The sequence below is a fragment of the Eumetopias jubatus genome, unplaced genomic scaffold (assembly GCF_037043125.1).
Source record: "Eumetopias jubatus isolate StellerSeaLion01/CBP00866 unplaced genomic scaffold, mEumJub1_p1.0 scaffold_4, whole genome shotgun sequence".
Taxonomy (NCBI): Eukaryota; Metazoa; Chordata; class Mammalia; order Carnivora; family Otariidae; genus Eumetopias; species Eumetopias jubatus.
In genome coordinates, this window is record NW_028274810.1 from 83450881 (window position 1) to 83581899 (window position 131019).

General features: G+C 44.7%; 3 protein-coding genes across 4 annotated transcripts; 2 read left to right on the forward strand and 1 right to left on the reverse strand.

Moving 5' to 3' along the window:
- Positions 1–19552: 19552 nt before the first annotated feature.
- FABP3 (fatty acid binding protein 3) lies at positions 19553–27281 on the forward strand. Of its 2 annotated transcripts, none has more exons than XM_028113911.2 (4): positions 19553–19710; positions 23051–23223; positions 25133–25234; positions 26637–27281. In XM_028113911.2, exons 1-4 carry the CDS (start codon positions 19638–19640, stop codon positions 26688–26690), a joined length of 402 nt encoding a protein of 133 aa, XP_027969712.1. In that variant the 5' UTR covers positions 19553–19637; the 3' UTR covers positions 26691–27281. The 2 variants fall into 2 exon arrangements, with proteins under 2 accessions (XP_027969712.1, XP_027969713.1); XM_028113912.2 differs by having other exon boundaries at positions 19553–19702; positions 22992–23223.
- A 1026-nt stretch (positions 27282–28307) lies between these two features.
- ZCCHC17 (zinc finger CCHC-type containing 17) lies at positions 28308–85082 on the reverse strand. The gene is made up of 8 exons (XM_028114055.2): positions 85007–85082; positions 75628–75748; positions 66509–66566; positions 53804–53904; positions 52292–52383; positions 45829–45929; positions 43954–44099; positions 28308–28558 (listed from the first exon to the last, which is right to left on the reverse strand). Exons 2-8 carry the CDS (start codon positions 75691–75693, stop codon positions 28397–28399), a joined length of 726 nt encoding a protein of 241 aa, XP_027969856.1. The 5' UTR covers positions 75694–75748; positions 85007–85082; the 3' UTR covers positions 28308–28396.
- A 197-nt stretch (positions 85083–85279) lies between these two features.
- On the forward strand, positions 85280–117931 carry SNRNP40 (small nuclear ribonucleoprotein U5 subunit 40). The gene is made up of 10 exons (XM_028113988.2): positions 85280–85469; positions 87859–87988; positions 89904–89997; positions 91306–91471; positions 100565–100687; positions 107384–107504; positions 109672–109754; positions 111339–111400; positions 116589–116692; positions 117423–117931. Exons 1-10 carry the CDS (start codon positions 85326–85328, stop codon positions 117470–117472), a joined length of 1077 nt encoding a protein of 358 aa, XP_027969789.1. The 5' UTR covers positions 85280–85325; the 3' UTR covers positions 117473–117931.
- Positions 117932–131019: the final 13088 nt, after the last annotated feature.

Consider the following 131019-nt stretch of genomic DNA (forward strand, 5'->3'; position numbering starts at 1 on the left):
CCTCTTGCTTTTGGCCATTTGTGTGTATCACCTTGTCCTGAATGACTCTCAGGCTCACTCGCCACCACTTATGTCTGATGGAAGCAGTGGTCTGCAGGGCCAGCTCCATGAACATGCCATCTCTGCGGAAGGACCCTGTTGTCAGGAAGCACCCCTCAACTGATTTAATGCTCTGTAGTCACTGTTTTGAAATTCTTTTTTTTTTTTAAGATTTATTTATTTATTTGAGAGAGAGGGAGAGCACAAGCAGGAGGGATAGAGTGAGAGGGAGAGAGAATATCAAGCTGACTCCGCACTGAGCACAGAGCCTGAGTCAGAGCTCAATCCCAGAATCCTGACTGAGATCATGACCTGAGCCAAAACCAAGGGTCAGACACTTAACAGACTGTGGCACCCAGGAACCCCTGTTTTGAAACTCTTAATAATTTTTTAACAAGATATCTCGCATTTTTAAGATTTTTATTTAAGATTTTATTTAAATTTATCTATTTATTTATTTATTTGAGAGAGAGACAGTGGGGGGGCGGAGAGAGGCAGATGGGGAGGGAGAGAATCTCAAGCAGACTCCCCACTGAGCGCAGAGCCTAAGTCAGGGCTCCATCCCAGGGCCCTGAGATCATGACCTGAGCCAAAAGCAAGAGTCAGACACTTAACTGACTGAGCCACCCAGGCACATTTTTATTTGTCACTGAGACCAACCAACTCTATAGCTGGGCCCACTTGTTTGCCTTCTGCTTCTTGCACAGGATAATAGACTCCTTTAAAAAAAAATTATTTATTTAAGTAATCTCTACACCCAACGTGGGGCTCAAACTACCGACTCCAAGATCAAGAGTCGCACATCTTCTAACTGAGCCAGCCAGGTGCCCCAGGATAATTATACTGCTTGACCTCAGGGTCTGTCCTACCCTCTCTGTGCCCCCAGTGCTTTGCAGAACTGGCGGATGAATGGATGCCCAAATGTATGGATGAAATGAATGGATAGGAAGGGACAGTGGAAGGGAGGAAGGGAGAAAGGGAGGGAGGGACAGACGAGGGAGGGAGGGAGGAAGTGAGAAAGGAAAAAAAAGAAAGGAATTAGTGTGTTACACCTTCTAGAATAAAGTAGGAGGCATTTTCACTGCAAACAGAAGTAGAAAGGGCATTCCAAGCATTCTAAGGGAACAGCGTGAGCAAAGGCACCCATGGGTGAAAATTCCCCATGGGCAGAACCAGATGACCCAAGCAATGTGGTTTCATTGACCTCGCTGAACCCCCAGGATTTAGGGGAAGTGGGAGGGGTGGAGGTAATACCTGCTCCGTGTGTGGGGAGAGAGAAAGCCCTGGCATCCAGAAGAGGAAGTGCTAAGTAGGCCCCCTCACAGGGGCCTCTCCTGTCACTGCGGGGTAGGAGAAATCAGTCCAGGAGGCTGAGGGGAGCCAATGGGACAGCTGGGCTCAGGGCTAGGGCTTCAAGACTGGGAGATCTTCATGACCCCAATCAAAAGGCCTTTGCCACCACTGGGCCGGAACTCAGGGCCTCTGACTCAAGGGTCAGCACCACCTGCCCAGCACCCCATGAGCAAAAAGGCTTCTCTGGGCCTCCAGCCCCACCTTGGCCCCCTCCCCCAGGAAACTGGTGGTCACCAGCGTCCCAGAACCAAGGAGAGGTTGGAAGAGGGCCCAGCGGTGAGTACCCAGCTGCTGGGCAGAGAGATAATGACCTCTTGGGGTTTATGGGCCTAGGGCTTGGCCCTGCCTGGCTGCAAACCCTCGAGGGGTTTACACTGCCGGTCTGGGTCCCTCTACTCCCCCCCCCAAGCTCCCACCACCCTCCAGGCCATGGGGGCTTTCTTTCCAATGAGCTGGAGAAGTCACGCTCATTTTCATTCCAGGGCCTTTGCGCTTGCTGTTCTCTGCCTGTGATGCTGGTGCCCCAGATCTAGCATGGCGGCTCCTTATCATTAGTCAGGTCTCAGCTCAAACACCACCTCCTCACCAGGGAAACTGTAGCGTCCTCCCCAGCGGGACGCATAGCCAGCCCCTCTCAGCCTCATGACCTTGTTAAAGTTTCAGACTGCCTGGGCCAGCATCCTACCCCTATTAGCTCTGTGCCTGGGCAAGTTACCAAACCTCTCTGTGCCTCTATTTCCTCACCTATGAAGTGGGGATACCTGGAGCACTTACATCATTATGTTGTTGGAAGGAGTAAATGGGACATAATGGCACATAGTTGGGCTCCATAAATAATAGCCACTATGACCATCTCCGTCTGGCCCCTCCAGTTCCCCTTGAGAGAAGGGAGTGGGTCTGTTTGCCCATAGCTGCAACCCCAGGGCCTGAACTGTGCTTGGTACCTGTAAAAGGCACTCCAGAAATATGTACTGATGTAACCCAGCTGTTTCTTTCTCTCCTGGTATTTTGCCCTTTTCCTAAGCTACCCCTCCCGCTGCAAGCAGGTGGTCTGTGAGGCAGGTGAGAGGCCTCCCCAGGGTAGAAGGGGAGGAAGGATGGGGCAAGTGGTGAAGACAGAGCTGTCAGCGGCCCTGCGGAGGGCAGCCAGAGTCCAGAGGGGAACCTGCCTGAATGATCCCAAACCGCAGTGCGGCCCCCAGCTCAGCAGAACGATTCTCGTGTCCTCCAGTACAGCCCGGAAGCGCGGAGAGACGTCAGTCTTTCAAAGCAAAAGGGACAACCATGTCACCCAGGTAACCTGTGTGGACACAGGACTGGGAAACACAAGGGCCCACCCAAGCCTTAGCTCTATGTAAGTTCATCTCCCACTCCAATTTAGACAAAACTCATTGAGGAAAAAGAAAGTTCTATTTGCTACACCCTTGGGTGGTGGCTGCCAAGGATACCTGGAGCCCAAAAGAACATTACATTATTACTGCTCACTGTTGATCTCTCTGAGCCTCAGTTGCCATCGGTAAGGTGGAGGTGGTTTCGCTCCTGTCTCAGGAGCTAGTACAGGTTTCAGTCGTGATAAAAAGCTCCCAAGGACTTACTGTGCCTCTCATTTAATCCTTCCTACAACTCCGAGAGAAGAGCTACTATAATCCCTATATGTTAACCAACTTGAATTTAAATAAAACCTTTTAAAAAACCACAAAAAGAACTACCATGATCTCTGCCTTACCATTAAGGAAACGGACGCACGAAGAGATGGGTGACCTGGTCTGAGGTTGAGTAGCCGGTCTGTCTGCTGCCCCCTGGGTCTAACCCCAGGCCCACCCTCTCCTCCCTGCAGACAAAGCAGGCACGCGGAGAGTGCCCGTGTCCCCTAAACCACAGATCTGGGCTGATAGGGGTGGGGGACGTCACTGCACACAGCAGGGACGAGGCAGGGTGTGGCTCAGCACTGGTCGTCGTGCCAGGGAGAGGTGCCATGCCGTTCCAGCCAGGGGTGCGGCTCAGCCCAGCCTGGCCGAGGAGGGCCTTCAGAGGGCTGAAGACCCACCCCCAGGCCACATTCGGCCATCCATCTGACTGGTGTCAGGAGGCCCGGTCAAGTGCCAGTTCTGTCTCTGGCTCTCAGGATGACCTTGGCAAGTCCTTCGCCTCCCAGGACCTCCGTCTGGCCATCTGGCCTCAGTACAGATGAACCAGGGCTCCAGGCTCAGTGGGCAGACCACTCTGTAGTGTCCCCTGGTGGACAAACTGGTGCGTGCACCTGTCACCTCCAAAACCAGGACCCCCAGAATTGCCTCTCTTCACCCAGAGTGCATGGAGGGGACACCCTCAAGTTTCATTTCCAGGTCTCAGGAGGAGGAGGATGATCCCGAGGAGATCTGGGTGGGCCAGAATTTCTCGGACCCTGGTTCTGCCCTTCACTTGCTGTGTGAGTTTGTGCTCCCCTTCCTCTCTCTAGGCCTGTTTCCCTGTATCTAAGAAGGGAATCCTGATCTGGGAGACATAAGGTTTGGTTTCCAGCCTATGAATGAGCTGTGCGAGCTTAGGCAACTCCCTGCCCTTCTCTGGACCTTACAAGTTGATGGGACCAAATGGCCTCAGGACGCCTCTGGCTCTGACATTCAGAGATCCAAGTGGGAAATACATATTTAGGGAGATGAAGAGGAGGTGCAAGGGGCCCCAAGGGGAGCTTCCTTGAGGGAAGGACTGAGTCCAAATCATCTCCCTGGGCGAATAGGAGTCCACATGGCATTGAAGAATATATATTCAGGTTTTTAAATTGGACATATTTATTGAGAAAATGCTCAGTGCCAGGCCCTACATTAGACACTGTCCACACAGTAACATACAACATCGACACAGTCCTTGCCCTTGAGGAAAAATGTACAGCCTAGTCAAGGGCGCTGATTAGTAAGCATTCACCTTCTTGTCTAAATAGGTAATGAGAGGAATATAGACAAGTCCTGGCCATAGCACTGTTGGAAGGTGAGATGGCAGAAGAGGGGTGACATGAGTAGGGTTTTGAAGAATGGAGAGGAGTATAAGAGGCACTGCATTCTTTTATTATTTTTTTAAGATTTTATTTATTTATTTTACAGAGAGAGAGAGAGAGAGAGAAAGTGCACAGGCAGGGGGAGGGGCAGAGGCAGAGGGAGAAGCAGGCTCCCTGCTGAACAAGGAGCCTGACACGGGACTCGATCCCAGAACCCCAAGATCATGACCTGAGCTGAAGGCAGATGCTTAACCGACTGAGCCACCTAGGCATCCCATCACTGCATTCTTTTAAAATTAAACAATCCCTCCTGCCATGTGGGCTGGTGCAAAGATACCGATCTTAGGGCTTAGCGAGGCCTTTCCCTGGGGAAGAGGGCCAGTGAGCTGTGATGGGGATGGAAAAACCTAACCAACAAGCAGGGCTGCTCCTCCAGGTGTCTGGGGTGAGAACAGGCAACTATCGATCATGATGAGTGGGGTGAGTTTGAGACACAGGGTGGGGTGCGGAGATGGGCTGAGGCCGAGGTCAGAGATATCCACTGAGCACTTACTAACAAAAAACAACAATCGGGATGTCTGGGTGGCTCAGTGGGTTAAGCATCTGCCTTTGGCTCAGGTCATGATCCTAGGGTTCTGGGATCGAGTCCTGCATCAGGCTCCCTGCTCAGTGGGGAGCCTGCTTCTCCCTCTGCCTGCCGCTCCCCCTGCTTGTGCACTCTCTCTCTCTCCGACAAATAAAATCTTTAAGAAAATAAATAAATAATAAATAAAAAACATTAATCTCACATTTCAGTGTGGAGGGATGAAAATGGCCATAATGGACCAGCCATGTGGATGGTGTGTCCTGCCCTGAAATTTGCCCTTAAATCTCTTCCCTCCAAGTTTCTTCCTCTGCTCCAAGACACAAACCAGTTTAGACTTTCCCAGGGCAAATGGCTTCACCATGGTCCTTCCAGCCGTGGGGTCTCTCTTGTTGACAGCGTCCCATGGGATGCCTTTGGGTGGAGACATGTTCGCAGGGTGCCAGAGCTGTCTTACCAGCTCACAAGGGCCAGTTGCTGGGGGGTTCAGGAATTTTGCGAACCGGTTGTTGGACAGTCATCGTTAAAATTTAAATTGCCTACATTTACATCAAATACATTTTATTAAAATAAAGATAATACTCAAAACTCTTCACTTCCTCATGATTTTACGACATTTTACCACTATCTAGTCTCTTGAGGTTGTCCACATCTGTGGTATCTGTCTAAGGGAAGCTTGACCTAACGGTGTGCTTCTGCACATCTCTTCCCAGCTCTGTTTGGTGATATCACATTGGTAACTTGAAATTGGCCAAGGAGAATTGGTAAATGCTTCACATCAGGGCTTGATTTGTTTTGACTTTCTAGACGAAAGAAAGTGATGTACAAAATGTTAATAGCACAGAAGACACTGAAGGGCTGACGCTCAAAGAGGTTTCAGTTCAATGAGTACATTTATGGGAGAGTAAGATATGGTGTAACTAACAGTAGTTCATGTATCAGATTTAATAACAATAATTTATTGGGAATAGAGTTAGTAGACTGAAATGCAACCCCACTGCAAATTTTGATTGAGTTTCAACCATAGACAGACTAGAGACACAAGACTTTGGCAACAATTAACAAAAGCATTCTGTGAAATCAATTGACTATATGGAATTTATAGTCAAGAGTTCATGCAGCGTGTTGTAATTTGTAAACTGTGTGCTACACATCCTTTATATCAGGGAAATTTAATAAATGTGCATACATATATAATGCATGCCTTTGGATTTCTGAAGAACCAGTTGTCAAACATTTGCCAGCACACCACTGAACAAATCCAAATCCAAATTTAATAAAGTCCTTCTTAAAGCAGATTTCCTCTTGGGGAAGAAATGTGGTAGATACTCTGGGAAGTAATTTCAGGACGAAGAGACAGACGACCTCATGCTTCCATTATGGACACTCCCCCAACACAGGTAGTTCTGGGACTTTGGGGTCCGCCATTTTCAACCATGACAATAAAACCAACACATTCAGGGGCTTTGTGGTACTTTGTTTTCTTACCTTTTCCAACTTAAGTGCCTTAAATAAGACCATTTGACTACATGTAACAACAATTTTTCAGGCTCACTGAAACAAAGCAGGAATTACCTGAAGTGTCCGTGTAGGGGAGGCAGAGTGGAGAGCGCGCCTCTGCAAACCTTCATCACTGCTTCACCCTTTCCTTGCCTGTACACAGCTTCCTGCTTCTTTTCTCTTGTGCAAACAGCAGTGAGGGTAAAGGCATTTGCTTTACAGTCAACAAGTTTACCTGTTCTTGGGTCAGGGACTGGCCCCAGCCTGTTGTGCCGATCCATAATCCCCAAAGGACCTGATTGGCTTGCTTGGATCAGGTAGGCACTCCTGGACCAATCTGTCATGGCCATGGGCGTGGAGTGGCGGGGTCACAGGAGGCAGCCTAGCCTCAGTTGGCAGTGCCACCGACTGGGGAGGGGCAACTCTGGGGAGAAGGAGGGTGGGGCGTGAACTGGGCAGGCGCTCTGCAGCTCGGGTATCAAAGGAGGTCACACGTGAGGCCAGGTGGATGTCCAGGACTCCCCGGCTGGGTGGATTTCTCTTTATTCCCGTCAGTGAGAAAGTCTTCTGGATTACAGGCCACCACGTGCACTGTCCACTATTCCACTACCTACACTGTTGTCACTGAAAAATGCCTTATTTACATCATTGGGGTGCCCAGGTGGCTCAGTCGGTTAAACCTCCCACTCTTGGTTTCAGCTTAGGTCATGATCTCAGGGTCCTGGGATCCAGCCCCCCAGTTAAAGCTCCAGGCTCCAGGCTCAGCATGGGGTCTGCTTTAGGTTCTCTCTCTCTCTCTCCCCACCCTTTCTCTTTCTAAAATAAATTGACACTTTTGTCTGTAAAGAGGTGACACAGGTATATGTCTAGCTCTCAGACATCTTCTGAATACTGAGATGTAATTGAAGATACTCATCTCCGTTTCTGCAGTCTGGTGACCATCCAGTGGCTCCCAGGGTTGCCCATGGCCCCGGTCAAGGTGATGCTGCATCATAGTCACATTTTTCCTTCATTTCGCAAGAGGTCCTGAGCTCCCAGGGGTGGGCCACAGAACCATCGTGGTACAGAACCATAGCAACAGCCGACAGAGCAGGCTCTCTGGAGCTATTGGCCTGGGTTCAAATCCCGGCTTCCTTACTAGCTGTGAGATGTCAGACAAGTGACAACTTTTCTGTGCCTCCGTTTCCTCATCCGTCAAATGGAGATAAATCACTGCATCTACCACATTTGCTTGTGAGCATTGAATGAGTTTGTATTTATACTGTTAGAACAGCGCCTAGCACATGGTAAATGTTCATATCTTAAGTATTATTATTATTATTATTACATGGTTATTATTAGCATTCCACTCTCAGCAGCACCCCTGCAGACCGGCATGCAAAGCGGCCAGACAGGCCAGCACTCCCTCTCTGTCATCCACTCCCAAGCCAGCAGGCAGGCTGGTGTGTGGGCAGGGTAGAGGGCAGGAGAGAGCGGGCAGCCCAGGTAAGGGGTGAGCATAAGGGCCTGGGGGTGGCTGGGCCTGGCCAGCTGGGAGAGGCTCTGGCCCAGTGGAAGGCTCCAGCAGCACAGGGGCTGGTGCAGGGGCATCTGGGGTGGGAATGTCTGTCTGTGGGTGGGTGTGTCTCCGGCTGGATGTCCGTGGGACTGTGGGTCCCCGAGGGAGTGGTTTGAATGTGCTGGGGATGGGACCAACTTCAGGGATGTGCAGCCTGATAGTGCCCTCTGCTCAGAAACGTTCTGCTCTTGGTTTAATGCTTGGCTGTCACCGCCTTGAAATTCTTAATAATTTTTTTAACAAGGGGCCCATATTTTCGTTTTGCAGTGGGCCTGCCAATTATCTAACCAATCAGGGGTAGGGGATATGTGTGTACGTGTCTGGGTGTGTGGGAGGTCACACAGGGTTTTGTGTGTGTGTGTGTGTGTGTGTGTGTGTGTGCATGAGCATGTCTGGGATGTGTCTTCTTCTGGACTTGGGGACCAGAATGCTGTTCTCTGTGGGAATAACCTACCCCACCCCCACCCAAGACACAGGGGAAAGCCTCTGGCCTCAGTTCCTCCTTGCATCTCCAGCGTAACCTCACGGCCCCACTGTCTCTACAAAATCCTAATGCCCCACCACACCTCTAGCCCTGCCCCCGTGGGAAGATGGGAAGAGTAACAGAATCACCAGCCCTGGGGAGAGTGCAGGGAGAGGAGAGGAAGGTGAGCCCATCTGCCGGGGTTCACGCTGCGCACCACAATCTCCAGCAGGTGTCATCATGTCATTTCTGCCCTCTCCCACCCCCAGGGTCAGGGAGGTGTCAGTCTCCCCACCGCCCAGACGAAGCTATTCTCTCCACCTCCTGATCAGGGCTTCCTGTGAGGAGAAGCTGAAATGGGTAGTCACGAGTCCTGCTTCTGGTCCTGGCTCTGCCCCCAGCCCATTCTGGGACTTTGGACAACTGGTTGCCCTTCTTAGGCCTCAGTTTCCCCATCTGTAAACCGAAGAAGTTGTAACCCCGAAGTTCCCCTCCACACTTGCATCCTACCTGACCCTTAGTATCCACCCTGCCTGTGACAGCCACTTCTGGCTCTGCACAATGGGACCCTGGCCCGGGGGCAGTTCCAGACCCCTGCCCCAGTCTCTGACTCCAGAGAGTCAGTGACTCCTGGATCTGGGAGTATCTGGTCCCCTTAGACCGATGGAGATAGTATCGCCCTGAGAGGGGACAACACACACCAACTTAGTGGCAGAGAAGCTCAGACTGTCTTCCTGCCAACCCTGCCCCGACCCCTGACCTCCTCCATGCCTCTGAACTATAAGCAGCTCTCCGTCTCTCTTGGGAAGCTCAGCACCCACAGCCCAGCCTCCACCCGCCCCCATCTTCTGTCTGGCCACAAATGAGAACGTGTCCGAGGACACCCACATCATCGCACACATCCCTCATTGTTCAGATGGGGAAACTGAGACCCGGATAGGTACGGTGGCTGCTCCAGATCACTTAACCAGGTGGCACCAGGAGCTTCCTGACCCCAAGTCTCGTAGTTCCCCCTCCTTTCTCCTCTCCTCAGCACTTGAAAGCTACCAAGCATCCAGATGCCCTGGCACCTGAGGGCTCTCTCTGCCCCCCCTCTCCAGCCCAGGGACTCAAGGTGTGTTCGTGGGTTATGCCAGCTCCCCAGGATAGAAGGGCAACCTGGGCTAGGGCTCTGCTTGCTGTTTGCCACAGTTGCTGGACCCCCGTCCCCACCCCTCTTGCACCCCCATCCCCAGACTACAGCAAGATCAGGCAGGGGTGGGGCAGCCGGGCCCACTGAGGCCCAGAGATCCACCTGACACTCTTCACACTGGCCCTGCTGGCCCCCAGGTCCACACAAGCAGGGGCGAGGCCCCCTCTCAGCTCCCACCCATACAACAGCTCCCTCTCATTTCTCTTATCTCCTGGACTTCCTCTAAAAGTTTGCTTGAAGAAAGGACCTTCTGGTGTAAAAGTAGCTCACTTGCCTGCCCACCCCCTGCCCCCACCATTGCTCAGAGGGCAAGTGATTTGTCCCAGGTCACAGAGCAAGGCAGTGAGATGAGGGAGCCTTGCCTGGGGCCCAGCTGCTTCTCCTCCCCCGCCAAGGCTGCCTTTCAGATCTTCCCCTAAGCAGGGCCTGGGGGGGGGGGGAGGGGGGGGCGGGGAGGGTTGTTTCTTGTAGGCCTGGGGCTGGGGGTTCAGTCTGGGGTTTTCGGAGGGGGGCTAGGTGCTGCCCTGTGGGGGACAGAGAAATGCCTCAGGCACAGAGTCTGTCCTCAGCAAGCTCCTCCTCTGGGCCTCACTGTGGGGAGAATGAGAATGGGTTCTTCCAAAGCCAGCTCTAGACACCTCACCCCTCACTTTAAGCTCTTCATCTTCCCTCAGTCTTATCACTCTGCCTTTCCCCTAAAGTTGCTCTATCTACCCCCAGCCCTCTGGGCTCTTTGCCTCCCCCTGCCATATTAGCTCTCTGGTCCCACCCTGTTCTACCCCCTGTAGTAGCCTGGGAAGAGGAACATAGGCCAAATGAGGGAGAAGGTAGGACAGGCAACTGGCTCAGCACGACAGAGCTGCCATGCTCCCCCTTCCTGGGAGGGGTCACACGGTCACCTTCTACGACCCATCCCTCCTGGGCATTTAGCCCTGCGGGTGCAGCCCAATTTCAGAGCCAGGACTAATGTCTAATCTCCACAGCCACATGGCAGGAAGCAGGGGTAAGTGATCTCCCGATTCTGGGTGGGAAGACCCTGGCCCAGAGTCGGGTGATGGTGGCTGCAGGCCCAGGGCCACAGAGCAGCTATGAGTCTGAGCCCTGCTTCAAGTGCCCTTGACTCAACGCTAACCACCGCCTCCTGGTTCTGGGGGATCTGTTGTCCTGGGAGGAGCTCTGGGTTGGGCTGCCTCTGAAACTCCCGAGTCCAAGGGGTATATCTCCTTGGGCCACGTGTTCGTGAATTCCCTCCTGAAACCATCTTTCTCTTCCCAGAAGCCCCCTGTCCTGCTCCCAGCATCCTCGGCCTCAGCCCCCCCAGGGATGGGGGCTGGATAGTCCCAGCTGCCCCAGCCATACATCAGCCCCCATATGCACACCTTGGCTCTACCAGGGGACTCGGGCAAAATTTGTCCCCAGAACATCCCCTTTTCTCAGAACTTCAAGACAGCTCCGGGCCTCACTATGTACCAGGCTCTACTTACTCTAAGACTTGGCACGTTAGCTCACTCTACCTCACCCCGGTGACAGAGGCCCCGAGAGGGTACATGATCTGCCCACGAAGCTGGAAGTGGTAAGGTGGGACTGCAGCTCAGGAAACCTGATTTCAGAGAGAGACTTTTAACTACCACGTCAGGGACCTCCCAGCCGCTGATGGCTGTCCTCCCCATTTTCCAGACTTGCAGGCAGACCGGAATAATGACCATGATTCCCCATCTCACTTGCAGCTAAATGTGGCCCTGTGTCTAATTTCGGGCCGAGAGAAGAGATGTGTGCAGTTTCCAGGTCATGCCTTTAATTAGGAGAGGTGTGTCCATGCCCCTCCCCTCGCCTGCTGGCTGCCGGTGTGGGTGAGAGCCTGGGACGGCTGCCACAGCCTCCTAATTGACCAGTGTCCAGTCCAGCCCCCAAACAATAGCCAGAGAACTCTTAGTATAATCTCAGTCAGATCCTCAGGCTCCCCTACCAAAGCCTTCAATGACTCCCCAGGGCCTTTGGAAGAAAGGTCAGCCTCCTTGATGGTGGGCAAGGCCTCTTCCTGTCTGGCCCGAAACTATCTTCCCATCTTAGCACTTGCCACTTTTTTTTTTTTTTTTTAGATTTTATTTATTTATTTGAGAGGGAGAGAATGAGAGATAGAGAGCACGAGAGGGAAGAGGGTCAGAGGGAGAAGCAGACTCCCCGCTGAGCAGGGAGCCTGATGCGGGACTCGATCCCGGGACTCCAGGATCATGACCTGAGCCGAAGGCAGTCGCTTAACCAACTGAGCCACCCAGGCACCCATCACTTGCCACTTTTATCCTCTGCCCTCATCCCAGATCAATCACCAGGAAAATCTCATCCTTCCTTAACTGTCTCTTCTTCCTCTGCCTTCCCCATTTCTCAGCCCACACCTGGCAGACTCTATGTATCCTTCAAGACCCAGTCCAAAGGGTACCTCTTATGTGAAGCCTTTCCTGACTATCCTGGCTGAGTGGGTGGCTCCCTCCTCTGGCCTTCCTCGGTCCACGTGCAGTTTGCATGTGGGACAATGACAGCCTTTCTGTATTGTCATCATCTGTAAACACGTCCACCTCTCCCCTCTCTCTATAAGGATGGGAACCAAGTTTGGGCCATCTGCTGGTTGTCAGTACCCACCATAGGTCCAGGCACCAAGCCAGTGGCCATCAAGTTCAATGAGAGAAAGAGGAAGAGAGAGAATGGAGGCCCAGGCCAAGGAGACAGGGAGGGCATCTAGAAATAGCCACAACCCTGGGTCCAGACCAGACCAGGCCGGGCCCCCAGATAAACTGACGCTGAGTGAGGAGGTGGGGGGTGGGTGCAGACCAAAGGCTATGACTCAGGCAGCCCTACTGACCTCTGGGGTCTGCTAGCCAAGGCAGATGGGCCCTGCCTGTTAGTGGACAGTCCTGGCACTTAGACCTCAGTGACCCTCAGTGACCAGTGAGTATTTCAGGCTAGGGCTGAGCATCACCTGCTCCCTTGGCCCCACAGCTTGTAGGGCAAAGGGGAGCCTGCCAGCCTACCCACTGAGGAGGCGACAGGATTGGAGCGGGGATGCTGGAAAAGTTTGTCCTCTCCTGGTTCTTGCCCCACCTCACCCTCTGCCCCACTTGGAAGTTCCCTTCCTGAAGCACCAAGTGCCAGAGCTTGAAGGATTAAAGGGCTCATCTGGCCCAACCCCCTGCCATGGAGGGGTCACTGCAAGGAAGAGACTGGCCCAAGGTCACAGAGCAAGGCAGGGCAAGGATTACCGCGGGGAAGGGCAGTGTGGAATAAGATCTAGGGCCAGGGTCCTGGGTCCAATTCCTGGCTCTCATCTGTAAACGGGAGATGGGAACGAAAGTACCTGCATCACTGGGTTACTGTCAGAATTAGAAGTGTTCAAGGCTGCAGGCTGCTGAACCCAGTGCCCAGCACTTCACAAGACAGCAAGCATTTTCTGCACCACACTGCACAGCACGTGAAGGCCCTACCCCCACGATCTCATGGGCTCCTTCCTCCAACCCTGCAAGGCAGACATTACTACCTCCATCACGCAGCAAAGGAAATAGGCCCGGAGAGATGGACCGGTCAAGTTCACACAGCTGGTGTCATGTCTCCCAACTGCCCTGCTGTCTTCCCACCTCCTCCTCCTGGCTCCTGACAGCTCATCCAGTGACTCATCAACTGGAGAGAGTGACCTTGGCTCCTGACACCACCCTGGGCTCTTCTTATCCCGGCACTGAACAACCCCATTGCTCATCTGACATCACACCCCCCTGACCCTGGTCCCATCCTTCTAATCTCCTGGTTTTCCCACCTCCTACCTCTAGGAGGGCAACTCTCTCACCACAGGCTTCAGTCCTGGTCATCCTCAAGACCACCCAGTTCTTCCTTCCTTTTCCTATCTAGCATCTTTGTTTACTACAGAGCCCACAGATGCTGCCCACCACTGGCCCCAGCCAACCCCAAGATCCCAGGTCCCAAAAAAAAAAAAAGAAAGAAAAAAGCCAAAGCCAGGCTGACAGCCTTGACTGTGTACCTGCTTTCCGGAACACACCTGGCCTCAGACTCCCAAGTCCAAGATCCATTTTCTGCCAGGCCCCCTGCCAGGGCTTGCCAACCAGCTCTCCTCACCTAAGGACACACAGTGGTCAGCTGTCCACACCACCCAGGCTCATCAGGTCTCCTGGAGCTACCTGCATCTTTCCAGAATCTTGAGCAAGCTGTTCCTGAATGAAGTGAACTCTGGGGAGGGACCATTGAACCATCTGGTTTGGTGCCAGGTCACATGGTACATGAACACACCCACACCTCAGGGTGGTGTGAGGTGCTGTTTTAGGAGCATTAGGTTTCCCTGTCTAATTATACTTTAATCTAACATTATTTGTAGTTTTGCAGAGGCAAATTTTTTCATTTGATAGAGGAGCAGTGGGAAAGTAGCCAGGGGCAGCCCCAAGTCTGGGATCTGGTTTGATTACTTCCTGGGAACAGAGCTGTCCCTAAAGTGAGCTACTGTAGGGGCACATGGCTGGCTCAGTCGGTAGAGCATGCAACTCTTGATTTTGGGGTTGTGAGTTCAAGCGCCACATTGGGGGTAGAGCTTACTTAAAAAAAATAATAATAATTTAAAAATAAATAAAGAGAGCTCCAGTTGAGATTCTGGCTACACCTATGTGCCCAGAAGGGTAGTTCTCACCTGGGAGCACTTGGAGCCCCACCACCCACTGGAAATGACCCAGTCTCGTGAACCTCAGGGATGGAGTGAAAAAGAGAATACAAGACAGGATACTTCGGCAGGAGAAAAGTTAAGAGTCATAGGAAAGGGGGGGGGGGTCAGGGACGGAATTTTCAACAGAGAACACTGAAGAGGACAGGTGGTTTCCTTTGCTCTGGAGAGACTATCCACTCCCCAGATCCGTGCCAGGCCCTGTACTAGGCTCTCTGGACATGGCAGACGGCCACACCAACTGGGTCCCCACCCTCACAGGGCTTCTGGTGTAATAGGAAAGGCAGACTCAGAGCTGAGTGGACCACATGAAAGCAGGGTCAGTGCTCTGATAGGGAGGATGGGGCTTCTTAAGCTGAAGAGTGAGTAGGAGTAACTAAAGGAGTAGCAGCTAGGGAGGAAGAGTACTCTAGGCAAACACAAGACACAAACATGGCACCTGCCTGAGATACAAAAGGGCAGAGTGGCTGCAGTGTGGAGGGCTTGCAGAGGCAGGCGGGGTGGGGGCCAGAGCCTGGGGGTTGTGGAGGGTCAGGTGCCTTCTGGGAAGGAGGCTGAGAAGAAAAACAATTAACCTTTGTACTGCATTCCCAAGCTTATCCTACCTTATCTTCCTAGAATCCTTGGGAGGCCGGCTGGGTAGGAATTGTGATGTGCTTTTTTTCAGATAAAGAAATACAGACAGAGATATGGTGATTTGCCCAAGGTCACACAGCTGGTCTATAAGTAAGGCACAGGATGGGAAGCCAAGTGAGTCTCACTCCAGAGCCCCTAAAGCTAGAGAGGAGATAAATTCACTCACTCACTCATTCACCCATTCATCTATTCGTTCAATATTCCATATACTCATTCACTCATTCATTCATTCATTCATTCAATAATCCATATACTCAGTCATCCAGTATTCCATATACTCGTTCATTCATTCACTCATTCATTCATTCAATATTTATTCATTAACTCCTACTATCTGCCAGCCACTATTCTTGGAACAGGATTTCAGTAATATTCAACTAATGAAACAGATGGAGCAAGGCGGAAGAGTTTGGCCTTTACTCTGCCAGCAGGGAGGACATCTGGTTTCTGGGAAAGCAGAGGTGCCTGCCCCACCACTCTGAGCTGGCCCCTCTCCTCCCTGGGCAGAGAGAGCCATTGTTCTCCTTCCCGGGAGCAGGTGCCACAGGCAACAACTTCTCAGAAGCAAACTGGTGTTGAGTAAACCCTATCTTTTACCATCATTTGTTCCCTCGGCCTCAGAGTAGCTAGAACTCTTGGGGAACGAGGAAGTGATTTCCTAGTGGCAGAAAGAACACTGCATTCCTGCCACAGTGGCTTCAATCCCCCTACACAGTGAGCTCAGGGAGGGCAGGGGCTGTGGCTCTCCCCTGGGTCCCCACTGAGCCCAGCACAGTGTCTGGGCACAGGAGGTGCTCAATTAAGATTGGCAAAATGGATGGATTACTTGAAGAGAGAGAAAGGGAGAAATGTGGAAACTTCTCTGCAGTCTCTATAGGCACTCAGTGACCTAAGTGAGGAGACAGAGATAGACCTAGATCCTTTGCTATTGGTTCAATGTCTCAAAGTACCCTGGCTTATTCATGTGTATCTCTGGGACAACTACCCTGGTGAGACCCAGAGGGAGAAAGGAATCACCCTTCACTGAGCATTTGTGTGTGTTAGGCTTCCATATGTTACCTCTTTTAATCCTCATGTCAACCCTGAGAGTAGATGGCCTTCCTCCATTTGGGAGGAAAGGAGAGGAAGGGGAAGGGACTGGCTCCTAGTCTCTAGCTAGTAAGTGGCTAGTGAGTATATGGATTATTGAATGAATGAATGAATGAGTATACGAAATATTGAATGAATAGATGAATGAGTGAATGAGTGAGTGAATCTATCTCCTCCCTAGCTTTAGGGGCTCTGGAGTGAGACTCACTTGGTTTGGGACGTAGAACCAGGCTTCTTTCCAAAGGTGCTGCTTCTGAACCCATCATGCACCAGGGGAGGGTGTGGGGGGTGTGGAGGGAAGGGTTAAGAACTTGATCCCATGGCAGAGAGCTGCACCATTACCATCCAAAGAAAAAATGTCCAGATGCAGGTACTGGGGGTGGAGTGCGGTGGGGGCAGTCAGCATCCACAGACTGAGGCCCTAAAGGGGCAAAGGTGGGGTGGTGTCTATGTCCCTGGGTCAGTGGAGGCTCCAGCTCAGCCTCTTTGGCCTCTACCTCCCACATTTCTTCCCATGCCAGCAGCACATCCCCTATTGGAGGCATCCAGATGGCAGGGAGGGTCCAGGGCAGAGCTGGAGATGCTGAGTAGGCCTCCTCGTGCTCCCCCCCCCCCCGCCCCGCCCCATGGCCCCACAGATCACCCGGTGCAGCCGGCCCCTCTCATTGGCTCTCTCATGGTTACTCAGCGCTCCTCTTCTCCATCTTCCCAGCCTGCGGTTGCTGTGGAAACACAGAACAGTGACATCACCACAGGGTGAGGGCTGGGCAGATGATGCTCTTGGCAGGGACCGGTCCTGCTGCCTGCCAGATGTCGTATTCACATCTGGGTCTGCCAGGGTGAGAGAGAGAGGCAGGAAAAGGGAAGGGTTCGAGTTCCCTCCCCTTGCCCTTCGTTCCCCAAAGGCGGTGAGGAGAACAGGGCAAGGAGGATGCAGGTAATGAGAGGGATGAGAAGCTGTGCACACTTGGAAGGGAGAAGAATGAAAGCTCAGTGGAAAGTAGATAGGGTGTGGCTTCGGAGTCAACTTCGGTGACCCAGGTCTGGGCGTGGTGGGGGGATGAGGGTACGGCAACAAGGCTAGTGGGTCTGGGCTTTATCTCCATGCTGCTCAGCGGAGGCAGGGCCCAAGAGAGGGGTCACAAGGACTTTCTAGCAGTGTCCCCCTCAACCCTCCCGAAGATTTTTGCAGTCCCTTCCTCACCACTGCAGCAGGTTCTAATCTTGTCTTGGAAGTGAGAAAATTGAGGATTAGAGAAGCCAAGCAATCTGCTGTAGGGGGCCCAGCAGGTGAGGGGCAGGGCTGAGAGCAGGTCTGAGACCCCTGCACTGTCCGCGGATAATAGGAACAGTAACAGCAGTGGCAGCGAGCATGAGGTCCACCATGCTCAGCATTTTAAAATGCATTATCTCATTTGATCCCCAAACATTACCCTCGAAGGGGTAAATACTGTCATTACCTCCATTTTCAAGATGAAACAGAGACTCACAGTGGCTTAAGGGAATCGCCCACAGCCACAAAGCGAGTATCCCAGGGAATCAGAACTGGCACACAGATCTACCTGCCCGCAGCTACCCGCCCCAGCCCCAGCTCTCCCCGGCAGCATCGTGAGGACCATGGAGGGAGACAGCTCTGGCCCCTGGGTCTCCACCTACTCAGTCCCACAACCTAAAGGTTGTGACCTTGAGGAACCATCCCACTCTCTCCCCCAACCCTCCCTTGCACCTGCTCCGGCAATGAGGTCACCAGGGCTCCATTCCCAGCCCTAAGGCCTGTCCAGGCAGCTTGGGCAGAAATAGGCCCCTGTCTTCTGGCAAGTGGACCTGCCCCAAAGAACCAGGACCTTGGGCAAGAGAGGGCTCTTCCTCCCTGGCTTCTTCCCAGAAAGTCAGAGGTAGGGGAGAAACAGAGGCCCAGGAAGGAGTGTCAGTGGGATAATGAGCTGGCAGGACCCCAGGGCTAGTGAGCCTGTGGCTCCTAGATACTTCCCCCCCCCTCGCCCCCCGCTAACCGTGAACCTCTGCTGGCTGAGGTTCTGTTGGGCACAACACCCTTATGCAGAGGCTCCCATCTGTTAGGCATTCGCTTACCCCTCACTTCCTCTGGGAAGTCTACCCTGAGCTCCTAGATCAGGACAGGACTCCCCTCAGAGTCACACTAGTTTTGTGTCTGTCTACTCAAAAGTGAGCGATGTGAGTGTGTGTCTCATTCATGGTTGTCTCTCCTCAGCCCAGCCCAAGGCCTGGCAAAAAGTAGGCGCTTCAATAATTGCTGGATTAAGAAATGAATGGGCTCCTCCAAGCTTCCATTTGCTCATCTGTAAAACAGGAGTAGTTATAAAACCTACTTCGTGGACTTTGTTCGGCATGTTCCATGCGAAAATGCACTTAAAGCCCTCAGCATGAAATAAATACCAATACAAGGTGATCTTACTATTAAAAGCGCTTTAAAAAGGGTCAACCACGCGGGAGGTCTTTCAAGGAGGTGACATTCCGTGAAAGTGCAAGCTGCTTGCAGGTGTGCAAAGGTCAAAGAAGGGCGGCAGGTGGGGAGTCGCCCCGGGGCCTGGAAGAGCTGGCTGGAGGGCCAGAATTTCTGAAGGAGGTGAGGGGGGAAACAACCTGATGAAATGCTCAGAGCCCCGCGTAGAGGTCAGAGGAGCCCGAAGCGTTGTTAAGGTGGACGGGGAGGGGCACTGCAGGAGGAAAGGCGCGCGCAGGAGACATTCCACAGGGAGGGGCGAGCACGTGCGGGGCGGGAAGGGCACGGCGGGATGGGTCAAGCTCTCGCCCCAAGCAGGCGGAGGGCACAGGGGTAGCTCAGCTGCCCACGGTGCCCCTGGTGACTCTTCCGGTCACCGGCAAGTGGGGAGTGGCGGGAGAGCGCGGCTTCCAAGGCCACCTAGACCAGGCTTGCAATATTGGGCTCCAGCGAACCCTCGCCTTATTTCCTACGACCTTGTAAGTTCCCCGCTGAGCCTTGGACTCCTCACCTGCAAAATGAGGACCAATGCCTGCGCCGCGAAGAGTCAGCCAGAGCTTTCCCCGCGTGGGCATCAGCCCAAGGGCGTTTTCTCCTCGTCTTTCATCTCTGCTCTAACCCCAAGCTCGGGGATACACTGGGGGACTGTGTCGGCGGCGCGCGCCCCACCTCGCGGGCACCGCGCCCCCAGTTGCTTCCTTCTCAGATGGCGAAGAGCGCCTTGAGGCCAGGAAAGGGAGCAGGTCCTGCCAGCGCGGGGCAGGGACTCGGAGGCCGGGCCCCCGCGCTGACGCAGGCGAGCCCGGCGCCACTGGCTGCCCCCTCCCCCTCGGCGGGTCGGGGGGGATGGGCAGCCAGCTCCGGGCGGGTGAGCGCCAGCCCGAGGCTTCCTATTTCGGGAGCTGGGGGTGTGGGCCCCGCCTCACCACGTGATACAAGGGCTATTTAAAGCGGCAGCGCGGGCTGAGAACCGTGGGTCCCAGAGTCCTTGCACGCCGGTTCTGTCGCCTCCGCTTTCTTCGCCTAGCCCAGCCTCACCATGGTGGACGCCTTCGTGGGCACCTGGAAGCTAGTGGACAGCAAGAATTTCGATGACTACATGAAGTCAATTGGTGAGCGCGTCTCGGGGATACTGGGCTGGAGAGGGCTTGGCCGCGTGCGCAGCCCTGCACAGCGTTCGGGCGCTGGCTAGACCCCATACGGCTGCTGCATCCCTCCTGCTCAAGGTGGGGGAGCAAGGGGACGCGGAGAAGGTGGCATCCTGGGCTAGGGCACGCGAGGCCTGTTGGAAGGGGGCTTTCTGGTCTGAACATGGCTAGAGGGATTCCCAGGTAGAGAGGCGCCAGGAGGCAAGATGTGCCGGTCGATGTTGGGGCATGGAGGCGCTTTCGAGGAAGAGGGGTATACATAGTATCTGGAGAGAGGTGGGTTTGTGCAAAAAGGAAGCATCCATCGCAGAAGGTGGGAGGCTAGCTGGAGGAGGAAAAAAGCAGGAACATGGGTGGTTTACGGATTGGAAAGTGTGAATACAGAAAGGGAATGGGGCGGTTGGGGAATGTACTATGGCACAAAAAAGTAGAAACTCCTAGGAGGAGGGAGATGGGAAGAGAGGGGAACAGCGGGGGAATGGGATATGAGAAGGCGAGATAGGGTCCCCGCACAGTTAGCAAAAAACCCCGCCCCTCCATGTTGAACTAGAGAAAGGATGGTTGCAGGAGGATGCCCTTTCTCTCACCATGCAGTCTCTAACGTCCTTCTGCAGTGGTGTGTAACCAGGCTTTAATCACTGTCAGTAAGCCTAGTAGTAGGGTGGGGTGGGAGGACCCATCACCTGCTGGCTCAGCCATTTGTTGGGGAGGGGTCTGGTGGAGAAAACCACTAGACTTCCCTGGGTGCAGCAGGGTCCTGGAGCAAGGCCAAGATCTGTTAAAGGCAGAGAGGTCTAGGAGGGTGTGATTGTTGGGATGGGGAAGAATAAAGATTCGAGTCCTTATACCTGAGGTCCTTGGAGATCCCCCATGCCGTGCCTAGTTTGACAGATGGGGAGACTGAGACCCAGAGAGAGTACAAACTAGTCAGATCAATCCCACAGCAGAGCTGATATGAAAACCTAGATTTCTAGATGTGCAACCCAGAATAGTTTCCACTATGGACCTTGGGGGTGGGAGTGGTAGGAACTGCTTAGCTAATGATTGACCTCACCCCTTCCCTCCTACTACGGGCTTAGACGGAGAAGGTGGATACCCTTTCTCTTAAATCCCCAGCTATGAGATTATCCTAGCCGCCCGGGCTGGGACAGGGAAACCAGAATATTGTTCATAGCTGAGCTACATTCCATGCTTTCCTATCAGGGAAGGGGGGCTGATTCTGGCAGGTACCCAAATAAGGGGTGGGGGACCCATTTCTCCCCTCTATTTCTAACCCTTTCCTGAAATAGGGACCACAAGTGTTGGCTCTTGAGGTCAAAGCTCTCATGCCCCACCATAGTATGCTGGGTACTATGCCCACTGACTCCAGGAAAGTAGCCCCTCTTGAAGCAGTGGGCCCTGGGCAGCTGTTGGGAAGTTGGGATGCCCAGAGTTAGCCCCTCCCCCCAAGCCTCCCATAGCAGACATTCCAACTGAAGACCTATGTCCCTGAAGTGAGCTGCAACATCCTTACCACACTTGTTCCCTTATTTTGCCCCAAATAAGGGGCAGATTTGGGCTACAGGGCTTAGAATGTATCATCCTGCTTTTCTCCATACACAGATGGAAAGGATGAGAGGTCCATAGGGGAAAAAAGACCATCCTCAGCTCTGTGTAAATAGCTTCCACTTCATTTTTAAGTAGAACCCAGCTCTTTCTGAGCCTCCAAAATCATCAGCCCCATTTTTGGTCTCAGTTTCTCTTGGCTCAGTCCCTCACTCACCCCACAGTGGTTTCCTTTCTCAAACACACCACAATTCTGGGTAGGTCCTAAGCAAACAGAGCTCCTTGCATGGTGACAAGGCCCTGCTCTCTTCTGGGGAGTGGGATCAGCCCGACTCACTCCAATAGCAGGGGCTAAGGCCAGGTCCCTTACTGACCGGGCAGGGCAGAAGCTGCCCTCACCCCTCTAGTTTTAGACCAAGTGTCCTCAGGGGGGCAGATAGACCCAGCCTAGTTAGTACCAGCGAGCACAGGCCCACCTGGTGGCCTCGGTGCCAGGAGGAAGTACACACTGGGAGAATGGCCCAGGAGAAGAGTGAACAAGTTTTGGAGCCTAGATGCGTATGCAGGTCTATGACTCACTCTTTGACTTTGGGCAAGTCACTTCTTTCCAAGCCTAATTTGTAAAGTGAGGATAATAAGACCTACTGTTCAGGGCTGTTAGGTGTTAGGAGCATTAAGTGAAACAACCCCAACAGGCCACACCTCACTTCCAGCAAGTGCACTGTTGGCTGGCACACCAGCTCCCCACACTAGGCTGTTCCTGCCTCGCCTCTGCCCCGCAAGACAGCTCACCACTGCTGCTGCAGGCAGAAGGGCAGGACGTCGTGATGGAAGGTTGGAGGCAAAAGGCCAGATCTCGGGGAAGCTGTAACCTGAAGGGGTTAAGGCTTTGCTGGAGTTCTTTGTTTCACACTCTTGCAGGACACTCAAGGAAGGCTTTGCCCAGCACCTAGGGAAGCCGTGCTTTGGTCAGTCAGGGAGTCCCCATAGGGCCTCAGACCTGGAGCCAGGAGACCTGGATTGGAGTCCTGATGCACTAGCACTCAGGCCTCTCCTAAATCTGTACACTGGGACACACACTCCCTTCTGCCTACCTCCTACCTAGGTCATGGAGAAGGGGGTTTGAAAATATCTTGCTGCCATACAGAGGGGACAGGTGCACAAGTGGGTTTCAGGGCAAAAACTTCCAAAGGTGGGAAACGCCTGTCCCTCAGGCTTTGAAAGGCGAAGTCTACATTTCTCTCCTTTCCTCAGCCTGTGGCTGGAAAGCTGCTCAGGTGCCCTGGGAGGGAGCCCTGAGCTCCAGCCTTGGGAGACAGTACAGCTGAGCAATTACATGAGCTCTTCAGTCAAACGGTTCTGCGTTCCAATTCCAGACCTGTGAGCCTGGGTTTGAACCCTCAGTTTTTGCATCTGTGAAGTAGAGATAATAGCATCATGGCCTGCAGGGAGAATGAAGGGCTGAATGAGATAACACACCTTCAGTTCTTACCACACAGAAAGTAGCCTGTTCTAACCTCAGATCTGCCACGACTTGCTGTGGCATGCCTGTCCCTTAAACTTCCCATCTGCCCAGGGAAATCAAGTGTCTCTCGCTGCACAGAGCTAACAAGAAAACAATTTAAAAAACAGCCAGAATCTCTGAAAGTTCTCATACTCTTCGCTCTGCCCCACATCCAGGCCTGAGGTTGTTCACTGAGGTCCTTGTACCCTGTCCTTCCAACTCTACTCATGCTAATAACCTTCCCCCTGCCCTCAGGTGTGGGTTTTGCTACCAGGCAGGTGGCCAACATGACCAAGCCTACCACAGTCATCGAAATGAATGGGGACACTATCATCATAAAAACACACAGCACCTTCAAGAACACAGAGATCAGCTTCAAGCTAGGGGTGGAGTTCGATGAGACGACAGCAGACGACAGGAAGGTCAAGGTGAGTCATATAAGGGGGTCTGGGGATTAAGAGACCTTTGAGACTTGGCACCCTATTATTGTACCCTGAGGGGCAGGTGATTTGGGGGGATTGAAATGAAAAAGGTGCATAAAGCCCGTGCAGTACAGGGATGTCCCAGGTGCTGTGCTAGGAGCACACTAGCCCCGTCCTCATGCTTTCCTCCCTCCCTCCTAGGGGACTATCTGGTGCCTCTGGGAGTGGGCAGCACAGAGCCAGGATGTCCTTCTGACATCAGTGTCAACTCCAGCTCCAGCTGGGTGACGTTGTGCATGGCATTTAAGAGCTCTGGGTTTCTTTCCAATCCATAGACGGGAGAGTTATGTGGCCATGGCTGTGACCTCAAGTACTTTAGGAACAATGCCCAGGAGAATTCAGAGCTCTTCCCTGAGTGAGTAGGTCATGCTGGCCTCCAGCAGCAAAGGAGGCAGCTAGAGACAAGAGGTGGAGACCTACTCAGATGCTTCCTTTTCTCCAGCCTCCACCTCCCAGGCTTGGCCAGTGAGCCTGAGGAACCATTTCCAATTCTACCAGCCCACAGGCAGGAAAAGCTATGTTCTGGATAGGGCATCGTCTAAGGTGTGTTTGTACGTCTTCTCACCAAGCCTTAGCGCCTCTCCTCCCAAGGAGGAAAGGGACATCTACCTCCAGTCTCAGGGCTTGTCACCCTGTGGTGGCTCTCTTTGCTGCTTGCCTCAGGCCTCCTACCCCCTGGGCCAGGCATGGCAGACGGAACTAAGGGACTTTGACCGCTAAAGAGGGTCCCTATGGCAGTATCCTCCCAGCAGACCCTGTCAGTTTGCCCCTGAGCCGTTCCTGCTTCCTCACAACCGCCCCAGGGCAGACAGGATAGGGTCTGGTCTCCTCGTGGAGGAGACTGCTGGCAGAGCTGGGTTGGTGCCCACGGATGTCATCCCACCTTAGAGACAGGTGGCTGCCGTATCCCATGTGTCTGCCTCCTTAACTAGACCACCTTTTTGAGGGACAAGAACCCTAACTAAACAGTAGAGCTCTGGGATGCCTAAGCTAAAAATAATCTGTTCTGAGTGGGCAAAAAGCTTGGGGGATGGGCATGAAGAGTAAAGTGGTAGCAAGGATGCACACCCACTCCTCAGGCTGCCCCAAACATAAACACAGCCTTCTCAGATTCTCCTACTCAACCCTGCTCCGCCAGGGTCCCACAGCCTGACCTAGAGCCCCCAAATTCCTAAATAAAAGAGATCCGGGAGAGCTGCCAAATGAGAACCAGCTGATGCAGGCTGGCAGAGCCCAGAAGACTAAGTGGGCATCTGACCAGGGCTTTGAAACACTCCAAGGGCACCCGGTCCCTGGACCTGGCAGTTGCTGTCTACTTGTCAGCTGAAGGGGCCACATGATGTGGACCAAGAAGAGGTAGGACTACAAAGTGGGAAGTCTCAGTTTCCAATACCTTCCCTCCCCAAGGTCTGTTAGACATTATGTGTGATCACCACTAGGCTGGAGAGTCTCAGGACTCCTCCTCCTCAATATTGCCCAGGGATGTAGGATGGTACATGCCCCTATCTTTTAGGGGCTCTAGGGCTGTGGGTATCATGTAGATGATAGGATAAGTGCCCATTCTGAAGGCTAGTGGCACTTCTCAGAGCCAGGCTGTCTGGCTCACCATACCGCCTGCCTCTCCCTACTTGCCCAACACCTGAAGGCCCCAGCCAGGCAATCATGGAGTACAGGCTGGAGGTAAATGAGACAGCCTGCAGGGCTAGGTTGGAAGTAGGCCACCTGAGCTCTGGTCCTGGCACCATCATTAGTTTGGGGCAGAGGCAGTGTCCTCTGTGGCCCCGATGACCAGACACCAACTTGTCCCTCAATCCTGGCTCAGATCACAGCTCAGGCCTCTACCCTCTTTCCACAGTCCACTGTGACGCTGGATGGAGGCAAACTTGTCCACGTGCAGAAGTGGGACGGGCAAGAGACAACACTTGTGCGGGAGCTAGTTGATGGGAAACTCATCCTGGTAAGACAGACAACTTTGGAGCCTCACCCAGTTGGTTCCCATTACTGCCCCTTCAGTCGAGCCTGTTGTGAAAGCCAGGGTCTTCCCCTGGGATCAGTGGAGGGTAGAGGCAGGGCTGGGGTGGTATCAGGTGGGAATTTTCTGTGTGGTAGCTTTGGCCTCACACAGACCTGGTTTCAAATCTCAGCTTACAGGCTACATGACTTCAGACAAGTAACCTTCTTCCAACTCCCACTGTGAAATGGGCTTTAACACCACCAACCTTATGGGCTACTAGGGTGGCAGGAGACTGTGATGCAGAGCACCAAGCATCATAGAGGCGAGGGAGAGGGCTACCACAGGTGCTCCACAGCCTTAGTCTCTTTCTCTGTGTTGCCACCTTGCCCCACCCTGGGAGAGGTAGAAAATAGGGCCAAACTGGATCCCAGGCTCCTAATCCCCTCTCCTCCCTGGGACTGCACTGCCACCTAGAAAGCCTCTGGGCAGGGACAGGCTGGTGATGGTGGGGCAATGACAGTCCAGTCCCTTCCGCCTCATTCCAGCCCCACTGCCTCTCAGTGTATAGCATGCCGGACCTATTGCACTACCTGACAGCCTGGGTAGGAAGGAACAACCAGGCTGGCATATCAGTCTGTTTAGGGACTTGGGGACTTCTACACTAGAAGAATGTAGCCATGACTGAACAGCCCCAGATCCGGGGCAGAGGTAACAACCCCTGTGGTCTCTGTCTCCTAACTCTGTAGGACCTCAGGTTTTCACCCCAGTGTCTTCACTGCAGACCTTCTTGGGTCACTGTACCCTGCTCCCTGTATTCTTGCAGCACCATGAGCAGGGGTCCGTGCAGAGTTAAGAATGAGGTGTCTGGCTTTGGTGGGCATGTGAACCGCAGGACCAGATACTCACTGGGCAATGGGACTCTGGTGAGGCCATGTGCCTGGCTCCACAATGCCAGACTGGACAGATGATAACTCAAGCCTCTGACTCCGGCACCAGCCTAAGTCAGGGAAGGATGGAGAGCTGGTAGCCTAGGACAGCCCTTCCCCAAGAGTCTCTGGACATTCTTGTTTACCTATTTGTCTACGACGTGCCACGCACCATCTTGGGCACTAGAGGAATGGTGCGAGGGAGAGAGACAGACAGCCTGGGATGCTGACCAAGTCACTTCCCCTCTCGCAGCTCATTTTCCCAAAACTCTAACAGAGGAATTAAGTGCCTAACTAAATGAAAAGCTTGGTGTAAGTACTAGAAGAAAATACATGTAAAGTACCTGGCACATAGTAGGGGGTCAGTAAATGTAGACTACTGGGATAAAGAGAGAGGCTGTCCCCATCGGAATGGAGACTGCTCCGGTACCTTCGGTGCCCTCACCCCTGCCCTAATCTGGCTCTGTCTTTCCTTCCAGACGCTTACCCATGGAAGTGCAGTTTGCACCCGTACTTATGAGAAAGAGGCATGACCTGCCCACTCCTTCACTGTCTGCTCCTCTGCCAGTCGGCTAGCCCTGGACTCAGCACCGGATTGCCTCATTTTTTCCTCTGGCATTTTGTATAAATCCACCTTGGTTGGGTTGGGGAAATTCTTCTGGGGTCAGGTGGCACCAGCCTGGGTCCATTTCCGGCTCCCATTGTGTTATGTTTGTTTTTTTAACCGCATCCAAAGGGTGCTCTAAGGTCAATAAAGCAGAGCCAAGGTCACCAAATTGCCTTTTTGCCTTTGGTGACATGACTCTGGGAGTCTCAGTTTCCCTGTGTGTCGGACAGCGGGCAGAAACGACTGCCTGAAGGTCACTCAGAGGCAGCCCTGGACGAGAGACTGAAACGGACAGTCTCAGGAGCAGCAGTAGCTGGTCACCTGACACACTCAGTAATAAAACAGCTGTTCCTACAGCTTGCCTCTACATTTCTCCTCCACACAGCCATATGAGCTAGTCCAACCTGGAATAATCAATCAGTGGCAGGGCTTCCCCAGGTTCGGCTACTAAACTGTCACCTCAGGCCCATCCTGCACTGCAGGCCCTTGGGTTTGGAAAGCTGCTCTTTGTGGGATGCTGTGGTCTGTCTTTCCAGAATGTAGGCTCAGGACACAGGATGTAGGCTTGTGCCTTGGTGGTGGGAGACAATGCCCACTGGCCAAGATGACTGCTAAGCTCCCGCCTATGCCCTGGCCCATTCATGGTTACAAATTCTACTGGTTCTCTATAATCAGCTCTGGGGTAAGAGATCATCTAATCATTACAAAAGAGAGGGCTTATAAGTGATCTCCTACGAAGGCCGTGACCTGTTGGTGCCTCTGGCTCAGCTGGGCCTCTCTCCAAGGTCTGAAGTAATGTATTAAATGTTTTTCTGTCAACTAATGCAGACTCAGTGATTGCAAGTCTGTAAATTACCCAGGAAGAGGGATTATAGCAATAAGAACATTCAGCAAGTTTAAAACCAAACACACTTCCATTTAGTGCCAGGAATTTAAGCAGAGACCTGAAGTGAAACCAACTGACTCACACAGTAGTAAATACAAAGTAAAGCAATGATCTTGGCTTGAGCTATCTGGTTCAGTGGTCTGGCAAAATGTCACACACAAGCTCAGTCACTGCAAACAATGGTTTTTCTGGCTGTCACTTGTAGCATGGTGGAATCATGTTAGGGGGAATGGAAAAAGTGAGCACCACTTCTTACCATGTTCTCCCTCATCCTGCCCGTCTCCCTCAGCCTCTGTGTTGGACACCGCAGGGATCGCTCACCAATCAGCCCAGGGCAGACCCAACAGGGAAGGCCTATCCCTGTTCTCCAACTACAGCCAGACTTGCCTCCACAGCAGGACCTGTGGCTGCAGCCTGGACTCCTGTGCAGGAATCTGGCTCTGGCAGTGGCAGCTGGAGAGGGTAATAGGACCTCCTGCTGAACGTGTGAATGAATGGGTGAGCTGCAGGGGTCACTTGCAAAGGGACCAGGAACGATAAGTTAACAACTCATTCAGGCAGATGCTTTGACATCTAACTCCCAAACCTGCCTGCTGCGTTAGGGGAAGCCATCTCCCGTGGGCGAGAAGTCAGTGGGGTGGGAGGCCATACTCGCACTACTGAGTCTTTCAGGAAGCCAGGGCTTCAAGACACAAGGCCCCTGGTTCCTCCTTCTCTCAACCACCCCCTCTATACTCTTTCCACTCTCACTCCTTGTGCTTCTTCTTGTGCTTCTTCTTCTTCTTCTTCTTCTTTGCTGCCTTGCTGTCCTTTGATGTGTGCCTTGCCCTCTTGCCTGTGTCACTCTCAGAGTCTGAGCTGTCAGAGTCAGACGACTTCCTGTCTCTATGTTTTTTTTTCTTCTTTTCCTGAAAAGAAAATTTAAAAGCAATGTTGCATGTGTACATCTGCTTTAAAGTATCATGACATATATCAATAGGGGACCATTTAATAAATTATAAAGCATTAATTAAAAAAGAATAAGGGGCGCCTGGGTGGCTCAGTTGTTAAGTGTCTGCCTTCGGCTCAGGTCATGATCCCAGGGTCCTGGGATCGAGCCCTGCATCAGGCTCCCTGCTCCGCAGGAAGCCTGCTTCTCCCTCTCCCACTCCCCCTGCTTGTGTTCCCTCTCTCACTGTGTCTCTCTCTGTCAAATACATAAATAAAATCTTAAAAAAAAAATACAGAAAACAATGGAAAGGACACAAACTGGCAACACGTTACCTCAGGAATGAATGAATGGGGGAAAGAATGCAGTCTTTTACTTTTTACTTCATATAATTCTGTCCATTTAGATTAAAAAAACAAAACAAAACCCAAGCATCCTTACTTTTATTTTTAAAAAGCACAGGATATCAAAGGTGAAAGGAGTCCTTAGAGGTCACCCAGTCTACCTGAAGACAGTGCCTCACATGCCCAAGGTCACAGAATAAGGGGGTGAGAGCTCCAGGACCCTGGACTCCTGCTCTGGTTTCTAGCAGAGGCCACTGCCAGGGAAAACTGCTGCCATCAATTAGCACAGCTCCAGCTGCTGCCCTTGGTATGTATCAACTCCAACACAACAACCTTGTAAGATTAAAATGATAAGGAGAAAAGCCCAGAAAGAACTTTCTCCAAGCTATAACCACCACACCATGCTGCCAAAGTTAGTAACACAAACTCACACAAAAGATGGGCAGCAGATTCCTAGGCTTCTGTGCGGGGCTTCAAGCAGTTTTTAAGAAACGCATAACCTGGGTGCCTGGGTGGCTCAGTTGGTTAAGCGACTGCCTTCAGCTCGGGTCATGATCCTGGAGTCCCAGGATCGAGTCCCACATCGGGCTCCCTGCTCAGCAGGGAGTCTGCTTCTCCCTCTGCCCCTCCCCCCTCTCGTGCTCGCTCTCTCTCTCTCTCATTCTCTCTCTCAAATAAATAAAATCTTTAAAAAAAAAAAAGAAACGCATAACCTTTTCCTTGAATTGCAAATGTTTATACTGCCTCAGTAAGGTTTCTAAGAAGGAGAGATTAAGGGAGAAGAAAGAGACAGCGTTGAAGAGGCACGGCTGCTGCCTCCCCGTACATGCTCCCAACCAGCACGCCAGAGCTGTTGGCTTGCCTGAGTGCTACACCAGGTCTTAGGAGCGGGCCGTGAGAAAGGAGGGGCAGAATGCCGAACCAGGCGTTAGACCCAGACTTGAGTTCCGGCTCTGCCACTTCCGATTACTGTTCTGTAACTTAGGGGGAGTCATTTTATCTCATGAGGCATATTCCCTTCAAATGTAAAATGGAGATGAGAATACCACCTATGCTGCATGTCTCTGGTGAAGATGTAATGAGGTAGTATCTGCAGCTCAAGAAGTTGAAAGCCGCTTGCCCCAGATCAGGGGGGTTGGGGTTTGCACGCAGATTGGATGACTGGAAATCTCCTGAGCTTTCCTCTGAAGCACATGGCCAGCCCCTCTTCCTACAGATCAGTGGCAGGCCTCGTGGTACAGTGGTCAGCGCCAATGATTTTTGGAAGAAGACAATAAAGTTCAAATTCCAGCTGCCACTTAATAGCTGTGTAACTTGGAACAGAGACTTAACTTTTTTGAACCTCAGTTTTCTTTTCAGTAAACTGGAAATAATAAATACTTACTTCAAAGGATGCTATGAGGATTAAACAAGATAAATACTAATTACCAGGCACTAAGTGCCAGGCACTCTGCAGTAGCTACAAGTATTATTCTGTCATTTCAGAGAACTCCCAGAATGTTCTGACAGTCTAGCCATGTATCCACAGCAGGTGAGTCAAAGTTTTGAGAGATCAGACCAAAATTCTTTCTTGGAAGTCTCCAGTGGAGTAGGGAGAGGGGAACAAAGCTTCCCAGACCCCTATTACCAAGCAGTAGGAACCATGGCTGGGGGCAGCTGAGAGCTGGCAAACAGCTGGTTTGGCTTATGGTGCTGCACCTTCTGGATGACAAGATCATGGAAGCCCATCACAGGATATAAGGGCTGGGGAGCCTCACCAGGTTCTGCCCCTGAGGTAGGGCAGGGTCCTGGGAAAGTGAGGAAGCGCACGTGGAGTCTGGCACCCCTCCCTTCCAAGCCTGGCCTGGCCTGGATAAATAAATGAGGAAGGAGAGTAGGAATACCTTTTGATGTCCAAATAGCACTTTAGTTTATCAAGCTTTCTGCTTTCTTTATCTTATAATAATAATCTGGTAAGGCCAAAATTCAGGAAATATTATTCCCATTCTACAGATAAGGAAACTACAACTCAGAGAAGTAAAGTGAGGTGACCAAGGCTCAGGTGACAAGAACAGTGTGCTTTCTAACTCAGAGTCTGGCATTATTTCACTTTCCTCCCTCTCAAAGACGCAGACTCAAGAGGAGGAAAGAGGAAAAGAAGTCATAGGCTATAACGTGGACTCCAGCTAGAATAAGGAGGGGGCAGGGGGATGGCCTTCTAGACCTCAATCTCTGAACAAAGAAAATCTAGTCCTCCAGCAGGTCGCATCGATTGCTTCAGCGGTTGAGAGTTGTGGGGCGCTGGGGGGGGGGAGGTGAGAAGATGGAGTACCAGAGGTGACACTAGCTTCTGGACCCCTGACTTCATTCAAGGGGGAAGTAGAACAGAAGATAAAGGGTAAAAAAATGACCCTGGGCGTGAGCCGCTGGCAGATGTGCCAGGAGGGGCATGGGAAAGAAGCCACAGCTCAGGACTGCTCTCCAGGAAAAGCCCATGTCCGGTGAGAGCACCACATCAGCAGCAGCCCAGCATGAGAAAAACAAAAACAAAAACTGAAAAAGGGAGTAACAGCAGCTAACATTTACCAAGTACCTAATTCTCCAGATGCTGAGCTGGGCACTTCGCACACATACCTCGTCTACCCTTCACAACAAATCTATTCAGTGGGCATAATTATCCCTGTATTTTCAGGAAAGAAAATGATAAGTTCAGAGAGGCTGACTGAGACGAAGTGACTTGCCCACGTGGTAGAACCTGGATCTGACTCAAGCTGGGTCCCAAAGTGGATGTTCTTTTTAGCCCTGTCTGCATTACAGGCAGCACCTAACTTAGCACCTCCCAACCAAAAGGCACTGATTTTGGCCCAAAATCAATCAAGCAAGCATTTATTCCTTATTTATTCTTAAGAATTACTCTTGAGAAATGACTGATTCTCAAACTGAAATGTTCACTGGGGTAAACTTTCAGGAAATAAGATAGAGTGTAATGCCTGGATAGAATTTACCTATAATGCACCAGTTAGTTTACCATAGCTTGGAAAGGGTAAGATCAGAAGAAAAAGGTTTATCAATCAACTCACAAATACGTATTTAATTTTACTACCTACAAAGCACTTGAGAGAGCCATAGTTGCATACAGTGTTGCTTAGGAGATAAGGAGAACACACCAATTTTTAATAGAATTCAGAGTATCTACTACGCCACTGAGTAGTGGAGCCTGGCACCTTTCCTCCAAACCTGAGCCAACCTCATCAAACCAGGGAAAGAATGACTCCTTGTAACTTTATGGTACATTCATTCAACAAATCTTTATTGAGTACCTCTTAAGAGCCAGGAATATCTATTAATCTCTCTTAAAATAGTTGAGTGAGGTCAGAAATCAGGGATAATGAGCCTTCAAGAAACAAATTATCTAATCAAAGATAAAAACTAACTAAGATACTAGGGAGTCCATGGCAGTAATGTAAGAGAAGTACAAAAACCATGCCAGTAACACACAAGGGAAAAATCCATCATGTCTGAGGAATCTGAGGCTGGCTTCATGAAAGATACGTAAGGTGTTATGCTTCTGAAGCATGAATATGGTCTCAGCCGGTGGAATGGTGGTGGTAGTGCTGATGGAAGAAGGGAAGTCTAGTCACTGCAGGTACAGTAGTGAACAAAACAGGTAGAGTCCCTATCTTCATGGCACTTTCACTCTAATGTGACAAGTGAGGTTAAAGAACAGTAGTGTGTGGGAAGGAACTGGTCAGAGAAGATGCTGGGATTGTGAAGAATCTTCAAGGAACTCAGACTTTTTTCCATAGAAGGGGAATCATGCAAGGCTTTTGAGCAGACTACCCTGGACAACTCTGTTGTCCAACGGGCCCAGGACTGGCAACCTCTCTCTCTCGGACAGGCACCTGAAGAAGTTCTCTGGACAGGAGGACAAAGCCAGCACTGCAGCCAAGGGATGACATTCCTAGATCTGTTCTTCTATACATAGTATAGCAGAGAGTAAATACAGGAGCCACATCAGAAGAAGAAAATTATATTCTGGATCAAGTATAGCTAAATTTCACTATAATTAGTAGGCAGCCTGATCCTCAACGCACATGCTTTCTCATAACATAGCACTGATTCAGAAAGATCCATGATGGCAGATGATAAGTGAAAGAAAGAAGCCAGCAAAATACAGACCACAGATTCATGGAAAGATTACCCAGGGCTTCACTACAAAAACCTCTATTCCTATTTTGCTAACCACTTCATATCCAATTTCCATTTTCAACACATAGTTTCCTCTTGTTCTAATTATGCCTAACAAAAATGACTTACAATTTTCAGACACTTGGACAAAAACTGTCATGGCACTGAGTGGGTATACAGGACCAAACCAATGCATGTTTGGTAGCTGGACAACACGTGCATTCACTACGTGTATGTTTGATAAAAAGAGATAGGGGCCTCAGGGCTACAAGGATCCCATGCTCCTTCCCCTGTTCCCTTCATTATTACCTTCCTGCAGCAACAGGAGTCAGTCTCTGTTACTCTCCCAACTGAGGGCAGGTCTCACTGAGTGAAGGAACCTAAGGAGCTACAGATAGCAGAGCTTATGGCTGCTGTCGATTCAAAGGTAGCTGGCGCATGCCTATTATGTGCCAGGCATTATGTGGAACAGGTGACATCCTTTATCTTGGGTCATTTCCTGGTTTCCCAACATGCATAGCACCTTCTCCTTTACATTACACATTCTCCTCACCAGACTGCAAAAAAAAAGTGGGACAATCAAACAGTCTAGTAAAGAAGCAGAGATGAGAACCCAATAGCCCATTTCTGACTTTCTGGTTCCAGTTCTGAGCGGCCCAACCATACTTCATTTCCTGTTGCTGGATTTCTATGTGATCCAATAACCCCCTTGGAGTGGGTGTCTGTCCTTTGCCCCCAGAAATACCTTGGGTGCTCATCTTTCTCCTTATGCTATTAGTTGCTTGAGTGTAGGTGTTGTGTATAAGCTTTAATTCATGTGACTTATCTATCATATAGGCCTTACACACACTAGGCATTCCTGCTACCCACGAATTTATTCAGCAACATGGACTGCTAAAGGCATTTCCCTTCAGATGAACCTACTCAGTTCCACATGTCGTTCCCAGAGCCAACTAGTGCTGGAACAGGTATCTGAATCTGCCACTCTCACATACCCCAAAACATCCATTTCCAGTAGAAGTTTCCACTGTTAAGGAAACTCAATCTCCTATTGGAATCAAAGATTTAGAAGGTAGGGGGCACCTGTCTGGCTCAGTCAGAAGAGCATGCAACTTTTGATCTCAGAGTCATGAGTTTGAGCCTGACATTGGTCTTAGAGATTACTTAAGGAAATAAAAAGAAAAAAAAAAAAAGATTTAGAGGGTAAAAGGAAACAGAGAGGAGGCCTAGAATCTTGATTCATGGTTGTGAACAGAAATGGATCCATAGGGAAAAAAAAAAAAGAAATAGATCAACAGATAACATCAAATGCTCACTAAGGCTAGCTGGCAACAGAGCAAAACTGACCTTATGACTCCTGTTAAGTCAAGCACCTAACAATGCACAATAGACATGTATGAAGTACTCAATACATATTTGTTGAGTAAATAATTGAAGCACTATGAATTAATGGTTGAAGTGCAGTATATAAAAGAACACAGGGTTAGCAATCTGAAGGCCTGGGTTCTTATTTTAACTCTATCTCTGGTAGTTGTGTGGTAGCTTCAGGTGAGATAATTTCTCTTCCTCTCCATTTTCCTAATATGTAAAATGGAACAATTAACACCTACCCTGGTTACTTAATAGAAGTGTATAAGGATAAAACAAAATAAAAAACATGAAGATATTTTATAAACCATCAGCACTAAACAAATACAAGGCATCAAAGATCATGAAGGGATTAACAATGAGGTGAAAAGACAATGATGCTAGATGAGATCTTGGTAGAAACGAGGGGCGGAGGGGATCAAGGGGGAAGTTTTAAACATTTCAAATCCCTAGAGCACTTTTTAATCAAAGACAATTCATGAGTTAGAAGTTCAAATACACAAAGGTACTTTAGAAAATAATAAGGTATGATGATTATTACTGCCATGGTTCATCAGACCATTCCTCTACTAAGTGAAGAGCGATGGGGTACGGTAGGATAACAGGTTGACTAAGCAGCTAATAAAGAGCCTCATACCTAGCAGATCCTTAATAATTATTTTGGTGAAATGAAATACATATTACTTTTTTTTAAGATTTTATTTATTTTTTGAGAGAGAGAGAGTGAGTGAAGGAACACAAGCAGGGGGAGTGGGAGAAGCAGGCCTCCTGCTGAGCAGGGAGCCCAACGCGGGGCTCGATCCCAAGACCCCGGGATCATGACCTGAGCTGAAGGCAGACGCTTAACGACTGAGCCACCCAGGCACCCCTGAAATACATATTTTAAAGCAGCTTTAGAAACAAAGCAATAACTAATTGCACCATATGTATTAAGCAGTGTAAACCAACTTAACCAAAGACCCACAGAAGTGAAATATACACAGAACTGCTTTAGGAATCTGACAAATATCGTTTACTCACTAAAAGGTTAAGAGAAAGAACAATCCTTGGAACATACAAATAGAATAGCTGTTAAATATCTAGCTCTATTAAAAAGTCAAATTACTGGGACGCCTGGGTGGCTCAGTTGGTTAAGCGACTGCCTTCGGCTCAGGTCATGATCCTGGAGTCCTGGAATCGAGTCCCGCATCGGGCTCCCTGCTCAGCAGGGAGTCTGCTTCTCCCTCTGACCCGCCCCCCTCTCATGTACTCTCTCTCTCTCTCTCTCTCTCTCTCTCATTCTTGTTCTCTCAAATAAATAAATAAATCTTTAAAAAAATTAAGTTGTTAAAAAAGTCAAATGACCTGTTTGCAGACATGATCTTAAATGCAGAAAATCTTAAAGACTCCATCAAACAACTGTTAGAACTGCTAAGTGAATTCAGCAAAGTTGCAGGATACAAAATCAACACCCCCAAATCAGTTGCATTTCTATACACTAACAATGAGCAATCCAAAAAGGAAATAAAGAGAACGATTCCACTGACAATAGCACAAGAGCATCAAAAAGAAAACTTTTTTTTTAAAAAGATTTTATTTATTTATTTGACAGAGAGAGACAGCGAGAGAGGGAACATAAGCAAGGGGAGTGTGAGAGGGAGAAGCAGGCTTCCCATGGAGCAGGGAGCCCGATGCGGGGCTCGATCCCAGGACCCTGGGATCATGACCTGAGCCGAAGGCAGACGCTTAACAACTGAGCCACCCAGGCGCCCCCCAAAAAGAATAAACTTAACCAAGGAGGTAAAAAGACTCGTGCACTGAACACTGCAAAACGCTGCTGGAAGAAATTAAGAATAACACAAATAAATGGGAAAATACCCATGTTCATGGATTGGGAGACTTAATATGGTTTAAATGCCAATACCACACAAAGCAATCTACAGATCTGATGCAACCCTATCAAAATCCCAATAACATTTTTTGTAAAAATAAAAAAAATCCATCCTAAAATTCATTTGGAATCTCAAGGGGCCACAAATAGTCAAAATAATCTTGAAAAGGAAGAACAAAGTTAGGGGACTGACCTTTCCTGATTCCAAAACTTACTACAAAGTTAGAGTAATCAAAATAGTGTGGCACAAGCATAAAGACAGATGTACAGACCAATGGAATAGAATAGACAGCCAGAACTAAAACCTCACAAATATGGTTAAATGATTTTCAACAATGATGCCAAGACCAGTCAGTAGGGAAAGGACAGTTCTTTTGAAAATCTGGTGCTGGGAAAGCTGAAGATCCACATGCAAAAAAAAAATGAATTTGGAGCCACACCATACACCAAAAAACCCCTCAAAATGGATCAAAGACCTAAGTGTATGAGTTAAAACTATAAAACTCTTAGAAGAAAACAGAGGGGGAAAGCTTCATGACACTGGATTTGACAATGGTTTCTTGAGTATGACACCAAAAGCACGGGAAACAAAAGGAAAAAATAGGTAAGTTGGACTTCAACAAGATTAAAATTTTTGTGCATCAAAACACACGATCACAAGAATGTACTTAACCCTACCATGAAAAGTCACTTAAAAGTGGCTAGCATGGGGTGCCTCGGTGGCTCAGTTGGTTGGGCGACTGCCTTCGGCTCAGGTCATGATCCTGGAGTCCCTGGATCGAGTCCTGCGTCGGGCTCCCTGCTCGGCAGGGAGTCTGCTTCTCCCTCTGACCTTGCCCCCTCTCATGTGCTCTCTCTCTCATTCTCTCTCTCTCAAGTAAATAAATAAAATCTTAAAAAAAAAAAGTGGCTAGCATGGTAAGTTTTAGGTGTGTTTTTAAAAAATGTAAATCTGGAACAGGACACTATCAAAAGAGTAAGGCAATTCACAGAATGGAAGAAAATATTTGCAAGAAGTCACATATTTTTTTTTTAAAGATTTTATTTATTTATTTGACAGAGAGAGATAGTGACAGCAGGAACACAAGCAGGGGGAGTGGGAGAGGGAGAAGCAGGCTTCCCACTGAGCAGGGAGCCCGACGCGGGGCTCGATCCCAGGATCCTGGGATCATGACCTGAGCCGAAGGCAGACGCTTAACAACTGAGCCACCCAGGTGCCCAAGAAGTCACATATCTAATCAGGGATTGATATCTAGAATATATAACAAACTCCTTGAACCTAGTGTCTACTTAAACCCAGTCTCTGGGCGCCTGGGTGGCTCAGTTGGTTAAGCGACTGCCTTCGGCTCAGGTCATGATCCTGGAGTTCCTGGATTGAGTCCCGCATCAGGCTCCCTGCTCGGCAGGGAGTCTGCTTCTCCCTTGACCCTCCCCCCTCTCATGTGCTCTCTCTCTCGTTCTCTCTCTCTCTCAAATAAATAAAATCTTTAAAATAAATAAATAAATAAACCCAGTCTCTGACCACAAAACCTCTGTTCTTAAAGCATCAGCTACTTGTAGCTGACATGCACTGGGATGTGCTGTGTGCCACCGCAGTGCTCAGAGTTTTATATGCATCACTTCATCCTAACAACCTTATGAAGTAGATGCTTATTATTCCCATTTTACCAATAGGGAAACAGATTCAGAGAAGTTAGTAATTAGACTAAGTTCCACAGCAAGGAGGTGGCTGAGCTGAGAACCCAGGCAATGTGTCTGACAGCCCAGGTTCAGAAGTGCCACTCTCTACTGTCTCCCCAAATCCTTCCACATCCACCTGACATACTACAGAGCACTGCAAATGAGAACTACACGACTGTATGGCAAACATGGAAAGATGCTCATGACAAAGTAAAAAAAGCAGAAAACAAAACAGTACATACATTTTTTTTGTATCTAGGTAAAATGTGCATCTGAAAACAGCCGGTAGAAAAAACATGCCCCAACGGTACAGACTTGGTAAAATAGTGAGGTTATGGGCTGCCTCTCTTTTGTTGTACATTTCAATAATGAGGTTATAAATAGTGGAAACTTCCCTTTTCCCTCTTTAAATCAGTCCTCAGACCTCTATGAAGAAGGCTCTAGAACCACTAGCATGAAAAATAAAGGTATGTTCAAGCCCTGTGTTCAAAAATAAGCAATCCTCTGGGGTTGCCTCTGTGTGGGAGCTGGGCTAAATCTGGCAATGCTGAAGGTTTACAAAGGCCTCTGGAAGGCAGTGCCTGAAGTAGATAGGGGCTTTTATAAATTTTTATTTCTTTGGTTCATAGAATAGTACCAAACTAAAATAATATCCCCACTGCTCTAAATCAGTGTTTTCCAAGTGCCATTCCTATAATATGGCCACAATTTTTACTCCATGTGTTTACAAACTAATTTTTTACTTAAAATTTTTCTTTAAAAAAAAAAAAAGATTTATGGGGGCACCTGGGGGGCTCAGTTGGTTAAGCTACTGCCTTCAGTTCTGGTCATGATCCCAGAGTACTGGGATCAAGCTCCGCATCAGGGTCCCTGCTCAGCAGGAAGCCTGCTTCTCCTCTCCCCCTCCCCCGCTTGTGTTCCTGCTCTCACTGTCACTCTCTCTCTCTGTCAATTAAATAAATAAATAAAATCTTTTAAAAAAAGATTTATGTATTTATTTTGAGTGAGAAAGACCACACACGGTGGGGGGGAGGGGCAGAGGGAGAGGGAGAGAGAGAATCTCGAGCAGACTCTCCATTGAGTGAGGAGTCAGACACAGGGCTCAGTACCACAACCCTGAGATCATGACCTGAGTCGAAATCAAGAGTCAGACACTTAACTGACTGAGCCACCCAGGCGCCCCTCAAAATTTTTCTTAAAATTTGATTTCTTTTTACTTTAAGAAGTTTTACTTTAAAAAAACAACAAAAAAGTTTTACTTAAAAGGGAAACTTTATAACAATTAGAAATAGAAAGCCTGCATCCCATGCTTTAAGTGAAGGTAACTATAAAAATAAACATATAAAAAAACCCAAAACAATGCTTTGGCTATATATAAAGTACTGCCTGCTAAAAGCAGTAGCTGGTGGGGTTAGACAGTTTGTTCTCAGAGGAGGCAGTTTGGATTTTATTTTAAGTACAGTGGAAAATCACTGAAGGATTTTAAATAGGAAAATATGTGGTCTGACTGGATATCTTAACAACCCTCTCTTGGAAATTTTTTTAAAAATTAGAAAAGACATAGAAGAACTGAACAACATCATTACCTACTTTTACCTAAATGACAATTAGCAAACACTACACCCTAATGGAACCCTGTGTGCTACTGGTAGGAATGTGAAATGATGTCACTGTGAAACACGGTACAACAGTTCCTCAAAAAAAAAAAAAAAATCATAACAGAATTACCACATAATCCTGCAACTCCAATTCTGGGTATATACCCAAAGGAACTGAAAGCAGGTCTTGAAGAAATATTTGTACAACTATGTTCATAGCAGCATTATTCACAATAGCCAAAAGGTGGAAGCAACCCAAGGGCCAACAACAAATGAATGGATAAGCAAAATGTAGTGTGTACACATAACGAAATATTCAGTCTTAAAAAGGAAGGAAAATGACTATATGCTATAACGTGGATGACCCCTCAGGATAGTTTACTAAGTCAAATAGGCCAGTCATAAAAAGACAAATATTGGGGTGCCTGTGTGGCTCAGTCGGTTAAGCATCTGCGTTTGGCTCAGGTCATGGTCCCAGGGTCCTGGTATCGAGTCCCACATCAGGCTCCTTGCTGAACAGGGAGCCAGCTTCCCCCTCTGCCTGCTACCTCCCTGCTGTGCTCTCTCTCTCTCTCTGACAAATATTTTTTTTAAAAAAGAAAACAAACACTGTGTTATTCCACTTATAGGAGATACCTAGGTAATCTGAATCATAGAAATAGAAAGTCATGTGGAACTGTCTAAAATTTCTGGATATAAGAGACTCCATTTTGAAGCTCCATTTTCCTTTCCAAACTGATGGGCTCTTGAACTGGGACAGAAGCTGCAATTGTTGTACAAGCAGCCGCTCATAACATTCCAATAGAGCAACTGGTATTTGGATCATATGAGGACAGTGAAGGTAATTATTACATACCAGTGGCAGTTTCACTTGATAGCAATGATAAAATAATCAAGAAGATAGGCATCAGAAGTGGCTCAGCCAGTCAGCACCAAACTAGCAGGGTCTGTTCTTTTCTTCTTCATCTAAATCATGTAATTACCCCTTTCCTTCTCTCTCAGAAAAACGCTTGGCTTTCCCTAAATGAGTGAGAAAAATCTGTGATCCCCCAATTGCAATTCTGAGACCCCAAATAAAGGCCTTTGTTCTTTTTCAGTTTCACCTTCTTTTCTCAGTTGATGGTAGAATGGTGCTTCCCAGGTGCCAGGGAGGGAGAATGAGGAGTTAGTGTTTAATGGGGACAGAGTCTGTTTTGCAAAATGAAGAGTTGTGGAGATGGATGGTGGTGATGATTGCACACAATCTGAATTTACTTAATGCCAAAGAACTGCACACTTAAAAATGGTTAAGGGGAGTCTGGGGGATACAGTCAGTTGAGCACCAACTCTTGGTTTCAGTTCAGGTCGTGATCTCAAAGTCGTGAGAATAAGCCCCATGTGGGGCTCTGTGCTCAGCGAGGAGTCTACTTGGGATTCTCTCTCCCTCTGCCCCTCCTACTCATGCTCTCTCTCTCTCTCTCTTTAAAATAAATAAATCTTTTTTAAAAAAGGTTAAGATGGTGGGTGCCTAGGTAGTTCAGTTGGTTAAGCACTGACTCTTGATTTCGGCTCAGGTCATGATCGCAGGGTGGTGAGATCGAACCCCTGTATCCAGCTCCTTGCTCAGTGGGGAGTCGGCTTCAGATTTACTCCCTCTGCCCCTCCCACACATACACATGTGCGTGTGCTCTCTTTCTCTCTCAAATAAAAAAAAATCTTTAAAAAAAGAATGCTTAAGATGGTGGGCACCTGGCTGGCTCAGTTGGAAGAGTACATGACTCTTGATCTTGGGGCCATGAGTTTGAGCCCCACATTGCATGTAGAGATTATTTAAATAAATAAAAGAAAATATTTTTAAGTGGTTAAATCAAAAACTAATGATGTAATGTATGGTGATTAACATAACAATAAAAAATTTTTTTAAAAATTTTTAAGTGGTTAAGATGGTAAAATTTAATTGTGGATATTTTACCACAGTTTAAAGAAAACAACAGTAACACCAAACCCAAAGCCTATAGATTTTGGCTTGAGCAACTCAGTGAATGGTGATCTATTCACTGAGATAGGGCAAAATGTGGAAGGAGCGGCTTTGGATAGAAACATTAGAGAGTTTTGGGGTGTGTTCAGCTTGATGCAAACTTGACAATTAGATGAAGATGTCAGGTAGGCAGTTGGATTTCTAAATTTGAAGTGCCAAAGAAAAAGTCAAGGATAGAATTACAGATTTGGATAAAAATAAAGATACAAATACTTAATCTGGGGATTATTAGCATGTAAGTAGCATTCCAAACCATAGAACAGGATGAGATTACCTAGAGAGGAGGTAGTTAGAGAACAGAAGGGAATAACAAGACAGCCTTGGAGCAGCCCAACATTCAGAGTTAAAGTAGAGGGCAAAAAAAAAATCATAATAATGAAGAGAATCAAGCAGTGAGATAAAGGAGATGCTTAAAAAAAAAAATCATGGGTTGCCTGGGTGGCTCAGTCGGTTAAGCATCTGCCTTCGGGTCAGGTCATGATCCCAGGGTCCTGGGATTGAGTCCCGCATCGGGCTCCCTGCTCAGCGGGGAGCCTGCTTCTCTCTCTGCCCCTCCCCCTGCTTGTGCTCTCTCTCTCTCAAATAAATAAATAAAATTTTTAAAAAAAATCAGATGCCTAGACCCAACTCCTGGGAACTTGGAACTAAGAGGGAAAAGGCAAATAAAATGTCCCAGGTCTAGTTCAATGGTCTGTGAGTCAGAGACAGGAGGGAGTGCAATACACAGTAGAAGGAGTGGGAAGAAGGAGAAAAAAAGAATACTTAGAAGGTGCCACTAACAAGACTTCAGTGACTGACTAGATGTGGGATGGAAAGGAGAGGAAAATAAATGACATGCTGGTTTCCTTCTGGCAGGTTATTGTTGTCATTAAAACAAGTAGTACAAGATAGAAGGTTAGAAACAAGGGCTTTGGTGTTGTTTTTATAGTGGTGTGTGTGTGTGTGTGTGTGTGTGTGTGTGTGTGTGTGTGTGTGTGTGTGTAGAGGCCTTGCTGACAATCGGCTGTGTGTGTGTGTGTGTGTGTGTGTGTGTGTGTGTGTGTGTGAACGGAGGAAGGCTGAAGAAGACAGAATCGTAGTCATGACAGCCAACATTAATTAAACACTTACTTGTCAGTGTTTTCTATCTCTCTTGGGGAGCTGGGCATGCCCTAACAAGGAACACTATCATCAAAGACCACAACAATCCTACTTTGAAAATTAAGGAGGGCCCAAAGTTACACAGGTGGCTTACAGCACAGAGGGCCTCAAACCTGGGTCTGATGGACTCTGAGCCAAAGTTTGAGGTACCCGTGGGATACTAGTTAGGGATGTGAGAGTCATCAAGGCAGTTAAAGTCTTAGGAGGGATGTGATCACCCAGGGAGAGAATATACAGATCAGTAAATTATTATTCACAATCTTAGCTAATTCTTACAATGGTACAATGGGCCTTTTCCTCCCCTATAAAATGAAGGAATGCTTAATTTGTAGGGAATGCCCACTGAGGGCAAGGACATGATCACAGTTTTTGTATTCCTAGGGTTGCGTTTGCTGGAACTAAAAGACCACTCAACAAAAGACTGCTGAAGCTTTTAAAAAACAAAATGAAACAAAAACCCAGTAACTGGACACAATTAGAAAAATACTACACAATATGAGAACCACTATTTCCTGACCAAACTACAGCATAGTTTTCTTCCATTCCCTCTCTGGATGGCATGCAACAAATGCCCTGTCTTTTTCTGCACCACAATATGTCTGTTTTGTGAACTGTTCTGCTGTAAGCAGTGCATAAGAGACCAAACTCTGCAAGACAGGCACTCTTATTCACCAATGGGCACAGATAAGTACTTTCTGTAAAGACAATTTGATAAAATGTATCAAGGGCCTTAAAGCCCTAACTCAGTAACCTTATTTAGGGATTTATCCAAAGAAAACAGTAAGAGTTGTGGCCAAAGATTTAGGTTGGAAGTAATAAAAATATCCAACAATAGAAAAATTATTAAATAAACCACATACAGCCATAGGGTAGAATACTTATGTTGCTCTTAAATCAAGTTTTTGAACACTTAAAAGCACTAGAAAATTATTTTGGTAAGTATAATGAAAAAAATAAAATATAAACTAGACCTAGTACAACCATAATTTTGTGTTTAAACGTAGATGTAGCTATCTATTATCATTACCTAGCAAAAAGATTGGAATGACCAAAAATACTGTAAGTCTCTTTGGATGGAAAGATTACAGGTATTCTTTATGTTTTTCAGGATTTCTAAAATTTCTGCAAAAAGTACATTTTTATTTTAAAACTCAAAAAAAATATGATAAATAAAAGCAAGATAGCACTCACCTTCTTTCTTTTTCTAGAAGAATTCCTCGTGGGGTCAGGCTTCTCAAACTCTGCTGACTTTGCCTCTTCCTTCTCCTCTTCCTCATCAGGTATCAGAGAATATTTGGTCCCTCCTGGTTGCATAAAACAATCCTTTGCAAAGTGGCCTGCAGAAGAGAGGTAGAAAAGGTAGGGAGGGGAGAAGCAGCCTCTCCTCTTGGCAGGTGGATCTTCCCCAGAGGCTCCAAAAGGGGCTAGCTGGTTGAAGAAGTATTACTGAGTTCATTCAGAGCAGTTGCTGGATTCCGAGCAGATTTTCTGTCACCTCAAGATGGCATTGCCCACTCAACCAGAGCCAGACCAGCAGCTGGTCCTAGAGCTGTGGGAAACACTGGCACTGCTTTGGAAATGGCAGAGGAAGCAGGCTTGTGCTGCCTTCCATTAGCAATGGGGCTTAGTAATTTTTAAAGATCTGTTTGGAACTTATTCCTGACACTGAAAGGCTGCTCCAGAGAGCAGAATGCTTAGCAGAGGGAGCCGAGTGGCAGGCCAAGCCCTACAGGAAGATAGCTCTTAGGAAGCTGGCAGGAAGGTGGCATTCACATCCAAACTAACACACTGAGAGACAGGCAGTCACCTAGGGGCACTCAACACTCAAGACTGTCAGGTCTGGCAAGGGCCTGAGAGATCATCAAATCCAACTCTGCATGTGTAGATATAAAGGCCCAGAGTAGAGAAGTAGCTCAAGGTCACAAAGAGAGCAGCAGAGCGAAAACTTACTCCAGCTCTCATGCCTCCCTGCTCTGTGCTCTTCTTGCTGCATCAAAACCAACCACCTTGGGCCTGACCTTTGCTGATTAGGCCAAATTCCATCTCTCATTATTGTTCTCTACCTCATGTAACACCTGGTGGATGTAAGCGGAAGGTAAAAGGACCCCACCCTCCCTGAACCTTTAGTGCTATCAAGGGGCCGTTTAACAGCTACTGCAGAGCTTGTTTTGTCCAAGCTTATGCAGACCCTATTTCAGGGGCACAGACAATCCCATGAGATCATCAAAAAGCTATGTGTAAATTGCTTTACAACTCTGAATCCAGAAGCTAGATGGTGTCTGGAAGGGGAATACAGCATACAGTTTTCCAAATATCTGGAATGTTCCCACGATTCCTGTGAGGAGGTATTCTTTCAATTTTTTTTCCCTTCCTCCCTCTACATTAATGGTAAGTAGAGGCTTAACCCCCACAACATCAATCAGGGCACAAATCTGCTACCAACTCTTGTAGAAAAATCAAGCGAGCAGGGTAAATGGAAGGCAAGGGAGAAGGGGTGACAAACTGAGGTCACTTTGAAAATGAGACGCTAGCAATCCCTCTCATGATAGCTCCAACAAGGAAAGTCAGGCTGAAAGTGCTCTTAACACCTGAGTAGGACCAGAAGAAACCTGAGCAAGCAGCTAGCCTGTGTTATTACTAAAAGGACACTATATTCGGAGGTCTGAAGTTAGACAAAGAAGAGCAAGAAAGGGTTTGACTTGGATCCTTGAGGAACATATTTCCAAGTCACTTCATTTTTGCAGAATAGTAATGGTCCTTGGAAATAAAAATTTACAGTGCTAACCATAATCCAACACTCTAACTCCTCCTGGTACAGTACATGGGGATCCTGCCCACACAGGGTATCAACCACAAAGGGGGTGGGGTGACAGTAAAGTATTCAGAAGGGCCAGCATTCAGAAGAGGACACAGAAAGGGCATGAACTCTGATGAGTCTAGGAGGAGTAACAGCATGAGCAGATGAGGCCATCACTGACTAAAAAGCCGGGTGAGCCACACCCAAACCACGTGGCTTCCCCCACCTAGTAAGGGTCCATCACAAGCCTGGCAGAGGCTTCACCTTACCTTTACAGCCACACTTCTTGCAGGTGGTGTTCAGGACAGCCTCAAGGGTGATCTTCTGCCCAGTGTAATCCTGGAAGGACCGCCGCCGCCTCTCTTCTTGCCTATAACGAAAAGGATACTGACTGTTGGCCCTCTTAAGAGATGTGGCCAGAGATACTAGAAGGTAATGCAGTATGCTGGGTTTTTGTTCTGTCTTCGGCAGGTAGAAGGGAGAAAGAAGGAAAAGCGTCATGCATTGGGAGACAAGCGGTGAAAGCAGAAACATGAAATAGGTATTTTTTCATTCACAACAGGCTCTGAATTAATAATTATGAATGAGACGACTTCAGCTCACCAATGCACAGAGGATGAAGATATAATTAATCAAGCTCGCTAAGCCCCTGTAACCCTGATGAGGTCACCCACGGGTTTAAAAGACCTTCAAAGACTTTCTAGAACATAAAGTTCAAATTCCTTACTTTGGTACTCGAGGCCTTCCACGGTCTGTCTCTAACCTGCTTCTCCAGCCCCAATTTTACTTGCATGAGATGAGCTAGCCAAACAGGACTAGTTGACCTTCTCCAGATGGTTCACTGCCCTTGCTCACACAGTTCCCTCTCTCTGAAATACTGCTTTCCTCCTCTCCTCCCACCTCACCACCTCCAAACACTTCAAGGCTCAGCTCAGTCACCACCTCTCCTTCTATCAAGTCTTCTCCTGAGCCCCTCAGCCAGAATTCATCTCTTTGTTCACATTCCTGTAGCATTTCTTAAAAATTCTAAACTTATTACTAAAGTATAATATAGGTACAGAAAAGTGTTCATAAGCATATAGCTTAAATGGTTTTCACAATTTGAACATACCCAGGAAACCATCACTCCAATAAGGAAATAGAACATTGCCAGCACCTCCAAGGCCCCTCTAGTCACCAGGCCTCTCCCAAGGGTAACCGCTATGCTGATTTCTAACAGCATAGATTAGTTGTATCGGTTTTTGTAAATTATGTAAATGGAATCATACAGTATGGACCCTTGCGTGTCTGGCTTCTTTCACTTATTTGTGAGATGCATCCATACTGTTGTGTGCAGTTGTGGATCACTGATTCTCATTGCCATAAGGTATTTTGCTATTGATGGGTATCTGAACAGTTTCTACTATGAACAGTGCTTCTTCTGTGAACTTTCTAGCACGTCTTTTGGTGACAAATATATATATGCATTTCTGTTGGGAAATGCGTTGTTCCAGGTAGGAGTGGAACAGTGTATTGGGTTGTAACCATCAGCTACAGCAGACACTGCCAGCCAGTTTCCTGTAGTGTTTACCAGTTACACTCCTGCCAGCAGCAAAGCCTAAGCACCCCAGTTGTCATGGCTCTTTCTCTGACCTTTACTGTCACACACGGTACCTGCACAGAGTAGGGACTCAAAAATGTTTGTTCAAAGAGTATCACCCTCAATTACTCTTTTTTTCAAACTCCAACTGTAGTCTGTACACACTACAGTCCTAACACGTATCACACTTTATTGCCTGATACATTGTTTCTTCTCTAGATTGTGAGCCCTTTTTACAATATCTTACTTGTGTTTGTTTCCCCACATCTTAGCCCAAAGCTTGGCAAGCAACAGCATCAGTAAATATTTGCTGAGGGACGCCTGGGGGGTTCAGTCAGTTAAGCGTCTGCCTTTGGCTCAGGTCATGATCAGAGTCCTGGGATCAAGTCCCACATTGGGCTCCCTGTTCAGTGGGGAGCCTGCTTCTCCCTCTGCCTGCCGTTCCCCCTGCTTGTGCTCTTTCTGTCAAATAAATAAATTCTTTTAAAAATTAATTAATTAATTAGTTAAGATAAATAAATAAATGTTTGTTGAAATTTCTATGCTCTTGGGGCTTCTGGGTGGCTCAGTCGGTTGAGCGTCCAACTCTTGGTTTTGGCTCAGATCATGATGTCGGAGCCATGGGATCGAGCCCCGCATCGGGCTCTGCACTCAGCAGGGATTCTGCTTGATACTCTCTCTCCCTCTGCCCCTCCTCCACTCACGCTCTCTTTCTCTCTCAAATAAATAAATCTTTAAAACAAAAATTCTGCGCTCTTGACCCCAAATATTTTTTCTTTACCTGAACCTCTTTAACTTTGAACTCTGACTTCACCTAAGCTTTTCCAACTATTCACCAAGTCTCTATAGAGTCCAGCAAAAACAGAACTATTTTGCCAAAAAAGCCACCAATACCCAGAGAAATGCAGGATGACATCAAAGCAGAACAGAACTACCCACCTCATGTATTTTAGCCAACAGTTTCATGGGATACACTGGTTTAAGAGAGGAAACAGAAAAGACCAAGATACTCCATATTCTGTCCTGGTCCCTCTTCAGTTCAGCTCACACACTGCATCTTCTCTAAAATGTTCCCTGCCACCAGAGGCAGAGTTAATTACTCTTTTGTGTTCCCACAGCATTTTACTCTCTCTTCATTTTGTTAGATTTGTATTTTGGCTCACCCTCTGTACCATGAACAGGCCTTCAAAGATAAAGACTATGTCTGGGGTGCCTGGGTGGCTCAGTCAGTTAAGCATTCGACTCTTGATTGCCTGTCTCCCTTTTCTGTGCTCACTGCCATGCTGGTTTAGGCCTCGCTACTTTGCGTCTACATAGTAACAAGTTTTCTCCTCCAATCCATCCAGGGCACATAGTTGAATTAACCTTTCTTTTGTTCAGTTCAACTCTTACTGGCAAGCACCAGTACCAGTGATGAGTAAGTGTGTCAAAAAGGCAGAACACCGTCCTTCTCAAGGAGCTTACAGTCTAGCAGTGGAGGGAGACATACAGGTGAATAATTATAGTGGTGAACCACAAACACTCTTCTAAAAGACTATGCTATGCTGGCTAAACCTACCCGGAAACTGCCTTTCCCCCTTTCCATTTACAGATTCCCTTTAACACTCTGGGACTGGGGGGATGAAATGTAAGACAGATATTGGTGGAAAATGAAAGGCAGCTGACAAACTGTGGATGGCTGGAGACAGCACTAAGACACTGAGCATAACAGGGTGAGGTCAGAGAATGGTGTACAAGGAGAGACTAATGTGATCAGGAGTCTCTCCCCCCTCAAGGGCTTTAAAATTTTTTTTTTTAATATTTTATTTATTTATTTGAGAGTGAGAGCAAGAGGGAGCATAAGCAGGGAGGAAGGAAAAGCAGACACCCCGCTAAGCAGGGAGCCCGATGTGGGGCTTGATCCCAAAACCCTGGGATCATGACCTGAACTGAAGGCAAATGCTTAACTGACTGAGCCACCCAGGTGCCCCAGGGCTTTTAAAAAATTAACGCTGTTTGACTGATAGTCAAAGTCAAAGCTCTCCACAATCTTACTCCAACATACCACCTTTCAAGTCTTACGTTCTAGTACTTGACTGTACCCTCCTCTTTCCTAAACCAAGACTCCTGGGCTTTCCTGCATAGTGCCTTTCCTTAAATCATTTCTTCTGTTGGGAATACCATTTCTTCCCCTGTTGCCTGACAAAATCTTATCCATTCTTCTAGAACTAGCACAAATGCCACCTCTCTTCCAGCCATCGGGGCCTGAAATCAACTCATCCTCTTCAAGCTAATTCCTAGAACCCTTTCTTTAACCTACTCTTTTAGCATTTATTACATTTGCCTTATATTAAAGTGATCTGCATAATTATCTCATTACACTAGGCAGTAAGGTCCTTAGGCAGAAAACTTGGTATTGCCACTGAACCTAATATGGAATATGAACCCAAAAAATATTTGTTGAATAAATGAGTAAATGAAAGCACAGACTAACAACTGCTACACATCAGGCACTCTGGGAGATAAGAAAGAGCTGTGTCCCCTTGTTCTCCCAGGTCTTATATATTCTTTCAAAAGAAAAGATGTGATAATCACAGAAGAAAAACAAAGAAATCTTTTAAAACAATAACTACAAGTAGCTACCATATACTAAGATTCTACTACAGACTACACACTAATCTGGCTCTTTACAAACAAGCCTGTATTTAAATCATTCCATCATTTCTGAGATGTAGGCATCATATCCTCCATCTGATAGTAAGAAGCTGAGGGTCAGAGAAGAGGAATCTGCTTAAGGTCATATACTAGTTTGCAGCAGAACTAGGACTCTTTCTGATTTACATCTAACTCTAAAACCTCTCATCATTCCACTATATCGTGCTTCTTTCCTGGATGCAGCTCTAGAAATAGTTTACAACAAAAGTTACTGTTTGGCCACTTGGTTATTACTAGAAATAGCCTATACATAGAGACCTGTACAGCCCAAAACCAGGGAGCACTTTCCCTTCTCTACCCTTGTTTTGAGACAGAGAAGAAGCTTTTATTTTACTTATTTTACATTTTACCCCTACAAGGGTGACTTTGGGAAATTCCATTGCTTTTTAATGAGTCATATGTACATAGCACAGGATTCTTCGGAGCAGAAGCAACTTATTATAATGTAATCAGTAAATGCCAGACTTAAATAATATTACTGAGCTCTGAGTTATAAAACATTTCTACTATAACTGAAAGGTGTTTTGTCAATAATCAGACTTACAAACATGTCAATATTTTAGAGATGAAATTATAGAAATATGGAAAAACTCTAAGTCACATGCAACAGCTAGAAGCATCATGTGGTAAAAAGGGCCCTAGCCTCAATGTCCTAGTTCAGATCCTTGACCCACTATAATTTGTCATTAACCACAAGGAAATTACTTATCACCAAGCATCAAGATAGAAACTAGGAATATAGGGATGTCTGGCTGGCTCAGTCAGTGAAGCATGCAACTCTTGATCTTGGAGCTGTGGGCTCAAGCCCCACATTGGGTGTGGAGATTGCTTAAAAATAAAATCTTTTTTTTTTTCAAGATTTATTTACTTAGAGAGAAAGAGTACACACATGGGGAGAGGCAGAGGGAGAGGGGGAGAGGGAGACAAGCAGACACCACCCTGAGTAGGAAGCCCAACACGGGGCTGGATCTCAGGACCCTGAGATCATGACCTGAGCTGAAATCAGAGTCAGATGCTCGACCAACTGAGCCACCCAGGTGCCCAAAACTAAAATCTTTAGGAAAAAAAGGGGTGGGGGGTGCCTGGGTGGTTTAGTCAGTTAAGCATCTGCCTTTGGCTGAGGTCATGATCCTAGGGTCCTGGGATCGAGCCCTGCACCGGGCTCCCTGATCAGTGAGGAGCCTGCTTCTCCCTCTGCCTGTCACTTCCCCTGCTTGTGCTCTTGTCAAAAAAATAAAATCTTAAAAAAAAAAAAGAAAAGAAAGAAAGAAAGAAAGAAACTAAGAATATAAAGTAAAATGGAGATAATACCCACTTTGGAGGTTATGAGAATCAGACACACAAATGTACATAAACTACCTTGCATAATGCCTGGCACAAAGTATGTATCCAATATCAATTCCCTCCCTTTTAGGTAAAATTACTTTGTATCCACAGTGATTTTGCTTAGAACTATAAACATAAGGGTTTCCAAACTTTTCCCCACCAAGATCCCACTCAAACATTTATTTTTTTCCTGTTTTTTAAATTAATCAATAACTGAGGCACCTGAGTGGCTCAGTCGGTTAAGCGTCTGCCTTAGGCTCAGGTCATGACCCCCGCCATCAGGCTCTCTGCTCAGCAGGGAGTCTGCTTCTCCCTCCGACCCCTTCTCCCCCCTCTCATGCTCTCTCTCTCTCTCTCAAATAAATAAATAAAATCTTTAAAAAAAAAACAAATAAATTAATCAATAATGTAATTGCCACTGAGAGCACCTAATTAGCATGAGATAAACAATGTGATATTTTAACATCAAAAGCAATACAGTAAAGTCATGGTTAACCTGAAGGTAAATGCATGATTTTGTTTGGTTTTCTGAAACACTGGAAACAGTTCAGAAACCCTTCACAGAACTTTAGGGAGCTAGGAACCCCTGATCAGAAATCACTGGCATACATTCAAGAAAGACTTTGAGACAGATAGCAAATTCCTTATATCACCAGATATTAGCCTACATGTATAGCAAATCTTCCATTCCTAAATGAAAGGTCAGAAGAGCCAATGAAAGTAAGATGTCATATTCAGAACACAGTTATCCCAAGATGCATTAAACCCTACTGGAGTTGCTTCTAGATTACCCTACTCTTCCACATGGTCTTTATCTTTTTTGAGCCCCTGTGCTAGGAGAGAGACAAGTAGCAGGTGCTTAATGAATGCCTGTTGGCTAACCGGTTAAAGGGCAGACAAAGAATAAGGGGAAGGAAACAAAACAACTGATGGAGCATTTCTATGCTCTGCATGTGAGCATCCAATCTTAGAACTCTATGCAGTATGGTGTTATCGAAATCCAAGGATCACAAGGGCTACATAACTCATCAATATCAGACTATAAATGGCAGAGTTCCTAGGTCAGCCTGATTCACTACTGCATTCTGTGGTTTGAGAAGTAGCATTGTAGCCTTTCCAAACCTTTTACCTACTCAATGATAACGTTGTTAGGGTCGAGGTCTTTCCCAGTCCCTTGGTTGACAACTTTCATGGAGAGGGACACTTTTATCCTATCATTTTTCATCTGTAAAGACAAAAGCAAAGTCACCAACAGCTAAGAGTACACCATTTAGACTGCTGGTCTAAAATCTAACTAAGCATCAAAGCTTTTATCATCATAACAAACACTGAGCTTCTCTAATGGCTGAGGTCCTGTACTAGGAACACTGGGGGTACTAATGAGCACTATAAATAGATCTTGTGGCAGAATAACTCTAGGAAATTGTTTTTATCTCATTCTTGTCCTTCTGGGGAGGAAAGACAGAAATGGTTGTCAGAAATTCAAGGCCTGTGGAGGTAACCAGGCAGAAAATAAATGCTGTTTTTTCCACGTAAGTTCAGCATAATGATGGGTTCAGAGATCCATGAGCCCAGAATGTGTTTCCCAAACATTCCAGACTAGACTAGATCCCCTTTTGGACTTGGTCTAGTGCATTTTTAATCATGAAGGCAATTGTTAACTATGTTGGTCCTCTTTTGCTTCCTCCATCACTTGACGCCCTTTTCCACTTCAGGGTGTCTGCATCAGTTATTCTCCCTGCTTGGAATATGCTTATCCTAACTTTTCACATGACCAGTGCCTTTTCCTTTAGGTCTCAGCTCACACATCATTTCCACAGAGAGCCTATTCCTGACCACTTCATCTAAATCTACCGCTGATACTGCTTGAGCCCATTACGGCACTTACTATAATTTACAATAATAATTACAATTACAATTATTTTATACGTATGTTTGCTTACTTTTATATTTGTCTCATTCAGTTACATTCTACATAAAGCTCCATAACAGCTGAGGTCACCTAGGTCTGGTTCACTCTTATATCCCTCAGACTAGTACATATTAAGCACTCAAATAGTATCTCTTTCAGACCTGTCTCCCCTGCGGTTCTCTGGTACAAGAACAGGCTGCCCACATCCACAACCCTCATGCCCTCAAGTGAGATGCTGTTAACAGCGTCCTTCAAACCTCTCTCACTTGCCTCACACTGCATGGTGCCAGGTATTAGGAGCAATAGCGGTAAACTCTGCCTTTTTATTGTTTTGGTCCAAACTGAAGTGTACTGGGCAGCTATTCTTTGAAATTTATGATTAAAACTAGTCCCATAAATTAAGTTTTCTTTTCTCTTTTTGGTTCTTTTTTTTTTTTTTTTCCACCTACCACTTGGAAACTTCATAAAATTGGGAAACATAAACTTCACGGAGGAAAGTTCTATAAAAGTACTTATCGCACCACACTTATTATAGTTTACACCACACCCTTCTGAGTTTAGACAGCTGGCCAGAAGATTTCAATTCAGGACAGAATACAGTGGCAGGATTCAAAAATAAGATCATCAGCCACAGTTAACAATATATACACATTCGCCACCATAAAATACCAACACTTCCCCCCCAGCTTTTCCTCAGTCTTTCTAACAACATGAAAGTTGCACAGAACCTTACCTCTCGACCAATAAGCTTCACCCACACTTTGTCTCCGACATCTACTATCTCAGAGGGCTTATCCACACGACAGGATGACATGTGAGTTCGATGGACCAGACCTGGGTACAAGAAGAAATGAAATAAAACACAGGGTATATCTGGCATTTATACTCTAAATAATGAGGTAAGGAAGAGATGGGAGTTGAGGATTCACTGAAAAATGTGTGTTAATTTAAAACTGTAAATTAAGACAATTTGAGATCACTTTTTGTACTTAATCAGCACATATTCTTTAAAAATAATGCTCAATGTTAGCAAACATGTGATACAAGAACAACACATTAGTAAAAACACAAATCAGTGAAAGTCTTTGAAAGCAAGGGCATCAAGACATTTATACCTTTTTTAAAAAAAAAAAGATTTCATTTATTTATTTGACAGAGAGAGAGAGGGAACACAAGCACGGGGAGTGGGAGAGGGAGAAGCAGGCTTCCCGCTGAGCAGGGAGCCCGATGCGGGGCTCGATCCCGGGACCCCAGGATCATGACCTGAGCCGAAGGCAGATGCTTAACGACTGAGCCACCCAGGCACCCCAAGATATTTATACCTTTGATGCAAGAATATCATCATTAGAATTTTTCCAAAAGAAAAAACTTAACAGAGGCAAAACCCAAAAACCTATGGGTATATAAAAATACTTGTAGTGGGCGCCTGGGTGGCTCAGATGGTTAAACGTCTGCCTTCAGCTCGGGTCATGATCCCAGGGTCCAGGGATCGAGTCCCATATCGGGCTCCCTGCTCAGTGGGGAGCCTGCTTCTCCCTCTGCCTCCACCTCTCTCTCTTTCTCTCATGAATAAATAAATTTAAAAAAATTAAAAAATTAAAAATAAAATAAAAAAATACTTGAAAGGTTTAAAAAAAACTATAAAGCAATCTAAATGACCAATAATTGGAAAATTAGCTTGGTAAACTATGGTAAATCAGTCAAATGGAAGAGTAAGCAGCCAATTAAATTACAATTACAGAAAATAATTATGATAGATGGTAAGTGAAAAAAGAAAATCTAAACAAGGTGCCATTTTTAATCTATTAACAACATATTTAGAAAATAATATGCATGGGTGAGAGCACAGTAAAATAAATATTGCTAAGGCTAGCATAAAATTTTAGAAATCATTTAGCAATCACTAACAGGAGTGGTAAAAATATTTAATAAAATTAATTAAAAGTTAAATGATGGATTAGTTATTAAATCATTTTTTAAATATTTATAATAGATATCCTTCTCCTGTCCGTCCAAAGTCCTTTCCTGGGAGAACCACCTTCCCTACTTTTTTTTAATAAATAATTTCGGATTTTTATGAATAAAATTATTAAAGTATTAATCAACATCACCTTCCCTTTTTTTTTAAGATTTATTTATTTGACACAGAGAGAGAGAGAGAGAGAGACACAGCGAGAGAGGGAACACAGCAGGGGGAGTGGGAGAAGGAGAAGCAGGCCTCCCGCTGAGCAGGGAGCCCGATGTGGGGCTCAATCCCAGGACCTGGGATCATGACCTGAGCCGAAAGCAGACGCTTAACGACTGAGCCACCCAGGCACCCCACCTTCCCTACTTTCTAAAATAAATCTGGTCCATGGGATTTGGTTGAAGCTGACATAACCCCCAACTGTGGGCACATGACACATGCCTAATCAATCAAGATACTTCACCCCACTGAGTGATTAGCTAAATCAATTAATCTTTTTCAAGACATCTTTCAGGATAATAAACTACAAAAACTTACCAATGCCCATCTTTACCACCAGGTGGCAAGAGTTGGCCCGAGGTAAGACACAAAGCCCTGAAGGTGTAATCTGAGCACCTGATACAGCCCTGGGGAAGCTAGATTTTCCTGCACCCCACAATGAGAATAGCCAAAACATTTCTCAACTGTTTTTCTGTCCCCTTCAATGTATTTTGAAGACAGAAAAAATTAGAAACAAACTAGGGGCACCTGGGTGGCTCAGTCCGTTATGCATCTGCCTTCAGCTCGGGTCATGATCTCAGGGTCCTGAGACTGAGCCCCAAGTTGGGCTCCCTGCTCAGCAGGGAGTCTGCTTCTCCCTCTCCCTCTGCAGCCCACCGCCCCCACCACCCACCCCACTCGTGCTCTCTCTTGCCCGCTAAAGAATTTTTTAAAAAACGATGCTTAAAAGATTATATAAGAATACGTCCATAACTCATTCTTTAGTAAATATTTGATTGCCTACTCTGTGTCAAGCACTGAAGACAACCAGCATTTTCTCATGTAAATAACAAAAGTACAACAGAAAATTATATGGTATCCCTCTCCCTCTGCCCCTCCCCCCCATGTTCTCTCTTTCTCTCCCTCTCTCTCTCAATAAAATCTTTTAAAAAAGGGGGGGCGCCTGGGTGGCTCAGTTGGTTGAGTGTCTGCCTTCTAGTCAGGTCATGATCCCAGGGTCCTGGGACTGACCCCTGCGTCATCCTCCCTGCTCAGCGGGGAGTCTGTTTCTCCCTCTCCCCCTCTCCCTCCACCCTCATGTTCTGTCTCTCTAATAAATAAAATATTTACAAAAAAATTGTATACAGTATGATTACAAATGCTTAAAAAAGACTTTAGGGGAGGTGGGTGGGGGTTGAGGTAACTGAGTGACAGGCATTAAGGAGGGCACTTGATGTGAAGAGCACTGGGTGATATATGCCACAGATGAATTACTGAACTCTAAATCTGAAACTAATGATGTACTGTATGTTGGCTAATTGAATTTAAATTTTAAAAAAAGAAGACTTTAAAAATCAGAAAGAATGATCCAAAATGCTGTAACAATGGTTATCCTAGGGTACAGGATTATATGTTAATTTTTTTCTTTATTTTCAAGTCTTTCAGTAATAGAGAAAATTATCTCTATTCTGGGGAAAATAAATACAACATACAATTATTTTGAATGAACATAAACCAGGAATGTAAACTAGAGAAAAATGATTAAGTCAAAGAGTTACATCTAAAATACCTGCCCTCCCTTAAATTGCGTGGGGGAATGATGAGCCTGTATTCTCTCTCTCAAGCTCACTCTCTCATGCGTGCATCCACAAGGACATTGTCTCAGCAGGCATGTATCTGTGATGAGAAGTATCTGCCCTCTGCTTGGAGCTCCTGTTGGAAGTCACAGCTTGCTCTGACCAGGGTCACTGGGGCTCACATACCTACTGCAGCTCATTTTGGAGGCTGACAGCCTATCTCTATGAATAACTCTGGGTCCTTCAAAATGTTATATACATCATAAAACCTATGTTTTTAATCTTAGACCACATCACGTAATCTCCAAATTGGATAAAACATGCGAGGCTGGGGGTCCCCCCCACCTGCCCCCAGGATGGTGTAACGAGCAGAGCAGCCTGAAAGTCTGAAGAGGATATTCAGATGCCCTACAGGAAAGGGAAACCTTGCACTTTGGCATTTTTTGGCTGCAACTGTTCTCTCATTCTAAAATTCACTTCTTTCCTCTATTGCTAATGAAAGTTATGAAGGAAATTAATGTTGAATCTAATAATACTTGCATTTCTTTTCTATCCTGAAACAGAAGGTCTGTACCACAAACAAGGAAATAATGGCATTAACCATTTGTCCTCCCACCTGATCTCAAAGTAGGATATTCTTTGGTCTGGGCATCATTCCTGGTTCAATGTGGCATTATTAGTAGTGAAAAACTGGAACTTCAAAATGATCATGTGGTACAACTGATGATAGACTAATGTTTAAATGTTTACAAAAGTATGTGAAAAGATGAAGAAATGTTTAAGGCTCATTAAGTGTAAAAAGCTACAAAATACATATATACAGAGTATAAACTGAAACTCAACATTAAGTTTTATGTACATGTGACTTATAAAAAATATACCAAAATGTTAATAGTGCCTATCTGTGTGGTAGTAGTATCATATAATTCCTTCAGAATCTTTCCCCTTATTTTTCTATAATATGCATGCAATATTTTAATCATAAAAGTATCTTAAAAGCAAAATAGAAAATGATATGTACACTACAACTGAGGTAAAACTATGTCTCATATAGACACAGACCAAAAGAGAATATAAAAATAGTTATGCCAGGGTGCAAGATTTTTATAGTTAAGACATTAATGGCTTATTACCAAAAGACCTTAGCTTACAGGGTGAATTAAATAAGGGAAATGGTCTAGCCCTCAGCCATGAAGGCAAATGTCAGGTGGGCAGTTGGATATGTAAGTCCATAGCTCAGAGGAGGCATATGAACTGAAGATACAAATATATGTAGGAGTCTGCAAATGTAAACTTATGTACTAAAATACTTTAACCAGGGGCACCTGGGTGGCTCAGTCGGTCAGGCATCTGCCTTCAGCTCAGGTCATGATCCCAGGGTCCTGGGATTGAGCCTGCGTGGGGCTCCCTGCTCAGTGGGGAGTCTGCTTCTCCCTCTACCTCTGCCCCTCCCCCTTCCATTTGTGCTCTCACAGGCATACACACTCCCTCTCTCAAATAAATAAAATCTTTTAAAATAAATAAATAATAAAATAAAATATATTAATCTGATGGTCAATATAGTGATTGGTACAGGGACAGACACAATTCACCAATTTATTAATTTATGACAGAGGATATACTTTTTTTAAAAAAGATTTCTTTCTTTCTTTGTGAGAGAGAGAGGGGGAGAGAGAGTGCACGCACACACACAAGAAGAGGGAGTGGCAGGCAGAGGGAGAAGCCGGCTCCTTGCCAAGCAAGGAGCATGATGTGGGACTCGATCCCAGAACCCTGGGATCATGATGTGAGCCAAAGGCAGATGCTTAACCAAGTGAGCCACCCAGGCATCCCGAGGATATACTTTTTAAAATTCCCAGCCCTTGCCTAATAGACTACTCACTGTTCCCTACTCACTGTTTTTAGGTATCAAATACTTAAAAAATTGGATAAGTGATCAGAAATTGTTTCAACACAGAATCAGAACAAAATGGTGACACATGGTTTAAGATAGGTTTCCAGTCCACAACTTTAATGGACTATCACTTCCTCATAAAAGAATCCATCTCTCTCTAGTTCCTAGCATCAGATTCATTTCTGCTCTCAATAAAGGGAAGACAAACACTGCCAACTTCAGATTCTCAGGCTTTCTTTTACTATGTTCCAGCCTGACAACCTACCCTGTTCACATAATCTCCCCCTAGATAGAATGATACAGTCAATTAGATTTGTCTCCTAAATTATAATTTCATTACAATCCCTTTTCTCTGGAATCACACCCAGATTAGCTTGTTACCATCTCAAGAGTGCTCTCATCTCTTTAGTCACAGAGTTACAGGCAATTACCTGGTATATTTCTATCTATGGCTAATCTCATACTCTGTATGGGGGATTCATCACCAGTTGCATTCTCAGAGGACAGTCTATATTCTTGGGAGGTATTTCACTGTTACCCACATAAACCACCCACAGTTGGATTAAGTGGATATGGTAGAGGGCACCAAATAACACATTTGAGGCCCCCTCACTCTGTGCTGGATACCTCACTAAATACAGTACATCCACCCATTCATTTAATCTTTATATCAACCCTGTGATGTAGGTTCACATGAGGAAATACAGTAAATGATAAATACATTGTGCAAGATCACAAAGCTAATAAAGAACTGCAATTCAAATATGAGTCTGTAGGGTCTTCTACAACATACTGATATTTCTCCAATTTTTATTATTGATCTGTTATCTTTTCAATTAAAAAAAAAGAAAGATGGTCTCATCTATAAGTAGTAGAAACACATCTAATTCTGCTCCAGCATATGCTCCAAAATGAACAGAAATAATGAAAATGCTTTGCTTGTCCGTCTACATGGAAGGGAGCTCTTCAGAGCAGTTTGTGCCTGGATTTCTGACATGAAGCCATAAATGCCCAAAGGGCATATCAAGTCCATCATCACATTCAGTAAACCCAACAGGACACTTAAACAGACTGAATCCCATCTGAGTGTCTGCTAGCAAAAGAAGAAAAGAAATTGTGACAACTTGGAAAGACCTAGCATCTCAATCACCATATATAAAACACAAACAGAGGGTAGCCTATTATTGTTCCCTTAAAAATACTCTCCCAAATGTGCTGTTCAACCTTAATTTCTTTTACAACTCCCAGTGACTATAAAGAGGTGAAAATTATAAACCATTAAAGGACAGCTACAGCCCAAAAATGTCAAAATAAAAGGTCCCCTTTATCTTTGGGGGATCTGAATTCCCTTTCTAGAATTTTCATATAAGTTATCACCAATGGTGTATGACAATAATGTAAGTCCACAAATTAAAGTGCTTTCACACCCTTTATCTTGTTGGGATTATAGACTCACTCAAAAGTTACTAAATATCCACAATATTATAGGAAAAAAATGGATTCAAGGACAAGTAAGACATGATCCTGCCAATCAAGAATCTCGGAAACATGCACATCATTCCCGTTTCACAGATAAGGAAACTGAGGCTCAAGTCTTACTCAAAGGCTCAAAGCAACTGGGAGTCAAAAGCCAATAAATGGCAGAGCTGGGACTAGAACTTATTCATTTAATAAAATGTACTTAACACCCACTATTCCTCAGGTACTGTTCTAGGCCCCAACATTTCACAGTTCAGTGGATAACTACAACTTCACTTATATTATTACACCACATTGTAATTTGTTCATATCTCTAGACTATGAACAATCTGAGAGCAGCAGGGACTGTTTTCTTATCTCTCTGTTCCCACCTAACATAGTGACCAGATAATAAAATTCAATAATTATTTGCTAAACTGAATACACGCTAAAAACATTTGAGCTTCAGGGTGCCTGGGTGGCTCAGTCGGTTAAGTGTCTAACTCTTGATCTCAGCTCAGGGCTTGATATTGGGGTCGTGAGTTCAAGCCCTTGTGTTGGGCTCCACGAAGTAAAAATATTTGTGCTTCTACCATAAGCAAGACATTTTAAAAGTATAACACTGAATAATCTCTGATCCCAAAATTTCATGTGCTGGTGGGGCAGAGGATAGTAGAGCAAAAAAAAAGAACTTCATAAAAAAATTGCATTGACACTATGATAGTCACTAGCCATGTTGCTAAGTTTAAATTTAAATTAAAATAAAGTTGAAAGGCAGTGGCTACATTATTAGACAGCAAAGATGTGCTATAATGCAAAAATATATTTGGTCTTTGTCCCTGGTTCCTAGACAGGCTGCACAGAACTCCTATAACTCTTGGCATCTCTCCAGTGAGAGGAGAGTCTTTTGTTATTCATAAGCCCCTTCTGATCACACCAGAGTTTGTGCTAATGAGGTGACTTAGCATGGGGCTCCTAGAGGTCTCTGAATGGGCCAAGTCTCCAGAAGATCAAATGATGAGAGGGTTGGAACTTTCAGCCTCACTGGTCTCCAGGAAAGAGGGGGAGGGGCTAGAGAGTAAGCTCTCTAAAAACTCTTGAATGGTGAGATTCAGACAGCTTCCAGGTTAGTGAACACATGAGCTTGTTGGGAGGGTGATGTGCCAGAGAAGACATGTAAGCTCGGAATACACCCCCCACCCATACCTTGCCATTCTAGCAAATTATCAAACTTGAGGAGGGGGTTGTGGGAACCCTTGCTTCATAGCCCACCATTCAGAAGTCCAGGTGGCTCAGGACTTATGACTGGCATCTGAAATAGGGGAAGTCTTGTGAGTCTGAGCCCCTTTAACTTGTGGGATCTGACACCTGCTCAAGGTAGATAGTGTCAGAAGTGAATTAAGATGCCTCCTGTTGGAAGCTGGAGAACTGGTTAGTGTCAGAAAACACACTGGAACAGATACAGAACATTTCCCTCATCACACAGAGTTTTATTAGGCACCACTACGAGATGGGGGAAAATCTAGGTTAAATCTGAACACTAGGAAGGGGTCTTCAACTAAGTAGTGGTAAAAATTCTAAGAATAGAAGGCTGAGAAAAACAACCAAGTCTCCCTTCCCGAATCAAAATGTTAAAGTCTGGAGAGCAGAATTATTTTATAGCTCAGTCCTTTTGGCATGGGACTTAATGATCTTCCCCCTTCGAGAGCAGAGAAGCTAAAATACAACTGTTCGAGTTATGCAGTAAACCCACAGAAAAGACTGGGATTAGAGAGTTCCCACCTAATTACTTGGCTTCCTGAGCTCTCCCTCTGAGGCTTGTCTCGCCAGCTGTCAGACTAACAGATCACATGTAAGCAGAAAGCCATAATCAGAGGCATCCCCTGACAGGGCATGGACACGAATGAGTTGAAGACTGACTGCTGAGAGGCGGCAGGCCTTTCATCTCCACACAGTCCCCAAAGTGCCACATAAATGCTCAAGTAGGATGGGACTTTCAAGTACTGGGAGCTATGGCAAGTACACCATGAAAATCTGTCTTCAGACCAAAAGAGGTACATGCCTATAGGGACCGGGATGAGTTCCCTCACATTAAAACCTAGACAACATAAAATGAGAAACTTTATAACAGATTGCTGACTGCTAGCTTGGAAACTACTGGTGAACCCTTTCTAATTCCAAGATGCAATTTGTGGCACAGTAGTCTTCAAGGCTAGAAGCATGGCTTTATTATCCAAAGATCAGCTGTTGGATTTATTTTTAAAGAAAAATTTTGTTTTAAAAAACTGCACAAAGAAAAAGTCTCTATTCCACGTCCATGTCTCCCGTAGCAAACTGAACCCTCCAGAGGTGACCCCTGTTAACAGTTTGTTGAGTAAGCTTCTAGGCTTTCTTCTAAACATATGCAATAATTCAAAAAACTACATAGGCTAATGTATACATGCTTTAAAATGTAGGTAGGGATGGGACACCTGGGTGGCTCAGACGGTTAAGCGTCTGCCTTCAGCTCAGGTTTTGATCCCAGGGTCCGGGGATCAAGTCCTGCATCAGGCTCCTTGCCGAGGAAGGAGCTCCCTGCCGAGGAAGGAGCTCCCTGCCGAGGAAGGAGCTCCCTGCTTCACTTCCCTTCACCCCCTGCCTGCCTCTCCCCCTGCTTGTGCCCTCTCTCTGATAGATAGATAGATAGATAGATAGATAGATAGATAGATAGATAGATAAATAAATAAATAAATAAAATCAATCTTCAAAAAAATTGTTTAAATGTAGGCAGGAAGGGTCATGCTCTTCAAACTGCTGCAACATGCTTTTTCGTCTTACCTTAGACATCCTTCCATTTCAATAAATTGGGACTTACCCATTTCATCAATTCTAAGAGGCACTTTCCTGCCCTCACTTTACCATCTCTGAAATAAGAATGCTTCCTACAACCAGTGCCATCTTACAAAGGCTTTCAGTCAGGTATCAGTGTGGGGGTAGTTGTATCAGAACTTCTCACAGATCCTTTGTGGTGAAAGGAAGAAGGCACCAGCATCAAAGTATCATGCTTCTTATCATCTGCATAGTCCACTGCACAAATGTACATAATTTATCTAAGTCTATGCTACAAACTAAATCCACTAAAGGACTGCTGGATTAAAGGGGAAGCACATTAAAAATGTGAATAGGCATTGCCAAAATCTATAACAATTTATACTCTCAACAGTAAGTAAAACTATTATTGGAAATACCTATTTCCAAAACTGGTCATTAAAAGCAATTTTTTTAAGTTTTTATTTAAATTCCAGATAGTTAACATAGAGAGTAACAGCAATGTCTTTAATAATTGTTAATCTCAAAAATCTTATGAGTATTTTAAATCACTTTAAAAAACTATTTTGAGATAATTTTATTTTATTTTTTTTAAAGATTTTATTTATTTATTTTAGAGAGAGAGTGAGATAGAGAGAGAGCATGAGAGGGGAGAGGGTCAGAGGGAGAAGCAGACTCCCCGCCAAGCAGGGAGCCCGATGCGGGACCCGATCCCGGGACTCCAGGATCATGACCTGAGCTGAAGGCAGTCGCTTAACCAACTGAGCCACCCAGGCGCCCTATTTTGAGATAATTTTAGATTCACATGTAGTCACAAGAAATATGCAGAGGGGCACCTGGGTGGCTCAGTCGGTTAAGCGGCTGCCTTCGGCTCAGGTCATGATCCCAGAGTCCTGGGATCGAGTCCCATGTTGGGCTCCCTGCTCAGTGGGGAGCCTACTTCTCCCTCTCCCTCTGCCTGCCTCTCTGCCTACCTGTGCTCACTCTCTCTCTCTGTCAAATAAATAAATAAAATCTTAAAAAAAAAAAAGAAATATGCAGAGAAAACCTGGGGAGCCCTTACCCAGTTTCTTAACTGTAATAGTAAGTATAGCATTTCTGGTGTTCTCTGAGTTATTCTAGCAAAATTATCAAAACTGGGGTCGGGGATGGTGTGGGAACACTGAAATGTGTAGTGTACCAGAAGTCTGGATAACCTGGGGACTCGATGCTTGTACCTGGTGTCTGAAGTGAGGGCAGTCTTGTGGAACACAGCCCTGAAGTCTGTGGAGTCGGGCCCTACCTCGGCAGTTAGTGTCAGAACTGAACTAAACTGTAGGATAACCAGCTGGTGTCAAGAATCAGAGAGCTGGTTAATTGCATGCCACATTCTGCAATGGCAATAAACAACTGCAGTACTGACACATGCCACAGCATGGAAGATCCTAGAAAACATGCTGAGTGAAAAAAACCAAGTCACAAAAGACCCCATGTTGTATTATTCCACTTAATAGGAAATGTCCAGACAAGGCAAACAAAGACAGAAGGTAGACTAGTGGCTGCCTAAGACTCAGGCAGGTAAGATGGTAATTTGGAGTGACTGCTAATAGGTACAGAGTTTCTCTTTGGGGGTGATGAAAATGTTCTCACGTTAGATTATAGTGATGGCTGCAAAACTGAATATACAAAAAAACCCCCAAAACACTGAATTGTACATTTGGGTGAAATGCACAGTATAAGAATTACTTCTCAATAAAACTGCCAAAAAAAAAAAAAAAAAGGATGTTACACAAAAGGAATCATAAGATATGCAACCTTGGGGCACCTGGGTGGCTCAGTCATTAAGCGTCTGCCTTCAGCTCGGGTCCTGGGTCCCGGGATCAAGCCCCACGTCGGGTTCCCTGCTCCACGGGAAGCCTGCTTCTCCCTCCCCCACTCCCCCTGCTTGTGTTTCCTCTCTTGCTGTCTCTCTCTCTGTCAAAAAATAAAAACTTAAAAAAAAAAAATATGTAACCTTTTGGGATTACCTTTTTTCACTCAACATAATTCTCTGGAGATTGAGCCAGATTTTTTATTTTTTATATTTTAAAGATTTTATTTATTTGACAGAGACACAGTGAGAGAGGGAACACAAGCAGGGGGAGTGGGAAAGGGAGAAGCAGGCTTCCCACTAAGCAGAGGGCCCAATGCGGGGCCCAATCCCAGGAGCCTGGGATCATGACCCAAGCCGAAGGCAGTCGCTCAACCACTGAGCCACCCAGGCGCCCGAGATTGAGCCAGATTGTTGCGTACATCCATACTTCATTCTCATTCTTCTTTACTGCCAAGTAGTATTCACTGCATAGATGTGCAACAATTTAAATTAGTTCTATTTTTTTTAAGATTTATTTATTTTGGAGAGTGAGAGAGAGCTCACACAAAGGGGGGAGGGGCAGAGGGAGCGAAAGAGAATCCCAAGCAGTCTCCACCCTGAGCACGGAGCTGGACACGGGGCTCAATCCCACAATCCTGAGATCATGACTCAAGCCAAAACTAAGAGTCAGCTACCTAACCAACTGAGCCACCCAGGCGCCCCTTAAGTTAGTTTTAAATCAATCCGGAAAAAGCATCTTTTAAGATGTTTATCGATCAACTGCTATTCTTTCTCCTGTGAATTCTTTCCATATTCTTGGCCCCTTTTCCTACATTCCCTTTTTTTATTAGTCTTTTATCATGTGTCCTACAAATTCTTTTTCACAACTTAACTTTGCTTATGATTTTTGAAATAAAATTGTTTACTTTTATGAAGTCAAATATCATTCTATATTTTTTCTAATAATATCCTTGTAATTAAATTTTTTTACACCAAAATCTTCGATAATTCCTTAATTTATCATAGCACGAGGAATTAGCAAGTTGAGTTTTTGGATCTACTAGCACTGTGATATGGTAAAAAGCTCACTGGGCTAGGAATTAGGAGGCTCAGGTTCTAGACCTAGCTGTGCCATTACCTAGCTACATCACTCTGAGCAGGCCACCGGTCTGTAGGACTTGTCTTTCCTACATAACACAATTATTTGAAGAAACAAATAAGATTATAGATATTAAGGTGATTCTCAAGAAATGTTCAACAAATGCCTATAATTTTAAAAAGAAAAATTAAAGCATAATATATATAATATATTCGTATTGGTTACAACAATATTCCCACTCTATGTGCCATATACTAGAAAATTCACAACATCAGCCTCAGAGAGGAAATAGCTTGTCCTACCCCAAATCCTAAGACCAAAGAGGTCAAGTGTCTTGTCTAGGGTCATAGATGAAATTTAGACAAGAGCTGGTTCCAGAAGTGAACCCAAATAGCTACACCCAGCCCCCCGCCAACTCAGAGAGCATCATTCTTCCAAGTGAAGACCTACGAAAACATGGACTGTCATCATTTATCTATATTCATATCTCTACACTAAAGACAAAAACAAAACTACTGTTTGAAAAAGTGAGTCTATAGTCAGGATGTGGTGGGGTGACAGAAAACAGTAGAACAGAAAGGCTGAATTTCAAGTGATAGGTTACCACCTTGCTTCCGACAGCCTGGGATTTTGATGAAGGCTCCATAGTCTGTCACCATAGCCACCTATAAAGACCGAGAAAAAAAAAAAAAGAAAGAAAGAAAGAAAAAGAATCAATGTCACACAAATGATAATCTCTCTTCCATAGCATTTAACCTAGTCTCCCTGAATTTCTACTTGGCACTGACTGCTGCAAAGCTCCCTAAAAGTTATGTTCTGTCAAATATTCTTTCTGTTCTTTTTGAAATTTAGACGGGCAGGTATGTGTGAACACATTAAAAACACTGGTGAGGTTGGAGTGTTGTCAGATGGTATGACAAAATCTAGGGATGTCCAAATCCCACACCTACTGAAATCCCCAAAGGAGATATTTGAAGAAACGGAACACAGAGCAGAAAATCTGGTAATAAAGTTACACTTCTTATTAGCTGGGACTGAGGCCCCCAATCCCAATACAGAGAGCTTTAATATTTTGGGATGGATTATACAGGACACCCCTTTTTCCTAAACTTCAAGTCAAAAGAGATGATACAGCCTGCTCTATTTAACTCCAAACCAGTCTTAGGTTTTATAAGACAACTACAGAAAAAAACAACACACAGAAAACTGACAGAACGTAAAAAGTTGTAATGAGAGAGAAAAAGAGTTGTCCCCGAGTCTTTTGTGGAGGTGACCTAAGATGGAGAAGTTACAGGCTTGATGGGTCTATGTAATAGGTAATAGTAATGAAAGGCCCGGAACCCCTGCCACAAAAACATTATCCCAGGAACTGGAGCAAGATGGTGGAGGAGTAGGAGACCTAAATTTCGTCTGGTCCCAGGAATTCAGCTAGACAGTTATCAAACCATTCAGAACACCTACAAACTCAACAGGAGATCAAAGAAAAGAATAGCAGCAATTCTATGAACAGAAAAGCGACCACTTTCTGAAAGTATATATTTTTCTGGGGTCGTTGCTAGCATTTTGTTCTCTCATTCATCTATTCTCCTCTGGACAAAATAATAAGATGGAAAAACTCACCTCAAATAAAAGAACAAGAGGCAGGCAGTACCGACTGCCAGAGACCTAAGCAATACAGACATTAGTAAGATGTCGGAACTAGAGTTCAGAATGACGATTATAAAGATACTAGCTGGGCTTGAAAAAAGCATAGAAGATACTAGAGAATCCCCTTCTGGAGAAATAAAAGAACTAAAATCTAACCAAGTCGAAATCAAAAAGGCTATTAATGAGGTGCAATCAAAAATGGAGGCTCTAACTGCTAGGATAAATGAGGCAGAAGAGAGAATTAGTGATATAAAAGACCAAATGATGGAGAATAAAGAAGATGAGAAAAAGAGAGATTAAACAACTACTGGATCATGAAGGGAGAATTCGAGAGATAAGTGATACCATAAAGTGAAACAACGTTAGAATAATTGGGATCCCAGAAGAAGAAGGGGGGGGCAGAAGGTATATTGGAGCAAATTATAGCAGAGAATTTCCCTAATTTGGGAAAGGAAACAAGCATCAAAATCCAGGAGGCACAGAGAACCCCCCTCAAAATCAAGAAAAATAGGTCAACACCCCGACATCTAATAGGAAAACTTACAAGTCTCAGAGACCAAAAGAAAATCCTGAAAAGCAGCTCGGGAGAAGAGGTCTGTAACCTACAACGGTAGAAACATTAGACTGGCAGCAGACCTACCCACAGAGACCTGGCAGGCCAGAAAGGACTGGCATGATGTATTCAGAGCACTAAACGAGAAAAACATGCAGCCAAGAATACTATATCCAGCTAAGCTGTCACTGAAAATAGAAGGACAGATAAAAACCTTCCAGGACAAACAAAAACTAAGAGTTTGCGAACATCAAACCAGCCCTACAAGAAATACTGAAAGGGGTCCTCCAAGCAAAGAAAGAGCCTAAAAGTAACATTGACAAGAAAGGAAAAGACACAATATAGAGTAACAGTCACCTTACAGGCAATACAATGGCACTAAATTCATATCTTTCAATAGTTACCCTGAATGTAAATGGGCTAAATGCCCCAATCAAAAGACACGGGGTATCAGATCGATATGCTATCTGCAAGAAACTCATTTTAGACCTAAAGACACCTCCAGATCTAAAGTAAGGGGTGGAAAACCATTTACCATGCTAATGGACATCAAAAGAAAGCTGGGTGGCAATCCTTACGTCAGACAAATTAGATTTTAAACCAAAGACTGTAATAAGAGATAAGGAAGGACACTACATCATACTTAAAGGGTCTATCCAACAAGAAGATCTAACAATTTTAAATATCTATGCCCCTAACATGAGAGCAGCCAATTATATAAGCCAATTAATAACAAAATCAAAGAAACACATTGACCATAATACAATAATAGTAGGGGACTTTTAACAGCCCCCCCCAACATCACTCAGCATCAGTGAAATACAAATCAAAACTTCAATGGGATACCACCTCACACCAGTCAGAAGGGCTAAAATTAACAAGTCAGGAAATGACAGATGTTGGTGAGGATGCAGAGAAAGGGGAACCCTCCCACACTGTTGGTGGGAATGCAGGCTGCTACAGCCACTCTGGAAAACAGTATGGAGGTTCCCCAAAAAGTTGAAAACGGAGCTACCCTATGACACAGCGATTGCACTACTGGGTATTTACCCCAAATATACAAATGTAGTGATCCGAAGGGGCACATGCACCCCAATGTTTATAGCAGCAATGTCCACAATAGCCAAACTATGGAAAGAGCCTAGACGTCCATCAACAGATGAATGGATAAAGAAGATGTGGTATATATATACAATGGATATTATGCAGCCCTCAAAAAAAATGAAACCTTGCCATTTGCAACAACGTGGATGGAACTAGAGGGTATTACGCTAAGCAAAATAAGTCAATTAGAGAAAGACAAGTATCATATGACCTCACTGATATGAGGAATTTGAGAAACAAGACAGAGGGGGGGAGGGGAAGGGAAGGAAAAATGAAACAAGATGAAACCAGAGAGGGAAACAAACCATAAGAGACTCTTAATCTCAGGAAACAAACTGAGGGTTGTTGGAGTGGAGAGGGGTGGGAGGGATGGGGTGGCTGGGTGATGGACACTGGGGAGAGTATGTACTACGGTGAGTGCTGTGAATTATGTAAGACTGATGAATCACAGACCTGTACCCCTGAAACAAATAATACATTATATGTTAATTAAAAATAAATAAATTTAAATTAAAAAAACAACAACAACAAACCATTATCCCAAACTATCTCTGCCTCCCATCCATCCTCTAGTCCACCCTCCAACCTGTAGACTGGGATTAAAACTGTCACTACATTCCATATTTATCATTAAATTCATTATTATTTATAAAGTATTCAACAGAATCTTACAGAATAAGCTTTATTTTTTCAGTGACTTTAATTAGTTGTTTCATCTTGGGTACTCACTGGTTCAGCCTCACCATAACTAAGAGAAGGGGGGTGAATAGGGCAAGCCCTGCTGCATTCCTATTCACTAATATATACTGACGACTCACTACATGTAAAACACTGTTCAAAGTGCTTTACATACTCCTCGTGATACCGTATGATATTGGTACTCTTACTATTCTCATTTGATGACAAGCTGATGGACAGACTAAGTAACTTACCCAATGTTCAAAGCTAGTAAGCAGCAGAGCTGGGATTTGAACCCAGTGAGTCTTAACTATACCAGAACTGCTCAAGTTCCCTTGAACTATAAAATTCTAACGCAAGAAGCAATGTGACATTTGACATTTTATCTGCTCCTGGGAATGATCTTCAGACGTATACATGGTAGGTCCCCGTGCTGCAGATGAGGTGGAATAGTACAGGTATTGAAAGAGCACAGACTTTGGAGTGAAAGATGTGGCTTCTAATCTCAGCTCTGCCACTCCTTAGCTGTGGGGTATTGAACACAACTTGCCTTTCAGGGCCTAAGTTTCTAAGTATAGTCACTTTCCTCCTGCAGATAACAAATGATGTACACAAAGTGCCTTGCAGTGATATCTGGCACCTAATGTATATTCAATAAATTGTGGCTTTTTAGTAAGACACTGATGCACAAAAGTTAGTGACTAATGGAAACACAACTAACTTAGACACAAGGCACAGAACCTAGATCCCTTGAAGCCTAGTCCAGTGCCTCTTACTCCACCAAATATCACTACCTCAATGTTAGGATGGAAAGAGACAAAAACTTCCATTTGCCTCATATTTTTAAATGGACACTTGAAATAACTCTATGATGCAGCATTAATGGGTTAAGAACCAAAAGGTTTTTAAGATTTTATTTATTTATTTGAGAGAGTACACATGGGGGTGGTGGAGGGAGAGGGAGAAGCCAACTCCCTGCTGAGCACAGAGCCAGGAGAGGGACTCGATCCCAGGACCCTGAGACCATGACGTGAGCTAAAGTTAGACACCTAACCGACTGAGCCACCCAGGTGCCCCAAGAACCAAAGTTCTAAAGTCCTCTTTTATACAGTTGAATATGCTGTAGTGGGATAGGGACCAGAGAGTCCCAAAGAAACAATACAATGAGGCAGATATTAGTACTTAAAATCAAGGTAAGGTGGAACTGGAGGAAGGATGTCAGAGATTAGCTGGTGCAATCCTATCATGTTTCAAATGAGGAAAAGGAAGACCAGAGACACAAAGTGCTTACACAAGTTCACAAAGCAAGTTGTAAGACTGTAAATTTTTAATTACAATAAAAGCAAATCCCTTCTTTCTGGACCAACTAAAGGCTTTTGCTTTTAAACTTTTTTTTTTTTTAAGAGAGAGAGAGAACGTGCACATGCATGCACGCAAGCAAGGAGTGGGGAGGGGCAGAGGGAGAGAGAGAATCCCAAGGGGCTCCACCCTGATTGGGCACAGAGCCCAATCAGGGCTAGATCCCACGACCCTGAGACCATGACCTGAGCTGAAATCAAGTCGGACACCCAACTGACTGAGCCACCCAGGCGCCTCAGCTTTTGCTTTAATTTAGTAACTGACTTTTGCTCCACAGTTCTAGACGGCTAAGGTGTTTCATACTGCATAACAACATTATTATGGGCATAGTTATCTAACAAACTTAAAAGAAGCATCTGGAATTTGGAGCCAAACTCGCTTTGCTGCTATAAATTAAGACCATCTCACTTTTCAATCCTGAAACTCCAGTGTCACATTATGATCTTTTGAGGAAATACCATTAACAGACCTTAATTTGGCCTCTCCCAAAAGGAAAAGTTAATGTGCTCCAGAATGGATGCACTCAACTGTTCAGTCAGGAAAAGGCATTCTTGCCTATTTCCAGTACCAGGTGTTTCCATCACTGTGTCTCCTGGGGTGCAGTCAGAGTTGAAATTAACAGAATGGCACCTGCTGTAGATGATCACACAGTCAGCCTGGTGTCCCAAGAATAATTAGTCAAATAACTCTGGGGAAAAAATTCAGTAATTATCTCAACTGAACTCAGAGCTTAGGTAAAAATGAATTTACCATCTTCAGAGTAGAGGTTGCATTGGCCTTGAAACTAGTTATCCCCATAATGTGAATGAGCAACTTGAGGCTCAGAGACCTAAGTTACTTGTCCAAAGCTACAAAGGTAGAAATTAGCAAGAAGAGAAATCTTTTTACTTCTAGTTCAATGCCATTTCCACCTCACCAACACCAATCTCCCCTCAGCATTTCTTCGGCTGTGCCTGGGCTGAGCCAAATCCCAACTCCCACTGCTATGCTTATACCTGCTACCATGCTTCATTGACTCCGGCACCAAGATAACCTCTCAGAGGATGAGAGAAGGATGAATATTGGCTTCTCACTTATTCAGTCACTGAGCTCTCCAGCCCTGCTGAGCCTGCTAAGAGAAGAACTGCTAGGTTATGGGCATACCACCAGTTTCTTCAAGGCAGATTGGTCCTAAGAGGCTTGGGTTCAATTTTATTCAAACATTTGCTGAGCACTTATCTGCAAGATACCATGTTAGGTACTGCAAAATAAAAGCACTTAAAAAAAATGTCCAGCCTATTTTTAAATAAATTTGAAGTAGTTACCAAGATATATGAGACAACCATGGCCCTTCCTCTCCAGTAACTCATACTCTAGTGGAGGAGACAAACACATACACAAGTAACAATCATACAAGACAGACTGTGATAAATGCTGTTATTGAGAACCAAATGACTGTGGAACAACTAGATTTACCACCTACCCTCCTTCTATACCTCAATTCAGTTAAAAGAGTTCTCTTAAAGTTCTTTTGGTTCCTCCATGCCCTTATGTACAGCTGGACAACCCTAGGAGCAGTTTAGCAGAAAGTAGACTTGGAAAGAGGACTTGATATAAAATCCCAGTTTGGAGCACCTGGATGGCTCAGTCGGTTGGGCATCCAACTCTTGGTTTCAGCTCAGGTCATGATCTCAGGGTTGTGAGATCAGCCAGCGTGGGGCTCTGTGCTCAGAAGGGAGTCTGCTTCCCCTCTCCCTCTCCCTCTGCCCCTCCTCCCACTCTTGTACTTTCTATCTCTCCAAAATAAATACATACATCTTTTTAAAAAATAAATAAAATAAAATCCCAGTTTTGCTACTTATTAACCATTGGGCAAATTAACTTTTGAGAGGAGTTCCCTTATCCATAAAAAAGAGGGCAACAATTTTTTGGAGAGTCAATGACACAGAATGTGTAAAAGTGCTGACATATGTTAGGCTTACAAATTTTTTTGAATTTTAATGTAACTGAGTCTTCTTTGAAATATTGGGTACTCATTAAATGTTTGTGGATGACTATTCTGAAAAAGTTTCTTCTTTCTGATTTATCAAGCAACTTCTCTCTCCCTAATTCCAGTCATATCTAAACCATCATTATTCAAAATGTGCTCCTGAAATCCTAAGCTAGAACTACTAAGTTCTCGGGGTGCCTGGGTGGCTCAGTCATTAAGTGTCTGCCTTTGGCTCAGGTCATGATCCCAGGGTCCTGGGATCGAGCCCCGCATCGGGCTCCCTGCTCCGCGGGAAGCCTGCTTCTCCCTCTCCCACTTCCCCTGCTTGTGTTCCCTCTCTCGCTGTGTCTCTCTCAGTCAAATAAATAAATAAAATCTTTAAAAAAAAAAAAAAGAACTACTAAGTTCTCCCCAAACATTATCCTAGCCCATCCATCCTTAACAGTAACATATAAAACCTACACTAATTCAAGTCCCATCTCTTTTAAGCAGCTGTCGGGCAGGAGCCACTTCAGAAATCTGAGTCAGTTTGTGAAGGGCACAAGCACTCTTTCCTGCCTTCTGTGCAACACCTGACAAACGAACTTCATCACCAGAAAAATCAATTTCATCTCTAGTGCTACCCACTTCCTTTTCTGAGCCCTGGTACCTCACTTATCTTTGGGAACATCACAGGCCTTAAAGAAAAAGGACAAAGGCTCTGAACAGCAGCATTGTTTACTATTTGCTAGAACTTTTTATCCTTTGTATCCTGACTTTATATTACAAGTCGGGACTGCCTTAACAGAAGTGAAGAGCAACAATTATCTATAACCAACTGACCGGCACAAAGTCTGCCCTCAAAGACCTCCCATTATTAGAAGATGAAATTTTTGTCAAACATAACGCAAATATGAACAAAGAGAAAGCAAGTAAGAATGATACTGTTAAATACTACAGGCACTCATAAGACACTGGAAACAATTTTTTGGCTTTACTTTTGCTTTGAGAGGAGGAAGATAATGTTAATGAATTCCTACTCTATCTCAGGCATTGTTTTTATAGATGATAGCTTATTTAACCATCATGGCAATCCTATGGAAGAAATTATTTTCTCCATTTAACAAATGAGAAACCCAAGACTCAAAGAGAGTAAGTGACAGTATCAAGAATCACAGTCAGTAAAAGCACTAGGAGAGGAATCCAGGTTTTGTCTGCTCTCCAAATACAACGCCTTCTTCCTCAAAGGCTGATCATTCAGTCACCAAAGATGTGATGGGCACCTATTATCTTCTACCCACCTACCTGGGACTGAGATCTTCAACCACAAACAAAACACACAGGGCTCTGCCCTCATGGAGCTTAGTGTCTTGTGAGAAAGAAAGACATTACACAAGTACACAAATACAGGGCAAGCCTATTTATTCCTGGTGCGGAAAAGATCCCTGAGGAGACATTAGGGTTAAGACCTAAAACATGAAGAGAAGTTAGTGGGAGAGTGGGGTAGTTAGATACAGCATGTACAAAAGTCCTGAGAAGGAAGCAAGCTGAGAATGCTCAGAGTGGTAAGGAAGCTAGTGTGGCTGGTATGCGAGTAGAATAGAACAAAACCATATAGTCTGGATAGGCAGAAGCCAAGTCATGTAGAGCTCATGAAAACGAGTTTGAATGAATTCAAGTATAATGAAAAGCCTAGAAGAACTGTGAGAAAGCAACCTGTTCAATCTGTTTTTTAGATGTTATTCTGGCTGCAACAGAAAGAACAGATTGAAGAGGGACTACAATAGACATAGAGACCCCAGTGGCCAAGCAAGAAATGGAGAGCTTGAATTAATGGAGTGCCACAGGGATAAAGAAGTATACGTTCAAGAGATGTATCTGGGAGGTAGCAATAGTACAACTTGCTGATGGACTGGAGGGAGAGGGAAAATCAAGATCAAACCAAGAGGAGAAATGAAGGATGATGCCCAGACATTTAACATAGGTACCTGGAAGGATAGTGGTTCCATTTGCTAAGATGGGAAAGACTAAAAGAACAGATCTGGTTAGAAAATAAAAAATTCAGGAGCGCCTGGCTGGCTCAGGCAGTGTAGCATCTGACTCTTGATCTCAGGGTCATGAGTCTGAGCTCCAGCCCCACGTTAGGTATAGAGATTACTTAAAAAATAAATTTCTTTAAAAAAAAAAAAAAAAAGGAAAGCAAAGAAAAAAATTCAGTTTAAAACATAAATTAGACATGCTGTGAGGTATCCAAATGAAGATGTCAAGTATGCAGTTAGGAGTCTGGAGCTTAGAGGAGGTGCTCCACTAGTCCTTCCTGTTTAAACTGTGATGCTCCACATATTCTCAAGTGGACAGGAGCTTCAAAGCCACCTGCTTTTCACCCCCCACCTATTCTTAACACAAATGGTAAGTTTTTAAGTCCAAAAGAGCATACCTCTCCTTGGAAAATAGTATAGAGAGCAGGCAAGTTCTCCATGGTCTCGGGTCTTCCTGAATTCATCCTTAACGTTCTATGGCTCCTCCATTTCTCTTCTGCTGAAGCTAATTCAAGTGTCCTATCACAAAGAAATAAAACAGACAACAATATGAAAGACATCTGCATTAAAGAAGAAATGTGCACATAATCCACAGCTAATCTCTACAGAATAATAGCATTAGATTTAACACCATGCACTTTTATCCACATCTCTTTTGCCCACTGTGATCGTGAGGAGTTGTGGAAACTTTGATTTTTTTTTTTTCAGTTTGATACTTACCCGAGGCCATTCGTCTGTTTTGTTTTTTCTTTTCTAATTGCATTAGATTTAACACCATGCACTTTTATCTACATCTCTTTTGCCTGTGATCTTGAGGAGTTGTGGAAACTTTGATCTTTTTTTTTCAATTTGATACTTACCCAAGGCCATTAGTCTGTTTTGTTTTTTCTTTTGTAATTACTACTGTTACTATTCTTTTGTCAAAGGAAGGCTTTTGAGATGTGTGTGTGAAACTGAATTTTTAAAAAGGGAATAATAATAGTAATAAGAGCTAACATTTATCAAGAATTTACTATGTCCAGACACTGTGCTAAGCACCAGACAGCCAATATCTCATTTAATCCTCAAAACTCTCAAGATGTAGATTGTATTCTTATAGAAATGAGAAAACCAAGGCTTCCAGAGGTCAAATTCTAGGCCTATGTCAAAAAGCCAGGAAATGGTGGAGTCAAACTCTGGCTGACACCAGAGTCCCTGCTTTTAACCACTGTGTTAGGTGTTAATCTGAAGTAACTTGAAAAAGAGAGAATAGCTTACTTTTTTCCTTATAAAATTAAAAACACACATGCTCGTTTTAAAAGTTCAGACAATACATTCATAATAAAGAAAATAGCATCCATAATTCAATTTTATTTATATTCTTTAAAACCTTTTCACATACAGAAGGTTTTTTAACGGAATCATGAAATTATTAATCATTATTTAACAGCCATTTTCTTATATATTTTAATAATTCATACACATACACCTTTTTTTAACATTAATTTTAGAGGAGAGAGGGCACACATGCACACAAGAGGGAGGGACAGAGAGAGTCTTTTTTTTTTTAAGATTTTTTATTTATTTGACACAGAGAGAGAGAGAGAGAGAGCACAAGCAGGGGGGACAGCAGGCAGAGGGAGAAGGGGAGCAGGGAGCCCAACGTGGGACTCGACCCCAGGACCCTGGGATCATGACCTGAGCCGAAGGCAGATGCTTAACCGACAGAGCCACCCTGGCACCCCGAGAAGAGAGAGTCTTAAGCAGACTCCACAATGAGTGTGGAGCCCAATGTGGGGCTCAATCTCATGGCCCTGAGATTACAACCTGAGTCGAAACCAAGAGTTGGACGCTTAACCAGATGCACCACCCAGGTGCCTCTATACCTCTTTTTCTTAATGCCCACATAATAATCCATTCTTGGATGCACCAAATTTACTCAACTATTTATGAATCATGTTAAAATGCAGACTATAATTCAGTAAGTCTGAGGTGTTGCCTGAGATTGTACATTTCCACAAGCTCCCTCCTGGATGATGATGATCCATGCCTGAGTAGCGAGTCTTACAGCTTTGGAGTTGGAAGAGACCTTACAGATACTCTTGCTCAGTCTCCTGGTTTTGTTTGTTTGTTTGTTTGTTTTAAGATTTATTTGAGAGAGAGAGAATGAGAGAGAGAGAGAGCATCAGAGGGGGGAGGGTCAGAGGGAGAAGCAGACTCCCTGCTGAGAAGGGAGCCCAATGTGGGGTTCAATCCCAGGACTCCAGGATCACAACCTGAGCCGAAGGCAGTCGTTTAACCAACTGAACCACCCAGGCACCCCTCAGTCTCCCGTTTTAAACAGAGGGAACTAGCAGTCTAGTGGCTCTTAACCACGCCACTTTACTCTGATGGATAATCACTGCTACATAAAGATAAATCTAATGGTTCTGCCCTCAGTTCTCTTTTTCCTCCCAATTACACTTGCCAGCTGTAAGATTTGAAACTCTATTTTCCTTAGATTTTCATAACCAAATACTTTCTTCTCTCCTCAACTCCCTCACCTTCATATGACGACTTTGGGTCCTAGTTTTGGAAAGTCTTCCTGGTCTACAGGACCATCCATTAACTGAACTGCCTCACTTAAAACAGAAATGAGAGAAAAATCCTATCAGTCTTCCAAATCCTGGTTCTAGTATCATCCCCAGGTTCCTACACCCTTGTCCTTGAGTTCTGTAAGACAACTTCATATCCTTATAATAAACTTGCACTTTTCCACTTAGATGAGCCACTGGTAGTTTTTATTACTTTACTAATAGTACATAGAATGGAGGCAGATTGGTCAGTTCTTGAGAAATGGCTGATAAACAGGTTAAATTCAAGTATCACAGCCTGGTTAGATCCTGCCTCTTCCACTTCCCAGCTATGCAGGCTCATCTCCAATCTTTCCCTCCCTCTGACTAGCATTTCCCACCTGGCATCCTAGAACAAAGGTTATTGACCTGAGGCCAGTGGCCCTATGAAGAGACCTTAATTCCTCCAGCTCTTGGAACACTAGTGAGGTACAGAATCCATACAGGCCACAGCAGCTGGGACACCTAAATTGAGCTCAAACGTCTTAGTCATCTGTTCCTTCTACACAAAGGTCATGGAAAGAGCAATAAAAGCAGAAACCATCTCAAACTGATTCTTACAGATTTCTGCTGTGGTAAGTGTATCACCACTAACTTCAAGCTCTCCTATCGGTTCCTTCCATAGAATAATACCCTGAGAAACCCTATGCAATTCTTCAGGAAGGAAAGCAGTATGCATTGTTGAGGGAAATCCTGAAATATAACAGTAACAGGTTTACAATTTCAGGAAAGTAGAGGGTTGCCATTTTAAAAAATGGAACTTAAAATTTTCTTTCAAATTATGTTCTGTAGGAACCTAGAGTTCTGGGGGCACCTGGGTGGCTCAGTTGGGTAAGCGTCTGCCTTTGGCTCAGGTCATGATCCCAGCGTCCTGGGATCAAGCCCCGTATCAGGCTCCCTGCTCAGTTGGGGGTCTGCTTCTCTCACTCCCTTGCTGTATGTGCTCATGCTCTTGTTCTCTCTCACTCTAATAAATGAAATCTTAGGGGAAAAAAAAGAAACCTAGAGTTCTATGGTGGTTATTCAGAAGCTCCTCAGTTAACCCGAGTTTTGGGTTTTTTTTTAATATTTATTTATTTATTTGAGAGAGAAAGCACAGGCATGCGTGGGGGGAAGGGAAGAGGGAGAGAATCTTCAAGCAGACTCCCTGCTGAGCTCGGAGCCCGGAAGCAGGACTCGAGCTCATGACCCAGGAGATCATGACCTGAGCCGAAACCAAGAGTTGGATGCTTAACTGACTGAGCCACCCAGGCGCCCCCCGCCCGCCAAGTTTATTTTTAAACATTCAATTCTGAAATATCTAGGGACCACAGGGTTCAAGAAGGCCAAAGAAGTAGGGCTTGAGGCCAACGAAGCAGAGGTGAGACTCCATACCAAAGGCAGGGGGAGAACAGCCCCAAAGAAACCAGAGTCGAGGGAGGTCCCGCCCAGAGCAGTTGTGAAGCTAGCAGCCTCTCTTCAGTAATTAAGCAGTGATCAATTATTGCTGATTCCCACCTGCCTTCCCAGCCTTAGGGTGGGCCATGGTAGCAAAGAGGAGTGGAGGTTATAGAAGGAGGGCCTACTTTCAATAGCAATGTATTCTGTTTTGATCCAATTTACCTATTAAGCTTCTGTGTAAGAGTTCATTTGGAAAGAAGAGTCCTGCTGTTTTAAAAAGTTTATAAAACATTGAGATAGATAAAGTCCAGTCAAATAGGACCACATTGGTAGACTTCAAAGAGCAAGTAAACCGACAAGGATTGAGATACATCATTTGGACTTGCTTTGCAATAATTCTAGAAACAGAATAAATTCCTTAAGTGCTTCGTTTTCCTTGAATGTTTTAAACAAATATTTAAACAAATATGTAGGGAGGCAACATGGACCCAGTTACTAGCCACCCACTTCCCAAAGCAAGGGACAGAGCAAGAAAAGTATACTGTGGGAATGAGAGGTGTAGCAGAGGAATGGTGGCCCATAGTGAGGTCAGAGCCTATGTTGGATGAGGAGAAAATTTGCAAAGAAGAGAAACCCAGTGTAGAAAGCAGCAAGGTAATGATGGCATCTATATATTGGGCTGTCCAGAATGACAAATCAGTGCCCAAGAATGTAGAAGCAGGGCGTGGAGACTAGAGGTAGTAATGCAATGTTAACTTTCTGATTATACTAGTTATATTGTGGTTGTATAAGAGAACGTCTTTGTTTATAGGAAAACTAAAGTATTCAGGGATGATGGGGCATCCAGTCAACAACTTAACTCTCAAATGATTCATTAAAAAAATGTTATTCATACTGTACCTCCACAGTTTTGTGATTGCTTCAAAGCTGTTATTAATGTGCATGCAACTGAAAAAGAAAAAAACAAAAAACAAAAAACAAAAACCCTGCTCTCCCTTCTCTCAAGCAATGAGAAGTCCATAGAACAATATTAAATTGGTGAGATACTTAAACCACCTTTGGAACTTCATTTCATGTGTCACCTTACTGACCTGGCCATGGTTTTTGTCATTGTATTTAAGCTTGTTTGGATTTAGATTTGTTGTGGTTGCTACAGAAAAATACTAACTGGATAGAACCCTGAGAGTTAAAAGAATTCTAATTTATCTTTAACCTGTGTATAAGAATTGCGAGGAGAGGGTATTAAAGAGGGCACATTCTGCATGGAGCACTGGGTGTTATGCACAAACAATGAATCATGGAACACTACATCAAAAACTAATGATGTAATATATGATGATTAACATAACAATAAAAAATTTAAAAAAAGTATTAAGAAAAAAAAAGAATTGCGAGGAGAAACCATTGAAAAGTAAAAATACTGGGATATGAGCAAAGACAGAATAATGACTCCAGGGGCGCCTGGATGGCTCAGTTGTTAAGCATCTGCCTTCGGCTCAGGTCATGATCCCAGGGTCCTGGGATGGAGCCCCACATCGGGCTCCCTGCTCGGCTGGAAGCCTGCTTCTCCCTCTCCCACTCCCCCTGCTTGTGTTCTTGCTCTGGCTATCCCTCTCTGTCAAACAAAATCTTTAAAAGAAAAAAAAAAAAAAAGAATGACTCCAGAGCCTGCATTCTCAACCACTATTCTACACTGCCTCAAAAAGAATTTGCAGTGCATATCTAAATCTTATAAGAATATCTAACACAAGCTAAGTCCCAACATTAGAGATTCCAATGAGGAGTCATCCTCAGGAGGGCATTATTCATGGAGGAGGTAACAATGAGCTGGGTCTGGATTCATTCATCCAAACATGTAACCAAGGACCATTTCTTATTTGGTTTTCTGTTCCCAGTGTCTGGTATACAGTAGGTACTCAAAGTTGGTTTTTTTGTTTTGTTTTGTTTTGTTTTGAATGAGTGAATAGAGCCTCACTATGTGCCAAACACAGGTAGAGAAAGAAGGGAGAAAGCATTCTGGCCAAAAGAATGCAGAGGAAATGAGTTCTGCCCAATATATTGGTTCAGATCAGAAGGTGGGAGACTGGTAGCCAAACTTCCTCCTTCCCACCAAATTACTAGAATGACTATCTTAGATAGACGATTATTCCTTTTGAACTTCAGTCATGGATCAATTGAGAAAATGTCCAAAAGCAGGAAAGAGAAAGAAAAGCAAAATGAAAAAAAAAACAAACAAAAAACCCCACGCCACACACAAAAATGGTCTCATAAAATGTGAAAGCTGAAAAGGAATTAATGGAGTTCACTTAGCCCATTACTTTTATCTAACTGAAAATGAGGCTAACAGAGGTTAAGTGACTTGACAAAGGCTGCTTACAGTTAACCATGCTGGCACTAGACCCCATGACCAGTACTCTCCTATCCCATCCTGTTGTTAAAATCAATAATCCTGGAGGTCCTCTCCAAGACCTCTGATAACAACAGCTAGTATTTGAGTGTTTATTGGCCATTCGTTAACCTAAAAGCTTTACTTGTCTTAACTAATTCTTTTTTTTTAATTTTTTAAACTTTTTTTTAAGACTTTATTTGTCAGAGAGAGAGAGAGAGAGCACAATCATGGGGAGTGGCAGGCAGAGGGAGAGGGAGAAGCAGGCTCCCCGCTGAGCAGGGAGCCCAATGTGTGACTCGATCCCAGGACCCTGGGATCATGACCTGAGCCGAAGGCAGTGGCTTAACTGACTGAGCCACCCAGGCACTCAGGTTTTTAAATTTATTTTTTATTAGGGTGCCTGGGTGGCTCAGTCGGTTGAGCGACTGCCTTCGGCTCAGGTCATGATCCTGAAGTCCCGGGATCGAGTCCCGCATCGGGCTCCCTGTTCAGCAGGGAGTCTGCTTCTCCCTCTGACCCTCCCCCCTCTCATGTTCTCTCTCTCTATCTCATTCTCTCTCTCAAATAAATAAATAAATCTTTTTAAAAATTATTTTTTATCAAAAGATTTTATTTATTTGACAGAGAGAGACACAGCAAGAAAGGGAACACAAGCAGGGGCAGAGGGAGAGAGAGAAGCAGACTTCCCGCCAAGAGGGAGCCCAATGTGGGGCTCGATCTCAGAACCCTGGGATCATGACCTGAGCCAAAGGCAGACGCTTAACGACTGAGCCACCCAGGCACCCCTCTTTTTTATTATTAACATATAATGTATTATTTGTTTCAGGGGTACAAGTCTGTGATTCATCAGTCTTACACAACTCACAGCGCTCACCATAGCACATACCCTCCCCAATGTCCATCACCCAGCCACCCCATCCCTCCCACCCCCATCCATTCCAGTAACCCTCAGTTTGTTTCCTGAGATTAAGAGTCTCTTATGGTTTGTTTAACTAATTCTTTTTTTGACCATGCTACAAGATAAGCAATCATCACTGCCATTCTATAGATGAAGAAACTAAGACATGAGAGAAGCTAAGTAATTTGCTTAAGATTACAAAACTATGAATGATGGAGATGAGATTCAAATCCAATGAACATTTTTTCTTCCCTTTCTAGATTGTGAAATTCTTCTAAGCATGTCCTTGTGTTACACATTATCGTATCCCTCCTCCCCAAATCTCCAGTGTCTAGCACAGCATAAGGCACATTGTAATTGATAACCAGATACTGAAGTACCTCATTTTATCCTATTTTAATTTGTTAGTTAACTCATCAATTCAGCATACTTACTGATGCTTATGCCAGGTCCTGTGCTAGACACTTCATAAACCTCTCAATCCTTAAAACAACTCTATGAAGTAGATATCTCTGTTTATGGAAATGAAGTAACTTGCCCAAAACTCATAGCTAGAAAGAGACAAATATTAGGCCATTCCAAGGGCCACACACATGCCACTAAACCACCTCTTTCAACACAGTCCCTATCTCTCAAAGACTTCCTACTCTGGTAGGGATAATGGTAACCAGTTACAATGCAGTGTGATCAGTGCTAAAATTGTGGCTAGGTTCAAAGTAGAGAAAACAAGAGAGAGCAAGGATTTGGAGGACACAGGGAAGTTTAAGAGGTGACAACTGAATAGGACAACTTTGAGGATAAATGGAAGTCTGGTAGCAGAGAATACTGTTCTTTGACCCCATCAGAACCCTAATCTATTGAACTCTACTTTCTTCCAACCTATTAGCCCTCTCCAGCTTGGATTCCATTGCCCATCATTTCAATAATACCCTGACCTCCCTTAAACTCCGTCTGTTTACAGCTCACCTTTTTGGCCTGAATGCAGTATAGCTGCAAACAAGAGAACCCACGCTATCAATTCTCATGATATTTAAATTCCAGGATTTTCTAACACAGACCATTTCCTGCTGCTGGGACAACATTCCTCTGGTCCTCCACTCTAGCTCTTCTGTTTCTCTTGTGGACTCCTGCTCCTGTTTTTGGCCATTACATGTTGGGACCACTCAACGTTCTCTTAGTTGATCTTACCCACACCTATGGCTCAATTATCCCCTATATGCAAATTACGCCCAACTAAATATTTTCCAAAACATCTCTGAGTTCCAAAGCTGTATTTCAAACTGCCTCCTGGATGTCATGAATGACCTCTCCCTTCCCCTTCCAAAAAAAGGACTACCCCATAGCCAGAAACCTAGGAGTTACGTTTGATTTCTCTTTCACTCCCTGAATCCAATCCATCACTAAGTTCTACTGATTTTACCTCCTTATCTCTAGAATCTGCAGTTGTACCAATACCTCAGTCCTCATTGCTAATATCTCTCACCTAAGTGGTCTATCTGCATCTATCTCTCCTCCAATCTGTTCATGCTACTGAGACTGAACAGCCACCTCTCCCCCCACACCATTCTCTCCCACAACAACAACAAAAAAACCCCCAGTGGTTTCTCATCAGTCTTGAAGTAAAAGTCCTGCACCTCTACCCACCTCCAGCTGCAAACTGTACCAGACTCTCCTTCATTCCCTCTGTACTGGCCACAGTGGCCTCTTTTTGCCTTTTAGTCATGTTCTTCCCATTTGCCACAGGGCCCCTGCACATGCTGTTCTATATGGAATATTCTGCCTTCCTCCCTTGACCCAAGTAATTAGAATTCTTCCTTCAGGTATCAATTCAGGCATCTCTTCCTCACAGATGCCTTTCTGCTTATTTCAGGCACTCATAGCATCAGGCACCTCTCCTAGGCAGCGCGTATTTTACAGTTCTTTGAGATCACCGTGTAACATGTTTGCCCTCCCGGACTCAAACCCCTGAGGTCACGGACCATCTTTGGTTCACAATGTACCCTCAAGGCTCTTTCCAATAAATACTAGTTGGACGATTAAGGAGAAGCGCTAGTTCCCAAGTATGAATCCAAATTTCTCAAAAGACCGTGCTCTGGAGAAGCAGGAGTCAGATATTCCTCTCATCTCTGTCTCTCTCAGAGGCACAGAGCAGGCCCTAGTAAAAGGCTGCACCATCAGTGGTAGAAACAAGCCGGCCTCCTTAGCCAGAGGGGAGCCTGGTGGAGCTGGGAGCCAAGACTTTCCTCCCTGGGGGCGTCCGGCACAGGCACAGGGCTGGACACGGCAGATGCTGGACGAGCAAGTCAGCGGTCGAGGGCCTCAAGGCGGCCGCAGAGACCCCAACGCTCTGCTCCAGCCGAGAAGGGGAACCTAGGCTGCTACGTGCCGGCGCTGGGATCTCGGGGCCCGCCTTCGCCCCCTGGAAACCTTCAACTGAGACGGGCCAGGCTCAGGCCACACAACCGAGGCGCCGCCTCCAGATGCCGCAGCCACCCACCCCCGACCTTCCTTCCACTTACTTTGTGTTAGCTCCCGGTCTCCCGGCCGCAGCATTGCGCGAAACGCCAAAACCACACAGGGCTCCCACCCACAAGACACAGCGCGCCTAGGTGGGACTGCGGCTCTACCCACCAATCCTGGCCCAGTACTCTCGTGACGCTGAAGGAGCTGACCAATAAAAGAAGAGCAGTCAGGGAGGCGGTTCAGAGGGGACTACTGGAAGACGATTGGTTTCTCCAAGCCGGAAGTTCTAGGGGAAGAACTAATTTGGAACCAATCGCGCGCTGCCTGAGGGTGTCGGCGCGGTCAGTGGCGGCGCTGAGGAGAGCGGTTGCCGCCATGATAGAGCAGCAAAAACGCAAAGGCCCGGAGTTGCCACTGGTCCCAGTAAAGCGGCAGCGGCATGAGTTGCTGTTGGGTGCGGCGGGGTCGGGCCCCGGAGCTGGGCAGCAGCAGACGGCGCCGGGCGCTTTGCTGCAAGCGGTAAGTGAAGTAGCAGGCGGCTTTCGGCCCTCAGCTCATCTTCCTCTCTGAGAGCCTAGCACCCCGTGATCCCACACTGCGGGGAGGGAGCGCGAATAGCTACCTGCAGTTAAAGTAGGGAAATATTGTGAAAGCGGTCGACACCCCCGCGGATGCCCCATTCGTTCCCCGATTGAACGCCCGTTTTCAGCGTCTCGACCACCCTGTGAGGTGGCGTTAGAATTGAAGTTAAAGACCTTGAACTCAAAACCGGTAACAGGGCTTTTTCATACTTAATCTTCTACAGGGGTCGCGCATAGAATAAACATTCAGAAAAGTCTGTAGAACGGATGGATGAATGAATGAAAGAATGAATGAATGAGGGGAGGAAGGAAATGAATGAGACCCGCTCGCTTTGGGACTTCGGGCAAGTTGCTCTCCCCTTTATTGCTCAGCACTAGTACTGTTATTAACAACAACCGAACAGTTGCTAACGTTCATTGAGTCCCTGTACTAAGGGCTTTGTGTATGAAAACTCCATTAATCTTGGTAACAGCCTAAGAGTTAGGAACTCTTAGTGTAGTGTTTGTAAAACTCTTCCTGGTAAATGATAAAAAGATATTTTAAAACCCCGAATCCATGTTCTTAACTGCTTTTCTTGTAAGATGGAGGTGATGATCACATCTCTCTTCCTGTGCTGTTAGGCTCAGATCAAGAAATATATGTGTCTCCTCTCTCAACCTTTCCACCAGCTGGTGAGCAAATTCTGCTGGCACTGTCCTCAAAATATATACCAAATTGCTACCCCTTGTGCCACCTCCATCACCAACTCCTGGTCTAAGCCATTATTTTCTCATCTGGCATTATTATAGTGAGGTCCTAACTGGTACTCCTGTTTCTGCTCTTGTGTGATCAGTCTTTTCTCAATCCAGCGGCCAGAGAATCTTGCTAAAGGTCAGATCATGTTACCCTCTGCTGAAAACTTTTATGGCTTTCCACTTCACCCAGAGTTAAACCAAAATCCTTACAATCTTTTGCTTGTTTTCGCTTTATCTCTCAGATCTACCTATTTTCCATTGCTAACCCTGCTCCAGCCTCGCTGGCTTCCATGCTCTTGCCTCAAAGCCTTTGCATTTGCTACACTCTGCCAGAATGCTCGTCTTCAAAATATCCACATGGTTTACACACTCAGCTCCTCCAAGTCTTTGTTCAGATATCATTTTTTCAGTGAGGGCTTTCCTGACTACCCTGTTTTCAATTGCAGTACCCCATATGCATTAATCCACATTGCTTTTTTTTCTCTATAGCACCTACCACCTGCTGTATGTTTTGTTTTCTTTCTCCCTCTCTCCTCTTCCTCCTTTCCACTAGAACACAAACTCCATTGTTTATTTTGTTCATTACTATTTTTCCAGTGCCTAGAACAATGCCTGGCACGTAATATTTTTTTTTAACTAAATGAGTAAACTGGAAGCTACTAAAGACATTTGGGGACTATTAATAGTGTACCAGTCCTTCTCTCTTAAAGAATATCAGCCTGGGTTTTATTGAATTGTCCAAGCCTAGGCTTAGTGTTGAGACCATAATCAAAACTACTTTCCTGGGTAATATGTACCCTGCAGGGTGGTTGGGAAGCACAGTTCAGTCATTCATTAAATGAGCTAGAGACTGGGAAAACTGTTGAATGACACAAGCAGGGTCCCCGCACTCACAAGGCTGCTTTTCTACTGGGGAAAAAGAACAAAATGTGTAAACAAATACATAAGGAAGGTAATTTCAGGTAGTGGTAAGTACTATGACGAAGTACAGTAGGATTAATGGAATACAGAGGGGAGGCGTGGTGCTGCTTGAGTTTGAGTGATCAAGGAAAGACTTTCTGAAGAGGAAACTTTGGAAGGAACTAAACACGGGAAGATCAAGGGAAGAGGATTCTGATCAGGAGCAACAACAAATGTAAAGATCCTCAGACAGAAATGAGCTTAACATGTTTGAGCAATTAAAAGTTGGCTATGGGGTGTGCCTGGGTGGCTCAGTTGGTTAAGCAACTGCCTTCAGCTCAGGTCATGATCCTGGAGTCCCAGGATCGAGTCCTCCATCAGGCTCCCTGCTCAGCAGGGAGTCTGCTTCTCCCTCTGACCCTCCCCCCCCATGTTCTCTCTCTCTCAATTAAATAAAATCTTTAAAAAAAAAAGTTGGATATGGGACAGGAGGAAAGTGAGGGAGTAGTTAGTAAACGGGTAGACACCGGACACTTCAGCAGGAGAGGATTAAATTAGAGGCATAAGTTAATATGAATAGAGTTGCCATTCTCTAAATCAGGAGAAATCTACTCAATTATTGTTTCCCATGTCTTTTGCATCCTCCTTTGCCTGTATGTAGTGACTACCCTGTACTTCTGTCTTTTATTTAGGGACCTCCAAGGTGTTCCTCCCTTCAAGCCCCAATCATGCTGCTCTCAGGACATGAAGGGGAAGTGTACTGCTGCAAGTTTCACCCCAATGGATCCACCCTAGCATCTGCAGGATTTGATCGACTGATACGTAAGAGATAGTTTTTGAAGTCGGAGTAATTGCTCTCTGCTAAAAAACCTTTAATGCCACAAAAGGTATCAGTCTGAATTGGTCATATCACAAGCTACATAGCTAACATGCTAAAAGAGTATAATAAGAATGTTGAATGATCTCGGGTATAGACCTCAAGGTCCATGTGGTAAATACAGAAGGGATTATGTTACTAGTCGGAAAGTGAGTTACCGTACTTTGAGAATATCCTCCTCATGGAGACAAATCTTGAGCTGATGTAGCCAGACAGGAGATCTAGGCATACTGGGTTAATGGAAGTAATGAGGAGAGAAATAGCTTTTCCTTTTCCCAAAGATGTGAGGCCTTCATCTTGATACACTCATAGAATCCTAGCATATGGGAAAGAAGGGTGGGGAGGACCCTAAAGTGGCAACTCACTTGGATAATCTACTTGTAGATCATTAGGATCTGTATCCAAGTGGTGCCTGGCTGGCTCAGTCAGTAGAGCATACAACTCTTGATCTTGGGGTTGTGTGTTCAAGCCCCATGTTGGGTGTAGAGATTCCTCAAAAATAAAATCTTAAAAAAAAAAAAAAAGATTTCAGGGCACCTGGCTAGCTCAGTCAGCAGAGCATGCAACTCTTGATCTTGGGGCTGTGAGTTGGGCATGGAGCCTACTTAAAATAAAGATTTAAAAAAATTAGGGGCTCCTGGCTAGCTTAGTTGGTGGAGCATGTAACTCTTGATCTCAGGGTCGTGAGTTCAAGCCCCACATTGGGTGTAGAGATTGCTTAAAAATAAAATCTTAAAAAAAAAAAGATCTACATCCTGATTCTCAGCTGCCAGTTGGCAATACCCATTTTTGAGAAATAAATTGAAAAAAAATCATTTTAGAAGAGTCGTGAGAAAAAGCAAGAGAAAAGATATCAAGAGCATATGACTGCCTTTTATGCTGGCATCGTTTGTTGCATTGTGAAATGAAGTGAGTCATTTAGCTGTTTGCTTATAAGTCTGGACCTCCGGGTGGATGATAGCTGTCTTTGCTGTCTTGATTTAGGTGTTCTAGTTCTGTGATCCTTAAGCTTAACGGTGGCCAAGCATCTGGAAGACTTGCAGTCTTTGCAGAACATCCTTGAATCGATAAGCTTATTTCATCAAACAAAAAACAGTTTATCAACCGAAAAATAATTACTATGTTTATGTACCTTATGTACAGAGGTGCTCCTTAATAACACTCATTAAACTTCATTCCTTGCTAGACCAAGTTCCCTGAGGACAGGAGCTGTGTCTATCCGTTTATCCCATTTTATCCTAGCACCTGGCATGTTATAGGTATATGGTACATGTGGAATGAGTAAATGTAGTATAAAGTCATTGCTGTGTGACCTTCCAAGTCAGTTCCAGCTTCCTGGGTTTTCTGTAAGTGCTGTCATTTTGCAGTCTCTTTATACTCAACCAACATGTAGTAGTGAGTACCAACTTTTTTAACATTAGAGCAAAAAGCTTGAGATTTAAAAAATTATATGTATTTTTTTTTAAAGATTTTATTATTTGAGAGAGAGAGAGCACGGACGGGGAAGGGCAGAGGGAGAAGCAGATTCCTCACTGAGCGGGGAACCCAACATGGGTTTTAATCCCAGGACCCCAGGATCATGAACTGAGTAAAAGGCAGATGCTTAGCTGACTGAGCTACCCAGGCACCCCCCAAAATTATATCTATTAACTAATTTTTGTCAACCTTATGAAATATGAAAATACTGCACTATTTTTATTTTTAGTGTCAGGAAAATTGGTCCAGTCAGTAGAGCCAATAGTGTTCCAAGGGAGTATAATCTCAAAACTGTTGTGGTAAATTTTTAAGTACCTTTTCTATGGCTGATGATGAGTTTTCTTTTGTGTAGTAATGATCACAGAACCCCTGTCTTCCTAACAGTGTTGTGGAATGTCTATGGTGACTGTGATAACTATGCTACATTGAAGGGACACAGTGGGGCAGTGATGGAGCTGCATTATAACACTGATGGCGGGTGAGTAAGTAGGCTGAATAATGGAATGACAGCTGCTTCTCATACTAATTTTTCTTGACATCCTTTCACATTTCATCCTTAAGTTTTCTCTCAGGAGACTTTGCTGTCAAACACTACCGCATTTTGGGCAGCTACTTTATTATCCTATCACTGTCAACCCAATTTCTTGTTTCATGTATGCATTTGCAAATACATCTCTGTCATCTAACATCAGCAGCCCAGACAAATTTGTTTCTTTAAGACATAAAACAAAATGTAATTTTATATGCAGAAATCAGCTATTTTTACTATACAAGCAATAAAAATATTTATTTCGAGAAACTCAAAAACATATAAATAACATATTCCTACCACTCCAAAGATAATCACTGTTAATATTTTGATACATTTTTCTCAAGTCCTTTTCCTACTTAAGGCCGTTTGATTTTACATGTACATTAGAGGCTCACGTATGATCTTTTCTGCTGCTTTTTTCCTTTAACATTCACCTAATGTATCATTTATTATAACATACGTTTATCATAAACATTTTAATGATCGCATAATGAATTACAGTAACTATATGTAATACAGAAATGTGATTATACAAAGTTAATTAGTCCTAGTAGGTATTTCACTAAACATTATTTTATAACTCTGATCTCTAAAATCATAAGATCCCTGAATCAACTGGTACATAGCCTTGTAGCCTTGTATACATTTTTCCTGTTAATATTTGAGTAAAGATAGCCTTATAAAATCAATTATAACTTAGAAATCATTGTCAGGGGCGCCCAGCTGGCTCAGTCCTGGGAGCATGTGATTCTTGAGCTCAGGGTCATGTGTTTAAGCCCCTTGTTGGGTGTAGAGGTTACTTAATAAAACTTTAAAAAAAAAATCATTTTCAGAGATGAAATAAAAACTTTGAATTTTAGAGAAAGGGTTAAAGTTACTGAGTCACTGGGTCAGGAATTGCCACAGTCTATCTTCCCTCTGTAGCAGGGACTGATTAAACATTTCCAGATGGGAAAGTGTCTAAAGCGTTGTCTATCAAGGAGGAAGATATTGAGAAAACTACTGTATTAGGTTAGAATATATCATGGGGACTGACAGAAGGACATTTTTTACATTTTCATGGGGTAGACCTTGTAACCCAGTCTAGAGCACCAGTAGGATTTTGGTAGGTAGGGTGAGGCATGCCTGCATCATGTGTCAAGACTGTCAAGAGTACAACGTGTCAGTGGCCTTTAAGAGTTTGGCACATTTTGGCAAGTGGGGAGGATGGATGGTTATTGTTCATCTTCACTTACTTATTTTTTGTTCTTGTAGTATGCTCTTCTCCGCATCCACAGATAAAACTGTGGCAGTGTGGGATAGTGAAACAGGCGAGAGGGTTAAAAGGCTGAAAGGACACACTTCTTTTGTGAATTCCTGTTATCCGGCCAGGAGGGGCCCCCAGCTTGTCTGCACTGGCAGCGATGACGGGACAGTTAAGGTGGGTGTTGTCTGTCTGTATGTTGCAGTTTCTGAGGTTCCATAATGTGAACTTACTTTGCCTTCCACTATGGCGTAGCCTCCTCTCCACAACTTTGTTTTAGCAGTCATTTCCCAAAACAGAGGTCTTTTTATTTTTACCTTTTTTTAAGATTTTTTGTTTTTGTTTTTAATTTTAGGGAGCGAGCGAGTGGCGGGTTGGGGGGGGAGCAGATTGGGAGGGAGAGGGACAAGCAGACTCCATGCTGCATGTGAAGCCCAATGCAGGGCTTAGTCTCACAACCCTGAGCCAAAACCAAGAGTCAGACACTCAACCAACTGGGCCACCCAGGCGCCCCCCAAAAATGAGGTCTTTTTAAATAAAGTCAGTATTTTTAACTTGTAGAATGTTAGAACCATGTTGAACCATTGTGACTTGGAATGAAATGGACCGTCTGAGTTGGATTCTTGACTGAGCTGTTTACGTAATTATGTGATCTCAGGCAGTTCACTTTTCTGATCCTGTTTCTCAGTCTTTAGAACAGTGACAGTAATATACATGTCTTATCAAGCTGTTGTAAAAGTATAGTCACTATATGAAAAGATCATATATGGTTTCGCAACAAGGTCATTTGGTCCAGTGATTTCCAACTTGTCTTCATGTCAGACTACCTGAAGAACCTGTTAAAAATACCCAGATTTCAGGCGCCTGGGTGGCTCAGTCATTAAGCGTCTGCCTGTGGCTCAGGTCATGATCCCAGAGTCCTGGGATCGAGCCCCATATTGGGCTCCCAGCTCCGCGGGAAGCCTGCTTCTCCCTCTCCCTCTGCCCCTGCTTGTGTTCCCTCTCTCACTGTCTCTCTCTGTGTCAAATAAATAAATAAAATCTTTAAAAATAATAATAATAATACCAGATTCAGGATGTCTCAGTCGGTCAAGCATCTGCCTTCAGCTCAGGTCATGATCCCAAGGTCCTGGGATCAGGTCCCGCATCAGGCTCCTTGCTCAGCAGGGAGCCTGCTTCTTCCTCTGCCTGCCGCGCCCCCTGCTTATGCTGTCTCTGTCTCTCTGACAAATAAATAAAATCTTAAAAAAAAAAAATACCCAGATTCTAGTTCAGTAGGTCTAGAATGGGAATTTTTGTTTTTAAATTAAGACTTTTTTTAAGAGCAGTTTTAGGTTCACAGCAAAATTGAGGGGAAAATACAGAGATTTCCCATATACCCACTGCCCCCACTCATGCACAGCCTCTCCCATGATCCCCCACCAGAGTGGTATATTCTTTTACAATTGATAAACCTACATTGACACATCATGATCACCCAAGTCCATAGTTTATATTAGGGTTCACAGTGTTATACATTCTTTGGTTTGGGACAAACATATAATGACATGTATCCATCACAGTGGTATCATACAGAGTATTTTTGCTGCCCTAAAAATCCTCTGTGCTCCTTCTATTCATCCCTCCCACCCCTGACAGCCACTGATATTTTTACTGTCTCCATAGTTTTGCCTTTTAAGATTGGTTTCTTTTACTTAGTGATATGCATTTTAAGATTCTTCCATTTCGTACAGACAGCCTCTCCTCCGCTGTCCTGCCCACAGTTACCTTGCAGTGTATTCAATAAACTTCTATCTCCTTTAAGAAAAAAAAAAAGATTCTTCCACGTCTTTCCATGGCTTGGTAGCTCATTTGTTTTTAGTGCCAAATAATATTCCATCATCTGAATGTACCACAGTTTATTTATCCATTCACTACTAAAGGACATCTCGGTTGCTTCCCAGAGTTGGCAATTATGAATAAAGTTGCTATAAACATCCATGTGGGAGTTTTGTGTGGACCTAAGTTTTTCAACTCTTTTGAGTAAATACTGAGGACCACGATTGCTAGATCATATGGTACGAGCATATTTAGTTTTTAGAAACCACTGGTCTGGGTGTCTGGCTGGCTCAGATGGAGTATGCAACTCTTGATCCCGGGGTTGTAAGTTTTTTGGTTTTTTGTTTGTTTTTAAAGATTTTATTTATTTATTTGAGACAGAGAATAAGCAGGGAGGAGAGTGAAGCAGGGAGGGAGGGAGAAGCAGACTCCCTGCTGAGCAGAAAGCCCAATGTGGGGCTAGATCCCAGGACCCTGAGATCATGACCTGAGCTGAAGGCAGCTGCTTAACCAGCTGAGCCTCCCAGGCACCCCTTGGGGTTGTAAGTTTGAGCCCCGCATTGGGTGTAGTGATTAGTTAAAAATAAAATCTTAAAAAAGAAACCACGAATCTGTCTTTCAAAGTAGCTGTACCATTTTGCATTCCCACCAGCAATGAATGAGAATCTTTGTTACTGCACATCCTCATTTGGTGGTGTCAGTGCTTCAGATTTTGGCTTCTCTAATAGGTATGTAGTGGTACCTCACTGTTCGTTTAATTTACATTTTCCTGATGACATATGATCTGAAGCATCTCTTCGTATGCTTTTTGTCATCTATGTATCTTCTTTGGTGATTGAGGTGTCTTTTAAGATCTTTAGCTCATTTTTTTTTTTAAGATTTTATTTATTTATTTGTCAGAGAGAGGAAGAGGGAGAGAGCACAAGCAGGGGGAGTGGCAGGCAGAGGGAGAGGGAGAAGCAGGCTCGCCACTGAGCAGGGAGCCCAACATGGGGCTTGATCCCAGCACCCTTGAGATCACAACCCGAGCCGAAGGCAGACGCTTAACCGACTGAGCCACCCAGGCGTCCCTTTAGCTCATTTTTTAATCACGTTGTTTGTTTTCTTATCGTTGAGTTTTAAGAGTTCTTTGTACATTTTGGATAATAGGCCCTTATCAGATATACAAATATTTTCTCCCTGTCCTGTGGTTTATTTTCTCATTCTCTTGACATTGTCTTTCACAGGCAGAAGTTTTTAGCTTTAATGAAGTCCAGTTTGTCATTTATTTCTTTCATGGATTGTGCCTTTGGTGTTGTATCTAAAAAGTCATTGCCATACCCAAGGTCATCTGTGTTTTCTTCTGTTACCTTCTAGAAGTTGTACTTAACATTTAGGTGTGTGATCCATTTTGAGTAAATTTTTGTGAAAGGTGCAAGGTCTGTGTTTAGATGCATGTTTTTTGCCTGTGGATGTCCAGTTGTTCCAGTGCCATTGGTTGAAGAAACTCATTTGCTCCATTGCCTTTCCTCCTTTGTCAAAGATCAGTTGACTGTATTTATGGGGGTCTATTTCTGGGGTCTGTTCTCTTCCATTGATGTATTCTTTCTCCAATACCACACTGTCTTGATTGCTTTAGCTTTATAGTAAGTTTTTTTTTAAAGATTTTATTTATTTATTTGACAGAGAGAGACACAGCTAGAGAGGGAACAAAAGCAGGGGGAGTGGGAGAGGGAGAAACAGGCTTCCTGCTGAGCAGAGAGCCCGATGCGGGGCTTGATCCCAGAACCCTGAGATCATGACCCGAGCCGAAGGCAGATGCCTAACAACTGAGCCACCCAGGCGCCCCAGTCTTTTTTTTTTTTAATATTTATTTATTTATGTATGTTATGTATGTATGTAAGTAAGTAAGTAAGTAATCTCTATACCCACCCTGGGGCTCGAACACACAACCCATCATGGCCCAAAGTGGAGTATCAGGGCCCAAGTGAGTGAGGAGAGCATCCATGCAGGATGGGAGCAGTCCATTGTAGGGAGATGGGGACTGACAAGGGTAAGGATGGCATCCATATGACCAGAGTAGGTAGTCCGGTATGGGGATTTGGAGGGGGGAGCAGGCCAACATGAAGAGTCAATGCCCTAGCAGGGTAAAAGGGTCATCTACACATTGGTGGGGGAGAAAGTATGGGTATCAAAGCTTGAGCTGAGAGTGTCCACATGGGGTGGGAACAGTTTAGGTAGGGAGTCTGAGGCTAGCATTCCTGAGGAAAGGCAGCCTGGAGAGGGATATTAGAGCCAGAGCAGAGTGAAGGGGGCATTCGTACAAAGGGATAACCCAAATGGGGTGAGGAAGGGGTCCACATAGGGAATGGGAATCACAGTTCAAACAGGGAAAGGAAGACATCCATGCAGGAGAAGGGTAGAAAAGGATGTGGGAGATGATTACGTACAGGAAGCTTGATCAGGTAAGTATAATAAGTATAACGGGAGGCAGAGAAAGGAGTTACTAATACAGGAGAGAGAATACAGGAGAGAGAACTAAAATGCATCTTGTGTTGTTGGCATTGAACTGGAAGTGTCAGTGTGAATGCATGACATTCAACATATAAACAGGTAGGTATAGAAAAAACAATAGATGTAAATGTATGCTTACAGATGTGCGTGTGCCTGTGTGTGCATATATTGGCAATTGTCCACTGAGAGGGTTTAGGAACAATACCCAGATAGCAATGAGCACATCTCCTGTGCACATCTTGGTCTTTAAACACCATTTGCTACTAAAGAAACCAAGACTCCTTATTTTAGGACTGGGCAGGGAAAGTACAAGATGAACCTGGAACATCTTGTGCAAGAATGCTTATCAAAAGAACATCTTAATCAAATGCTCAAACAACGTTATCCATGATGGGACAAATCAAAATCATGAGCCACTCAATAAAATACAATGAAAATGCAGCATCACTCCAGTGAGATTCCTGCCAAAGAGGCATAACTTGATTCTAATCATGAGGAAACATCAGACAAACCCAAACTGAGGGACATGCTACAAAATAACTGTTCTGTAATTTTGAGAAGCATCAAGGTCAAGAAAAGTCTGAGATGCTCTTCTAGGCTGAAGGAGACTAAAGAAACATGACTCGTAAATTCAACACATGATTCTGAACTGAATCTCTTTGCAATAAAAGACCTACTGGGACAAGTGGTGAAACTTGAATGAGATCTGAGGATTGGATGGTAGTAATGTCTTGGTGTTAATTTCTTCGTTCTGATTGGTTAAGATTATATAGGATTATTTTAAGATTTTGTTCATTTTTTGAGAGAGAGATAGCGAGAGAGCATGAGTGGGGTGGAAGGGCAGAGGGCGAGGGAGAAGCAGGCTTCCCGCTGAGCAGGGAGCCCAGGGTGGGACTCAGTCCCAGGACCCTGGAACCATGACCTGAGCCGAAGGCCATCATTTAACCAACTGAGCCACCCAGGTGCCCCAAAGATTTTATTTACTTATTTGAGAGAGAGAGTGCATGAGCAGGATTGGGGGGGGGCGCAGAGGGAAAAGGAGAAGCAGACTCCCCACTGAGCGGGGAGCCCAATGCGGGGTTTGATCCCATGACGCCAGGATCATGACTGGAGCCAGAGGCAGACGCTTAAGCAACTGAGCCACCCAGGCACTCCTAATATATATATCTTTATAGGACAAACACACTCGTATTTAGGAGTGTTGGAGCATTAGGTCAGCAATTCTCAAATGATTCAGGCAACAAAAATGTTCTCTTTTACTTCCAACTTTTTTGTATTTCAAAGTAAAATAATTTAAAAATGATGGGTGTCTGGAACTAATATTCTAAAATATTTGACTCGGGGGTGCCTGGCTGGCTTAGTCAGTGGAGCATGCAACTCCTGATCTCGGGGTTGTAAGTACAAGCCCCACATTGGGTATAGAGATTACTTAAAAATAAAATCTTTTAGGGGCACATGGCTGGCTCAGTCATGAGAGCATGGGACTCTTGCACATCTTGGGCAAGATCTTGATCTCGGGGTTGTGAGTTTGAGCCCCATGTTGGGTGTAGAGATTACTAAAAATAAACTAAAAAAATTTTTTTTTAAATGTAGATCCATGTTATATAAGTTAATTTTTTTTAAATAGAGCCTAATTGTTCAGAGTATAGCGTTCTAGAGTTGTTGTACCTAATCTTTATCTATTGTTAATAAATTAGCCATTGAAAATAAATGTTAACTTTTTAAAACAAGCATATATTTAGTAATTATAAGAAATTAACACACATTTTAGTAAATTCAACATGAATGTAATGGAATCAGTACTAAATTCTAGTCATTGTTTTGCTGTTGACTTGCTGGGTGTTTTTTCATCAAGTTAGTTCTGGCTTTGCGCTTTAGTTTGTTCATCCATAAAAGTTAGGATTAAACTAGATGGCCTAAACATAGTAACTTTTAAACATTTTTTAAATAGCAATTTGCATTAAGCAACGCATTTTATATTATGACCCAGAATATACTCCCCTCAGTACATCTATGTTTATGAACCAACCTTTTCTATATGGGACATTTTCTTCTATATTTTTTCTAAATTGGGGTAAAATTCACATAACATAAAATTTAATAAATTTTACCAGTTTAACCATTTTAAAAGGTGTACAAGTCAGTGGTTTTTAGTACACTTACAGTGTTTGTGCTCATCACCATGATCCAATACCATAGAACCCCCCCATAAAAATTAGAAAAGGATGGGAGCAGCCCATTGTAGGGAGATGGGGACTGACAAAGGTAAGGAGGGCAAAAAAGAAACCCCATACCCATTTAGCAGTCAGTATTTTTTCCCTACCATCCAGCCCCTGGACATTTCATATAAATAGAGTCATATAATAAGTGGCCTTTTTGTATTCAGTTTCTTTCACTCAGCTTAATGTTTTCAGGCTTCATCCTTGTTGTAGTATGTGTTAATACTTCATTCCTTTTTAACACTGCTACAAAGATGGGTGCACAAGTTTTTGTTTCATTTCTCTTGGGTATATATCTAGGAGCAGGATTGCTGGATCAGATGGTAATTCTACTTTAACTTTTTGGGGAACATCAGGTTTTTCCACAGCAACCACATCATTTTATATTCCTACCAGTGATGTTCAAGGGTTCCAATTTTTCCTCACCATCATTCGTTAGTTTCTGGTTCCTTTTTTGTTTTGGTGTTTTTGGTAATTATAACCATCCTAGTGAGTGTGAAGCAATCTCAAATCATTGTTTTGATTTGCATTTCCCAAATGATTTATGATGCTGAGCATCATTCCTCATGCTTATACCTCCTGAAAAGAAATGTTTTATCAGGGCCTTTGCCCATTTATTGGGCTATTCGTAACATTGTTGTTGAACTATGGGTTTTTATTCTGGATACTAGATCTTCAGCAGGTACGTGATTTGCAAGTATTTCTCCCACTGTTGGTTATCTTCTCATCTCATTTTCTTGATACTATCCTTTGACGTACAAAAGTTTCTAATTTTTGTGAAGATCAGTTTATCTATTTTTTCTTTGGTCACTTGTGCTTTTGGTGTCATATGTAGTAATTCATTGCCAAATCTAAGGCTATGAAGATTTACCCCTGTGTTTTCTTCTAAGAATTTCATAGTTTTAACTTTTACATTTAGGTCTTTGATCCACATGGAGTACATTTTTCCATATGGTATGAAATAAAGGTCTGCCTTCATTTTTTTGGGTATGCTTATCCAGGTGTCCCATCATCATTTTTTGAAAAGACTAATTTCTTTTTTTCTTCTGTTTTTTTCTTCTATATGGGCCATACTTTTTTGCTTCTTTTCATGCATCATTATTTCTTGTTGAAAACTGGACATTTGAATATTATAATGTGGTAACTGTGGAAAGTAGATTCTCCCCAAGGGTTTGACTATAGACCCTCCCCTTGTTGCTGCTTTGGTGGTGTAGCTGTTTGTTTAGTGAATTTTCTTTTTCTTTTTTTTTAAGATTTATTTATTATTAGAGAGAGCATGAGCAGGGGAGAGGCAGAGAAAGAAGAAGAGAGAGAATCTCAAGCAGACTCTCCACTAAGCACAGAGCCCAATGGGGGCTTAACCCCAGGACCCTGAGACCATGTGCTGAGCTGAAACCAGGAGTCAGCCACACAACCAACTGAGCCACCCAGGCGCCCCTATTAAGTGAATTTTCTGAACTAATTTTCTAAAGTCTGTATTATTTGCCATGTGTAGCCACTGAAATCTCTGTTTTATTAGCTTGGTGGCTCACTAATGATTTGACAGATTTTCTTAATCACTTGTGGAAAAAAAAAAACCTCTCCCCAGTCTTTGCAGATTCACTCTTGTGTGTGTGGTGGGTCTGCCTTTACCAGGCAGTTTACAGCTTTGTGTTAGCCTTCATTTCCTGCTTGTGCACACCCCGTGCAGGTCAGCGAGAGTAGAGTTTAGGACCTTCTCAGGTCTTTTCTGAGCGTGTGCCAGACACGGGCATGCAAATGGCCTTCTAGAGTCCTAGGACTACGTTAGCTTTTCAAAGCCCTTTTTCTCCAAATTGTCATTCCCCAGCTCTCCTCCCAAGCTTTTTGGTTTGTCTTCGGTTTGCCCCAACTGTCATCACTGGCCCCAGACAACAGAGGCTAATGCATTTGCCTTCAAATGTTTTAGACAAATGCCTCTGCCCTGGCAGAGTTCCAGTTAGGCAAAATAAAGTCAAACCCTTTAAGTTCATCCTTCAGGGAGCCTCCAGACAGTTAAAAACAACTACAATTCTTTGAGAATAAGGTCCATTCTACTCCCTCTGATACTAGGAACCTATACTGGGAATATGGGCCATTGTCTTCAAAGCTCTTGCTGAGCAGGAGATGGAGACAGTAAGTTAAAACACTACAAGACTCTCTTACTAAGACTCAGGAGGGTTTTTTTCCTCATTAAGCATTTGCCTAGTTGCTACAAAGTTTTGATTAGTTTCTAGAGTTCTGATAAAGTTGATTCTGCCAGTTTTTTTGCCACATAATTCTCTGCTTTTGTAGAGGGACAACCTTTTAGCATTCCCTATTCTGCCATTTTTGCTGATGTAACCTCTCTCTGTATATTTTTTAATGTAAGCCACGGTCCATTAATGAGCTCTAGGATCTACAGTTTGAAAACACTGGTCTAACATCCTTGCTGTGGGAAGAGCATATGAACTAAGCAAGTAGAGAATTTCCATTCTAAGGGCATGTTGATGAACTATAATTATTCATATTTTAACAAAGAAGTCTGAAAATACGAACAAAGTGATTTGTTCTCCCAACTTTCAGATACGTTGGCAAAATTATAGTCACTTCTCACCATGTTACTAGAATATCCAGACAAGTTTCTGAACGGGATCCCTGTTAAAAATGTATTTACCTGCACAAAGTCCTTAGACTTCAAGATGTACTATGCAATTACTTACAGTGATGTTTGACTATAGACCCTCCTATTCCTCTGCTTCAGCTGTGGGACATCCGGAAGAAAGCAGCCATCCAGACATTTCAGAACACCTACCAGGTGTTAGCTGTGACCTTCAATGATACAAGTGATCAGATTATTTCTGGTGGAATAGACAACGATATCAAGGTATGTTTAATATTTGTGTTATACCTCCCTTTGACCTGTCTCCACTCGCAGAGGTAGTCTTTTCAAACTTCTGAGATTGTGATAGCTTTGCACTTTATACCAACTACAAGGAAGATAGTAATTTCAATCTTGTTTTCTTTCTGTCCTATCCTCATTGACTTCTAAGTCAAGGGTTGCATTATGGCTCATATAAATGCCATCAGGGACCAGACAGTTCATGTGAAGTGTGAGGCCCCATGTGTGGAGTCTGTGAACCTGAAGAGTGCATTCCCTGCCTAAAGACATTTGCAACCTTTTTTTTTTTCCTCACTCTGTTGGCCTGCTGAGTTAGCATTGAATCAACTTGTGATTCTCAACTCTGATCTCTCAGTGTGTCTTTCTTTTTGAGACTGTGGAAAGGAAGTTTTGGAGAGTCCACAACCAAGAGAGAGGGAAGGTGGCGGTGTTGTGAGAGTTGGCAGCGGTCCACACAGCAGCACAGTGTAGCTCATGCTTTTGACTAATTGACTTGGATTCTAATCCCAGTTCTGTCATTTTCTGGTTTCTTAGTACTGCAAGCAAGTTCTTTAACAGACTTAATACAATAACGTCTACCTCATGGGGTTGTAGTGGGGATTAAATGAACCTAATGCATTAGAGCACGTAGCAGAGTTTCTGGACATAGCAAATGCCAGTGGATGGGAAGTGTTTTGGGGCTACACAATTTGTGTCTGTCTTTACATATTGGCTTCCTTAAGTGTTTCAAAGATTTTGACCTTACCTTCTGTTTTACCTTTAGAGTAATAACTGGTGGATAAATACTCAGCTTCCTGCTGGCCCTACCTAAAAATTGTACTGTGTACCCTTTCATCCCTGCCTCCTTTGCTGCTACTATGGATGAAATGTCCTTGCTTTTGTCTAAAGGTAGTCCCTTCAGTGGAAGGATTTCAACTCCTTTTCCTGTCTGGGCCCTTATGCCATCTGTTTTCCCAGATCCTCTGTTTTCAACCTGCTCTTCTGCTGTCTTCTCATCAGCACTCCATCGTGCTCAGGTCTTGGCATTGGGGTGGGGGAGTCTTCCTTTCATTCTGCTTGGTCTTGTTGCCCTGTCCATCTCCCTCTTCACAGCCAGACTTCTTTTGTGGTGATGACCATAATAATGTTATCATTACCATCAGACACTTACTGTCAGTGTCATGCGTTGTTCTTTGAGCTCTTTCTTACTCATTTAAGCTTCACAGCATCCTGTGAAATAAATGCTATTAATGCCATTTTACAGACGAAGGAACTGAATTAAGAGAAGCCCAGCAAAATCCAGACTCGGGTTTCAGAGTCCTGCTCTTAATACCTATGAGAAATGTCCCCTGATGATTGTTGTACACTCGCTGTCTTCATTTCCTCACCCCATTTCATTCTTCCACTCCCATGTCTCCTGATCACTCCTCAGCAGTCTGGCTTCTGCCTCCATTATTTCATTGACACCCTTCTCTTCAAGTTCACCAAGGATCCTCTTCCCTTTCCTAAATTCAGTAGATCCTTTTAGTCTTTTCTTTTAGTAGTTGTGACAGCATACTCTCCTACCTCTCTGGCATATCGTTCTCAGATACCTCTGTGAGCCATTTTCTCTATACATACCTTAAATGTCATTATATTCCCTAAGGTCTTTTCCTAGGTGCTTCTCATATATACCTTTTCCCTGGACAGTTCTCATCTAATTCTGACTTTGACATCTCTATGCTGAATCTATATTTCTGGCCCAGATCCTCAGCTTTAGACCCCTGTATACAACCAGCCTCTCGGCATTCCCCCACTTGGATGTCCCATAATACTTGAAAATTGACCATTTCCAAAATTTAACTTCCCATCCCTTTTCTACCTTATAACTGTATGGAGAATGTTGAATCAGGGCATGGGAACTTAATTAGATCTCTTAATAGCTAATGCAGTGTTTCCCAGAGAGAAGTTTGGGAGCGCATTAGCTTTTGAATCACTAGAGGGCATCTTATACACATGACAGTAGGTTAGTGTCATTAAGCTATTATAGTTTTCATACTTTTCAAATTATTACTAGGGGGTGCCTGGGTGGCTCAGTCGTTAAACGTCTGCCTTCGGCTCAGGTCATGATCCCAGGGTCCTGGGATCGAGTCCCACAACGGGCTCCTTGCTCTGCGGGAAGCCTGCTTCTCCCTCCCACTCCCCCTGCTTGTGTTCCCTCTCTGGCTGTGTCTCTCTCTGTCAAATAAATAAATAAAATCTTTTAAAAAAAAAAGATATATATATATATATTATTAGGGATGCCTGGCTGGCTCGGTTGGTAGAGCATGAGACTCTTGATCTCGGAGTCATGAGTTCAAGCCCCCAACATTGGACATAGAGGTTACATTAAAAAAAAAGAATTCCCTTTAAAAAAAATAGTAAAATAATTATTAAAGTTTACATATGGCAAAATAAAATTTGCTTAGTGTACAGTTTTATGAATGTTTATGCTTGCATAGATTTGTGTAGCTACCACAAACAAGGTATAGAACAATTTCCATCACCCCCAAAATTTTGTAATGTTCACTTGTGTCAAACCCTCTTTCCATTCCTAACTCATTCTAACCATTGATCTGTTCTTTGTTCTATATAGTTCCTTTTTCTAGAATATCATACAAATGGAATCATATAGTATGTAACCTTTTGAGACTGCTTCTTTTATTTAAGGTCTGAGAATGTGATGCCCTCATCTCTGCTGTGGGGACAGACTAGCTTAAGAATAATACTCTTGTGGGGCGCCTGGGTGACTCAGTCATTGAGCATCTGCCTTCGGCTCAGGTCATGATCCCAGGATCCTGGGATCAAGCCCCACATTGGGCTCCCTGCTCCGTCGGAAGCCTGCTTCTCCCTCCCCCACTCCCCCTGCTTGTGTTCCCTCTCTCGCTGTCTCTCTGTCAAATAAATAAATAAATAATCTTAAAAAAAAAAAAGAATACTCTAGTGCTAGGAAGGCCTTCTTATGACATATTGTGGGGCTTATGCCACGTTCTTTATCCTAGACTGTTCCTGGGTCTTCTCTAAACAGATATATTTAATTATGCTGTAGGCCTTAAGGGGTACCCGATCCCTTTTTAGGATTTGAAGGTTTTCCATGTCCTCTCAGACACACACTGTATGTTACACCTCTCAGGGTAGGTGATTTCTGCAGATAGCTAATCTCAGCTTTGTTCTGAAAGCCAAATTTATCTCATACAGAGAATGTGTAAATAAAGTTCCATAAGTATAGTAATTACATATATCACTAGCTTTTTTCTAAGAGTTTGTCCTTCAGGGGTACCTGGGTGGCTCAGTCAGTTGAGCATCTGACTCCTGATCCCAGTTCGGGTCTTGATCTCAGTGTCATGAGTCCAAGCCCCACATTGGACTCCATGTTGGGTGTGGAGCCTACTTAGAAAATGAATGAATGAATGACCTCCATATTTCTTTCAGAAGTTCCCTGATTCTTGTTCTGTATAATTTGGTGAATTAGTTCCTACTTACCCTATATGTTGTTTTTTTCTTTTTTCTTTTTTTTTTAAGTTTATTTATTTATTTGTAATCTCTACATACAATGTAGGGCTTAAACTCATGACCCCTAGGTCAAGAGTCACATGCAGGATGCCTGGGTGACTCAGTTAAGTGTCAGCCTTCATCTCTGGCCATGGTCCCAGGGTCCTTGGATCGAGCCCCATGTCAGTCTCCCTGCTCAGTGGGGAATCTGCTACCCCACCACTCCCCCAAGCTTCTGTGTGCACACGTGTGTGCACTCTCTCACTCTCTCAAAAAAAATGAGTAAATGAGTAAATAAATAAAAATCTGTTCTGTCTACAAATACTTAAATTTTTTTGCCAGTGCTTTGTTTTCAGGAATTTTTTTTTTTTAATTTTAAAGATTTTATTTATTTATTTGAGAGGGAGGGAGCGAGAGCAGAGTGAGAGGGAGAAGCAGACTCCCTGCTGAGCAGAGAGCCTTATGCAGGGCTCGATCCCAGGACCCTGAGATCATGATCTGAACCAAAGGCAGACGTTCAACCTACTGAGCCACCCAGGCACCCTGGAAATTTTTTTTTTTTTTTTTTAGAAGGTACACAGTACTCCAAAAACTTGGGAAAACTTTCTACTCTGCTATACTGTTTCTAGCATGAAAACTCATAGTGTTGATGCCCACTAACCAGATGCCCAAACATTCACTGAAAACTGATTTGGGCACTTGCAAAATATCTTGCTTAAATTAGTTCTTCTGCCGCAAATCTCAGATACACATTGACTGTGCACAAACAATGTGTGCAGGCCTCAAGAAAGAAGGTCTGGAAATGGTGCCCAAGTGCTATAAGGGATGGCACATTGCATTCTCTCCTAAAAAAGCTAAAGACTTCAACAATGTCTTCTCTGAAGAGAAGGAACAATAGCTTGAAAAAAAATGTCAGCCATTTCAAGCTTTCCTGATTATTGAGGCAGCAAACATCCTGACTCAAAAATGATTGTACATAAAGTGTGTTGGTTTCCACACATGAGTGAGTTATTGATGGGGAAAGTGGAGTTGTCTGTCTTATGTATTGCTTTGACATACAACACCAAACTCATTTCTAGATAAGAGAAGTGCCTTACTTAAACAGGCAGCAAAAAAATACTCACTTAGAAAAACTACATGGCAGTATTAAATCAAATTTGGAGGAAAATCTGTATTACACCAATGACCTTAACAAAATTCTGTTCTTTTTCCATATGACATTCCAGACCATTCCTTTTGGCTTTATTTTTTTTTTTTTTACATAGTTGCAGTCTATGTAAATATAAATACTGTTTTGCATTTTCCTGTTAGCTTAATAGCTTATTACTGGAACATTTTTACATTTGGTCTTCAGAGTTATTTTTAGGAGTTGCTTAATAATAGCTACCAATTATTGAGGTCCTGCTGTGTACCAGGCATCTGCTAAGCATTCTATTTCTAATCTTCCCAACAGCCATAGGAAGTAAATGTTGTTATCCCCATCTTACAGACTAGAAGCAGGCTTAGAGAGGGTTAGTGGCCCAATAACTCTTAGGACTTGGTCAGTCTGACCCTAAATCCTCACTCTTTCTGCTCTGCTCTACTATCTTTTTTTTTTTTTAAGATTTTATTTATTTTTGAGAGAGAGAGCGAGCACAAGCAGAGGTTGCGGTAGGCAGAGGGGGGAGGGAGAAGCAGGTTCCCCGCCAAGCTGGGAGCCCAAAGCAGGACTCCATCCCAGGACCCTTGGTTCATGACCTGAGCCAAAGGCAGACGCTTAACTGACTGAGCCACCCAGGTGCCCGTGCTCTACTATCTCTAGCATGAGATCCCATAGTGTTGCAGTATGTTTATGGGCCATAACTTAATGAACCATTTATTTTCCCTGTTTTGACATAGGGTTATTTTTAGCCAAACTGTTTTTTTTACCTTTCCCACACAGATGACAATGAATCTATAATTTATCTTTCTTTTTAATAAATATGCTTTTCCATAGTGTGTGTGTGTATGTGTACATATAACGACATTAAATGAAAAATTTTAAGCAGTTGTATTTCTGTGTATTACCTTCTTATATATATTTCCATGTAATCATAATGCCTTTTTTTTTTAGATTTTATTTATTTATTTGACAGAGAGAGACACAGTGAGAGAGGGAACACAAGCAGGGGGAGTGGGAGAGGGAGAAGCAGGCTTCCCGCCAAGCAGGGAGCCCGATGCCGGGCTTGATCCCAGGACTCTGGGATCATGACCTGAGCTGAAGGCAGATGCTTAACGACTGAGCCACCCAGGTGCTCCTCATAATGCCCTTTTCAAATGATGTTCACTTGTTTTTCTGTAGTTCTAATAGTTTACTTATAATTGCTGAGAATCATAGTTTAAGCATTTGAAATGCTACTTAGTTTTTTAATTCCTAATACATTTTGTTATGATTTAAGAATAACCCTTGCAAATTCTTAATTTTTGTTAAACTTTATTATATTAAAAATTTGTTATATATAATAAATACATTTATTATATGTAATTTATATATAGTTATATATATAAACTACGTAAGTTTTAAGTTATATAGGTTTATAGCCCTTTAGTCAGACATAGTAAGTTTGATTCCCTTTTTAGAAAGACAAGAGGAGTGCCTGGGTGGCTCAGTTAAGCGTCCGACTCTTGATTTTGGCTCAGATCGTGATCTCAGGGTCATGAGATTGAGCCCCACATCAGGCTCCAGCTCCGTACTGGGTATGGAGTTTGCTTAAGATTCTCTTTCCAGGGCGCCTGGGTGGCTCAGTTGGTTGAGCATCTGCCTTTGGCTCAGGTCATGAACCCAGGGTCCTGGGATGATAGAGTCCTGTTTCGGGCTCCCTGCTCAGCGGGGAGCCTGCTTCTCCCTCTCCCCTCTGCCTGCCGCGCCTCCTGCTGTGCTTGCTCTCTCAAAAATAAATAAAATCTTTAAAAAAAAAAAAAAGATTCTCTCTTTCCCTCTCCCCCTGCCCCTACCCCCATCCCCGCTCATGCTCTCTCTCTAAAAAAAAAAAAAATTTTTAAAAGAGAAGAGTTCTTTTCCTCTTGACAGAAATCCTTTATTTTGTGCTAAATACTGGGCCCACAGCCAGATTGAGAAGGGATACCAGTTTCTCCAGGCAGTTGACTCTTCAGTAACTATGTTTCTTTGCTATTCTCAATTTGATTTCTGGGAGCACCTTTTTGTTTTTGTAGGTCTGGGACTTGCGCCAAAACAAGCTAACCTACACCATGAGAGGCCATGCAGATTCAGTGACTGGCCTGAGTTTAAGTTCTGAAGGCTCTTACCTCTTGTCCAATGCAATGGACAATACAGGTAACTATGGAAAGGAAAGTTCTCCAAGGGCGCAGACACTGTGGACCTCAAGGAGAGTGGGCATTGGGTGCTAGAAATGTGTACTGGGATAAATGTGGATATAAGGAAAGAGTCAAGGGTGGTTCGCATGTTTCTGCCAGGGCAATTGGGAGAACACATTGTAATGGAAAAAGCTTTAGGGGCGCCTGGGTGGCTTAGTCGTTAAGCATCTGCCTTCGGCTCAGGTCATGGTCCCAGGGTCCTGGGATCGAGCCCCACATCAGGCTCCCTGCTCAGCAGGAAGCCTGCTTCTCCCTCTCCCCCTGCTTGTGATCCCTGTCTCGCTGTGTCTCTGTCAAACAAATAAAATCTTTAAAAAAAAAAAAAAAAAGAAAGGAAAAGCTTTAGAAGATATGGTCAAGAAGCCAGGATTCTAGGGGTGCCTGGGTGGCTCAGTTGGTTAAACGACTGCCTTCGGCTCAGGTCATGATCCCGGAGTCCCAGGATCGAGTCCCACATCAGGCTCCTTGCTGAGCAGGGAGCCTGCTTCTCCCTCTGACCCTCCCCCCTCTCATGTACTCTCTCTCTCTCATTCTCGCTCTCTCAAATAAATAAATCTTAAAAAAAAAAAGAAGCCAGGGTTCTAGTCTCAGATCTGCCATCTAATCCCCGGGGAACTTTGCATATAGCTTTTAAGACCTGTTTCAGCTCTGGTATGCTATGGAGCCATTCAGCATACGAGAAACTCTTGGTGATTATTAGTTTGTTGAGATCCAGCCAAAGCAGTTCTCGAGCATTGTAGAGAGAACCAAACTTGAATGACCAGTGAGCTGTTGGTAGAGTTGCACTCTTTCTGCCAGTGTGTCCTCCCTCCCCACTCCAAAACACTGGTGGGATGGGAAGTGTGCCCAGTAAAATGTTGCGAGATTCTGCATTCACACAAACAGACTCTTCTCTGCTTGTTTTTGAGTTGCCACATGGGAGGATGGGTTTACTATAGCAAAAAAGGAAGGTGGATTATATGCTTAGTATTGAGAGAGCTTAGAGATGGCCCCCCTCTGGTGTACAAGTTCATAGGCTTGTCAGAAACTGAAATGCTTTCACTGACATTTTGTAATGAAAACAGTGCCTAGCACTCAGGGAGTGCTGAATAAGTAGTTCTTGAATGAATGAACACCCTTACTTTCTGACAGTATTCTCAGCTCAATAGCAGACTTTCACACCTACCTTCACTTCCTATGCCTGTCTGAATCCTAGGATTGTTACGTTTCCTACACTCAGTTAAAATGACATCACTTGAATTCCAGTATCGATACAGCATTTGTTAACAACAGCTGTAGCTACTGTTTATCATGCGTGTTTATATCCTGATTTTGATGTATTTACCATTGACTAATTCTAGCATTGCTCACAGTAAGAAAAGATGAGGTTCCCTAAATGGTTATTAAAATAAAAAGAATTTTTTGTTATGGCTATATAATAAAATGACAAAATTCTTATTTTTGTCTATTGCCTCTACTCTTTTAAAGCCCTGTCACATGTATTGTCTTATTTGATCCTTAAAGTACTATTTTAAAAAAGAAAAAGAACAAGTGGTATTCTCGTTTTACAGAGGAGACCAAATCACCACCTCAATTTTTACCTGATACCACCCATATCTATAACAGAGCTAGAATGAGAATCAGAGTTCACTTTTTCTAATTATTAGTATAATACTCTCAATATATTTGGCCTTGCTCAAGTTCAGATTGTCACGTGTCCCTATGAGCAAAATTAGTCCTGAGTTTGGTTTTTATAGATTGATTGTCACAGTAGTCAGTGGTATTTAGATTGTAATATCAAAGCTTTGTTAAATATGGCTTTTTTGGGTTGGCAAAGGAATCATTTGCCAATGTTTTGTTGAAATTAATGTCACACCCAGCTACTTTCTGTTGCAGACCCCCAGCAATGTGTTTGGCATTTCCCCTTCCTGCCCCCTCTGCTTTCCACTTTGCCCTTAGACGCTGTTAATGGAATTTGAATGCATTTTATGTCTGTTAGAAAAAAAAATGAGCCTCACCATGTACCTTATAATATACCATGTTGGCTTTCCTTCACCCAGGAAACAGCATCTGTCATTGACATGATACTGATTCCAGCTGGGTTCTAAGGAGGCCTCTGCCCCATAACTGTTTTGCTCTGTTTGCAGTGCGGGTCTGGGATGTCCGGCCATTTGCTCCTAAAGAGAGGTGTGTGAAGATATTTCAAGGAAATGTGCACAACTTTGAGAAGGTGAGTTCTGCATGGCAAAAGAACTTTACTGTCCATTTGAGTCAAAAATACATTTAAGATGGTGCTAAAACCAATATTTACATACATCAAATCATTATGTTGTACACCTAAAACTAAAACAATGTTCTATGTCAATTATATCTCAATTCAGGGGGGAAAAGGGGGTTGGTGCTAAGGATAGAGGGCAGTAGCTCTACTAAGAAGGGGATGCATTCCAGTTAACACTGTTCTTCATCAAAACTGTTCTTGCCAGAAATAAAACTAATAGAAGCATAGGGAGGAAGGCAGTCACATAGGTAGGTAGTGATGGGACCCCCTTTTTTTTAAGATTTTAAGATTAACTTAAGATTTCTGACTTCAACAAGATAGTCTTATCCTTTTAGTTCCTTGGAAACTGACCCTCAGCTCAGTGTTCCGTATGGAACCCAGACTTCCTGGCTATTACCCAGGTGGCTTCCCTCACCTTCCCAGTGACCAGCTCTTAGGGCCCTAAGACTACATCCCTCTCCTCAGTAAGGACCATGGCCCGAAGTTTGAGAGAAATTTTTTCTGTACTCACGTCCTAGGTCAGCTCTTTTTTATTATTTTTTTAATATTTTATTTATTTATTTGACAGAGAGATAGCGAGAGCAGGAACACAAGCAGGGGGAGTGGGAGAAGGAGAAGCAGGCCTCCCGTGGAGCAGGGAGCCCGATGTGGGGCTCGATCCCAGGACCCTGGGATCATGACCTGAGCCGAAGGCAGACACTTAATGACTAAGCCACCCAGGTGCCCCCGTCCTGGGTCAGCTCTTGATAGCAGCTTTTCCTCCAGATAATTTGTTAATAGAGACATATGTTTTTCTTTTGAGAATCTATTTGATTCAGTTTCACTTTATAAATTAAATCTTAGGGTGCCTGGGTAGCTCAGTCAGTTAAGCATCTGCCTTTGGCTCAGGTCATGATCCCAGGGTCCTGGGATTGAGCCCCACATCAGACTCCTGCTTCTTTCTCTGACCCTCCCCCCACTTGTTCTCTCTTGCTCTCACTCTCTCTCCCAAATAAATAAATAAAATCTAAAAAAAATTTTTTTAATAAATCAAATCTTATTTTTTGTTGAATTTGGTTTTTTATTTTCCTTCAAGATAAAATTAATGAGGATCAAAATTAATGGAGCAAAGGGAAGCTCTATTTGTAGGCAGAATAAAATTTTGTTGCCAGGTCCACTCTTAATTTACTGTAAATTAAGCATTTTCTACAGTTGGTTTGTATGTTATATGAAATAAAGTATGCAGTCTTAGGCCACAGACTATAAGGTAATTGCAATTTAAAGTCTCAGGGCGCCTGGGTGGTTCAGTGGGTTAAGCGTCCGACTCTTGATTTCGACTCAGGTGATGATCTCAGGGTTGTGGTATCAAGCCCCACATTGGGCCCTGCACTAGGTGTGGAGCCTGCTTAAGATGCTCTCTCTCCCTCTTCCCGTCTCCTCCCCTCAAAAAAGAAAAAAAGAAAGAAATTTAAAGTGTTTCAGTGATTTTATAGTCTAATAAAGAGGGGTTTGGTACATTACTGTATTCATTGAATTCCTGCTTATTCATCTTTATAGAATCTTCTGAGATGCTCTTGGTCACCTGATGGAAGCAAGATAGCAGCTGGTTCAGCTGACAGGTAAGGATTACTGGGTGTGAGGTGAAGAATGATGAATCTCTCCAGGTACCTTGTCGTGTGTAATCCATTAAGTGCAGATACCAAGCTGGAGCAGACATAGAGTTATAGCTGTCCTCAGAGAGGAAGCTGTGTGCATTGTGAGGGGCCTGAAGATCCCATCAGACAAGCACATCATTTCCACTCTGTGGATTCATTTTCGACCTGGAGGGTAAACACTTTCTTTACTTCTGTTGGATTCCCTTTGCCATCAAAGTAAAATCTAGGCTCCTTATCTGGCTCCAGTTTCCCTCATCAGATTCTTCTCCTATGCTTCAGTTCATTCAAATACGTGTTGTACTCACCTCCCCCACCATTGCCACAGTGCTTCACTTACATGGAACTTTCCGTGTCCTAACACCCCTGTGCCTCCAGGCTTCTCTCTCCTGTCCCCTCTCCTCCATTCTCTAGATTTCTTTGACTCTAGAAATCACCTCTGTGTTCTGTCTATAAACTTGCCCTGGCCCTGTCTCTCCTTTTCCTTTGGGGTAGCACTAATCACTCTCTACTCTGCACTGTCGTCACACCTTCCACATCGAACCTTTATCAGCATTCATTACATCTAACACTAAGACAAACAGAGTGGGGCACCATCACTAAATTACTTGCTCCCAGAGGTCAGGGAATGAGTCTTAGTCATCTGGAACCCAGAGCGGTATTTGACCTATTCTAAGCACTTAGTGAATATTACATGAATGAATTCCTAACTCAAGGACAGCACTCAAATCTTAGCCTACATATCAACTCAGCTGTTGGTAATGGCTGCCCGTGTTGAGGATGATTAGGGGCAGGGTGCAGGTACAATAGGGAAAGTGCCATGATTGCTAGATGCCGGTTGTGTCAGCATGTGAGCTAGGTATTTTCCAACCCCGGGCTGAATTCAGAGACTATGAGACTTTCCTAGCTGTCAGTTTAAACTGGCTCAGCCTGGGATGCCTGGGTGGCTCAGCTGGTTAAGCGTCTACCTTCGCCTCGGGTCATGATCCCAGGAGATCCCAGGGTCCTGGGATCGAGTCCCACATTGGGCTCCTTGCCTGGCAGAGAGCCTGTTTCTCCATCTATCTGCTCTGCCTGCCGCTCCCCCTGCTTGTGCTCTCTCTCTCTGACAAAAAAATAAATAAAATCTTTAAAAAAAATAAAAATAAAAAATAAATAAACTGGCTCAGCCATTCAGCGATGAATTAGAAAGAGAAAAAATAAACTGGCTCAGCCATTCAGCGATGAATTAGAAAGAGAAGGGAGATGAGGCGCCCACGTGGCTCAGTCGATTAAGCGTCTGTCTTCCGCTCGGGTAGTGATCCCAGGGTCCTGGGATCCAGCCCCATATCAGGCTCCCTGCTCAGTGGGGGGTCTACTTCTCCCTCTCCCTCTGCCCTTCCCCTCTGCTCATGCTCTCTCTCTCTGTCTCTGTCATGCTCTCTCTCAAATAAATAAAATCTTAAAAAGAGAGAAGGGAGAATTCTTCTGTCCAATGCTGCTGCGTTTGGTCCATCTATGGTGATATGTCCTTGGGAGGGAGTCAGAGGTGGGGATGCGGGTGCCCATGCCTAGGCTGTTGGCTCACAGGTACAGAATGGTGAAGAATGATAAGGCCCTCTGATGGCAGACTCTGGGTTTAGCTTCCATCGGGCGATGTCTTAACCTTTTTTAGGTTAACCCATCTTTCTCTCCGTTTAGAGGTTTTCCTACTACCCTACTACCCTTCTAAAACAGGCACCATCTGATAAACATGAGGCCTTCCCTGGGCTAGCTTAGACTCTCAGAGTTTTCTCCTCTATTTGGGGCCCTAGCACAGCCACAGAGAAGCCTCACTTTGGTCTGTTCCCACACCTTGTTGCCTGTGAACAATGCTGAACATACCTGAAGATTCCAGAGTTCACTTTTTTTTTTCCCCAGGCACTCTGAATGCTGAGATAAAAGGTCAAGTAGTGGGGTGTTTTCTAGGGGTCAGGGGTCCAGGTCAAACAGTGCCACATTGGTGGTTTGCATCCTGGTGGTGTAGAAAGCTGCCTTGCGGAGGGAATCTAAGGGATTTTCAGTAGTCAGGTTTCTAAGGAAGACCTTAAGAAACAGGTCCACAGCCTAAAATGCATTCTGACAGAGTAAGAACCATTCTAAGTGTTTTTACATCATTTTCAGAAAAGATCTCTTTTGTTATGTAGTTAAGCTTTTAAGTGATATTTGCCTAAGCTTTTCTTCTGAGCGGTTTGTTGCTGCCATTGGCCCTTTCTTTCAGTGTCCTCTTCCCCTCCCCACTGTTCCTTTAAACCTTACATGTGTGCCTCATGGCTCTGGCCTGGGCACAGGCTGTATGTCTCCCTGCTGGGGTTGGCCACATTTCACAGGCCACCCTGCCAATTAGCCCCAAGTCAACAAGCAACTCTGTTATATAAGGAACCTGGTTCCTACTGAATGTGGCCATGCCAAAGTAAGGGGAGGACAAGGAACCCCTCTAAATTTAGCATCTAATTGGTGGCCATGGAGAGTGAGGCCTTCAAGTAAACCCTTGGAGATCTGGGTTTCTGGCTTTTATGTTCCTGGGAAATGTATCCTCAGAAAATTGCTTTTCAGGGGCGCCTGGGTGGCTCAGCTGTTAAGCGTCTGCCTTCAGCTCGGGTCATGATTCCAGGATCCTGGGATCGAGCCCCTGGGCACCCTGCTTGGTGGGAAGCCTGCTTCTCCCTCTCCCACTCCCCCTGCTTGTGTTCCCTCTCTCACTGTGTCTCTCTCTGTCAAATAAATAAATAAAATCTTTAAAAAAAAAAAGAAAATTGCTTTTCAACTTGGCCTGGAATTGGCAAGTTTCCTCTCTCTACTTGCAAATCACCTCCCTCTTCATGTTCAAAATCAAAACCCTTCAATAGTTCCTATCCAGGACTGTGGGAAGACTGGCCAGTCTGTCTGCCATGAGTGAGTTAGTCAGCCTATTGTCTTCATGTTCGTCTGTTGTGATGATGAATGTATTCGTCATAACAGCTGTCGTTCTTGTGCCAAATGCTTCGCATACATCATCTCATCCATTTCTCTCAACCAAGCTTCGGGATCAGTGTAGTCTCCGTCATCACAGTTAAGGAGAGAGGAGCTCAGAGAAGTTAAATACTTGTCTAAGGTTACTTAATGAGTAAATGGGTGCATGAGACTTGAGCCCGGGTCTTTCGGACTCCTGAGCTCAGACTTTGTTACTCTGCCGTATCATCCTGGGCTGGGTTCATGAGGGCATTATTTGCATGTAGCAAGAAAGAAAACCATAGGGAGAGCATGAACATCAGAGCCAAGGAGTCTGGAGGCAGATGGGTTTCCTGTTTCCCTCCCATCTTGCTTGGAACTTTTATTTAGTTCCTATTGAGTCTAGTCCTTGAGAGCTAAACATTGCAAATAAGAAGCTCATATTAAGTTGTATTTTAGACCCAAAGTGTAATGTCACATCAGCACCAAGCATTTTATAATCAAGTACTGGTAACTGTACCCTTTTAGGTGTGGACTGAACAAAACAATATTTATAACCTGCTCGAAAACCACCAGCCCTTTAAATTTACCAACAGAATGGGGCACCTGGGTGGCTCACTCATTAAGCGTCTGTCTTCGGCTCAGGTCATGATTCCAGGGTCCTGGGATCAAGCCCCACATCGGGCTCCCTGCTCTGTGGGGAGCCTGCTTCTCCCTTTCCCACTCCCCCTGCTTGTGTTCCCTCTCTTGCTGTGTCGCTCTCTGTCAAAATAAATAAATAAAATCTTTTTTAAAAGAATAAATAAATTTACCAACGGATTATTTTTGCATGGTCATATGAAGATCATGTCTCTTTATTTTACCCTTCAGCCGAAAATGACCCAAGCAAGGTTGAAGGTCAAAAGAACTGAGGGGTCAGGGGAAATAGAAGATGTTTGAGGGTAGTAGGAGAAAGAAGAATACTGGAATATATTAAGAGTTCTCGTTTTAGTTCTGCCACTGAGCCACTGATGAACTGTCACCTTAGCTTTCTTATCTGTAAAATGAGTTTAGACTAGCTGGTCTAGTCATGGAATATATATTTGGGTTTTTGGGGGGCGGTTTTGTTGTGGTTTTTTTTTAAGATTTTATTTATTTATTTGACAGAGAGAGACACAGTGAGAGAAGGAACACAAGCAGGGGGAGTAGGAGAGGGAGAAGCAGGCTTCCCCTCGCAGCAGGGAGCCCGATGTGAGGCTCGATCCCAGGACCCTGGGATCACGACCTGAGCCAAAAGCAGACGCTTAACGACTGAGCCACCCAGGCGCCCCTATTTGGGTTGTTTTATAATGCAGAAATTTTCTGTCCCTTCTCTGGGCTCTGTGATTTGAATGCAGTACTGAGAAGCTCCAATGGATCTGCAGCCTAGGCTCCCAGCCTGCCATAAGTTGGATTACCTGTAAGACCTCCTGGATGGGGGCACCTAGGTGGCTCAGGTGGTTAAGCATCTGCCTTCAGCTTAGGTCATGATCTCCAGGTCCTGGGATCGAGCCCCATGTTGGGTTCCCAGCTCAGTGGGGAGTCTGCTTCTCCCTCTCCCCCTGCCTGTTCTCTCTCTGTCTCTGTCTCTCTCTCACATGAATAATTAAAATCTTTAAAAAAAGAAAAAAAAGACCTCCTGGATGAATATCAGGTGCTCTTTGAAGATTTCTGTGTGGGGACCGTAGGAAAAACTGTCTTTCTTCTCCATGTTCTTTCCTATCTCAAAAGCTTATGTTGGAGGAGCGCCAGGGTGGCTCGGTCGTTGGGCATCTGCCTTCGGCTCAGGTCATGATCCCAAGGTCCTGGGATCGAGCCCCGTGTTGGGCTCCCTGCTCAGTGGGAAGCCTGCTTCTCCCTCTCCCACTCCCCCTGCTGGTGTTCCCTCTCTTGCCGTCTCTCTCTCTGGCAAATAAATAAATAAAATCTTAAAAAAAAAAACAACTTATGTTTGAAATACCAGTAATGCTTATAGTTTTAGTTATTCCTATATCTCTGTTCAGTTACTCAGGGGTAGGATCCATCCCTTATTCAGAATCTATATTTCTAGTTTCCCAATGCCAGAACACAGTTCAGTAAATATGGGTACATAAGTAAATCTTTGCATCCATTTCTCTTAAAAAGCCATGCCTTTACCCTCCCCTCAGCTCTAGGAAGCTTTAGCATTGCTCCTTATGATACCTTGCAGGTTTGTGTATGTGTGGGATACCACAAGCCGGAGGATTTTGTATAAGCTGCCTGGACATGCTGGCTCCATCAATGAAGTGGCTTTCCACCCCGATGAGCCCATCAGTAAGTCTGTCCTGACTTTGGGGAAAGGGAAACTGGGAATCTCCCTAAAGGGGCCCTGAAAATAGAAAGGCAGAGGTGGATATCTGTTGTATGTGAATTTCCAGGTAGCCTTTATAGCTGTCCATTGACAGTCTCGCCATGGTTTTAAATGGTGACGGGAAGAACATGTTCCATCTTCTTCTTAATCTCAAAGGGAGCCTGATTAATCTGTTTCTAGTTCTCTTAAGTTTACTTGCTTTCAAGTCTGTGTTTCAGTGACATATTTGGATAAATAATATTTTCTAATATTCAGCTATAAATTACAACTTAACATTTTATTGGCTAGCTAATTAAACAATGGGCCTTGAATTTAAGGAGAGAATGTAACTTTCTCCAGGGCTAACTATAACAAGCAAAAATACATTTATAAAATGATTGGCACAGACATTGATTCTTCCCTAGAATGGCTGAGAAGGTCTTTTTCAAAGAGTTTGGCTGACATGGGACATCAGGGTTTAGATCCTGATAATGCATTTCCCATAGCACAGTCCACCCCTGTGGTTTCAAGAGGACTTGGATTGAAAAGCCAGGCTACAGTTTCCTGTGAGTAGTGTTGAAGAGGAGGGGAATTTAAGCTAAATCCAATTGCTCTTTTATACCAAAATTGGCTCTTGACACAAGAGCCCTTGAGCACCAAGTCTCCTTGAGCCTTCATTAGTTCCAGTTATCTTCTCCATTCTCTTCACCTCAGTTCTCTCAGCATCCAGCGACAAGAGACTGTATATGGGGGAGATTCAGTGAAGACACGGAATGGAAGACCCACTGGCTGCTTGACCCTGAGACCTCAGGTGGCATAAGTGGCATCCAGTGGTGCCCAGGCCAGCAGCCTCCCTCAGATGAAGATCATTCCTAGCAAAAAGCAAGGAGGAGGTGGCCATATTCCAGCAACCACTGGTATCCTATTCCACCCGGATGATTAAGGCAAGCTGACAATAGCCTCTAAAAACCACCGGCCAGATTTCAGGGACTGTTTGGGTTTTTTCCTCTATTTTTTTTTTTTAAGGAAGATTTCTTCAAAGAGACAGACATGGATTGGTTTGTAGTTTCCTGTTTCCTAATCCAGGCCAAAAACAGGGAATGTGACTGAAATATGTTTGTTGGGGATTTTTTTTTAATTCAATAACTGGCTTGTATATTTTTCTTTCTGTGTTTCTCTGAGTCATTTTGTATTAAAAACCAAGTAGATGCCTTTTTACAAGAGCCATGTGGATTGGATTTATTGCTGTCTTTTCTTTGAAGCTTGATCGTTGTAAATCTGAGCTGGGCATGATGGGGCCAGGGGGATACAATCCATTTAAACTCCCAAGATGCGGGGCGCCTGGGTGGCTCAGTCGTTAAGCGTCTGCCCTCGGCTCAGGTCATGATCCTAGGGTCCTAGGATCAAGCCCCGCATCGGGCTCCCTGCTCCACAGGAGACCTGCTCCTCCCCCTCCCACTCCCCCTGCTTGTGTTCCCTCTCTCGCTGTGTCTCTCTCAAATAAATAAAATCTTTTAAAAAAATAAATAAATAATAAACTCCCAAGATGCTATTTACAGGGATGTTTAGGGTTTTTCCCCCCTTTTCGTCTTTTTAGATTTACTCTCATGAAGATTTATTCCCAGACAATAATTACTCATAACAAACAATTGCTCTCCTAGTAGACGCATAGCAGTCAAGAGGTGATAAGGTCTAAAAGAACCTAGTTTTGGGGGGCGCCTGGGTGGCTCAGTTGTTAAGCGTCTGCCTTCGGCTCAGGTCATGATCCCAGGGTTCTGGGATCAAGGCCCACATCAGGCTCCCTGCTCTGCGGGAAGCCTGCTTCTCCCTCTCCCACTCCCCTTGCTTGTGTTCCCTCTTTCACTGTAGTCTCTCTCTGTCAAATAAATAAACAAAATCGGGGCGCCTGGGTGGCTCGGTTGGGTGACTGCCGTAGGCTCAGGTCGTGATCCCGGGGTCCTGGGATCAAGCCCCACATCGGGCTCCCCCTGCTCAGTGGGGAGCCTGCTTCTCCCTCTCCCTCTGCCTGCTGCTCCCCCTGCTTGTGCTCTCTCTCTCTGTCAAATAAATAAATAAAAAATCTTTAAAAATAAAAAAATAAAATCTTTAAAAAAAAAGGAAAAAAAAAGAACTTAGTTTTTGTATACTTTGACACAATCTTTAATGACCAAGGTCTGTTTCTACTTTGCCTCCTGCCAAAAGCACTATTCTGAGCAGTGGTCCCTACAGTCAGGGCCCCTGGTGGGCATTAGATTGGGGGCAGCCTCAGCCAATAGGAGTGGCCGGCTGGAATGCTGCATCAAACTCAACTCAGAAGGAATATGATCAAGTTGTGGTGTCATTGGACCACATGACATCGTCATGACTTTTTTGTGCTTCTGCTTCCTTTTCTGTCTTTCCTAAACTGACAGGGACATTAAGAAATGCTATTAGTTGCTTTCTACCCTCAAAACAGGTTACTCTGTCCCTGGATCACTGGATGACTGCGCCCAGCACACACACTGGCACTGATGAATCCCATCTGGCATGGGGTTGTGGTGTGTGTCTTCTCAGAACCTCCTGTCTCAACCCAGAGGTCTTCACACCTGCCACCTGTTTGGAACATGTTTGGTTTTATACATATAGCTCCCAAACCTGAGTCATCTGTTTATCTCAAGTTGTAAGAGAGAGAGGATAGTTTTAAGTGAGCACACGTCCAAGATTTATTTAAGTCATTAATGAAGGAACCAACGGGATGGTAAAGCTGTCAAACCATTTACGTTTAATAGAGTGAATGAAATTTGAATAAAGTGTACTGGAAACAAAGTAATTTATTGTGCCTGCCAGAGTTCAGGAAGTCTCACAGGTGATGGGATCATGCTCAGATTGGGACTTAGAGATTGGGTAAGGGTGTTGCCAGGTGGACAAAGAACATGTGCGTTCCAAGAAACTACAGGCACAAGACTACGGGCACAAGCTTGAAAGCTTCGTGCATTTCCTGAACCAAAAGAACTTCAGCTTGGTCAGAGGTGGGGACAGAAGAGTTGCAGAGTTAAGTTGGAGCCAAATCCTGGAGAGTTTGTCCTTCATGTACTAGATCCTATAGGTTAAGGTTTCCTAAAGTGTATTCTACAGAAGAGTTTACCTGATACGTTAGGGACATTAGGACATAAAGAGCCCATGCCCAGATAAGTTTGGGGGAAAACTGGGTTAGATAAAGTGCAATCAGCTTTACTGCAGTACTGTTTCAGAGTCTTTAAAACACAAACTATAGGGGCGCCTGGATGGCTCAGTCGTTAAGCATCAGGCTTCGGCTCAGGTCATGATCCCAGAGTCCTGGGATTGAGTCCCACATCAGGCTCCTTGCTCAGTGAGGAGCTTGCTTCTCCCTCTCCCTCTGCCTGCCACTCCCCCTGCTTGTGCTCTCTCACTCACTCTCTGTCTGTGTGTCAAATAAATACTAAAAAAAAAAAACTATAGAGGAATCTTCACAGGGAATAGTGACTCAGATTTTAGGCGTGAGCAATAATTATACAGAAGGTTATGCCTTTAACCAGAACAGATTTGGCTAAAAATGGTTGGCAAGCTAGTCTTCACACCTCTAGCACTCTCAGACTTTACTCCCAAATCCCTCTCAAGCACCAGGCCCCTCCCCCATCTTCTGTCTCTCTCTTGGCTTAGGGGAGAACAAGACTTGAACCTTAACACTGCACTTTCAAAGCCTACCAGTCCCTTGAGAAGTTGGCTGTGACTAGGAGGAACCAAGGCCCTGGAGACTGCAAGGGCTTTCCTCTAACCTCAGCCTCTTTGCCCCTCCCAAGTGCCTTCTTCAAAGGCTGGATAGAAGCCATTAGCAGGAAATAGCAGCACCATTTAGAATTTGAAGGGAATAGCAGCGCTAGCCTGGGGAATAAAGATTTGAGTATAAAACATCCCCAGAGGGTGCAAATTGTATTCTCACTTTGGGAGAGATAGATTGCTCCCGAATGAGTAATGGCATCTCTGGTTTTCAGTTAATTTCCCTTTATGACTTCCACAGTCTCTCGCACTTAATACCATTGGCACTTAAAGAACCAAATCTTCTTTTGCGCTGGGTGGTTGAGTTTTGTGGGCTGAGCTCTGAGGGAGGTGGATTTGAACATGTCAGGAATCTGATTCTTCACAGCAAAACTCCAGTTATGCATTTCTCACTGATAGACCTGGAGTCTGCTGCTTGTTAATATCTCAGAAGTGCATGGACGGTAAACTGAGGTGTGAGAGAGAGAAAGCTGAGCAATTTGGGGCTGCAGGCAGTGGAGGCGTAGGGAAAGGCCATCAGGCCATTTGAGTTCGGACAGAATTGCTCCTTCCGAGAGACTTTAGGTCTTGACAGCTGTGTCCCAGGACAAAGGGAGGGGCCAGACTTAAAAGACAGCCCCTATTCCTTTTTTTTAATAATTTTTATTGTTATGTTAATCACCATACATTACATCATTAGTTTTTGATGTAGTGTTCCATGATTCATTGTGCATAACACCCAGTGCTCCACGCAGAACGTGCCCTCTTTAATACCCATCACCAGGCTAACCCATCCCCCCACCCCCCTCCCCTCTAGAACCCTCAGTTTGTTTTTCAGAGTCCATCGTCTCTCATGGTTCGTCTCCCCCTCCAACCCACTCCCCTTCATTCTTCCCCTATCTTCTTCTTTTTTTTTTCTTAACATATATTGCATTATTTGTTTCAGAGGTACAGATCCGTGATTCATCAGTCTTGCACAATTCACAGTGCTCACCGTAGCACATACCCTCCCCAATGTCTATCACCCAGCCACCCCATCCCTCCCACCCCCCACCACTCCAGCAACCCTCAGTTTGTTTCCTGAGATTAAGAATTCCTCATATCAGTGAGGTCATATGATACATGTCTTTCTCTGATTGACTTATTTCACTCAGCATAACACCCTCCAGTTCCATCCACGTCGTTGCAAATGGCAAGATCTCATTCCTTTTGATGGCTGCATAATATTCCATTGTGTATATATACCACATCTTTATCCATTCATCTGTCGATGGACATCTTGGCTCTTTCCACAGTTTGGCTATTGTGGACATTGCTGCTATAAACATTGGGGTGCACGTACCCCTTCGGATCCCTACATTTGTATCTTTGTGGTAAATACCCAGTAGTGCAATTGCTGGATCGTATGGTAGCTCTATTTTCAACTGTTTGAGGAACCTCCATACTGTTTTCCAGAGGGGTTGCACCAGCTTGCATTCCCACCAACAGTGTAGGAGGGTTCCCCTTTCTCCACATCCCCGCCAACATCTGTCGTTTCCTGACTTGTTAATTTTAGCCATTCTGACGGGTGTGAGGTGGTATCTCATTGAGGTTTTGATTTGGATTTCCCTGATGCCGAGAGATGTTGAGCACTTTTTCATGTGCCTGTTGGCCATTTGGATGTCTTCTTTGGAAAAATGTCTGTTCATGTCTTCTGCCCATTTCTTAATTGGATTATTTGTTCTTTGGGTGTTGAGTTTGATAAGTTCTTTATAGATTTTGGATACTAGCTCTTTATCTGATATGTCATTTGCAAATATTTTCTCCCATTCTGTCGGTTGTCTTTTGGTTTTGTGGACTGTTTCTTTTGCTGTGCAAAAGCTTTTTATCTTGATGAAATCCCAATAGTTCATTTTTGCCCTGACTTCCCTTGCCTTTGGCGATGTTTCTAGGAAGAAGTTGCTGTGGTTGAGGTCGAAGAGGTTGCTGCCTGTGTTCTCCTTTAGGATTTTGATGGACTCCTGTCTCACGTTTAGGTCTTTCAACCATTTGGAGTCTATTTTTGTGTGTGGTGTAAGGAAATGGTCCAGTTTCATTCTTCTGCATGTGGCTGTCCAATTTTCCCAACACCATTTGTTGAAGAGACTGTCTTTTTTCCATTGAACATTCTTTCCTGCTTTGTCAAAGATGAATTGACCATAGAGTTGAGGGTCCATTTCTGGGCTCTCTATTCTGTTCCATTGATCTATGTGTCTGTTTTTGTGCCAGTACCATACTGTCTTGATGATGACAGCTTTGTAATAGAGCTGGAAGTCCGGAATTGTGATGCCGCCAGCTTTGCTTTTCTTTTTCAAGATTCCTCTGGCTATTCGGGGTCTCTTCTGGTTCCATACAAATTTTAGGATTATTTGTTCCATTTCTTTGAAAAAGGTGGATGGTATTTTGATGGGGATTGCATTGAATGTGTAGATTGCTGTAGGTAGCACTGACATCTTCACAATGTTTGTTCTTCCAATCCATGAGCGTGAAACGTTTTTCCATTTCTTTGTGTCTTCTTCAATTTCTTTCCTGAGTATTTTATAGTTTTCTGAGTACAGATCCTTTGCCTCTTTGGTTAAATTTATTCCTAGGTATCTTATGGTTTTGGGTGCAATTGTAAATGGGATCGACTCCTTGATTTGTCTCTCTTCTGTCTTGTTATTGGTGTATAGGAATGCCACTGATTTCTGTGCATTGATTTTATATCCTGCTACTTTACTGAATTCCTGTATGAGTTCTAGCAGTTTTGGGGTGGAGTCTTTTGGGCTTTCCACATACAGTATCATATCATCTGCAAAGAGAGTTTGACTTCCTCTTTGCCGATTTGGATGCCTTTGATTTCTTTTTGTTGTCTGATTGCTGTGGCTAGGACTTCTAATACTATGTTGAATAGCAGTGGTGAGAGTGGACATCCCTGCCGCGTTCCTGACCTTAGGGGAAAAGCTGAGAGCTTTTCCCCATTGAGAATGATATTCGCTGTAGGTTTTTCATAGATGGCTTTTATGATATTGAGGTATGTACCCTCTATCACTATACTCTGAAGAGTTTTGATGAAGAAAGGATGCAAGACAGCCCCTATTCCTGTGGGACTAAATGAAGCCAAGTCTGAGCTCTGAGCCTGCCCTCTGCCCTCTGGTCAATTGTCTCAGTATCCCAGACCCACCCTCTCTGCATCAAGCCCTGAGCTATTTCCAAACTCTCTTCCTTTCTTCTAGGCTTCAACTTCTTTTCCTCCCTTGCCTCTGACACCCACCTAAACTCTTAGATCTTTAACTTTTATCCTCTAGATCAGTAGTTCTCAACTCAGCAATTTTGCCTGCACCCCCCCGCCCCCCCAGCCGCCCCGCAGCGGACACTTGGCAATGTCTGAAGACTTCTTACTGTCACAAGCAGAGGGATGCTATGCACATCTAGTGGGTAGGGGCCAGAATTGCTCAAAGAATTAGATGCTCCGAAATGTCAGTGATGCTCTTGAAAAACCCTGCTCCGGAACAGTGATTCTCGAAGCGTGCTCTCTGGGACAGCAGTAGCAGCACCTGAGAACATGCTAGAAATTCACATTCTAGAGCCCTACCTGAGACCTACTGAACCAGAAATTTAGGGGAAAGGAAGTCTTCAGCAATTTGTTTTCACAAGCCCTACAAGTGATTCTGATGCAAGCTGGCGAGCCAAGGCTTCACGGGCTCAGAGAGTTTTAATCTTTCCTAGGAGAGCCACAGAGGCTTCTGTTTACTCATTAATAGCTGCCCCTAAGTATTTGTTTAGCAGTTCTTTCTGGCTTAGTGCTGTTATATGCATGATCTCATTTGATTGTCACAAACGGGGCAACAGGTTCAAAGAGAAGTAACACCCAAGATTAGCCAGCTAGTAAGTAGCAAAGCCAGAATGTCAACCTAGCTCGAGGTCTTACCCATCACCACAACGTAATCTTAGTGGGCTTTTAACCTTGAATGCGCATTAGAATCAGCTGGGGAGTCTTTAAAACTCCAGATGCTTAGATCATACCCCAGGCCAGTTAAATCAGAATCTCTGGGGTGAGCATGAATATTTTTTTTAAAGATTTTATTTATTTATTTGAGAGAGAGAATGAGATAGAGAGAGCATGAGAGGGGGGAGGGTCAGAGGGAGACTCAGACTCCCCGCTGAGCAGGGAGCCCAATGCAGGACTCGATCCCAGGACTCCAGGATCATGACCTGAGCCAAAGGCGTTTGCTTAACGAGGATGAATATTTTTTAAAGCTTCCTTAGGTGATTGCAATATAAAATCAAGGTTAAGGACGTTAGCATTAGCCAAGGCTACAGCAATAGCCAGGAGGGCAGTGTAAAGCCAAATTGACTTCCCCTGCCCTCCCTTGGCTCTCCTGGAAACCTCTGCTCGGACACATGGTCTTTGCGAGCTTACACCCACTTTTTCTAAGCCCATGGCTGAGCTAAAACTTTGGATATTGGCCAGAGAGCAGAGGTTGCTCCATTGTAATCAGTGATCATCTCTACCTGACAACTTGGGGCTTTGTTTAGGAAAAAAAAGACCTGTGACTTCCCTTCAGAGCCCCAGGGATAGCATCCAAAGGTGCTAGAGCTAGAAAGGGACTTCCAGGTGCTTAGGTCATCAGGTCCAACCTCAACTTACAGGAGGGAAAACAGAGGAGGTACAGGTTTCCCAAGATCACGGGCATATTATTAAGTCAGGGGTTTTGCTCACTCAGGAAGGAGTTATTTAACACCCCTCTGTGACAGGCGCTGTGCTAGGCTCTGAGAATACAGAAATGACAGAAATACAGTTTCTTTTTTTTTTTTAAGAGTTTATTTGTTTGACAGAGAGACACAGCGAGAGAGGGAACACAAGCAGGGGGAGTGGGAGACGGAGAGGCAGGCTTCCCTCTGAGCAGGGAGCCTGATGCAGGGCCTGATCCCAGGACCCTGGGATCATGACCTGAGCTGAAGCCACCCAGGCACCCCAGAAATACAATTTCTTTGGGAGTTCCCAGGGCAGAATGGTGGGGAGAAAAACAAAAGCCAGGGCCTCTCAAATTTTTCCCCTTCAGTGTCCTTAACGGCAGAGGAGAATGAACTGGGGCAGAAGGAGAGAGTTGAAATTAGTAACTTTGAAATGGGGGCACCTGGGTGGCTCAGTCAGTTAAGCGGCTGCCTTCGGCTCAGGTCATGATCCCAGGGTCCTAGGATCGAGCCCCACATCGGGCTCCCTGCTCCGCGGGAAGTCTGCTTCTCCCTCTCCCACTCCCCCTGCTTGTGTTCCCTCTCTCGCTGTGTCTCTCTCTCTCAAATAAATAAATAAAATCTTTAAATAAAATAAAAATAAATAACTTTGAAATGTTACCTTAAATCTAAAATGTAAGACCCCCCCATTAACTTATTATTTTGAAATTTTCAAACAAAAATTGAAAGATTAATATAGTGAATACCTATATGCCCCACCTATATTCAATAATTCAATAATCTCTATCTCACACACATGTATATACAACTTTCAATGACTATTGAAAGAGACATCATAATTCTTCACTCCCAAATATTCCCAAATACTTCAGCAAGCATCTCCTAAGAATTTTTTTCCATCACCACAGTAACATTACCAAACCTATGAAAATTAGCAGCAATTCCATAATACCATCTAATGATCATATTAAAATTTCTTCCGTATCAAAAATGTCTTTTATAGGGGCGCCTGGGTGGCTCAGTCGTTAAGCGTCTGCCTTCAGCTCGGGTCATGGTCCCAGGGTCCTGGGATCGAGCTCCACATCGGGCTCCCTGCTCAGCAGAGAGTCTGCTTCTCAACCTCTCCTCCCTGCTCCTGCTCTCTCTTGCTACCTCTGTCTCTCCCTCTCTCCAAAAAAAAAAATATATTTTTTTTTAAAAATGTCTTTTGTAGCTATTTTTTCAGTCTGGAATCCATCAGGTTTCATGTGTCTGGCTATCCTGTCTCTCTAATGTCTCTTAACTCAGAGCAGTCCCCCTACCTTTTTCCTAGAGAAATTGACTATTTAAATGTACGTGGTTTTGTATGCTGCTTCATAATGTAGCTGTGCTTGTTTTACATTAATAAATGTTTTAAATGACTGAGCACTAAGTAAAATTGACACTCCGGGAAAAGGTAACACGTTTATCTGCGCTTTGTGTCATCTCATGCCCTTGTTTTAGGAAGAGCTACAAATAAGCAACTCAAATAGAATCTAATCCATACTGTCAAAGGCATACCTACAAGCCAGGAGGCAGTGCCTGTGGAGTTAGAGTAAGTTTTACTGAGGATCAGAACATGGGGAGGGAGCCGGGAGCCCGGAAGTACCGCCTAGATGGTGGAAACCACAAATCGGGTGTGTTCAAAAATGAGACACGGCACAAGGCCGTAACAGCACGTTGGGGGTGGGGGGCGGGTGGCAGGCAGATGAGTAGGAACCTTGGAAAGAATTGGAGCCAGATTGCAAAGGGTCACGAGAGTCAGGGTGGCAGCTCTGAGCTGGTTTTGCAGAAAGGGGGCCAGCTCAGGTTTCTCCCTGCTCTGCACAGGCGGACGACCACACCTGACGAGGCTTTGCTTCCAGTTCTGGGTACCCCTCTCAGAAGATCATTGTGAGGAACAGTTGTGGGAGCCAGGGACAACAGGCCACTGTCTTCATACATCAGATGGCCACGCTGGAAAAGAGAAAAGGCTCTTACTCTGGGAGGCTTCAGTGTGCAGAGCCCAGACGAAGTGGACTAAAAGAAGGCAGATTCGCACTCAACAAAGAAAGCAACCGAGTCAGAGCTGCCCACGGATGGCACGATAGGGAGTTCCTCCCCTCTGGAGGTGTGCAAGCAGAAGCTGGGTGACCATTTCAGAAATGTCTGTGTTGTATCGATTTAGAGGGCTCAAGCGGCTCATAGAATCCCCGGGGAGTCTATGACAAAGTACCTGTAAGCAGGTCCTGCTGCAGAGATTGGGGTTGAGCCTGGGCTGGTGTGGGGCCCTGGTTCAGGTGCAGGTGTCTGCCCACTAACACTGGGAGCCATGCAATTAGAGACCCCTTTTCCAGCTCCACTGTTCTATGATTGTAGATGCCCTTTGCCTCAGACTCTAAGATGGTAATTTTAGGGTTCAGTGCATCATTTGTTGTGAAAGGACACCTGGGTGAGGGGATGGGGAGCCAGTAGGGGACTGGGAATCCTCTTAGGGCCTGGGGTTGGGAGGCCTGAGCCAACCCTGCCGTCTTCCTATCCCGGGGGGACCCCTGGACAAGTGCAGCCTCCAGCACAGCATCTTGAAGGCCCAGCGAAGTCGAAGTACGGGGCTGATTGGAGGGGCCATCTCACCATGCCTTGTCCCCAGCTCAGATGGCCGGAGGGCAGACTTTAACTAGAAGCCCACGTGGCCACCAGGGGCTAGTGGAAAGGGAGATCTGTCTTGGCTGTCCACAGAGGCCGTGCTAGGGGTTCTGGACCCCCACTGCCCCAGACAAGGAGACGACACTTTCTACAAGCTGTTTGGGGTCTCCTGACCTAGACCCTGCCCGTTCACGGACACCTCGTTCCATCGTCTTCCTTTTTCTCTCAACCATTCCTTCTTAGCAGAGATTTTTTTTTTTTCCTTTTAAGAGTTGCTCTAAAAAAAAGAGTTGCTCTAAAAACTGAGATTTTGAAGCCAGTTGGTTGGAGAGGAGTGGTGGCACTAAGGAGGCAAGAGGAGGTAAAAAGTATGTGCAGAAGTTAAAAAAAAAGAAGGGGTCATAGTTCCTGAAACACACCTCGCTGTTCGGCACTTGTGTGTCTGCACTTCTTTTTCTGCCTGGCAGCCTAAACCTGAGTCAGCACCATCTTGTCTCTGACGTTTTTTATCACTACCTAACCGCAAGCAGAGTTAACCACTCTCCACCATTCTGTCTCTGTACCTTGTAGGCGCTCTGCCCCTCTATGCATCGCTAGTAACTACCTGCTTGTCTGTCCTGCCTCCCCCACAGGCCCAAGAGTCACAAACTCAGGCGCCGTCAGGGGCCAGAGAGGGAAGGCAGGTGGACGAAACCCCTGGGTTTAAGAGGATAGGCAGAGGGGGTGCCTGGCAGGCTCAGCGGGTGGAGAACCTGACTCTTGATCTCAGGGTTATGAGTTCGAGCCCCATGTTGGGGGTAGAGATTACTTAAGAAAAAAAGAAGAAGAAAAAGGAAAAGAAGCAGCAGACGATGCCACACTGTTGGCCAGTGTGCTAACTTAACCCCCACGCCTTTATCCCGAGGATTCTTGGGGGCACCTATCCTCTTCATTTTCAATTCCAGAGCTCCTAGTGCGGTGCCTGGCACAGCCATAGGCCTGACCCAGAGGTCTTGAGATCCAGCTCTCTTAATGTGCTGTGTGGCTTAACTGAACTCACACAACCCCTCTGCCCTTCAGGTTCTCCCCTTCTTTGTCTCTCCCCTCTTCCAAAAAGGCCCCTTGAAGCTCATCCAGGCCAGCAGTCTTCCCACGTTGTCCCCAAGAGACCTTGGATTGAGGGGCTGATTTGGAGGCCTTCACAGGATGTGAAGACAGACCGACAGAGCAGGCTGCTGATTCTCTTTCCCCAAACACACCAGAGCAGTTCCACTTTGTTGTTTTAGAAATGTATGATTTCTTTGGAAGAAGAGGTTCTGTAAAAAAGAAAAGCTCGAAAAATGCAAGGAACGAAACAGGAATATTACAGGTGAAGTAGTTCGGCCTGGGGACAAATCTTGATTCTGCCATGTCCCTGTTGTGTGTGTGACCCTGGACAAGTGCTCCAACCTCTCTGAGCCTCAGTTTCCCCATATGGAAAAAGGGGATGATGATGATAGCACCTACCTTAAAGGTGTGTTGGGAGGTTTGATGAGTTACTGCAGAGAAAATCGCTCTGAACAGGACCCAGAATGCTTAAGAGACGTTAGCTTTTATGATATTATATAAAATATATTTGGTCTTTGTCCCCATTTCTGAGATCTACTAAAATTCCTGGAATTTCCTCCGTGATAAGATTGCCTTTTGTTATTTCTGAGTCCCCTTGGATCACGTCTGCACTTTTTCTAATGAGGGGACTTAGGAGGGGACCTTAGGATGGGAACCCCAACAGACTGAGGATGGGACTGGTCACCAGACAGACCAGGCGATAAGAGGGGAAACTTTCAGCTGCTCACACTCATCTCTGGGAAGACCTGGTTGAGGAAGCCCTGCAGACTGAACTCTATAAAATCTCTTGAGCAATGAGATCCAGAGCAGCTTCCGGGCTGGTGAACCCACTAGAAGTGTGGTGCACGCCAACCCCACAGAGAGAGAAGTGTCTGGGACCCTTCCAGACATTGCCTGACCTACCTCTTCATCTGGCTGTTCATTTGTAGCCTTTATAAGAAACCAGTAAAAGTAAGTCAAGTACCTTCCTGAGTTCTGTGAGCTGTTCACGAGTGAATTATAGAACCTGAGGAGGAGGTCATGGGGACCCCCGACTTAGAGCTGGTTGGTGAGAAGCAGGGGTGACCAGAGACTGCAACTGGCAATCTGTGGAGTGCAGGCGGTCTTGTGGGACTGACCCTTAGCTGCGGGGCTGCGCTCCTTCTTGGTAGTCAGTGTCCAAACTGAAGTGAATCGTTGGACAACCAGTTGGTGTTTGAGAATTGGTTGGTGTCAGAAAATACCCCAGAAACTATCATTAGTGAGCACATTCCATCCTCTACCATGGAAGAAGGAGAAATTAATAGGCTCAACATGTCAGCTATCTCATGAGTGAACTTTCTCAGGAACTCTCAGTGTTAACCCTCAGAGGGACTATGGTGGAAGATTCAGACCCTGTGCCTTCTTGGTTTAGTGCAAAGGAGGAACTCCTCACCACCCGGTAAATCTCAGGCCTGCAGCAGCCCCTCCTGTGCCTCTCTCCAGGGCTGCCCATGATTCTGCCTCCTCACTCAGGAAGTGTGGCTATGCTCTGAATCATCTCTGTCCTTTATTTCTAAATCCTGCTTTGTTTGCCCCACAGTCTTTCCCTACTTGAGGGGTTACTCATCCTTCATGCCGGCTATTACCAGCCCCTCTGGACGTCATCCCCGGCTCCAAACCCCCTGCCCCCGTGTCTTTCAAAGCTGTTTCTGGCTGTTTCTACAGTTAGACCACCTTCCCCCTGAGAACCCTGGCCTTCTAGGGGGTAAAGAGGGCATGAGGTGTGCTGAAGCCCGGGGCCAGGAAGATCATTCATTCACCCCGTATTTGCTGACTCCTGACACCATCCAAGCCCGGTGGGATATAGAGATAATATATGACCCGGTTGCTATCTGCAGAGAGCTCGGTGTATTGGGGGAATCCAGCGAAATTGGACAAGTACAGTAAATCCCAGTAAAAGCTTTGAGGGAGGTAGCACAGACCACTGCCAGCCCAAATGTGGGTGCCAGGCACCACCCTGGGTCACAGGGGGTCAGGGAAGGCCTCCGAGAGGAAGTGACAGTTGACCTGAGATTTGAAATTTGCAGTTCTTCGGGCTAAGAATTTAGATGGGAGACACACTCTAGACAGAACAAAACATGCAAAGCTTGGAAGATGTCATGGTGTGTGT

What these genes read in the sequence shown, in the direction of transcription:
- ZCCHC17 (XM_028114055.2), bottom strand. Translation starts at nt 75,693, where the DNA reads ATGAATTCAGGAAGACCCGAGACCATGGAGAACTTGCCTGCTCTCTAT. An exon ending in ATACTATTTTCCAAGGAGAG is followed by an intron (nt 66,567 to 75,627) that starts GTATGCTCTTTT and finishes CGGTCTTTATAG; the next exon opens with GTGGCTATGGTGACAGACTA. An exon ending in CCCAGGCTGTCGGAAGCAAG is followed by an intron (nt 53,905 to 66,508) that starts GTGGTAACCTAT and finishes TCTTGTACCCAG; the next exon opens with GTCTGGTCCATCGAACTCAC.
- SNRNP40 (XM_028113988.2), top strand. Translation starts at nt 85,326, where the DNA reads ATGATAGAGCAGCAAAAACGCAAAGGCCCGGAGTTGCCACTGGTCCCA. An exon ending in AGGATTTGATCGACTGATAC is followed by an intron (nt 87,989 to 89,903) that starts GTAAGAGATAGT and finishes TCTTCCTAACAG; the next exon opens with TGTTGTGGAATGTCTATGGT. An exon ending in GCAGCTGGTTCAGCTGACAG is followed by an intron (nt 111,401 to 116,588) that starts GTAAGGATTACT and finishes GATACCTTGCAG; the next exon opens with GTTTGTGTATGTGTGGGATA.
- FABP3 (XM_028113912.2), top strand. Translation starts at nt 19,638, where the DNA reads ATGGTGGACGCCTTCGTGGGCACCTGGAAGCTAGTGGACAGCAAGAAT. An exon ending in CAGACGACAGGAAGGTCAAG is followed by an intron (nt 23,224 to 25,132) that starts GTGAGTCATATA and finishes CTCTTTCCACAG; the next exon opens with TCCACTGTGACGCTGGATGG. An exon ending in TTGATGGGAAACTCATCCTG is followed by an intron (nt 25,235 to 26,636) that starts GTAAGACAGACA and finishes CTTTCCTTCCAG; the next exon opens with ACGCTTACCCATGGAAGTGC.